We start from the raw sequence: 144,179 nt of genomic DNA, 5'->3' as shown, positions 1-144,179 counted from the left end.
CAAAGGCACGTCATCCATCAAACACGGCAGGCTTTTACGTGCTCTCATTTTTAACCGAGCCTCACCATGCATCACAATGGAATATTTAAAACCATGTACACATTTTATCAAGTCTTCATGACCACTAAATGCTTTCTGGTTTGCAGCTCCAAATATTATTCATTACGTCTAGATCGTGGCGGGCAAAAGTAAAGAAACCGTGCAGGAACAGACTGTGATTAAGGACAGAGCGGAAGGAAGACTCCCGCAGAATCTGCTACCATATCCGGGTTTACACTCCAGAATCAGGCCACCAAGCACCAACTCATGCCTGCTCCCACCTGCTTCCTTCTCAGCCAACATTGATCTTGGAGTTAAGATGCCAGGCTCAAATCCCAGTCCTCTCTTACCAAGCAGGTAGACTTGTATTGGTTTCTTCACCTCCACAAGCCTTGTCCTCACTTGAAAAATGGGGATGATTTGACCTGCCTCATAGAGTTTCTGAAGACTTCAATCAAGGCTTGCCAGTCTCCATGTCTTGGCTCAAGTATCACCTTCTTAATGAGGCCCTCTCTGGCCACGGCCTTTTTTATTTCATTGCAACCACCCCACCCCAGGCACTGCCAATCCTCTTACCAAGCTCCACTTATAACTTATTCTAAGCCAGGCTTAGAATACAGAGACTTTGGCTTCAAACTTGGAGTTATTCTACTAATAATGGCATGCACATGACTTAATGTGCATCCTTCCAGATGTCACAACAATCCTACCCAGTGGGCCTTCACAGTACTCATGGCCTTCACCCATACTCTCACACTTTCTTAGCTGCCATGTTTACTATCTGCTTCCCCCACCACAGTGTAAGCTCAACAAAGTAGAGACTTGTTTCTGTTCTGTTCACTGATGTTCCCCCAGTTCTTAGAATGGTGCTGACACACGGTAGCTCAGCTCAATAAGTGTCTGTTGAGCCAACGAATAAAGCACATGGCAGGCCCTTAATAAACACTGCACACTCCCTGGGTGCAGACACACTGAATTCCATTAATAAGCACATGAACGGCAGCACCTGTGGATTTAGCCCTTACCAATGCTGGGAGCTTTGTTTGCTTTACCTGCAACAATCCCAGGAGGCAGGTGCTAGTGCCCCATTCTATAGATGAGGATTCCTGGAGCACCTGTCCTCAACTGGCCGAGTAGTGATCGTCTGACCTCGAACAGTTCCCCAGCTCCTGACCTGACCTGTCTTCTCCTCTATAGCTGCCTCCTGTGCATTGCCACAGAACTCCTTATCACAGGGACCACAACTCCATCATCAGTTCTCTCTCCTGAACCTCTGTGCACTCCACGCAGGAGACACTGTGATTTACCCATTGCCTGTGTCTCCATTACCTAGCAGTGGTTCAGTTGTTGAAGGAATAAATCAATTAAGGTAAAATGAAGAAATTAAACTGGAATCAGGGACAGGAAGGGGTGTCGTATACTGCACCCCTCTCTCCCTTAGCTCTGGCAGACAAAGCTAACGAACTCTCATATTTCTTGTAGGAATGGACTCAGCCATTCTCAATCAGATGGAGTTGGCAGAGCATAACGGATTAACCATCCCTGACACACAGTCGTTGCCAGAAGGTCACGAAACCCTCTTCCTCTTCTCCATAAGCACATGTTCTACATTTCCCAGCCTTCCTTGCATGGCTGTGCCATGTGACAGCCTTCCTGTCAATGAAATGTACATGGGAGTGATGGGAACCAGGTCCAGGGCTGGACCTACCATGCTCCTTCCTCCCCTCTGTGGTTTGGTGCAAACACCATGATCTCAAAGTCCTCATGTTGAAAAGAGTGGAGGCACAAGCTTGGCACCCCAAATCACCACTTGGAGGAGAGTCATCTGCCAACCAGGAAGGTTCATTTACGAGAGTAAAAAAATAAACTTTGTGCATTTGGCACTACACGATTTGAGATTGTATGTTACAGAAGTTAGCTTAACCAACACTCCCAGGCTACGTGTTTTGTTTTGTTTTGTTTTCCACCCCCACCCCACCCCCCTTCTAGCACCAGATTCCTATAATTCAAATGCTTTTCATTTCCTATGTAAGTGGCCAAACGGCATTTTCTAATAGCTTCACGAGCCGTGTGCACTTCTGGGTGTGTTTATGCCATGTTGGAGGGTACCATGTGCTCAGAAAGTACAGATTTTAGTTTTGGGAAATATAAAGAATTGCAAGATTCAGCATCTATTTTCACATTGTGGATCATTTTCTTGGGAAAATGAGACAATCCATGTGAAATGATTGGCTCTCCCAAAGCACTATCTGAAAAAAATGTAGCAATGAATGACACGATCAATAGTGAGTAATATGGCTATGGGACTACCTCTGTGCCTTGGTCAAGTTGCTCACCCCCACCCACCATCCAGCCCTCTCACACCACCCCATACTGATTTCCCCTACACCAACACATGCATGACAATTGTATTTACCTCACTGGATTGAGGATACTTTAAATACAGGTAAAGTACATATGACAGTAAATGGCACAAAACAAGAATCCAATAAATGTTAGCTACCATTCTTGAAAGGAAGGACAGACCACTGTATGAATGCTGAAGATAATTGTGGTGATGGCTAAGAAAGGGAAATGATGAGGAGAAGGAGGCAGGAGTAGGAATTTCTATATTATGTTTCAGGAAACAGTGAACAAATCAGCCTGCATATGACATAAAGCTTCTGTGAGAAATGTTGAAGCAAGGGAAAGTCTTACCAGAATAGATGCCGAAGGTTCCCAAATGCTAGATTGAGAAATCAGTACTTCAACCAGCGTTTTTTGGAAAAGGGAGTGATGAAGGAAGAAAGGATAGAAGAGAAGATGAACAGACAGAGGCATGAAAGGAAGAACGAGAGGGGAAGGAAGGCAGGGAGGAAGGAAAGATGGAAGGACAACAGAAAAGAAGGGAGGAAGGGAGGGAGGGAGCAAAAAAGGGTTGGTCATTTGGGATTTGACCACAGGGCATAGTAGAAAGAATCCATGCTTTAGAAGGAGAAAGACCTGGATGGAAATTTCCTCTCTGCTTTCTGTCACTTATATGATTTTGAATTAATTGCCTTCTCTTGGTGAACCTGTTTCCTACTTATAAAATGGGGTCATAATCTCCTTTTCAAATGGCCGCCTGATGAGAATTAAGGGAGCCAAATTCCATAATGGCCAGGCGCCGTGTCTGCCTGTGTCTGATCACAGTGCGAGTCCATTCAGTTATTCTGGGAAACATCTTTATGCAGCACCTCCCTACAAAGACCCCACCATGGGAATAAAGCTGTGTTCAGCAAGTATTACTAGCACCTCCTCGTCAGGCTCTTTAGTCAGTACAAGCCACACTCACCTCCACACCCACATTGAGAGCTTGGTTCCCTGCCTGGATTGGCTAGGACCCAAACTGGCAGTCAACAGGAGCAAGAACAGAAGCCCAGAAAATGCCACTGTTTTGCAAAGTCAAGAGCATTGTTTTGTCCTCACACATCTCTATTAGGGTGGAGGCCCAGGGTCTAGTCAAGTGCAAGAATCACCTCCCCTCACTCTGTCAAACAGAAATAGGCCTTGGCCTGAGAAAGCTCCTTCTCAGACATGTGTTTCTCTACCTGGTCCCCTACCTGATGTCTTCAATCAAAAAGAGAGCAACCCACTTGTATCAGTCAGGGTTCTCCAGAGAAACATAACCAACAGGATGGCTATATATGGAAATTCATTTTAAGGAACTGGCTCACACAATGGAAAGTCTAAAATCCTTAGGGTAGGTAAGTGGGACCTCATCAAAATTTAAAACTTTTGCATCTCAAAGGACTTTATCATGAAAGCAAAGCTGCAACATACACAATCGGAGAAAAGTATTTGGAAACCACATACCCAATAAGGGTTTAATATCCGGAATATATAAACAAATCCTTCGACTCAACAATAAGAAAACAAACAACCAAATTAAAACATGGGCAAAAGACTTGAATAGACGTTTCTCCAAAGAAGATATACAAATAGCCAAAAAGCACACGAAAAGATGCTCAACATCACTAGCCCATTAGGGAAATGCAAATAAGAACCACAATAAGATACCATTTCATACCCACTAGAATGTCTACTATTAAAAAATGGAAAATTATAACTGTTGGAAAGGATGTAGAGAAATAGAAATGCTCATTCATTGCTAGTGAGAATGAAAAACAGTGTCACTGTTGTGGAAGGCAATTTTGTAGTTCTTCAGAAAGTTAAGTTCAGAATTACCATATAACCCAGAAATCCCACTTCTAGGTATATACCCAAAAGGATTGAAAGCAGGAACTTGAATAGATATTTGCACACCAGTGTTCATAGCAGCGTCATTCATAATTGCCAAAAAATGGAAGTAACCAATGTCTCAATCAATTAAGGAATGTATAAACAAAACATGGTATATATACACAATGGAATATTATTCAGCCATAAAAAGAAATGAAGTTCTGATGCATGCAATCACATGGATGAAACTCGAAGACGTCATGTTGAGTGAAATAAGCCAGACACAAAAAGACAAATATAGTATGATCTCACGGATAGGATATTATTAGTACAAGCAAACTCATACAGTCAGAATCTAGAATATAGTTCACCAGGTGATGGTGTAGGGGTAGAGTATAAGGCGTTAAGGCTTAAAATGTACGGAGTCTCTATTTGGGATGATGGAAAAGTTTTGGTAATGGATGATGGAGATGATAGCATAACATTGTGAATATAATTCATAACAATGAATTATTTATTTGAATGTAGTTAAAAGGAGAAATTCTAGGTTGTATATAGGTGAAAAATAAATAAATAAAACCCATAGAGCAGACCAGGCAGGCTGGAAACTCAGATAGGAGTTGATGCTGTAGTCTCGAAACAGAATTTCTTCTTCCCCAGGAGACCTCAGTTCTTTCCCTTTTGGCCTTCAACTGATTGGCTGAGGCCCACACACATCACTGAGGGCATCTCCTTTACTTAAAGCCAGCTGACTGTAGTATTAGGCACAGCTACAAAATCCCTTCACAGCAATATCTATTCCCCTGTTTGACCAAACAAGTGGGCACCACAGCCTAGCCAAGAGGACACATCACACCACTCTTCACAATTTCGCAAGCCCACTGGAACTTCAGTCCTGTACTTTCTGTACTTAGTGGAGTGGGGAAAGAAGAGCCTGTTTAGCAGAGTGAAGAAGGCAAGTTACAGAAATACAGTGGGCCCTTTGTGTTGTTTTCATGAAACAACTGACTTTGCTGAAAAAAAAAAAGTCCCCTTTTCAGAAAGCATGTGTGAGTTTGCCAGCTGCAGGGCACCCACTGCTGCTCCACAAAGGAATAGGTTCCTGAGAGAGAGAGAGACAGCTGTTTTGACCATGTCCCCTCAAACACAGCAGGAAATGCATCCTGCTGAGAAGTGTTAGTAGGGTTCTGCAATGGTGACTCCCAGCAGGGGACCAGAGGACGCATGGTACTTACTTGGGTTTGTATTTTTCTCCGAAACACCAGAAGTGTTGACAAGGGGAGGGTGGGAGGGAGGGGGCAGATGTGGGGGGATGGTAGAATGTTCTTTAAAATCATCTGAAAAACAGTGGCCTGAGTGGAGAAGAAAAGCAAAGCAAGTGCTGCTTGCCACAGAAATGAAGCTAGAGACACAAAATTGCCACAGCTTGGCAGAGTGGGCATGCCAGAGGTGACACGTGTCAGGGACTTGCAGGGTTCAGCCCCAGCTGCCCTCTGAGCAGCACTGGCCATATGACTTGCAGGGTCCAGTGCAAAATGAAATTGCAGCCCCCTTGTTCAAAATCAGAAGAAAAAAGAAGTGCTGTTAAAGGTACTAAAAATATAAGGAATTTTTTCTTTTCTTCCACAGTCTTTCTCTCAATTTGTCAGGGTGTTTTTTATTTGCTCTTTAATTTTCTAAGTAAAGACAAATTAACATTTTAAATTATTAGCATGAATTTTACCATTCACTTTGTTTTATGCAATGTCAGTTTTAGATGCAAATGTAGAAGCATTTGACTCATTGGCAGAATCACCAAAATTATACAATTTGTATTTCACAGCTCATACCTGAATATGTATTTCATTCTTACCAGGAAGGTGGAAACACCGCATGAAATGAATTCAGCTCCTTTTATTTCACTTCTTGATGCACACACATTCCACCAACTCTCTCTCCCTTTGGCTTACTGACTAGTAAGGAAAAGCTGGAAGGAAAAGGAACTCTGGGTTGCCCCATCTTTCCCTTTCCTTCTATGACATCATTTGCCACATGAGGGTTGGCCAGCCCAGGGAAGTAACACAGTGAGAAAGGATAGGCCAGGGCTCTTGGTCCTTTACTTTCTTAAAGACCACAATGGCCTCTTTCTGTGTCCCAAGCAGTTTTCTGAGACTGAACTGAAAGCACGGCCTCCCAGAACACGCTTACCTGGGACTTGCTTTGAGTCTTGCTGAACTTGCACCCACTGGGTCCCTGGAATTCTGTGTTCACAGGGCTGCTACATGCCATATGCAAAGGGAGCAACCAGCGCTGGCTGACAAACATACTACACACATCTGATCTGTCCCATTGGACTTCACTTACAAAACACAAGTTCAGAGATAAAATTACTAAGAATGTCAAGATGGTGACAACAGAGCAGTCACCCAAGAGTGGGGCCCTCCTGAGGGCAGGGCCCTGTGCGACTACTTGCCTCTGGATTTATGAGTTTCCCCAGGGAGCCTTGGTCAGCTCAGAAAATGCATGGTGCTCCCAGATGGCTGCCTTCAGTGCTCCACGGGCTCCGGGTTGTTCTCTCTGGCCTCTGTGCCTTTGCTCACACCATGGCTTCTGCCTGGATTAAAAGCACTTAGCAGAGTGTATGGCTCATAATACTTGTTTGATCAATGGCAGCTGAGATATAAGCTGCAAAAGCAGAGGGATCTTGTCTATTATTTCTCCTCTGGAAACTCAGGGCCTGGCACTCAGAAGGGGCTCAGCACATTTTTAAATCAGTGGCTGAATGAATAAATGGATGAATGATGTTTCCTTTAAGATTCAATGTAGGTTCTCCCGCTACCCTGTGAGTGAATTAAACATATTTCAGTCACCTCCTACAGTGCTCTTGGAGTTCATTCACTCCCCTGGTCAGTAACTCTCTGAGGACCCACCCCCAGCCAGGCCCTATTCAAGGTGCTGTTGCTGCAGTGGCTTGCAAGATAGGGAAGTCCCCACTCTCGCAGAGCTTATGTTCCCCAGTGGGGGACAAGGAAACAAAGAATCAAGGAGTAGGATTTCAATAGCGGTGAGTACTACGGGAAAAAAGGTTGATATGGGGACAAGCAGAAGGAGGAAGGCAAGAGCTATTTTGGATAGAGTGGTCAGGAAGGGGGTCCCCAAAGAGGTGACACTTTAGCTGAGACCTGAATGAAATATGAGAACATACCTTGCTAGAGGCAGAGAGAGAGGGCATCCCAGTCAAGGAGAGCAGGAAGTGCAAAGGCCCAGAGGCTTTCCAGGCTGGAAGAGGAGACTAACAAGAATGCCGAATGGTTACAGTGCAGGGGTGAGGGGAGACTGAGCAACTGCGCCAAAAGGAAGCCAGGGGCAGAGTCATTTAGGCCACAGCAAGGAGCTGAGATTTTATTCCTAGAAAAGACCTTGGAGGGTTTTGAGCAGGCAGTGGCGTGCTCTGATCTAAGTCCTTCTGGCGGTGATGCAAAGAATAGCCTGGTGGCACTGTAGGGCAACAGAGACTTCTTAAAAAGTTTTTGCAGCAAACCAGTCAAGAGCGTATGATAGCACCGATGAGGTCTTTGTTGAATGCACTTTAAAAGGAGCAGTTCTGCATACCGGTACTTCCTATGAGAGAAATGCCTTGAACAAACTTATGCTTTTTTAGCTTGCCTGGGCTGTATTAGTGATGGGTGTTCAAAAATGCTTGTAGATGGATTGAACAACCCTGATGCCTGCTCACCGGCAGGCAGTCTGCCTCAGGCTTTCCAAAGCCTGATACTCCTGGGTGCATGAAATCCCCCAATAAGGTGAAGGAACACAACATAAGTCAATGCCGTCTTCATCTGCTTTCTGATTTACAGTGCAGTAAGAAATGGCCCCTGAGATGCTGGGAGCGTCTTCCCCATTATTCACCTAGCAGTCAATCCAAGTTATTTTTGGCGGTTACCAACCTCTAATGGAAGAAAAGATGGGTGCTGTGAAAGCTTCTTACAGATAACATGCCAAAGACCTCAAATACTCCTTTCTGGGTCGCAATCCCACTTCCTGGGAAACAGCTTCATGGGGCCATTGCTTGTGAGACATTAGACCTGCCACATATGTCTCCTGGATCTGGCTCAGAGCTGAATGACTAAAGAGAGGTTTGTACCAGGCTTAAGACTCAGAAAGCTTAGCCAGGAGGCTTACATCTGCCCAAAAGACTCCTCTCTAACAATTTAAATAAGACAAACACTCAGGGCAGCCTCTTTCCTAAGGGATGTGGTGAGAACACGAAAACATTTTTCGGGATGTCTTTTCCCAGAGTTTGTAACACAATCTTCAAGCAAATTAGGAACCCCTGGGACCAAACAACACTTTAGCATAAAACTTGTCAGCTGAGAGGGTCTGATCAAAGGGATTCAACTTAACCACCCACAAAGGGAATGCAGTTGGTGGAGGGACACAGCACCCAGCATCCTAGCTGATACATAATAGGAACTTAACACAGGAATGAATGAGTGAGTGAATGAATGCCATTGGGTCACAGCCTCTGATGCCAAAAGTGGGACCCGAAGTCCCTCAGCTGCTTTTATTCCCAGCAACAGAATACCTACACAATGGATGAATGGTTGAAAATGGTGAAATCATGAGATTGACATGAGCTCAACATAAAGTCTCAAGAAGTTAAGGACAGGAACTTAATGAAAGTGTCCTAACCATGGATATAGCACATGATCCTGCCCCCTCTTTGGCCATGGTTGGTGGGACTGGGGAGCCACCTGATCCAAGAATAGTCCTTCCGTGGAGCTGAGCCGAGAAGTTCCTCTTGGGAACCTGATCAAACAGGCACAGAGCCTGTTAGCAGTGGATGCTTGACATGATAAGGTGGGCCAGGGACTACAAACTACAGCTCATAGGCCAAACCTGGCTTGCCCCCTGTTTTTGTAAGTTAAAATTTTTAGGAACATAGCCAAGCCCATTTGTTTATGTATTGTCCATGGCTGCTTTTGCACTGTAACTGCAAAAGTGAGTAGTTGCAACACAGACTGGCCCACAAAACCAAAAATATTTACTATCTGGCCTTTCACAGAAAAAGTTTGCTGATCCCTAATGTAGTCAGGTCTGGCAGCTACATTGGAACAGATAGAAGATAAAAAAGTAGAGAGAAGATAATGCCAGGGAGCCCCTGAGAGACAGAGAGTCCCTTCAGTTCCCAACTTCTGAGGTCTGGCTAATTTTTGTTTTTGCGAGTGCATATATATGCTTAGAGCAAACTTTTTTCCCCTTGAGCTACCTTGAGTGGACTTCTGATTCTTGCAGACAGAGAGACTTGGACTGATGGGCTAGATCAATGCAAATCCATCTTTAAGTACTGAAAAGTTAACGTGCATGTTTCACGGTCATTAAGGAATTCCATCAGGTTAGATCTTGCTCCCTGACCTGGCACCCCAACCCACTAATTACCCCTCAAAGACCAACACAGTGACACTGGAATATCAATCTGCAACAGTTTCCGGGATCCTCAGTCCTGGAACCCTGAGTAATTTCTTTTAAGCCTTGTGAGTATCTATGTCAGGTATTACAGGGGAGGAAAAGACCAAAAGACCACAGACGGACCCTCCAGAGGTGCTGACTCCTCCTAGAAATTGTTCCCTTTGTACGTGACTGCAGGAGGGGCCACAGCTGAGCAAATCTCCTTTCTTCAGGGGCTCAGTCAGTTTCTTAAGCATTCAATTAACACTAATTGGGCACTGTGTACCAACTACTGCAGTTTGAGGGGTCCCCAAGACCACCCTCAGATTCAGTGATTTGCTAGAAGGACTCATGGAACTCAGAAAAGTCATTATACCCATGGTTATTGTTAATTTCAACAGAAAAATACAGAATAAAATCAGCAAAGGAAAGAGGCACATAGAGCAGGGTCCAGGAAAGCCCTAAGTGTGAGCTTGCAGTTGTGCTCTCCCAGTGGAGTCCTGTAGAGAGCAATTATTTCTCCCAGTAATGATGTATGGCAATACACATGGAGTATTGCCAACCAGGGACGCTCATCTGAGCCTTGGTGTCCAGGGTTTCATTGGGAGTCGGTCACATAGATTGGGCGATCCCCCACATGGCTGGCCTTGGTCTCCAGCCCCTCCAGAAGTCAAGGCCCAAGACCCCCACCGTAAATCACACTATTAGCTTAGACTATTTGGCTTGACTCAAGGACTCGGGGGGGAAAAAGACACTCCTATCAAGATATTCCAAGGGCTTAGAGGTTACCTCCCAGGAGCTAGGAAAGGGACAAACCTTTCTTTGGGCAAGATTAATCCTTTACTGCATTCAAACCCAGTGAGAAAGACCCCAGAGGAAGAAAAAAACATGGCCATGCCCTGAGACAACTTGTGTTCTGGTTGGGAAAGCAGAGCAACATCACGCATGCAAGCCACCAGCAAGCAGACTTTAGGAGGACCCATTCGGTGGCATGGACCCTGCACATGTCCTACAACTCTACAGGGCTCTCAGGACAGCGCTGAAGTTCGGCTCTGCAAATAACCCAGCTCCATCTTCCCTAATACGTTAGAGTCATTCATTTGTTGAGCACTTATTAAACACCTACTATGTGCCAGGCTCCATCCTGGCACTGGAAATGCAGAGGTGGACCCAACCAGCTGGAGTTTGCTGTCATGGAGCTCATATTCCAGTGGGACTTGACAAAACAGACAAAAAGCAAGATGGCTTCAGATGGTGATAGGCCCACACAGCTACTACAGGGCAGAGCCAGAGCTTAAACCCAGACCCCTGACTGCAAAGTGTAAGTTCTCCAGCACCACACTATTGTATAATTAAGCTTAATCCTGTTTTTTTCTGTCCCCTTCCCACTCTCTCTAATCAGCATATATGTGTATGCACGCGCACGCGCGCGCACACACACACACACACAGACATTCAGCACTTATCACACGGTGCTGAAATTAAGTACCTATCCTTGCCCCACATTAGACTGAGCCCGGTGAGGACAAGGGCTGTGACATGCTCTTCTCTGCATCTCCTGGGCATTAGCAGGTGCTCTGAAAACAGTAAAAACAGTGGATGAATTTGGTTAACTTCAGGGATCTTATGAGCAGCCCTACTCTGTATTTGCTGATGGACTCCTAGTGATCATTTTAGGATCTCCCCTCCTCAACCACACAAATTCCCCCAGAAGCCCTCTTATGGACCATCCCTTAGCCAGAAAAATCTCTCCCAAGTTCTCTTGGGAGAAAGAGAACCATCAAATCTGGAAAGCACTCACCTTTCTAGGATTCTGTGCATCTACAGGAAACCTCCCATCCCCTGGAGCAGACTGAACTTAGCATTTGAGTTTGAAAGCAAGGACCCCTACCAAATAGGCTGGTGTCTACAAAGTAGCTCCAAGCACAACTGCTCTCTCACCATTTTCAGGGTTCTAATTTTAAGAGCTGACAGCTCTTCAGCTGTTTTGACCTTGGCATCCCCAACTTGTGAAAGGAGCTGGGGGAAGATGTCACAAGCCCACCCTCCCTGTAGACTCCAGGGATGCCCTAGTTCAAGGATACAGCAGGACACAGAGACCCTGGAGGGCAATTCCTGCCAGGAAGGAACATGCTTCCAAATAAACATTCTGGGCTATATGAGGTGCTTTTTAACACCATAGAGGTAAAACTTCACAAGTCATGATCCAGGGGCCTGGTATTACAGTCCCCAGTCCTAGTGGCACTCAAATGGATACACAGATCCCTTTAACTTTCTAACTATTTCTATTTCTCTAATTCTCAAATGTAAGCACTTTGAGGGCCAGACCTCTTTCCTTTCACCACCATACCCCCTGAGTCTGCCACAGACACTCAAATATGGTGCAAAAATGATTACAAGAATTGCTGCCAAATTTGGACCAATATCAGTGGGCCATTGCTGCATAATCAACCACTCCAAAATTTAATGGCTTAAAGCCATAAGCATTTATCATTGCCCATGGGTCTTGGTCAGACAGGTGGTTCTGATGATCGGGGCCAGGCTTGGCTGAGTTCAGCAGGGCTGGCTCTTGTGTCTGTGGGCAGCTGGCAGGTTGGCTGGTGGCTGCCTGGTCTAGGATGGCCTCACTCACATATCTGGTGGTCCCTGGGATTTCAGCTGTCCCTGGGATTTCAGGGGTGACTGGCCTACATGCCTTTCATCATCCATCTGGCCACTTGTTCACATGGCAGAGTTCCAAGAGTACAAGGCCCAGGCTTGGAACTGGGACAAAGTCACTTCCACCACATTCCATAGGCCAAAACAAGTCACAAGGCTAGCCCAGATTCCCAGACTTCCAAGGGGTGGGAAAACAGACTCCACATCCTGATGGAAGGAAGTGCAAAGCCACACCACAAGGGGTGTGTTGTGGCCATTTTTTTTTTCAGTCTACGTGACAGGCTTATTTCAAAATTGATGGCTAAAAATATAAGTCACAGGACATTAACAGGAAATGCATTAATGGAGGTTCCTTGAGAGACACTTCAAGGAGATGAGCTGCTAACTCTCAGGACTGACACAGTTCTTAATTTGTCATCATGATTTATATTAGGCTCCAAGAAGGGATTCAATTATTTGCTTCCTCCAAGTGGGAAGTAAAAGGAGTAAAAATAATTGGAATTATGATGGTAAAAATTTAAACATACTATAAAGGAGGAAGATGATCAACATCCATTGTGCAAGATCCAACTACATGTTGCACACTGGATGAGGTCTTTTGAATATACTATTCCTAATCCTTACAAATCCCAAAAAGGTAGTTTTTAACCATTTCCCTGATCTAGAAGCAAGCTCAGAAAAGATAACTAACTTCCCTGAGTAGTGGGGACAGAATGAAAGCTCAGGTCTACCAGCAACAGGGTGAGGGCTTTGTCCATTATGCCAAGCTTACATCTGAGCATTCCAGGAACAGAGCGCAAATGAGGAAGTAATCCACTTTACATGGCCTGACCCCCCGGTACTTAAGAACACTCCTCCGTCCCGCAGCACCATCTTGCCTCTGCTGGAAATGCCTGCGGTCAATTCAGGGTCAAAGTTTTAGTAGCCATGAGGACAGCTGTACTATTGAGGATTTTATTGTCTGAGTGCTTAGGGAAACAGTACAACTTAATTTTATTAAATCATATTGATTTCTGTATCTTGGCTCTTTCTACAAAGGATTTGAGGAAACTTACAACAGAAACAATACAGCTAAATACAGAATCCCAGAAATCAAAGGCTGGTAGAAATACATTCCTGGAACCCCTTTTTCCACAGACAAAATAAGAAATCATCAATGCTGAATTTCATGGTGGGTCTCAAGCTAAACAACATAAAAATCCCTGGGGAAAGGGTTTAAAATGCAGATGACACGGCCCTACCCTGAGATTCTAATGCAGGTGGTCTGCACAAGGCCTTAAAACAGTTTAAATTCCCCAGGTGAGTCTATTGCAAGTAATACACAGGTCAGACTTTGAGGAACACTGAACAATACCCCAACCACTTAACGATGAAGGACTCACCTTGCTAGCATTCATTCCAAATGAACATCCCTACTGACAGTCTACTAGGTACTAAGCCCAGTGCCTGCCCCAAAGGTAGAAAGCTAAATAAGAAGAGAATGCCTGCCCTTATAAAGCTCAAGGTCCAGCCACAATGACAGTGACTTACACAATCAATGATTACACAATGTATTTAGTACCACAAACTTGAAGGCATGAGCTTTTTAAGGAATTGGGGTAAGTTTCATTTACAAGGTAACTCTGTGGGAGAATGACTACTGAGAGCACAGATTCTGCAGGTGAACAGTCTGGGCATGACATGAGTCCTGGCACGGCATTTGCTAGCTGTATGATCTTGGGAGGTGCCTTAACTTCTCTGAGATTTGGCTTCCTCATTTATAAAATGGCAAGAAGGTTAGTACCTAGCTCATTAGGTTGTGAGGATTCAATGAGAGAATAAATAGGTAGTAGGCTATATTTCAGAGTATTATCTGCATATTATCTATATATTTCCCTCTGCCTGGTGCTGCTAAAACTGTTTTATTGGTGGTGGTGGTGACAGGGATGAGAGTGATGGTGGTGCTGACGTCAGTGGTGGTGTTGGTGTTGGTGGTGTAGGTGGTGATGGTGATAGATGGAGGTAGTGATACTGGTAGATGGAGGTGGTGATGGTAGTGGAGTTGGTGGTGGAGGTGGTAATGGGGGTGGGATGATGGGGGTGATGGTGGTGATGGTGGTGGTGGTGGTGATGGTGGTGGTGGTGGTGGTGGTGATGGAGGTGATGGTTATGGGGATGATGGTGGTGGTGGTGGAGATGGTGAAGTTGGTGACGAGGTAGCGGAGTTGGTGGAGGAGGTGGAGGTGGAGGTGGTAATGGGGGTGGGGTGATGGGGGTGATGGGGTGCTTGTGGTGTGGTGATGATAGTGATGGTGGTGGAGGTGGTGATGGAGGTAGTGGCAATGACAGTGTTGGTGGCGATTGTGGCAATGGTACTTAACCTGTCAGTAATTTTCTTGGAAACAAAAACAAAGACTAAAAGAAACGGCAGCTCAAAGGCAAGATGAGAAAGATCTTGATGTCTAGTTGCAGAGGAAATTCTTCATTTCCAATTTCCCAAAGAATAGATAAGACTGAGATTTGAAATAGGGAGTAAGAGAGATATGAGTTCCATTTTGGCTAACAAGTTTGAGATAAACAGGTCTGAGATAAACAGAATTTACCAACTGGAAAGGTGAAAAAGAGGAGAGATGAAAACATTGATTTGAGAATCAGTCACATACAGAGAGAACATACAGGGAAGAGAACATACAGGGAAAGAAAGTAGAGAAAGAAAAGGAGAGAGAAGATACAGGGACAAAATGAAAGCCAGCACATGCTAGGAAACCTCTCTCTAAAGTGTGGTCTTCTTTGGGTACAGTAGTTTCATCAGTTACAAATTCAGCTCATTTCAATCTTGTCAAAAAGATATCACAAGAAACATTATCCAATTCCTTGCTGAAATCGAAATACGCTACATGTATATTTTCAACATGATCTGTCCATCTTATAACCTTACCAGAAGACAAAATAATGCTAGTTCAACATGACTGGTTTTCAACAAACCTATGCTAAGTCCAGTGATTCTTGCTTTCCTTTCTATGTGATCCCAATTACCTCTTGAAAAATCCTTCTATAATTTTTCCAGGTATCTTTCTCAAAGTTTAATTGTACAGTTTCCAGATTCTACCATGTTTCCATTTTCGGATAATTAGAACTTTGCCCTCCATGGGCACTAGCATTTCTCCTGCCCCTCTGATTTCTCAAAGATCTCATACTATGATTTCAAACTTCCAGCTAAACGCTGGAAGTATAGAACTGATGTTGGCCCATGACCCCTGAACTCCTCCAGTGATGTGCCACATTCTCTCAGGATAGCCTCACCCACCTTCAAGTGCTGATGTCTTCTAAACCAGGATTGTTCCAATATTTCCAGTTTGAAGATGTTTCCTTTCCAGAGATGGTGGAAGCCTCCTGCCCTGAGTCAGAATACTGAATTTATTGGTCACTCAAATCAGTGCTGTTCATGGAAGACAGTGTCTTTATAACAAGAACATTCCTTCCACACAAATCTGTTTCCCCTCCATACCTGTCCTGTAGGCTATGACCACCACTCAGACTAGCCCACCTACTTCCGTTCCATACCACTTCATACTCCATGACCCACTCCCATCCCATACTGCTCTTCGTCAATATAAAGAATTTGTTGGGATTCCCTTGACGAAGAGTGAAGGAGAAGCCCTTGGCTAGAGGCAATATTAAAAGCTATTTGATAGCCCAAAAATCTAAATAGGATTATTTGGGCCATGCTAAAGAGCCAGGGAGGGTCCCAAAGTACGTTCATTTATTTTACCAATATCTAGATGCTAGTCACCATAATGGCATTGGAATTATAAAGGTGTGCAAAATGATATAAAAACACATGAAGGTTAAAGTACATTGAGGAAGAGAGCTATTAATCCAATTGTCACACAATTAAATGTAAATTCAGACTCAGGTACTATGAAGGAGGGTGTGGTAAGTGATTTTTTGATAATGCAAAAGACAAATATGCCAACCTAGTCGGGAATACCAGGGAAGTTTTCCATAAAGAAACGAACACTGAGATGAGAGCTGAAGGATGCATAGGAATTAACCATAAAATGCTGATTCCCAGACCTCCTTCCAGACATAAGGAAATCTACTCTTCGACGGTGGCCCCAAGCATTGGTACTTTCAGAAGCCCCTCCTCACCCCACCCCAGGTAATTCTAATGTGCAGCCAAGGTTGGGAGCCGCTGAACTAGGACGGCAAGACTGGGGCATGTAGGGAAGAGCACGTATAAGGTCCCGTCTAAAGGGGAAGGGCATGCCATGGTGGAACCTCAAGAAGGCTGATGTGTCCTGAGCATGGAGAGCAAGAGGGAATGTGAATGCAGATGAGGCAAGGAAGGAGGGCAGGAACAAAGAAGGACTGTACAGGTCATGTTTGGAGTCTTTTAAAATTTTAATATCAATTGGAATCAAGTGGAGAAATTTTTCATTTATATTATCTTTGGGGCATGGCCAGCTTTGCATTCTGTCAAGATGATTCTAACTTCCTGATGGAGAACAGATCAGAGGGAGCAAGAGGGACTACAGTTGGCCCATGTGTGATGATGGGGAGGGGATGGGGGCACATACCAGAACTGTAGGCTGAGAACTGGGGACAAGCAGTGACTGCTGTCCCATGGGTGGTGGGAGAGGGCGAGTGAGGTCAATTAGGTGGCCTCCACGAGAGCGGTGGCCATGTCAAGCATGCACAACATTTTGGCAGTCCCAACAAGTACTAATCAACAAGTTTGGCTGAAACCCCTCTCTCCTCAGGAGGACAGGGCTCAGCGGCTCTGATCACCTCGCTTGGCACAGGAATGGGCAAGGCTGACACAATCCAGCCAGACCGCCAGAGGCCATATGCCCTGCTTAATTCCTCCACAAACCCCCCACTTGCAGCCCCACAGACATATGCAACCTTAATATGGTTACAGCATCAGACTCCCGAGGACGGGAGTGAAGGGATGGATGTTCTTGCACAAGCATGATGATGGGGAGGAAAATTGTCAGAAGTGATTCTTGGCTGAGATTGGCAACATACATTGTCACTTGAACCTATCAATAGACCAGGCTGATGATGTTTTTCACTTAACACCTAGCGACAAGGCTGTCAGAAACTGGCAGGAGACTCCTGCATGCACTGCCAAGAGAAAGGAACATGAAAATCTGTTGAAATCCAAGCTTGCTAATAAATATGCCCGTGGAATTCTTTTTTAAGGAACCCAGGATTTTAGATGTCTAGGCAACATTTGCCAGGGATTCAAAGCACCCAATCAAGCCAGCAGGTTTCTCTCCAGCTCCAGTGTCAACATGACTTTGGCTAGTTGACAGGGGAAAGGGACGAGGCAAAGGGTTAAGTAAGAAGGGCTCCCAAAGATACTAAGCTTTGTAAAGCCTACCATGGGGTTTGCAGACTGTGGGCAAAGAGCATATGTCACTGCTCCTAGGTAACACTGATGCTCTCTAGGCCACTGGGACCAGGAGGCCAGTGTTACCTGTATTAGGAGAGGGTGTAGGAGACTCAGCTGAGGGTTTAGAGGACAGATGCAATAACCGATTCTACCTAGGCCTCTGAGCATCACCACTGTTCTTCCATGACTACATCCAGTAGGATTGCACTTCCCCACCCCCTGGAGTTAGACAAGGCAAGATGACTTCCTTCAGCTAATGAAATGAGAGTGGAAGCTAGGCATGGCCCACTTCAGGCTGGAAGCTTTAAAGGCCAGTGCACAATTTGTCATTTGCTCTTTCTTCCTGCCATCCAGAGTGGCAATGTTCCAGATGGTGACTGATCCAGGAGCTGGGCCCCAGAGTGAGGACAGCATGGAGCCAATCCCCCAGCTGACCTGCAATAGAAGTGGGGCATAAGTGGGAAATAAAATGAATTGTTTAACTTTGAGATATGGGGTTGCTACATGCCATCTGATAGAGCCATTTGAATGACTCCTCTCCTCCCTCACGCGAGGGTTTTATCACACAGTGTTTACAGACCAAGTGGCTGGGTTCTGATCTACCAGTGATGGTCTTGGGCAAGTTTCTTCAACTGTCTGAACCTCAGTTTCTTCACCTCCAAAATGTGAATAATATATTATCCATCCTGTAAGATTCTTGCAATAATTTAAAAAATAGTGTATAGAAGCGATTAATCTTTATTGCATGTTATGCAGAAAAGAGTTCACATAGCAGGCCTGAGACCGCTATCCTTAGCAAGTCCTGCTTACAAGGTTAGTCCTTGGCGGATATCTGGGAACTTAGATTTTAGGAAGGTCCCCCCGACTCCGTAACTAATAAGTGTGGTTTGCTTACTGTGCCTAGACTATTTATATAAACAATGTGATTTGTGATGAACACTCGCTTTCCTTCCAGGAGTCTGGAATTTTGGTATGTGTCAGGCCAAGTGTGCATATGTGACCAGTCCCCACTAAAAACCCTGGCACAAAGTCTCTAAGGAGTTTCCCTGGTAGATAACACTTTTCAAGTGTTGTCACCATTTGCTGCTGGAGGAGTTATAAGGTTTCACCTGGTTTCCCCCCCAGACTTCACCTATTTGCGTTTTCCCTTTGCTGGTTTTGCTCTGTTTCCTTTCACTATAATAAACATTGCTCTGGGTATGACTATATGTCACATGCTGTAAGTCCTTCTAGCAAACCACCAAACCTGGAGGTGGTCTTGGGGACTCCCAACACACACGCTAACCGAAAGGACTGTTAGTAATAAAACATAAAACAAAGGAAGTCACACAGAAAGAAACCTAAAACACCTAGTTCATAGATAACCACGAAACAAAAACACTAGGAAATTGACTTACACATATACCAAGTACCCAGAATGGTGACTCTTCTAGCCAAGGATTCAGGAAAGCACACCCCTAGGGGAGCAGAGTTGACCACCAGGGAATGAACTGGTTGTTCCAGTTTGCTAATGCTGCCAGAATGCAAAACACCAGAAATGAATTGGCTTTTATAAAGGAGGTGGGGGGGGGGTATTTGGTTACACTGTTACAGTCTTAAGGCCATAAAGTGTCCAACAACAGGGTACCTTCACTGGAGGATGGCCAATGGCATCCGGAAAACCTCTGGTTAGCTGGGAAGGCACATGGCTGGTGTCTGCTCCAGAGTTCTGGCTTTAAAATGGCTTTCTCCCAGGACGTTCCTCTCTGGGCTTCAGCTCCTCAAAAATGTCACTCTTAGTTGCTCTTGGGGCATTTGTCCTCTCTTATCTTCTCCAGAGCAACTCTGCTTTCAAAGGCTGCCTCCAAAATGTCTCTGTAAGCTGAAGCTTCTCTCTTAACTCCTGTGCATTCTTCAGAGTGTCCCTCTTGGCTGTAGCAAGCTCGCTCCTTCTGTCTGAGCTTATATAGTGCTCCAGTAAACTAATGAAGACCCATGCTGAATGGGTGGGCCACACCTCTATGGAAACCATCCAGTGAAAGATCTCACCCAGAGTTGAGTGATCACATCTCCACAGAAACATCCAATCAAAAGTCTCCAACCCAAAGTAAAGTAGTTAGCTTAGGTTAGTTGTCTTTTTCTTACTCCCTTGTTATGGTCTCTTCGAAATGTTCTTTTATTGTATGTTTTTTTAAATTTTTTTTTATGTTTTTTTATTTTTCATACAGTTGATTTTAAAAAAAAAAGTTAAAAAAAAAGGAAAAAAATACGCAGAGCCCCCTTGAGGAGCTGTTGGAGAATGCAGGGGTATTGGCCTGCCCTACCGCGATGGTTGCTAACATGCCCACAGACATAAGGAACTGGTGCTTTGATGGGTTGAGCCCTCTACCACAGGATTTGCCCTTCGGAAGACTATTGCTGCAAAGGGGAGGCTAGGCCTCCCTATAATTGTGCCTAAGAGCCTCCTCCCGTATGCCTCTTTGTTGCTCAGATGTGGCCCTCTCTCTGTAGCTAAGCCAACTTGGCAGGTGAAATCACTGCCCTCCCCCCTACATGGGATCAGACACCCAGGGGAGTGAATCTCCCTAGCGACGTGGAATATGACTCCCGGGGAGAAATGTAGACCAGGCATCGTGGGATGGAGAACATCTTCTTGACCAAAAGGGGGATGTGAATGGAAATGAAATAAGCTTCGGTGGCAGAGAGATTCCAAAAGGAGCCGAGAGGTCACTCTGGTGGGCACTTTTACTCACAATTTAGACAGTCCTTTTTAGGTTCTAATGAATTGGGGCAGCTGGTGGTAGATACCTGAAACTATCAAACTACAACCCGGAACCCATGAATCTTGAAGACAATTGTATAAAAATGTAGCTTATGAGGGTGACAATGAGATTGGGAAAGCCATAAGGACCACACTCCCCTTTGTCTAGTTTATGGATGGATGAGTAGAAAAATAGGGGAAGGAAACAAACAAACAAACAGACAGACAAAGGCACCCAGTGTTCTTTTTTACTTTAATTGCTCTTTTTCACTCTAATTATTATTCTTGTTATTTTTGTGTGTGTGGTAAAGAAGGTGTCAGGGATTGATTTTGGTGATGAATGTACAGCTATGTAATGGTACTATGAACAATCAAATGTACGATTTGTTTTGTGTGACTGCGTGGTATGTGAATAATCTCAATAAAATGAATATTAAAAAAAAAAAACAGGTGATCCTCCTTTAAGAAAATTGCCTATAACTTTGTTGAAGATAGGTTTAAAGGAAAACATTTGGAATTGACTAAAGAACTTACTTCTGAATTCTCCAGGTCTATTTAATAAATAAATTTGATGTCTGTAAAAAAAAAAAAAAGTCTCCAACCCAATCAACACCAATATGTTTCCTGCCCACACAATACCACATTAAAGAGAATTGCCTTTTGGGGGACATGATACATCCAAACCAGCACACCAGTCCTTGAAGGAGGTTTGCATATAAGCATCCATTCCTAGGGTGACTCAATAAAAACCACCATCACAGAAGTAACCATTGCTAACATTTCACAAGCACTGTTCTCTACCTTTTAAATACATTATCTCATTTAATCCTCAAAACACCATTCTTGATTTTGAGGATTAAAACCCATTATCCCTGAATGACAGGTCAAGAAACAAACACAGAAATGTTCAGCCATGTGCCCCTGGATGCTGTCACATGGTTAAACATGAAGTTTGGGGCTCCCGACAGCCTGGTTTCCCACCTGAACACCGACGCTGAGCTTCTTGCCTCTTGGATCAATTATTTAACTTCTGGGCATGTCATGCATGTGTTAGTGCAGGAAAAATGTTTGGCACTTGGTCTGGCGTATAGTAAGAGTCTAGTAAACAGTAGGTGCTATTACCACCCGCCGCCACAGAATTGTTAGAGGAACTAGAATTTGAACCCAGGCACACATAGCTACTTTTCAGTATTACTCCCATCTGAGAAGAGTTGGAGAGGAGCCTCCCCTTTGAGTAGGAAGTCTTTTCTTTGTAGGCCCAACCATCACCCACACATTCTCCTGCAGTCTTTCCAACTAGGACCCTTCTATGCCTCTTTTGGTCAGAGCTTGCAAAGGGGCTGAAATCCCCACCTAAGGTACTCAAAAAATAATTCTGGAGACTCTCAGCTCCTCTGCTTTGCCATCTCACAAACCCCGACAGTAATTACAGCTGCCACACTAGAGTGCTTTGAGGGTTATCAAGTTAATGACTATAAAGTTGGTGGAGTTTTCAGAGGAAAGAGCCATAAAAATCAGATAAATAAAACAGTCAATCAGCACATGTTTATTGTGTCCACAGGATGCATAGCACTATACTCAGAAATGAATTTTAAAGGGGGAAAAAAAACAAAGGAAAAGGATGCAAGTTAGTTCAACCAAAATCTTTCCAGGCCAGAGTATAAGGCCAACACTAAACTAAAGAGCCAGAGCCCTCTGACACTTTAAAAAATCCAGGAGGCACCTACGACTCAGTAGGGAAAAGATAAATAACTCAATTGGGGAAAAAAATGCGCAAAGGACTCAAGCAGGCAATTCACAAAAAAATAAATACAACTCACCAAAAAAGCAATGAAGAGATGCTTATTGCCTTCATAATTCATCAAAACAATAATAAAATGCCATTTTTCACTTCTCATGCAGGCAATTTTATTTTTTAATTTTCTGATGCACACTCCTGGCAAAGGTGTGAAGGAACAGGTGCTCTGAATCCACCTTGAGGGGTAATATGAATAGAAGCAAACTTTTGGAGAGCAAATGAGGCAAGATCTATCACAATTAAAATATATATATATATATGCGCTTTGGCCCAGCAATACCACAGCTAGGAATTTGCCCTATGAATAAACTCTCTCTCTTACACACACACACACACACACACACACACACACAAAACAGACTTGGCTATATAAGGATCTTCATTATATCATCGTTCTTAATGTCAGAAATTGGGAACAGCCTGACACGTGTGAGTAGCATGCTGGTTAAATTAGGGACAATGCACATGGTAGGACAATAGGCAGATATAAGCAAGAATGAGGTCACGTTCTCTGGCCAGTAGAAGGGAGTGCCAAGGGGTCACCGTGGGGGTTGGAACTGTATGTACCCCAGAAGATCATGCTCTTAAAGCTAAGCCATTCCTGTGGATGTGAACCTATTGTTAAGTAGGACCTTTTGATGAGGTTATTTTAGTTAAGGTGTGGCCCAAGGTGGGTCTTAATCCTCTTACTGGAGTCCTTTATAAGAGAATGAAATTCAGACTAAGAGGAAAAAAGCCACAGAAGCAGGAAGCTGAAAGCCACAAAACCTGGAAGAGAAGGGAGAGCCCAGCAGGTGGCACCACATGCCTTGCCATGCAGCGAAGGAGCCAAGGATCACCAGCAGCCAGTCTTCAGGAAGAAAACACCACCTCGATGATGCCTTGATTTGGACATTTTTCTCAGCCTCAAAACTGTAAGCTAATAAATTCCCATTGTTTCAAGCCAACCCATTTCATGGTATATTGCTTTCAGCAGCTTAGCAAACTAAAACAGTCACATTAAGAGGAAAAGTTAGAACACAATAATATGTTTACTGTGATCCCTTTTTTTTTTTTTTTTTTTTTTTTTTCACAGAATTCACATTAGTGGTAACATACAATATCTCTCTTTTTGTGCCTGGCTTATTTTGCTCAGCATTATGTCTTTTTTTTTTTTTTTTAATCTTCATTTTATTCAGATATATTCATATACCACGCAGTCATACAAAACAAATCGTACTTTTGATTGTTCACAGTACCATTACATAGTTGTACATTCATCACCCAAATCAATCCCTGACACCTTCATTAGCACACACACAAGAATAACAAGAATAATAATTAGAGTGAAAAAGAGCAATTGAAGTAAAAAAGAACACTGGGTACCTTTGTCTGTTTGTTTCCTTCCCCTATTTTTCTACTCATCCATCCATAAACTAGACAAAGTGGAGTGTGGTCCTTATGGCTTTCCCAATCCCATTGTCACCCCTCATAAGCTACATTTTTATACAACTGTACTGTGATCCCTTTTGTGAATGAGAATATGATGGGTTTCGTATTCAAGGATGAGCCACAGGGTGTGCTGTGAACACAGTGGGGTCGGCTCTCCCGGCCCTTGCTAATGTGGCTGTCACAGTTAAGGCTGGAGTCAGCAGCAATGGGAGGACTTTTATTGTTCCTCTGTAAAAGCCAAACAACACCCAGATTCTTCATCACGACAAGGAAGGACATAGCATACTGGTTAAGATTCTGGACCTGGGAGCCAGGATTCCTGAGTTTGAATCCTGACACCAGTGCTACTTACTTGCTATGTGGCTTTGGGCAAGTCACCTCACTTCTCTATTCCTTAGCTTCCCTAAAATAGGAATAATACCAGAATATTTTTATGAGGAATAGCTACGTTACTGCCTGAGGAGTGCTTGGAATGAGGCATGGCAGACAGCGACTCCCTCTCTCACGGACCTTAAGTAAGTAACTTGGGCTCTGTAATCAATTTCTCCCGGGCATGGATATGGCCCCAAACACCCATAGGGGAAGAAGAAAAGAAAAGAAAGGTGTCTTTTACGTATTCAGTGGCCACTCTACAGGATGAAGTCACTTTGAAAAGGATAATTAGGCCTCCAATTGCTTTTCATTTTATCTCATTTTCTTGCCGCAGTTGACAAGCAGGGAGATTGTGTTACATCCATAGTAGCCAACAGCAAACTGCCCGATTGCTCCCATTTCTATAGCAAACTCCTGAGAGAGAGAAGCCTGCTGGTGCAAACTGCTTTGATGGGAGGAAGCATCTCAAATGCATTTTAATTTCAATTTGTGTGAAGCTTTTGTATCAAATTACGGATCTGGGGCATGATGTAGCTTAGTGAAAAATCCCATTTTCCAACTGTTTGGATGTGTTCATTGTGCCATCGAGGGCTAAAATAATTAAGGCTAAAATCCTGTCTCCTCTGGGGACTGTCTGCTGGTGTCCCACTTCCCTTGTGAATGATCAGGTAGGAGGAAAGACTGAGGGTTAGGATTCCAGAGACCAGCACTGCCCCCTCGAAGGCCCCAGACCAGCCAGAAATCACCAGACAAGTCAACAAGTCCCAGGGGCTCCTCAGACATGTGTGATAACACCTCTGGTGTCCCGATGTTAACTGCAAGATCACCAGTCAACCAGGGCTGGCCAGGACTGCTTCAATAAACTAAAACTGAAGCTGAAAGAATTTGGCAAAGCAATCGAATTCTGCAAACTGGTAAACTGGTTACTAGACAGCTGAATTCATCTAGCTGCTTTCATGCAAGCTACACTGAGTCTCAGAAGAGGAGACTCAGAAACCAACAAGCTGGGGGGCAGGGACAGAACAATTGCTAACATTTTCACCTGTGGAGAGCTGGGACCGGACACAAGTGGAGGGGGTACACCGGCTCACGCAATTATCTCTGCTATGGAGAGGAATGAAAGAGACAGTCATTATCAGGACTGTGAAATTGGGTGGCTGTTGCTGAACACCATGAGTGCTTCGAAGAGAGAAAATGACAGGCTTCAGGCAATCAACAATTTTGAGTAAATTGTGTCAGAGGGTCTCTGTACTGGCTTCCTAAGGCTGCCATAACAAAGTACCACAATCTGGGTGATGTCAAACAACAGAAGTTTATTCTCTCACAGTCCAAGAGGCCAGAAATCTGAAATCAAAGTGTCAGCAGGGTTGGGTCCTTCTGGAGGCTCTAATGGTGGATCCCTCCTTGCCTCTCTCCTACCTTCCGGCAGCTAATGGCACTCCTTGGCATGCCTTGGCTTACAGCTGAATCGCGTGGCATTCTCCCTTTGTGTGTCTTCACGCAATCTTCTCATAAGGACACCAGTCACTGGATTTAGGGCACACGCTAATCCAGTATGACCTCATATTAACTAATTACATCCACATAAGGTCATGGTCTAAGATTCCAGGTATACAGGACTTTGGGGGTGACACTATGGAACCTGGTACAGGCTCCTTAGCAGTAGTCAAAATTGCCATCTCTTTCAGCTAGAAAACAGACAGAGTTGATAAACAAACATAGGATATCATTACCTGAGGGGCAGAATTTTGGAGAAGCCTGGATTCTTGGCCTAGGAACAATTTCTACACCAAAATTAGGGCCCTGAATGGAAGGAGTATGACTTGAGCCTTGGGATGTGGATATCTGGGAAGATTGAGCTGAGCACCTTCAACACTAACATCCCCTGAATCCTCTGGACATGCAGGAGTCCACTCCCTCTTGGTGGAAGATAGAGACCCCCTACATTGTTTGAAGAATAAACGAAGCCTCAAATGAGGGAGCCTCCACTGACCCAGGTGGAATGTTAGACTGCCCTTCCTGAGCAAATGCTGGGCTTGCTAGAGGGCAGGGGGGGTCATATGCCAGAGGAGCACAGGACCCAGGACAACCCAGATGGGCAAGAAATAGCTCATGCCTGGAAGTGAATCCCAAGGGTGTTGGGTCAAGGGGGGCAGAATACAAAGTGTTTTGGATAAAAGAATCTGTTTAACAGGGTGCTTTCCTGTGTCATGGGATTTAACTTCTGACAAGGGCCTTGAGAGACAGGTCTAATATGCAGCATGGATGACCCTTGGGAACTTGGATGAAGCAATGACTTTCATTAAATGAAGTCAAAATGCCAGGAATGCAGTGGCAACCAGCAAGAGTATTACATAATATATATAACCAAAAGATACAAGGAACCAGTGCACAGAAGGCTGACGTAGTCATTTCCAACAGAAAAGTATGACCCCTTTTCCAGTTTCCAGACCCAAGACAGTTCTCAGACCTACAACCCAGTGACTGAAGGAGAGGCCTGCTTCTTATGTGGAAGGAACTTGCAATGCTATGGCACATTTATAGTGGTGACTTCTCAATCTTCTTCCAAAGGGAACTAAGGCCAATTTTTTCTCCAATCATATTCTGGGGAAAGGGGAAGGCCAAATGTTTTGAGGGTTTTTGGATAAAGGGTCCAGTTGTTACTGATATCCAGGACCCAAAGCACTATCATGGCCTCTTTAAAGTTTGGGTGAATAGGGCCAGGAATTAAATGGTATTCTTGCTGAGATCCATCTTTCAGTGGGTCCACAGATTCCACAGATCCCTCTACCCAGGGCCATTATATAGGTTTCAAAATATACAATAGCAGTGGATAGACTAAGGTCGCACTCATTGGTTCCTTGAACTTGTAGGAAGAAAGGACAAATGGAAGCCCCTGAAACTCCCCCTCAAACCAAACAACAACAAAAAACAATGGTAAATAGTAATCATCCTTCAAAGACTTGAAGGATGCAGGGATGGTGGTCCATATTGTATCCTCATCCAATTCATCAGTCTGTTCCCTGCCAAACTGGGTGAACATGATGAATGAAAATGGACCACTACAAACATAACCAAGTATTTGCAACCAGTTGCAGTTATTGCACTCAGTGTGTAATCTCTACTATACAGGGTGAGACAGCCTTGGAAATGTGGTATGCAGCCACTAATATGACAAATGCCTTCCTCTGCATGTCCTTCAGGAAATAAGATAAGAACAAGTTCACATTCACACAAGATGGGCAAAATATGTCTTCAGAGTCTTGGTAAAGAGCTATGGTAATTTTGTTGCTCCATGTCACAATTCAGTCTGAAGGGACTTGACCATCTGGATAATTCACAGAGCATCATATTTGTCAACTATGTTGATGACATCCTGTTACTTGGATCTGGGATCAAAAAGTCACGAGTCCTCTGAATGCCTTGAGCGCATGTGCTCCGGAGAGTGAGATTTAAACTTGACAAAGATTCAGGGACTTTCCAAATAAGAGAGGATTTTAGGAGCCCAGTGGGATGGGGTATGTCAGGACATGCCCTTCAGAGAGAAGTATATTGCATCTTTCACCTCCTACCCCTACATTTGGTAGGCTTCTCTGAGTTTGGGGGCAGCAGATACAACAATGAAGAATACTGCTGTGGCATTTCTAGCTGATGACATGGAAGAATGCTAGTTTTGAGTGGGGCCCACTAAAGAAAGGAGTTTGTAGCACTCCCAGGCTGTGACATAAGCAGCCCCACCACTTGGCCTGTATGACTCAACAAACCCCACAGTTCTAGAGGTGTCTGTATTTTAAAAAAGAATGTTGTTTACACTCTCTAGCAAGCCCTCACTGGAGACACCCCCTCATGTTCTGGAGAAGGTAATCTTATCTGCACAAAGAACTGTACACAATTTGAAAAGCCCCTAGAATGTTCCTGAAGTCTGGTAGAGATGGAACATCTGACCATGGGACATAAAGTGACCCTGTGATCAGAACTGTCCATCATGTGCTGAAGGAGAAAAACCAACTTTCGTTCATGGATGAGTAGACTCAGTATGTTGTTACAAGCCAAAAATGGACCAATGTTACAATTTAGTCCCCTCAAAGAGGCCCTAAAAGAGACTGGTAAGATGAAATCCTGGTGTTAAGCAAAACTCTGGGCAGTGCACCTCGTCTCGACTTTGAATAGAGAGAGAACTGGCCTGAGGTAAGTATCCACATGACTCCCGGGCATTGGAGACAGCTACGCTGCTTGATAAAGAAAAAGCAAGATTGGAAGATCAAGAACAAGGATATCTGGGAAAGTGGTGTGTGGATGGAGTTATGTGAGAGAGCATAAAGTGTGAAGATCTAAGGTGACTTTGGTAATCTAGCAATCTCACTAAACTGGCTACCATGTTTCCAGAAATTTGTCCCTAGAAGGTATTTGACTAAATGAACAAATATTATGTATAAGGGTGTTTATTACAGTGCTGTTCATAATAATCAAAAATGGAAACAGTGGCACTGACCATTAATAGGAGATAGAATATTAATTAACTTAGGGTAAACAGAAGCACTAACATTTATATCCCAGGTGCACTGACCCCTGCTTTACATGCAATGATCCACTGATTCCTCAGAGCACCCTTCCTCTAATTACTGTTACTATCCTATTTTACAGTTGGGAAAACTGGGGCTCAGGAAAGCTGAGAAATTCACCCAGAAACTGATACCTGGAATTTGTATCTATGTTATCTGATTCCAGAACCAGAACTCTTCCTCTCAGCCATGAAACTATCCTGACTCTACAGTGCAATATGATGCAACAAGTTAAAAGGCTTTTATTAATATGCAGAGTTATATTTATTAACAAGAAAAGATGTACATATTATTGAATAAAAATGAGTTCCAAAACAGCTTGTATAGCTTTACACTGTTTCTTATTTTAAGAATGATTGAAAAAATAACACAGACATTCACAGATGACTGGAAAGATGTTGACTAAAATGTTAGCCATGGTTATTTCTGGAAGGTGGAATTTTGATTTTTAATTCTTATTTCCTACATCTATATTATTTTAATAATCATGAAAAAGTTGATCTTCAGTTTTTGGAAGAAAGATTAAGCCAATTCTTTTACACCTCTAGCTTGAGAAAGTAGCACACATCATACTCCATACACACATGCCTCTCTGCTCAATCTTAACTCCTTCTCAGCTTGGTCCTATTTTAGGTGGCACAAATCCCTTGGAGTGGATTACAAAGAAGAAGGGACAATTAAATAACAACTTAATTGATGCCAATTTTGCATTTGAAATTTGGAAATCATTGCTAAGCTATCTGGAAAAAGAAATCTGAGCCAACATTCCAGAAAGCAACCTCCCCCCACCCCCACCTCCAATTCTTCATTGGGTCCAAGAGAAAGGAAACTCCACTTACTGGGAATCACAGACTTGCCTCCTATCCGGGTAATCAATGGGACTCCACATGCAGAAAGAGCTAACATGCAGGCCTGAGATGGCTACCCTCGGAAAGATCTGCTTGAAAGATTGGTTCTTGGCTGGTGTCTTGGAACTTGGATTTTGGGAGGATTCCCACCATATCCAGAACTGTTAAGGGTGGCTCACTGCGCTGAACTGTTTGTGCAAACAAAACGGTTTATGCTAAATATTCACTTTCCTTCCAGGAGTCTGGAATTTTGGTATGTGCCAGGGAGAGAGTGTGCATATGTGACCGGCTCCCAGTAAAGGCCCTGGGCACTGAGTCTCTGATCAGCTTCCCTGGTAGACAACATTTCATGTGTGTTGTCACAACTCAAGGCTGGAGGAATTAAGTGTGTCCTGTGTGGCTCCACCGGGAGAGAACTCTGGAAGCTTATGCCTCGTTTCCTCCAGACCTTGCCCCTTACCCCTTTTCCCTTTGCTCATTTTGCTGTGTAGCCTTTCCTGTAATAAACCTAGCTGTGAGTATGACTATATGCTGAGTCCATGAGTCCTCCTAGTGAATCACCAAAACCAGGGGTGGTGTTGGTAACTGCCAACACAGACCACTACAAACAGATATACACATTCTCCTTCATGCATATTTATTTGGGCCTGCCTAAGAGTGAGAAACTTCATGTATCATGAAGAAACTTCTCCCTTATCCTAAGAGTTCAAAAGTTAAATTGTTCCTTTTCTCTCTATCCCTAGGAGGTTTCACTTCCATCCATACCCACTACTTTACTCCATCTTATTTGTTGTAAGAGGAGTTTGGTTTCATACTCAAAGGTATGTGTCCTCACCATATAAAATACAGTTTCTCAGAAATTCTTGTGGGGGCTCCTTTCCCATTCTCTATTTGTTTATCCTACTACCCCCAGAGAGCTCTAAGATGTTTAAAATTTGAATGTGGATGTTCATTTTCCCCTAACTGCATTTCCTGAACTGCCTCTTGCACTCGTAAGTGGGTCCCTGTCCTGCTGGATGGGAATCCTGTTCTGGCAGTGGTGGCACAATGAAGAAGAGTGGGTGCAGTGGAAGCCCAGAAAGGTACCTCCATCAGACCAGGGCAGAATGAGCCTTCCTGAGCCTCTCTTGATCAAGTCTTCAGGATAGACTAAGAATTATCATGCTGAAAAAGTTGGCAAACGGGGACCAGTTGAGTAAGAAGGAACAGTTCTGTCCTGGCAAATAGCTTGGGTGAATCCAGAAATATGCAGAAAGCTCAAAACCCTGGAGTAAAGGAGTAGAGAGATAGCCTAGTCAGGTGTCCCTTCCCTCTCAAGGTACACCAAGGTTGGAAAGATTACTCCAGCGATAAGGGCTTCTATTAAAGTAAGTTGTGTGTGCATAGATGAAACCCACAAATCATCTCACCAATTGCTCCTTGAGTTGCTACAGGGTACTAACTCTGGTTTGAACATCACTTTTTTTCCTCTATTCCTGATGTTCCCTCTAGGAAACTTCCCCACCAGTTTCCTCTGGTGCCCTCATTTGCTGGTCAAGTTCCTCAGCCCTCAGAGCCCCTGTTCTCACATGTCTCATTAGGTACAAGATGATGGTGTCATAGTTTGATGCTTCATCAACTATGTTCTGTTCATCAACTACGTTCTGCAATTCTTACTCCACCCTGCCAATGTCATCAGGACAGGAGGCACTGGAAGGCATATTAGGGTCATGGTTGGGAACAAATGGCTTTCTGAAGGTGGTGAGAAAGAATTTAGAAGGGGCTCTTTATAAAGGTGTAGACAAACTGAAGAAAGCCAGCAGGGAGGAAGGACCCAGGAGTTTGCAAAGTAGGAAACTGAAATCCTTCCAAAGATTGAAGGGGCAAATGGAGGGACCGTTTATCAGAACTCAGCAAGATCACATAGCTGAAGGAGAGGCCCACCTGGCAGGAGCTATGACCCACCACTGAGAAATGCAACTACTACGGACCTGTGTCTTATCAGGAAATGAGCCAAGAAATCAAATATCCTTAACTATTTCAACTGGCCTCCATATTCCTGCTGGTGTCTCCCATTGGCCAGACACAAAGAGAAACCAGAGAGCAAGAGAACACACTGATGTGTTCAGTCCATCAAGCCAGCCTCCTGCAGCACAATGTAAGGTGGAGAAGTAGGGGAGCCGGTCTGGAGGAGAAATGGGAGATATCAGCTTGATGTCTGAGTACAATTCCAGACACACATACAGAAATATAAATCAAGGTGCATTCCAGAAGCTTTTATTCATATGAACCAGACAAAAGATTTCAACATACCAAGAGAATTTAACAACTTGTTTAGAAAAGCAATTTTGTTCTTCAATAGCACACACCTTAGTAAACAGCATGCTGTTAAACTACTCAGGTGTCTGGAGTGGCCCTCCTTATCTAGTAGGCTGATAAAAGATGCCACTTTAGAACAGATGGAGCACTGGGGGGATATAGCTAGACTCTTCAGTACCTGTTTGGGGTAGTGGGTACAACAGAGGTTTTGCTGCCTGCCTGCCCCATGATGCTGGCACCTTATAGCAGTCGTGTCTATCATATGAATTTCACTTTTCTGCAGTTACCAGGTCTCGGTTGTGATGAACCTGGCAGAGACCTTGCTCCCTGCCTGACTCCTCAATGTCGTTGGGATCTTGTTTCAAGTCAGTCTACATGTGATCAATTTCATGTTTCCACAGTCAACGGGGATTAATCCTAATGAACACCACTTATTGTGGTGGTTGGAAATTCCTGTGTGAAATGAATATTCAGATGTTTGTGCAGCTGCCCTACAGCCTGGCTTACTGCTGAAGGTTTCCACTATAATTGAAATCATCAGTCCCCCAGGGGCAAAGGGCTTTGGTGAGAGACTAAAGGGATAACTGTGAGCAGGGAAGGGGGAAAGGCTGGGAGAGCAAGTGTCCCTGCTTCTTCCAGGTGGCTGTGATGTCTGCCTGCACAAGTCGGCAGAAATGTGCCCACAGATACTCCGTTCATTTTCCTTTTGATGGTAAAACTCCCACTCAGTTTAACAGACTACAGGAGCCTTTGTAGCTTTGCCATCAGGTAGCATATCTGCAGCAAGAATGTCTTTCAATTAACATTTCTCCGAACAAGGAAAAGAAATAACTCATTCCTGGCAGCATAGGAAGGTAGAGTCCTACTTGTATGCTGTAGGAGAGACAGTGCAGCATAGTGATTAAGAACTCAGGAATCAATTAGTCTTGGGTTTAAATCCCAACTCTACCACTTATTAGTTATGCAACCTAAGGGGAGTCACTTAACTTCTCTGAGCCCCGGTTTTCTTACCTGTAAGAGGTAATAACCACCCTTCCTCCCTGAGTTGATGACATTAAAGAAGAGAATACATATAAAGCTATAGTATACCTTGAAAAAGTTAAACACAGAATTACCATATGACCCATCAATTTCACTCCTAGGTAGATGCCCAAAAGAATAAAAAACAGGAACTCAAAAAAATACCTGTCCACACATGTTGATAGTGGCACTATTCACAATGGCCAAAAGGTAGAAACAACTCATCGATGGATAAATGGACAAACATCATTCAGCATTAAAAAGGAATGTAGTACTGATACATGCTACAACGTGGATGAATGTCAAAAATAGTATGCTAAGTGAAAGAATCGAGACACTAAAGGTCACATATTGTATGATGTTATTTATGTGAAATATCAAGAATAGATAAATCCATAGAGACAGAAAGCAGACCGATAGTTGCCAGGGGGAGCAACATCCTCACGGGTACAGATTTTCCTTTCGGGGTGATGAGAACATTTTGGAACTGAAGAGAGGTGTTGGTTACACAACACTGTGAATGTACTAAATGCCACTGAATCATTCACTTTTAAATGGTTAATTTTATGTTATGTGAAATTTACCTCAATAAAACATAGCCCAGCATAGTTTGAGGAATATAAAAAGTGTGCAATAAATGAAAGCTCTTATGCCATCCCATGTTTAACTTAAATCACCTGTTGGTTGCTTCTTAAGGCTTCCAGTCACTTACAAGATGAAAACCCAACTCTTCAGCTAAGAACCCAAAGCCTTCTGCAGTTTGTCCTCAGATCACATTCCTACCTTCTCTCTCAATATCTCCTTAAACCAGTCATTCTCCAGAATTTTGAAGTTACAAATTATTTTAAGAATCTGCTGAAAGATAGGGACTCCATCTCCAGAAAAAAAATACAAACAGAATTTCCCACTCAACCTTGGAGGTTTCGAGGCCATTTACGAGCATTCAAAATGATCCCAGACTGAATGAATTGCGGGTCAAGGAAACACACATATTCCCTACAGCAGCCTCCTCAGCACTTCCTGAACCACCACGTGTGTTGCTACCTCTGGCTTCCTTCACTCTTACCCCATCCTCACCCAGCAATGCCTGCCCTCTTCTCAAGACCCCAGCTAATTTACAACATTCCCATCATGACCACGCCTTCCTCCAACACCCTCTCCTTCTTTAGAATTCTTCTGGAAGTCCATGTGACATACTCAGTACTGATAAAATGCTATTACATAATTTTGATATTTTTAAATAAGGTTAGTTTTTACTTCCAACTATATTGTTAACCAGAGGGTGCAAACTCGAATGTCCTGAGGAGCCAGACAGGTAGGGATTTATGGAAAACTGGAGAAGACATGCCTTTCCTGAAAAGCCCAATGTTGCTAGGTCTCCTGATTTTTCAAGGAAAGTCAGAAATCTTGACATTTATCTGAAATCACCTATCTTCAAATGTTAGTAACTACTTTCCAGAAGAAGCACAGAGTAGGAGAAGTGTTTTGTCAACTGCCTGGTTGGTTTTGGTTAGTCAAAAGCAATGATCAGAATTAATCAAAACCAACACAGCATCACTTGGCAGAGCCATCTCAGCCCTTTGTTACTAGAACATGACCCTCCATGAATTGTAAGGTACCCTGAGCTCTATGACCTCATGTTCCAGGACAACTATGTACTAGCAAAAGTGGCTATGGTGCAATTTACCCATAAAAGGCCTAATACTTTGCTTTAAAGCTCACTCCTGGAAATGACATTTTAAGCAGTGTATTTGAAAATCAAGGGAAAGTCTTGCTTAGGTTAGAGGTTGTGATGACTTAGATCATTTCGATGAGTATTTGGGCAGGTTTTTAATGACTCTCTCAGTGTACTAGACACAAGAGATATAGCAATGGACATGACAGACCATCCTTATCCTCCAGAGTCTAGAAATGAACTAAGACATTAACGAGGAAGATTAGAAATAGACCATACGTAAAACGAAAATACAAGTAGCCAGCAAATAAACACAACGATGTTCATCGTCACTAACATTCAGGGACATGCAAATTAAAAAGCACTTCACACTGGCAAAAATCAATAAATTTGCTAACATTATTGATGTGGGAAAATGGTTGTACTCAAACACTGCAAGTGGGGGCATCGTTTGGTATAGGGACTTTGAGTACAATTTGCTAGCACCTATTACTTATTAAATGTGCATCCCCTGTGTCTCAGCAACTCCACTTCTCCACAGCTACCCTGGGGAAACACCATATGTGTACATAAAGAGACACATTCAAGGATGCCACTAAAACACTGTAATAGCAAAAAAATGCAAACAAACAGATATCAATGAGGACTGTGAGAGAGAGCGCTGTCGTGTACAGTCATACTATAAAATACTATACAGTACATAAATGTTGAGGTAGAATTGTAGGCTCTGACTTCGAGAAGACTCCAAAACATGGTGTTGAGTGAGATGCACACACTAAACAATACTATACATTTATTATGACCCAAATGAAGGGGTAAAAACACATAGAAAAAGGTCTAGAAGGAACTACACTAAAATCATTAAGAGTGGTGGCTTCTTTTACGGAGGAGTTTCTCTAGGGATTGCTGGTGATGAACTAGCAACTTAAGTTTTATTTATAATTTTTAATCTTTTAAAAAACATTTATCCATTACTTGAGCAGTTGAAAAAATAAAAACCTTTAAGTGGTTACTTTGTGGCTCTGCTTTCATTAAGGAAAGGCTGAGATGTTCCACTTTGTCCCATACGTAAAGCTCTCATAGTTCTCCCCATCAACCTTCTTTTGCCCAGGGTTTGTTGATTGTATCAGAGTGAGCAGCTAACAATTCACTGTGTTATAACATTGACCTTTCCCCAAGTTTCAAGAGGAGTGTTTGAGACCCATTTTTTTTTTCCATTTACAAATGTATTTTCCTTTCAAAACAAAAGCAATTCAGACACATGTACTTCTGAAGCCTGAAATCACTCTCAGACAAATGCCTGATGGCTGCTAGTTTCCTCCAAGAACCTGAAATAAGGTGAGTTTGTTGTCAAATGGACTCGGGCCAAGTCCTGGTTCTAGCTGCCTGGTTGTGTGATACATAGCACATTTGTCATCCTTATCGGCCATCCAAACTGGGGGATCCCCTGGCACGTCAAGGGGGTGAAAACCATATCCCAGCCTCCCTTGCAGCAAGGGTGCAGGCACATACTGAGGTTCTTCCCGTCAGACTCATCTGCCCAAACTAGGAAATGGAAGCCGAGCCACAGGTGCAGACTGTGGCAGCATTCTGGAAGGGACGACGACCACAGCTCCATGGTCTCCCCAAAGCTGCTGGGACAGAAGCTGTCCCTGGTGCCCTGTGAGCTGGGCCGCAGGAGAGGGGCCCTCAGCCATGCCCTTCCTGGCTGGGCACCAGCCTCTAGACCTCCCAGAGAGCCTGTGAACTGCCCAACAACCTTTTTGACAAATTCATTTTCTGCCTAAGTTAATCAGAGTTGTTTTCTATTATTTGTGTCTGAGAACCCTGACTGAGATGGTGATCTTGGGGAAGTTAACTAATTTCTTTTGTTTGTTCATTTATAAAAATTAAGATAGTAATACCTCTCTCACAAAGTTGCACAGAGATTACATGGAATATATAAAATATAGAGTTAATATATGAAAGATATTTTAAATACATATGTAAACATATCTACTGCACATATATTGTATGCATTTATTTTTTTGTGTGTTTTTTATATATAATCTATATTCAAATAAACTACATTAAAATCATCTGACCCTATCCCTTTCTTCCCAGGGTGGGGGGTAACGGGGCATGGTGAGTTTTATGATTTATAGTAGACTGCAATTCATTTCTACTCCTAACATTTCATTGAGAAATGGAGAGGCAAATGATTTACAGATTTCTGAGGTAGGTAGAAAGAATAAATTAAAAGATGGCATCGTGGACCTAGAATGGAGTAGAAATAATCATTCTAAACCTACCATGGCTCACTTATTTTGTCTATATAATCTGCAGTGACCTTTTCATTGAAGGCCAATTTTCCGACAAAATCACTTCCTACAAAAGACCAGCTGGCCCAACGGCATTCAGAGAACTCACCTATTTTAATATCAGTCACAACAAACATCATTAGGATTGAAGATTTTGGCGAAACAGCTCCTGAGTGCTGGAGTGAATTTGAAGGCCAAGCAGGTGACCCCAGAATTAACGACTTTGCCAGGTGCCCCACCTGTGTTCCCTCGTCAGCCAGGTAATCAAGAGGCAGTGGATGGGATGCTTTGGAAAGGCCTCAGGGATCCACATGTGCAAATTAGTCTGAGCATCAGACTCTCGAGAGCCAGAAATTCACCCCCTCCCTCCTTTCACAGGGAGTGCAGAACCCCCACGATAGGTCCTCCAGCTCCTCCAAGCAGCCAAGGAGAAGTGAGGCTGGAGGGCCCCATTTCCCAGCTCCATGGGAGCCTTCAAAATGATCAGCCATGGCAGGCAGAGACCCAGAAACAGAGCTGAGCTGCAAATGAGTGTGTCTTTTCTTACCTCTCCCTGGGCCATCTGCAGAACGAATACAGGATTTCCTTGCAAATTACTGTGCTCCTTATTAAGACTTTTCACCTGGGGACTTCAGGCTTCCCCAGGACATTCCTTCACACATCCAAGCAACAACAACAAAAAAGAGAGGTGTAAGAATAGCAGCCCCAAAGTCAAATGGGAAAAAACAGCAGCAGCAAATCTCAATCTGGAACCAAAGCTGTCCCCTGCTTTAGTCTTAAAATCATGCTTGATCAAAATCAATCAATCACATTAGCTCTTTCTCCCTCCATTCAGGAGCTGGTGAATGCATTTGGGGATTAGGAACCCCTCAATCATCTTTCTTCTCCCTCTTCCTACTCACACTCCAGACATTTCTTAAGGAAAAGAGGAGTTTATAAATATCGGTATTTGTCAAACTAGCATACTTTCCCCATTTTCCTATTAGAACCCTTGCTCTTTCCTGTGGTTTCATTCCACGTCATTTACATGGGGCCAACGTAGCTATTCACGTCCCTTCGTGTGCACACACAATTACGCACACACACACACATACACACGTTACCACCACCACAGGAGTGAACTCCAAAACCCACAAGAAGCCAGCTCAAATGGTCCCGTGACCTAAGACAAGCCAATCCGAGTTTCCCCTGATCCATGGACACCAAGAAGCAATCTCACTCTTCCTCAAAGACCATGAGCCTTCAGGATAATATAATCTTGAGCTGCTCATGGCCATTTACCACTGAAACATAGAAGATGCTCTCTGCAGTAGGAGAGAATTATGCAACATCTAAAAAGAAAAGAGACATAAAAGAATACACGTGGACAGATACGGAGATACAGAGCCCTGATGCTATCAAATGAGGTGCTAAAAGGATCCTAACAGGAGAAGAAAGTCAAAATAAAACAATTCCATTGACTTGGAGTAAAAGATTTGGGGGTTAGAAATGGGGATAAAATAAAAGGCAAGTTGACCCTGTAAGCTATAAATAAAGGCTTAGGCCGTACTGTGAATTCAGGCATTTATACAACACCTGCTGAAGGCCCAGCTCTAAGCTCAGGGCTTTCAGATACCTTTAAACTAGTACTGGGAAGTAGGAAATCCTTGTAACTCACACCAATTTATTTAACAAGTGAAGTGCCTGGCTAAGACATTTATACACAGAGGTACTCAATAAATGTTTTATTGAATGGCTGTGGTCTGATAAATTCAGGGGGACTATAATCTCCCTTGATCTTAGCACTATGCTCCCAGTAATACAGCTTAGCATATAGCTTTTGATCCACCATGTCATAAAATTGGGGATAATTGACTGTGTGCTATTAAGCTGGGGCTCTGCTATTCCATAACTCTGCAAATTACTCTTCAATGTCCAGTCTGGGCTGTAAATTTATTCCTATTCAAATTCATCTTTTAGTTTCAGCCCATCATTTCAGTCTGTCAACATCATGTGGAATCCCAATTCCATCATTCAACATAGAAGCTCCTTCCTTCAAGCTTTAAATCATTTGAAAATTCAGCAGGTTTGCCTACTAAAACATGTAGCCAAGTCACTGATAAACACAACCAAGATAAGTAAAAGAGAGTCCCACAATAGGCTGTTAGAGAAACCTCCTTTCCCCACACATAAAAAAAAACAAAAACACTTACAATTAGTAGAGGATCTTCAAGTGTGGTTATACATTCAGTCATAAATCAACCTTTTAACTCATCCAACCCATGTTTCCTCTCATTGACTAGAGGAGTTGAATGAAATATTTTGCCAGAAGCCTTGCTAGGCCTCATGTACATTATATGCCTCCAAGTTGTTTCATTACACCAATAGTCCTATCACAAAATGAATGATAGCTTGTTGGACATGATCAGTTCTTGGTGAACCCATTCTGGCTCCCAGCAAGCCCAGCTTCCTTTTCCAATCGCTCACAAGCCTTCCATTTAATAATTCAATCTGAAACTGGACCGTTCACTAATGTCAAATTCACTGGATGGCAGCTTCTAAAATAACCTTCTTCCTCTTTTGAAATCTCCAAAATCTGTCTTCAGCCACTCCTCCTTTTCCCATGCAACAAATAAATATTTGAAAAATATCAAGTGTGGCTCCATCTAAGGCATTAGACCTTTAGAGAGATGTAAGTAAACAAGCTTGCTATTCTTGTGGAGTTTGAATAAAGATGCAAATAATTGTGTTTCAATCAAGCAAATACAACAGGAGTAAATTGGTGGTGTAATTCACCAGGTCTGTCTTTGGGAGAAGCAGGAGATCAGAGCTCCTGACTTTGGCTGCATCTTCCTAGCCTCTCCCCATCACATCCTCCCTTCTCCCACCCCACTCACACATGCCAAGGAATGTCTCTATTCTCTGGCAGTTCTAAAGAAAACAATGAAACAATGGCCAGCCACTGATGAGTTAAAATGTTTACTAGGACAAATCTCAGAGGGTTTTTGCTCTCTACTTTAGAGAACTATCTGCTGAGGTCAGCCAGTGGGACATAAATAAGTAGCACACAGTGAAAGGGATGTGTCCAGCATGGCTCAAGAATATACTTGAAATCCACACATTAGGCCCAAACATCATATTCCAGCCCAGACAATGTCCCAGCATTGATGGTACTGGCCTCAGTAAACAAGAAAATCCTTGAATGCAGAACCTGGAATGTCTGCTGACCCTAATAGTCCCAAATCAAGGCTTGGTACATTGCAGGTGCTTGTCCATGACCCCTTTGCCATAGGAATTCTCAGTTCCTAGTTCCTCTTATGAAAGAGGAGGAGTCTATCTCCCCACCTCTTGAGTCTAGGCATAACTGTGACTTGCTTTGACCAATAAAATGCAGTGGAAGTTCTCTGTGCTAGTTCCAAGTCTAGGTCTCAAGGTCTTATTGTTTCTGCTTATGACCCTGCACCTCTCCACCACCACAAGAACATGTCTGGACTAGCATGCTAGGATGAGAGACCAATGGGGAAGAGTCATATCGCATCAGTTGCCCTTGCCTAGGCCAGACTACATTCGTCAATCTCCAGTTGACCCCAGACATGTGAGTAAGCCCAGTCAAGATCAGCAGAGCCACTCGGCCTGCCTCCACCTGGCTCCAGACACATGAGTAATGAATACTTTATTTGTGGTTGTTTGTTCTGCAGCATTATCTTTGTTATATAGCATTTTTATTTTAGTGGTAGTGCTCAAATATAAGAAGGAACAAGGAAAGTGGGGGAAAGGATATTTAAGCACTGTGCTTGTTCAGAAATTTGCCACATATACATTATATGTCCTTTGTATTAATTAGGGCTCTCCAGGGAAAAGGAACCAACAAGATATGTGTGTGTGTGTGTGTGTGTGTGTGTGTGTGTGTGTGTGTGTGTGTAAATATTATAAGACTTATTATGGGAACCAGGTCACATGACCATAGAAATTGGCAAGTCAGAACTCCGTAGGGCAGGCTGCAAGTTGGGAATGCCAATGAAGGTTTCGATGAATTCCCCAGGAGAAGCTGGCTGACTGAAGTAGAGATAGAAATTCTTCCTTCTGACTGCTGAAATAATCCGTTCTCCCTTTAAGACTTTCAGTTGGTTGGATGAGACTTCTCTCATTGCTGAAGACCATCTCCTCTGTTGATTTTGGATGTAAGCAGCCATGGAAGCAATTAACTGACTGACGATTTAAATCCACAAAAAATCCTCAGAGTAACAATCAGGCTGGTACTTCCTTGACCAAATAACAGGACACCATCACCTAGCCAAGCTGACCCACCAATTTAACCATCACACCCTTCATGTTTGACACATACTTTTTGTACTAAAGGGTTGTCAAGGAATAGCTGTGGAGAGGGGAACATACCTACCTGTTTCAGTATCATAAATATTTGAGAAGGAGCAGATACGAGACAAAAGAGAAAGGGGGAGTTTCAAAAGTAGCATCTCTACATCCTGTGTGGCAACTAGTACCATAGATTTATGCTTAAAAGTTCCAACAGACACACAAGATGAATTTCATCTAAGCCTGGAGACCTGAATTTGTTTCAATTAACCAGTACTGGCTTCCTGCCTTCACATTTACCCTGAGCCCCAATTCCCTTCCTTTTAATTCTACTTTTTTATTCTACTTTTTCCCATAGCAAGATCCTTCTCCCCAGTAGACAAGTCAGAATTCAAACAGCAATTGAGTAGTTCTGCTTTCTCTCTCATCTGTTAAAATCTCCCCCAAGCAATCCTTTCCTTGTTCATCCATTTGTTTCCCCAAATGGAAGTAAAAACTCTTTTCATTTGTCTTTAGTACGTTCCTCAAGCTCCACTGTTCCAGGTTTTAGATGGAGCAAGATAAGTTCAGAGCACAGGCTCTGGAGTCAGGTGGACCTGGGTTTGGGTCCCAGATTTGCCACATAGTAACTGCAAGACCTTGGATGAGTTTCTTAACTTTTCAGAACTTCCCTTTCCATAAATAGGGGAAAGAATCATCTCTTCATCAGAGAGCTGTTCGAATATTAAATGAGAAAATGTCAGCAAATTGCTTAGCACAGTCCCACCATGTAGCAGGCACCCAATGGAGAGCAGCCAGCATGATTCTCTAAGCTCAAGGCCATGCTCTTGAGTTGGGGCACAAGATTTTTTTGAATCGTTGGCCATTTTTTCTCCCTGTTTGTAAGCCCTTTTGATATCTGGGCTTTTCAGAAAGCTCCGTACACAAACACAGGTTCTCTTTCAACACTGCCCCTTTTAATCCTTACTAGAATCCTGCTAAGGCAGGACATTGATCAAGCTCAGACTGTCCATCCCCAGACAGCAAGAAGCCCCACCAGCATTAACCTGGCCTTGGAATTATTAATAAAGAGGGATGATTCCGAGGCTGCTATTGTCAATGCCTGCCTGCCTCCCCCAACTCCTTCTTCCAGCCCCAGTTGTTGTCAAGGGGCCCTTCCAAGTTTGGTCCCAAACCCAACTTATGCCAGGTTGGGTCTCCCAGGAGTTAGGACATTGCTACAAATACCCACCACCCGCACAGCTAACTCTGCCCCTGATTCCAGCTGGTGGCTTTCCACTCCCCCCGGGTCTGGTCCCTGGGTGACAGCCCATTTTCTGGACACCTGAGTCCACCAAGCCTCTGCCCACATCACTCTACTGGCTCTGCTTACCAGTCTCACCACAGGCTATGGGCCTTCTTCAAAGGGTGGCCCACCCTGCCCCCTCCTGTCCCATTCCTGCCCCTGCCTCACCCTCCTATCCCCTCCCATCCCTGCCACCACCACTGACCATGCTGCCAGCAGGCCAGATCCAAAGAGGCCAAAATCATAACAAATTGGTCCTCCAGTTTACATAAAACTTAGTGACCAGGCCCCTAGTCACAAGGTAAATTGACTAGGCTGACTGTTCTGTTAATATTACAAATAACATCAAAAGCTGATAATACTTTATTGAGCTCTTACTATGGGCCAGGTATCATGCTAAGATTCTTTTACGCTTTATCTCATTTAATCCTCATAGTAACCTATATGATAGGAACTATTATTCCTATTTCTCTGAGGAAGTCTGGAGACTTAGAGCTGTTCTGGAGCCTACTGAGGTCAGCTGGCTACTAAGAGGTAGCGCCAGAATTCCCATCTGCTTGAGAGGCCTGCTGCTCCCGGCAACTACGGTCTCTTGCTTAGGATGACACATCAGTCTCCTCACTCTGTCTTACCCAAGTAGATTTTGTCACACAGTAGCTGCAGTGGGCCGAGCACAAGCGATGCCTCCCCAAAAGACATGCCCACCCAGAACCTCATTCGGAAATAGAATCTTTGAGGATGTAATTACGTGGAGGATCCCCAGATGAGATCTCCCCGTATTAGAGCAGGCCCTAAGGCCAATGACAAGCGTCCTTATAAGAGAAGACATGGAGAGAGGAGATGATGTGAAAAGAGGCAGAGATTGAAGTGAGGCTGCTACAAGCCAAGAAACACCAAGAATTGTCAGCAGCCACCAGAAGCTGAAGGAGAGGCAAAGAAGGATTCTCCCCCAGAGCCTCCAGGAGGAAGCAACCCTACCGACAGCTTGATTCCGACTTGTGGCCTCCAGAATGTGAGAGAACAAACGTCTGTTGTTTGGAGCCACCCAGTTTGTGGTGCTGTTCCAGCAGCCCCAGGAAACTAAGATATGGACCAAGCCCATCTCTGCCTCAGGGCCTGCAAACCAACTGTCCCCTCCACCTGGAAGACATTCCCCAGATGTTCCCAAGGCTGGGTCCTGCTCATCTTCAGGTCTCCAATGCCACCATCTCAGAGAGCCTCCCCAAGCCACGCATTCTAGAATGGCCCCTGCCCCCAAGCACGCTCCATCTACTGTGCTATTCTATTTTGTCACAGCACTTATCCTTGGTGACTTGACTGGTTTGTGACTCTTGCCTGCTTGTTCACTGGTGAATCTCCAGCACTGAGAAGAGTCAGGCACACCTACCACTCAGTGGCAGGCACTTGATAAATATTTGTCTAATGACTAAAGATATTTTGTTGAACAAATCAGACTTGAGAGCCAAAGAAAAAGTCAATAGATCTAGAGGGAGAAAGAATTCCAGATTTCTCAATCTCCAACCTAGTTCTAAACCTCTATCCAGGTGACACCTGGGTCTGAGCCCAGAGATCCACTCAGTCCCTGTGGTAAAGCAGACCTCAAAACCGCCTGTCAATATCCCTGCCATTCCCACTGCTGCAGCGATCAAAAAGTCCATCCATCCCAGAAGCAAAGAGGGGCTCACCTCTCACAGCCTCTAAGTGCCATGGGTGTCTGCCCTCCACCCCCAGACAAGCCAGCACCTCCTCTGCCTGTCCACGCATTATCCCTAGGTTTGTGGCCACAATTGAGCTCAGAGGACACTTCTCAGACCAGCAGGCCACTGTCCCTTACTTCCTCCCAGAGCCCCTTAGCAGCTGTCCACTCTTCTTACAGATAGGCCCCTCTAGCTGCCACCAATGCCCTCCCCAGCTTGGGTGGCCAAGAAACGCCAGCACCGGGAGCTGCAATCTCTTAGCTCCAGGACTCCTGTCTACCTCCAGACTCCCCACCATGGGCCTGAGCCCAGTTTGCTTAATGGGTCCCATTAGGCATTGGAATCACAGGGCAGAGGGATTGGAACAAAGGAGCTGAAGGCAGAGTCTGTCCCTGAACAAAGTCCCTGGCACACAAGGAGCTTGATGGACATCTAGGCCAGGATGCCTTTTGAAGGGGCGGCCTGGTGATGGCTCTGCAGCAATGGGCCTGGCACAGCAACTGCAATAAGTGAGTGTCAGTTTTGGCCTTTGGCAAAACCCTCAGATCCCAGCCCATGCCCCATGTAGATGTCTTTCCCCATCTATGAGACCCAGAAAGCTGCACCTTCCTCCTCTGTACCCCAAACAACTAGGCATCCCAGATGACCTCTGTCCTGCCTGGTGTCCAGCTCCCAGACCCTGAGAGCCTGCCTGCTGCAATCCCCAGGGGAGCTTTGAAAACTATTTATACCTGCCCCAAGCCCAAACATTAGTTCTGGTTCGATTAGCCTGGGGTAAGGCCCAGCAGGCATATTTTTTAAACTCTTTTTAAGTTTTTTTTTCCTAAGGGCAGCCATGACTTGGAGCCTAACTCATGAACAAACTCCAACTCATTTGAAATCCAGGAACTTCCTAATTCCCCCAAAGCTTCCCTGCACAGCTCTGGGGTGAATCAATAATGTCAGTTCTGGCAAAATCTTCAGCAACCAGGGAGGGTGGCAATGACTGGGAGGTGGCAGGGGAGCAAACTCAGACAGGCGTCCTGAGCAGGTTAAGTTCCAGGACTCCTGGCCCTTGCTTCCCAGGAACTCAAATATAAGAACTTTCCTCCAAAACCCATCAAAGGGGGGTTGCCCCAGAGTTGGCCGGTTCCACCAGGAGCTGAACACTTGCAGCCCTTCTAGGCTTGTGAAGTTTTGAAACTATTCACTTACCATGTCATCCTCAGTGCTGGGCAATGCATTTCAGCTGGGTGTTCTGACCCCGAGAAAACCATCTTCATGGGTTTTCACCTTGGCCGGAAAGCCAAGCACATACATCAGACCCCACCCAGACTTCAGCAAAATTCTCAGCCCAAAGAAACTCAAGCAAGATCCCCACCTGCCATGTGGGGCACCCCAACTGGAGTAGGCAGAATTCAGAGGTTTCCTTGAGACCTGGAGGGGTGTGGAGAGTTGGGGAGAGCCTCCTGAGAACACCTGGGGCTCCCCAAGGCGATCTGAGGGTGTGGGGCTGCCCGTGAAGCCTGCAGGGCAAATTCTAACCTGCCCCATCATAAAGATGGCCTGGGTGGGCTGGTGCCAGAGCAGCCACAGAGCAGGCTGTGGGACCCCGGGCCTGCATTTGTGTCACACCCCCATGTTGGCCAAGGCCAGGACTGCCCAGGATAGAGCCCCAAGCCTGAGTGAGAAAGCCACACCGTCAGGAGTGTGTTTCTTGGTCCAGAGAGGAGGCAGCCATCTAACTCTTCTTGTACGGGCCTCCTTTTTCTCTTCCATGAAATGGGCTATGCCAGATGCTAACACCTTTGCCCAGTTCTCCCGGATGGAAACCATATCTGAACACCTGTTCCTTGCTGCACGACAGCTACAGGCTCCTAATCGGTCTCCCGGCTCCCTCCCTGCCCCATCCAGTCCACCCCCACAGTGCAGCCAAAATGGTTCCTCTAAAAGGCTCATCTGAACATGTCACTTCCCTGCCAGAAACCCATCCCCGGTCCTCAGGATACAATTCAAAACACTTAGCCCACAAGAACAGTCAGCTGGAAAGGCCAAGCTCTCCCTCCCCTCAGGGCCTTTGCACATTCGGTTCCCTGCCTGGGGTGCTCAGTACCGGGTTGATTCTAACTCCTCCTTGGCACTCAGCTAAACGGTTACCCCCACCAGCACTCTCCCTCCCCCAAATTAGCTCAGGTCTCATTAGCCTCTCTCACTGGTCTCTTGGTAGCATTTACCAAATGTCTAGTGAACTAATTATTTGCATAATTATGTGTTCATTATCTGTCTCCCCCAACACTCTGGGTTCCGTAAGGACAGTGACCTTGTCTTTCTGACTTGCCATGAGATCCCCAGTGTCTGCATGAGGCCTAACACATAATGAGTGTCCTATGTATTCACTGGATAAGTGAGCAACAGAAAAGATATCACTTAATTAATAAAATGTTTTAATAGACCTTCTTTCCCAGCCTGAGCACTGTCAGGCACTGCTGAGTAGCTAAACCTCCAGACCCGATGTGTCCTAATTCAAGCAAACTTTTAAGTCTGCCTTTGAACAGTCCACAAGTTCAAAAGGGCAACATTTGCCAAACGTATGTGATTTTTTTTTGCTTGACAAAGGGATTCTTCACTTTATCAAAATAATTCCCTGAAAGGCATCTTTAAATAGTGCATCCCTCCGGTGCCCATAAGCCGTATTAAGAGCTCATTAATTATCTGCCAGGGAAGCTAGAACTAAGAGGCAAGTCGTAAGGATGGTTGCCAAGAGAAGAAATGATGACAAATCAGCACTTAAATTAAAGTGTAAATCATGGGGGGAGTGGGATCCGATTTACAGAAGTGTGATTAGTACATAGCTTATTAGGAGCTTTATTATCACGAAGCACTCGTGGTGGAGATGCTACCGACTTGCAACCAGATTTCCTCCTCATTTGAAAAGCATCCTCTTTCCCTCACTGGGCTCTGCACAGCTTTCCAAGGTGTCTTCCAGCTGGAAGGAGCGTAGTCCTGCCCCAGCCGCTCATCTGCTGTCCCACTAGACTCTCAGTCCACTCAGGGATGCAGAGAGCGCCCCTCCCCAGCATGAGTGAATGGGACTTCACAAAGGCACTTTCCCCCTGAAGCCAGGTGGGGAGGTAATTCAGAAGAGACCAAGGCACTCCCCAGGTACTTTGTGGCAGAAGAAAACACTTCCCAGTGGCCAGTGTGGGTCAGTACTTGTGTTGATGCTTTGGGTCTGTTTGTTGGCTTCCTTCCCTTCTTGCTCTCAGCTGGTTAGGGTTATACCCTTTCATCTCCATTTGCACTGCCCCCTGAAGATGCACGATCCCACCAGGACTTTCCTCCAACCAAATGTGTTGGGTCTTTCACGGGCAACAGCCAGTCCAGATTTCTGTCCTTGGAACATTTTCCAGATAATTTCAGGAGCTAGTTGACCTTGCTCTTCCTCCTGGTTGGCCCCGCCTTCCCAGGCCAGTATCTGTGCTCTCCTAGGATGCTGCAGAAGGGGCTGGCTGCTCACTCTCTTCCATTCTGCTCACCTCCTCAGTGCTCCCAGGGGCTTGACTCTTCCCTCTGGTATCCTTGGGCGTTGATGCATCTGCCTCCCCTCTGAGCTCTGAGCTCCTTGGGGACAGGGACAGGTCTGGGTTATTTTTACAGCCTCAGGTCCAACACAGTTCCTGCACACAGAAAGCGTGTAACAAATGCCTCGTAAACGGTTGAATGGATGCATTGCTTTTACTGCCAGCCACTCAGAACAAGGGAAGGAGAAGGAAAGAGAATAATGGAAACAAAAATCATGGGCAGTTACAAAAGCTCAAGAAATCTCAGACTATTTCACAGCAGTGCTCCAGCCTTCATGAAATGTAAACAAGCCCAATTTTGGGTCTTCCCTCTTCTTGTTCCTTCTCTGTTTGTCCTTCTTAAATGGTCCCAGATAAGATTTCTTCTCTATTCCCCATCATAATTATTCAGAATATCTGTATTTTTTCTTGCATCCCCATAATGGTATTGCAACACAGGAAACGTGGCAGGCTGTCAAAATACATCAGTTAGGTGATTTTGAAACGGGTGGTAGTTGGAGGGAGAGGGTATTTTGAATAACCATGGCCATGGTTGGCAATGGATAATCTCACGGGAGAGCAGATTAAGGAAAACCCTCACCTTGGCTAGCCTAGTCCAAGGGGAAATGCCTTGTTCCCCACATGATGTAAAATGACAACAAAAATGGAAACTCAAATATAATCACTGTGTGGTACAGAAGGCAGTGTGTATGTTAGGGCATAGCCACCCCAAGCCTTTTATTTGGGACACTGTGAGAAACTGCCACACAAAATTATATTCAACCATGTCACAAAGCCCATGTCTGTAGTCCAGATGATCTCGTTAAGTCAGGTAAGAGTCCCTGGCTTGGCCCATTTCAGCCAAATCATTAAAGGAAAATCAAAGCTTTGGGTCTTCCAAATTGTCGGTGCTCCGGTGCTCAGCCGTTTGTAAATACAGCAACAGCCAGCACCAATCCCCTAACAAAACAGAGAGAAGATGTCATTTTCTCCCCCTCCTAGCCCAGTCTGTTAACTGCAGCTCTGCATGTCTTCTGTGCAATAACAATCACGACCCCGAGGCCCTACAAGACCGGGAAATGCCTTCTGAAGCAGCAAACCGAGATTAAATTGTCTTGCCTGTATATATACCATTAATTTAAATTACAATTCTTTGAAAACTGGTATAGGATTGCCAGTTCTCAAAGGACATCAAATTTTATCTAATGGTGACTCTTTATGAACCAGAATGTGCCATTAACACGAACATTCTTTTTCTTGGTCTTTCTAGATGCATGAAACTTTAAAAAAAAAAAAAGTTTATTGAATATAAAACCCATCATTCACTTTGGAATGAAACATTATAGTCTCCAAAGCATTTTCACATGGATTTTCTCATGATACCACTAACTCTCGGGAAATACAGATGAGATGGGTGTAACAATACCTCAGTGATAATATCAGAGCCCCATCCAACTTACTGGATCCCTTTCGTCTCTATCCTGTGTACCCACCAACACAAGTGTGCTCCCATTTTCAGGTTGCAGCTCTATTTTGGAGGATGGCCCTGGTCTACTGGAGACTACTTTGCCCAGTCGGGTGGAAAGCCAGAAGTGTCTGCTAATGTACATTCCCCCCACCCCACCCCAGTGACTGATGCTGCAGGAGTACAAAAGGCCCAGCCCCCTGGGCTCAGGTCTGCAGGATTGGGAGGCATAACTCATACACCCGAGTTCCCCTCTGGGACCAGGTCACTGCTCCCCTGGGTCCGTGATCACCCCATTGCTCTGCTTCCTCCCTTCCCTTCCTTCTCCCCCCTGGGAGTACTTCCTCAGTAAGTCACTTGCAAGTGAATCCTCATCTCAAGGACAACTCCTGGAGAGTCCAACTTAAGACTCAGGGATATTATCAACCTTTTGCAAATTTAAAAATGGGCTCAGCGAAGCAACTTGCTTGGGATCACATAAGCTGGGTGAGAACCCAGGTCTTTCCATTACTCAGCCATTCAACCAGAACTTCTTAATCACCTACCACCATGCTCATGAGATGAGTACACAAGGGTCCCTAACTCCATTAGCACATGCAGACTGGTGAGAAAGGCAGCAAGACCCAACACAGAGTTTCTAGCTGGCAGTACTCTCCAACTGGAAGGGTCTTGGGATAAAAGAGGATTCTCTATGTCTTTTCAGGTTGATTTTGTCATGGCTCTGCTTGATAATCAAAAGCAGCAAGTGCTTTTTACAGAGCACAACACAACACTCAAGGGGTCTCAGATCTAATCAGTTGCCTTCTCTGCCCATTAGGGTCCCTCATCCAAGGAAATGCCAGGGAGAGAGGTGGATGGAGAGAGAGCTGGAGTGAGGATGGGGACTTACTGGGATCCACGTTGGAGAACTAAAGGGGAAGGAAATGGTGGGGCCCAGGATGAGGCTCACACAGAAGGGGCAGTGATCCTGCACTCAGTTACCATCGCTTCCGATGAACCCGAGAAGCTACCCTCTGTGCCTTTGATCTGGAACCACCCTCCCAGTGTCACCCATGACAAAGCCCAGCAGAAATTCTGGGGTGTCACCAGCACTGGGTGACCCACCTATTCAAATCTCTGCACTCCTGAACCTGGCTCAATTTGGCTGAGGCTCAGAAAGACCAAGTTACTCACACAGCTACCCACAACCCAGTAAGAAACAAAGCCCAGATTTGCCTGCCTGACACCATGGGCAACGCTTGAAGAATAATAAGGGCAAGGAAAGGAGAACAGTCTCGCAAACGCTTGATTCTCCCAGCAAAACAAAAACCTCACGAATGAGTTAGGATGACTGAATGCCCAAACATAAAGGGAAGTGAAATTCTCACTCAGAAACAAAAGAGCAAAATTAAATCTTATATTGCAAAGAAATAGCCCACTCTTGTTAGAAGGGAAGGAGGAAAGCCCTTAAAAATAAGATGAAGCGTAAAACAACATAAATGTTCTAAAACTTTAAAGATGTGTTTGCTAGAGAGGAAAAGCTAATGGCAGAAGATCCTGGAAGTTGTTAGTGTGTGCTTAACTTTATCTGCATGGCAACCTCAGAGGGCAGCTCTGTATTACTTGCTGTAAGAAAATAAACAGCAGACAGGGCAAAGGCAAGAAGCAGGTTAGATAGGATCTTTCTGGAGTGCACTAATTCATGGTTTGTACCAGACCTTTCCAGAAGCAAAATGACATGAATAGGTACTCTTGACCTATATGCAAACAAGGGGAAATAGGATTCCAGAAATTACAAAGAAGCCACTCTTAACCTCGCCTAGCTGAGGAAATATTTGATTAATCTAACTTGAAGTTAAATCCTAGGAAAGTAAAGAAGAACAAGCTGCTCTGAACATATCGGAAGCAATGGCTGAAGCTAAAGGACATTTCTCTCCATGCAAAGCCTGACTCAAGATCTATTTTCCAAGCCCAGAAAATAGGCTGTCTCTTGGGAGGGCAATTTGTGGGGAATCACAGGATATCCTGTTTTTACCCCCACTACCCCCTAGATGTCTCCATCCAAAGACCCAGGTATGGCACTCTGAAATTCTTACTTGACTCCCTCTTGAAGGCCCGTTTAAGAAGTAAAGAGCCCAGGAGGGAAGCAAAACCCCATTCATCTGAAGGAGCAGCCATCAAAACCTTCCCTGTGCTCAGCCTCACTCACCCGTACAGCCTTGAGCATGTCTTGGCCTGTATAAAAATGTGGTGATGATCGAATTCTCTTCTCTGGGTTTGTTGTCAGGATAAGAGAGTAGGAGAAGGGGGAAGGGGAGAGAAGGGATCCAGCTATGCCAGGCTGAAATGAGGCCACCAGGAACATCCCAAGTGAACCATGTCCACTGGCTGGGAGTTGGGGCACAGAAAAATGGGGGCCTTAAGGACGAAGGTCTTTCTGCCTCAGCCCAATGTAGACATGTCTGGTGGGAGTCACTCTTCCAGCAGACGTCTAGATGAGATATTTATCTGTCCACCTCCAGTGAGAAGCTATGAGTTTTCCTCATTCTTCAGAGCCCAGAACATGCATGTAGCATAAAGAACTAGGAACCAAAGCCAATCAGAATCCCCTGGAGGAGTACAAAACTCAAATTGCTGTCTCTGATCCTGATGAGATGTGAGGGATGCCCAAGAATTAGCTTTTCTAGCAGGTTCCTGGGTGATGCTGATGCTGCTGGTCCAGAGGCCCCACTTTGAGAAGCACTGCCCTGAACCTTCCATAGCAACCTCATGAGACCTTCTCTGCCTGGAATTGTGTCCCTGGGCATCTCACTCCCCTCTTGGCCTCATACTTGGGTTGAGGCAGTGTGCTTCACGAGCCCTTCCAGCCTTGACCTTCTGTGACTTTGCAAGTCTAACCCATTCAGCGCGTTTACTGCAGGGGTCTGGGTTGGGAATGGGAGCTGACCAGGTGTGTAGGGGTGATTGAGTGACAAGGAGAATCTACAGAATATGGAAAGAGCAAATACTGCATTTCTTTATCCACTGCCCTAATTTTCTTTCATGCATTAAAGTACTCTCCTGACTACAATGAAGCTTGCCCTGGGCTCCTGAGCTTGGCAGATATTTAAAATAAAGAACGAGCTGTTTGACCAGGTAAAATTTTCCTGAACGTCCTCCCCTGGAAGGATTCTCAGCCCCTTGGGCTATGCGTCTGTGACTCAAGAGCGACATCTGGTGGCCATCCCAGTGAGTCCCAGGTCCTGATAACACCTGAAGAGTAGGGCATGTAAGGGGGTACCAAGTTCCCATAAAGGAGCCCACTAGTCAATCGCCTATAGTTTACCCGTACTATTTGTGAGCAAATTATCCACTTGCTTGGATGCCAAAAGCATTAAAGCTTCTGACTCCTAATTTTAAATCTCTATTCATTGACCCATTTGAAAGGATACAACCCTATGGAGACTGGCAATCCCACTGTGGTTGATGCATCTTAACTAACATTCATATTTAAACTGTTTGGTTAAGGGAATGCATCAAAGCATTTGGCAGGGGAAAAAATACACAGCCTAACTTTGCTTCCAACGATTTGATCTAAGCAAATAAATAAGCCATTTTCATTTCCAGTTTAACATAACAAGAATATTTTTACATGATACTTTGCTTTTAAAAATTCTAGCTGTGAAGTTTAATAGCAGTGCATGAAGCTGCCTGTCATGTCACATTTATGTTCCAATCCCAGTTTTGACAGTTCCCACGGGCTCTAGACTGCTCTGCCAGAGATATTCTAGGCCACGATTTCATAACAACAGATAGAAAACCCAGCCCCAGAACCAGGAAAGAATAAAGAACCTCCAACAGGGCTTTGCACATGGAAATGGATCCTTGCTATGCAGTAAGTTTCAACTTGCAGAAATAATCAACCAACCCTCCCTACCAGTCCCCTCATCTCTTTAATATATGGCCCTTTTCGCCTTTTCAAAGCCAACTTGCCAGAAAAGCCCCTTCTCACATAAGGATTGGGGGGATGGCAGTAGCAGCTGGTACCAAATGAGGTCCCACTTAGTGCTGAGCAAGTGCCCAGAGCATTCCTTGCAGATGGCTGAAAAGGAAAAGCACCACTAGGAAGGCACAACTGCTTGTATCCCATCTCACAGAGGAGAAAACTGGGCTTAGCCAGGTGAGGACTGTCACTCAAGGTCTCACAGCCCGTGGGCTGCAGCTGGGGTCTGAAACCAGCCGGTCTGATCTCAGACCAGAGTCTTGCTGGAAGAGATGTGTCAGGATGAACCCACCTAGTCAAACCCTTCAAAGCTCAGAGTCAACATTTTCTCCTCCATGCCACCTTCCTCACCCGGCTTCTCCTACCACTCACTGCCCCTGTCCTCGAACTCCAGCCCCTCCCAGGTGACAGTAATGCCTCTTGCTTGTGAAATCTCACTCTGCATTAAGTCCACCTCTCTTATGGTCTATCCTCACTTGGGGTGGCTGGCTTGAATGTTAAAGGTAGGACTCCTTTCTAATCTGTACCTGTACCAACCTCACTAACTGGGACAGGACAGTGCAAGAATCAGTGGACAGTATGTGTTTGCCGAAGGAACAAATGAATAAATGAAGGTTGAGAAACTTGTAAAAGACCCCAGAGGCAGGAGGCCTCTCGGTATGGATGCTAATGCTACAGAGGAGAGGATGGAGCATAGGGGAACATTGAAGGAATCCACTCCAAGGGGGGCTCCATGCCAGGGATGGCACTAAAACCTGGCGCAGTCCTCCAGGGAGGGGGAGACTGTGTCACAACCAGGCAACGTAGCCTAAAGCCGAAATCAAGGGGACCTCGCAACTCTCCCCTTTTCTCGTCCCTGTTGTGGGGGACTTAGGATCAAAGGCTGTCTTCAGGTGATGTGTAGCACCCCTACTTTGCCTAGCACAGAATTTACCACACCCCACTGCCTTAGCGTTGTCCACCTGTCTGCTCCTCTCCAGGCTAGAGTTCTCTAAAGCCATGAGATGTTTGTTCGGTTCTCTGCTAAGTCCTGGGCATCTCTGACAGCACTTGGCACCTAAAAGGGGCTCAGTAAACATTTGTGGCTGATTCAAACCTTCATTTCAGCAGCAGCTACCGAGCAGTGCTAACAGAGGAGTTAGTGTCAAATCCAGGGCAATGTGCAGAGCTCCTCCGTCTTTCACTGTGCGGGTGATGCATGTATGCTCGTATTTTGTAGATGCTAATTGTTGACAACATGATTCGGTGGCTCCACAAATTGAAACTGACACCGTCAGCCTGCTCGATCCATTTACAATCTTTCATCATCAACACAGGGGCCTCTGTCAATGGAGCAAGTCCAGCTTCCCTTGTGAGGCTGGCATCTTGCTTCCTATTAGTGATGAGCTTTACAAGTAAATAGATTGGCTTAGTGTGTCAAATTGCATCCAACGGCCCAGCAAAAATCACAAGCTAACGTAGGAAAATAAAATCCATGAAGTAAAGAAAGGGTGACTCAAATCAATGCATATTTACTGAGCAGAAGTTTTACTGACTAGTCTCCCTACCATTATTGGCCAGGTGGCGTCTCATCCTCCATGACCTTCCCAATGCAATCCTTCGAAAAGGCCAACTGGTTCATATCGCCTCCCTCTTTAAACTTCTTTGGGTGTTTTCCCCTTCTCTCTTTATCATGTCATCCCAGTTCCTGCAGGATCTGGGCCTTGCCCACTTCTGTAGCCCGACACTGCTCCTTGCTCCCTTCTCCCCACTTCCCACAGGGGTATGAACACACATGCACACACATGCACATGCTCAGACACCACATTCCAAGAGTATAAGGCACCACCATTTTCCCGTAAATGACTAGAGAGTCCATCAGGACCTTTGCACAGGCTGCACCTCTTTCTGGAGCCCTTCTGGGCCCCTTTCACCTAACTAATTCCTTCAAGACTTAGCTCAACTGTCTTGCCCGATGTAGTGAGCAAGGAAAGGGCAACTCAAATCAACGCATATTTACTGAGCAGAAGCTTTACGAACTAGTTTCTTGACCATCGTTGATAGAAAGTGGTGCTCTTCTTCCCCCAAAAAAACATGTCTTTTTCCTAATGCCTGAAACCTGTGAATGCAAACTTATTTGGAAAAAGGGTCTTTGCATATGAGGTCATCTTGGATTCTCCAGGTGGGCCCTAAATCCAATGACACTGTCCTCAATTAAAAGAGACACCCAGAGGAGAGACACAAGGAGAAAGCCATGTGAAGGAGGCAGAGATAACAGTGATGCAGCCACAAGCCAAGGAAAGCCTGGAGCCACCTGAAGCTCTAAGAGGCAAGGAGGGATTCTCCCTTAGAGCCTTCAGAGGGAGCACAGCCCTGCCAACACCTTGATTTCAGACTTCAGGCCTCCAGAGCCATGAGACAATAAAGTCTGGTTGTTTTAGGCCACCAAGTTTGGGGTGTTTTGTTACAGTGGCCACAGGAAACCAAGACACCTAACTTCCCATCAGCTCCTCCTGCTGCACACCCCAGCCCCATGTGCATGCCTCTCTGCCTTTTTCACACGGTTTTGCAATTGCTGCTTGACTTTGCTGCCTTCCGCATCAGACCCTGAGCCCTGGAAACTGGTGATCGCATCTTCCGTGGACTTCGGCTTGTTCCAGCACACCGCTGCACACATCGTGGAGTACAGTCCCACCTTGTGGGGGCCACACAATGATCAGCAGGGTAAGGACAAAAATGACAGAGTCGAATCTGCTTTTTGAAATCCCTAAATCTCCCACAAATGTCTTCTGAAGGCAGGTCTGTCAGTCCCTCTCATGCCCCCCGGCTCAAAGCTGCTGTGGGCCCTCAGTCAATGCCTCCCTTTCTTTGTCGATACCACCGCCACCACCCACTTGGCTGGCTGCCTGAATCATGCATCTCGCTTCTTTGTCAAAGGGTAACAAGCCATTAAAATTATTCCTAAATTATTTCCATGGGTTTCCAACCTGCATTCACTGTTTCTGGCTTGATCACATCTGTTGCCTGTGGGCACACCTGCACTGAGTGGGATGCTGGACGCCTACTGTGGTGTTTAAGTGATTTTCCTCTTTTTATTTTTTTGTGTGAGCATTAAATGGGCATACAACATAATGCTAGATGAAGTGTTAAATAAATGAGCAAATGGAAGAATGATAAATGCTCACTGCACCCCAAGTCTTGCTAAGCTCTGTGAAGGAAATAGAGCTAAATTAAGCTTGGTCCCTGTTTGTAAGGAGTTTATAGTTCGGGTGAACTTAATAAAAGTTGCTAGCAATGCTGCCTCCCCATCAAATCCTTTGTTTCTTGTTTTTGATAAAGCTCAATCATCTCATTTCATGCCACTAATGTTTTGAAGGAAAGTGGGTTTCACTTCACTTTTTTTTTTAAAATAAACAGATACCATGAATACATCAGAAAAACCCTGTTTATAAGTGAGCTGATGGGGAAGATAACGATAAATCAAAGAAACAGTGGGAGGTGCTGCTGGTGGGAAAGTAAAATGGTACAGCCATTTTGGAAAACAGTCTGACAGTTCCTCAAAAGGTTAAACATAGAGTTACCACGTGACCCAGAAATTCCACCCCTAGGTATACCCAAGAGAAATGAAAAGATATGTCCACACAGAAACTTGTACATGAATGTTCATGGTAGCATTATGCATAAAAGCCAGAAGTGGAAACAACCCAAATGTCCATCAACTGATGAATGGGTAAATAAAACGTAGTATATCCATAAAATGGAATATTATTCAGCCATAAAAAGGAACAAAGGACTAATATATGCTACAACATGGATTAGCCTTGAAAACGCTATGCTGAGTGAAAGAAGCCAGATACAAAGCCACATACTGTGTGATTTCATTTCTATGAAATCCAGAATAGGCAAATCCATAGAGATAGAAAGCTGATCCATGGTTGCTAGGGGCTGAGGTTGGGTGCACTTGGGGAAAAATGGGGAATAACTGCCAAAAGGAACAGGATTTCCTTTGGGGGTGATGAAAATGTTCTAAAATTGAATGTGGTGATGGATGCACAACTCTGAATATACTGAAAGCCACTGAACAGGACGTTTGAATTATATGCCATGAATTATGTCTCAATAACGTTGTTACCAACCAAAGAAAAGAAAAGAAGAAAAGATAAAGAAACAATGGTGGAAGGAGTCACAGCCCCAAAAAGGTCAGGAATTAATGTATCCTAGAGGAAGACATTATCCTCTGAGAGATTCAGACCCTATCGCAACAGCAGCCATAAAGCACAGATAGGGGAAGTTGGTATGAAGCCCAGGACAACTCAAGTTCGCGGTCTTTCTCTGAAAAGGTGACACGTGTTTATTATGTAGTCATCCTGTTCTAAATGCTTGGCATCATTTAAATCTCACCAGGACACCATGCAGTAGGGGATATCATTTCTATTTTAAAGATGGGGAAACTGAGGCACAGAGAACTTAAATGGCTTGTCCACGACTATGACCTGGTCAGTGGTGGAAGCCAGGTGTGACTCCGACACCCAATACTCAGCTAGACAAGATTCATGCATCTGAAAAATGACTCCCCACACCCAGAGGATTGAGCAAATCTGATGTCAAGGGAATGGCCCAGATAATTAAGGTCCTCTCAGCTCCCAGAAGGAGACAGCGCTTCTGCAGAGAAGGCCATGAGACAAGAGGTAGGGAAAGGGGGATTTCCAGCCACCTTGGCATGGGAGCTGAGTTCCTGCATCTCTGGGCGCTAAGCAAACGGCAGCAGAAGTGACGTTCACTCAGGTTGTGCATAACCCTTGGGGGAGACTGCCCAGGTGGAAACAGAGGGCCTTGGCTTACCAAACAGGCTAGGGAATCCGGCTCTGTGTGTGCCAAGAATCATTCAGGCAGAAAGATCCACGTTTATTTTCAGGCCCAGAATAAATGTGATCGGGTAGCAAGATCAGTCTCTAATACAGTCTCTCTACTGGACAGAACTCAAACATCTAGCTCATTGTTTCTCAGTGTGTGTTCCACGGAACACAGGTTTTGCTGGATGTTAAGAAGAGATCAGGTAGAGAAGAGAGGGTTCTGTGGTTAAATAAATTTTTCAAAAGCTTCATAAGATAACATTGAGATTTCTTTACTGGAGACTTCTCAGAGCTTCTAATAGGCTAACTGTGCATTGAGAATCTCCAAGAGGGTGCAATAGATGGAAACATTTGCCACACTTACAGGATTGGGAACCGCTCTCAGAACATGGAACGTTTCCTCACTGATCTTGGGTCTGTTTTTACAGATGTGTTTTCTCTCTCTTCTCGGCCTTTGTCCCTCTTCCCCACACCCCCTATAAAGAGGGGGGCAGTAATAAGGTACCTGCCAAATGCTTGTGCCATTTCCTTTCCAGAAGTCTTCCCTGCACTCCCCAAACTGGCTTAGGATCTTGCTTTATGGCCCCTAGACATCCCTCTGTCCGCTGTCATAGTGTCTGACACACTTTCTTATCGCTTATTTCATCTTCAGCCTTTCTTGCTAATCCATGAGCTTGGCAGGGCATGTATCTCCAGGGCCTAGCACTCTGCCTGGGACACAGCGTTTGCACAATAAAATAGCTGATAAATGATAAATAACAACAATTGTACGTGGAAAAACTACCCATGACATGTTACAGACTATATTTAATAGGAATACCTTACCAGTACTACACTAATACTACGGATAAATAATTAGGGGCTGACAAGAGCTGTGGGATGTTTTGTATTATGATAATTGTTTAAAATTGAGAGTGATGATGATTGTGCAAGTAAATGAAGATAATGTGAGATACTGATTGTTTAAAAAAAATAGTTGATGAATGAATGAATGAGCTTCAATCTCCCTCCTAGTACCCTCCTCTGCCCTCTGCAGACCACAAGAGCTCTGTCTCTGCTAGCGAGGTCAATCACTGCTCACCCTGCCCGCAGCCTCCCCCACACCCTTCTAAGGGGACCTGCCCACCTACAGTCATGCTCCAGGACCCTGCCCTCACCCCCATAACAGGCTTAAGCACCTGACCCAATGGTAACCAGTCAGAGACTGTACAAGGATGAGCTGTGCCCGTCAGAGTCTCTCCCTCTATTTCAGGAACTGGAAATAAGACCCACAAAGGAAGTTGACAGATGGCTGTGGACAGTGCACAAAGAACATTTAGAGTCTGAGCAGGAGCATCCAAGATGGCCAGGGGCAAGCAGAAGCTATGAGGGAGCAAAACCATGAGGAAGCAAAACAGCTCCTTAGAGAGACAGGAATGGAACACAGAAACCAAGAGAAATAGAAATGGAGAGAGGCAAGGCAGAGCATATGAGTCTGAGAGACATCTGAAATCCTGTCCTCAAAGCATTTATCTGTGCTGTACAATACAGTAGTAATTCACTATTTAAATATAAATTAAAATTAATTTAAATTAACTAACTTTAAAAATTCAGTTCCTTGGTCACAGTAGGTGCATTTCAAGTGCTCAATAGTTAGACGTGGCTAACGGCTACCTCACTGGACAGCGCAGGTAGAGAACCCTTCCATTGTTGCAGAAAGTTCTACTGGACAGACCTGCCCTGGATCATTACAATAAATCCCAGATACCTTGAACAAGGTAACTTGCAACCCAAGGACTCTAACCAGAACACCCCTTTCATAATTCAGCCCTTCATTCATCCAAAATCAAATTTGTATTAAGTGCCACTGAATTTCACAAGACATGTTTTGGGTGCTAGGGATGCAGGAGTGAATGAAACAGATTCCAGCTCTGGTAGGGCTTCAGCGATAACCGTCCTAATGGTAGCAGGTCATGCCCCCCACTCACTGAGTCTTCCCATGTCTGGGTCAGTGCCGCTCCAGTTGCTTTAGCCATCCCTCAGGCAGTGTGGCTCCTGGGCCGCCTACCTTCCCAACCACATATAAACTCCAAGTAGCCAGCACAGAATTCAATGGACTATCATCCCACTTGCTCCAAACACTGAATTTTTATTAATTCAGCCCAAGAAAGCCTTTACTTGTAAGGGGCCAGTCACACTGTATGGCTGGTTTAACTTAGAGAGCAGTCAGCACAACAATGTTTTAAAGTTCTTTTTAACAGGAATTGCTCTTTAGCTTGTCCATCCCACCTTGTACTTAAGGCAACTGATGTGTAAACCAAATGCACATTTTCACATTTATCCTGATTAAACTTTATTTTCCCTCTAAGTCAGCATCGATCCACTAATCTCCATCTTGCGTGGTTTCCGCAAGGATTGGGAATGATGGAGATGCCGTGTGAAGCACATGGCACATGCCTGTCTTGTGGTTAGTGCTCACTAAAAGGCAACTGTTGGTATCATAATGATTTCTTTCAGTTGGGTGTTTCTCTTTTTCTTCAGGCGGGATGTCATATTTTAAGCTCAATTAAATTCAACATGTTCCATTAAGCTACTGCTGTGAGGCAGAGTGGTCCGAGGTGAGGCTGGAAGAAGCACAAACGGAACAGACACTGGCAAGAGCCCACTGGCAGGTGGGGAAAAACATACACACACACACCTATGCCAAAAAAAAGCCTCAAATGGAAGGCAAGTTATGCTAGGGGCTACACCTGCTGGGGACATAGTAGCTGACATGGGTTTGAATTCAGGCACTGCCTACCAGCTTTATGACTTTGGACAGGTCACCTAACACTTCTGTAAAAAGTGTTCCTTTCCTGTCCACAAAATGGATCGGAGTGGGACCCTCCTCATGGCACTGTGAGAATTCAGTGAGCTAGCACAGTTTAGGCAAGTAGCACAAGGCCTGGCATACAGCAGGCTTGCCTGGTAACCATGAATACATACACATACATGGATACATACATGGATACACCTTATCCAGCCAGGCCAATAAGAAATCAATCCCATTTCTGACAATTGTGCAAATCCATGTTTCTCAAACAGAGGCATGAATATCCCCAAGTGGCGCATGAGATACACCAAGGTGTATGAATCCAATGAGTGTCAGTGTTGTACTATGCACACACACACACGACATGCACACATAGGCATGTGCACATGCACCCACACACACACATGCACACATGCTCATACATGCATACATGTTCACATACATGTGCACACACGTACCTGCATGCACACACATGCACATGTTCACACACATGCACACACACTGCACACATGGTTGGAGGAGCATGGTCTATCTAATCTAATATGGAAATATAATAGAGTAGAAGGCAAAATGCCAAGAACATGTTTAAGATAAAACATCAGGCTTCCAAATAATTTCAGGCTCACTGAAGGGATTTTAGCTATACCCCTAGAATGCACAGAGGTATGTATTTCCTTCCATGTGACTTTAGGACTCCTGTAGAAGAGTATCAGTAACCCTAGTTGAAAATGTAAAATTGATATCCCAGAAGACATGGTCCATGGAGAAAGCTGTGTGAGCAACTTCAAAGGCTCAAGCCTTCTCCTTCTTTGCCCACACAACAGAGGCTGGCTCCACAGGCCTAGCTTCATCCAGTTGCTCCCTTGGGCTGGCAGTGGACTGGCCCTTTTCTTAAGGCCCTTGCAGGCCCAGCAGAGAGAAGCAATGGCTCCTACAGTGGATGAAGCTGGGCCAGGAGCCCTGGCTGGTGCCTTAGAGAGCTCACACCACAATGGACTTTGTAACGCTGCCCCCCACCCCCACCCCTCGCTAACTAATTGAGCTTTCAACTGGGAATACATGTGAGTCTGGCTCCTTCTCCTAGGCTCTTAGACCCAAGACCCTGGCCTCCTGCCTCTGACCTGCCCTGAACCGACCTGCTTCTGCCTCACCTGTGGCTGGCCCAGGTCTTGCTTTGTCCCTCCCCAGCTCCTACTCCTCTCTCTTCTGGGAACCTGGCTTTCCTGACACAGACCTTGCCTTGGCCTCCTTCTTGCTTCCTGGCTTTCCACTGCACCCCCATCTGTGCCTGCTGATCACAGATGGCCTCCTTCCTTAGTAGGCAGCCTAAGACACCCCAAGTGGCCAGTTTTTCCAGCTTCCATTGCCATTTCTAGAGCACATTCTCTTCAAGATTTTCAGCAAAAACCAGTCAAGGTCATCATCAGCCCTTAGTTGTACGGGGTACCAACAATATGTCAAGTCCCTATTAGGCACTTGATCTCATATAATCCTCACAAACACCCTGTAAGGATATTACTCCCATGTTATAGGTAAGGAAACAGGCTCAGAGAGGTTGAGTGATTTCTCTGTCCTAGATCACAGAGCAAGGAAGTGGCTGAGCTGGGATTTAAGCCAAGGTCTTTTACTCTAAGCCCAAGATTCTTTCTATAAAACCCTGATTTCTTTCCTCCTTCCTGGGATTTCTCTACCCTACTCTGCACTTAAGATATCTCCTTATTCTGCCCTCTCTATAAAGCAAGTAATCCTGCCTTTCACAGGTAGGTGCCAGTGACAGTTTCGTACTCCAACTAAGCCAGCAGAAGGCACACTACAGCTCATGGACCAAATCTGGCCCTTCCCCTGTTTGTGTATGCCCATGAGTTAAGAATGGACTTTACATTTTTAAATGGCTGAAAAAAATAAAAGGATGATATTTTGTGGCACATGCAAATTGTAAGAGATTCAGATTTTAGTGTCTGACAATATAGTTTTATTGGAACATGGCCCCACCCATTTGTTTGCATGTTGTCTGTGGTTCCTTTTGTGCTGCAACTGCAGAGTTAAGCAGTTATGAGAGAGACCATAGAATATTTACTATGTGGACCTTTACAGAAAAAGCTTGAGGACTCCTGAACTAAGCTAATGGTGTTATTCTGATGGCAAAATACCAGGTATTGATCATGGTGGGAGCAGAATCTTTAAGACTCTGACACAGGTCAAGTTGGCATAAGTGATAGTGTAATTCTGCTGGTCCCTGGATTGGATGTGCATGAAGAAGGACCCCAAGCAGTGCTCTGGGTGGAATTTATTGGGTGGGGAGAGGGGAGGCATTCTGACATCCTCGGTGTAACATGCTCAATCTTGTTCTACCAGACAAGACTTAAAACCTATGCAACATTTCATAGGAATATACATTGGAAAGATGGACGCCTGGGCTAAGGATTGATATTCATGACCAAGGAGAGTAAGTCAACCAAGGAAACTGAGAAACTCGCATCAGCTCTGAGGACAGATCCAAGGCAGTATCGTCTGCTCATGCACATCTCCTTTATATCAGCCTTGGAACTCTTTCTCCTGGGCAGTGTCTTTGTTCCTCCTAGCACCATAACCACTGCAAAGAGAACAGTTATACTCTGACCCAAAAAAGGGGGAATCATTTCTTTTATTCTATCTTTACATCTCCTTTCCAATAAAACAAAGAAAGAAGCATTCACCCAACAATCCCTTCCCTGCGTGCTCTTATCCCTTCTCTTCAGCAAACATCAAGAGAAGTGACCAGGTCCCCCACTATGAATCATTATTCAGACATGAAGGTGGCTACCATCTTCCTTCTGTTCTCTGAAATATGAGAGAAAGAGATCATGACAGTATTTCGTGTTTCTTTTCCCTTTTGCCTTTTGTTTCTTTTTGGATCAGAGTTAAATTTAACACTTAAGTACCACATCCATCCTTAGCTTAGAATTCAGATTCTGCTGTCTGCCTGTTCCTATAACATTAATCTTGATGTTTTGTTCTTATTTCAATAATTTGTTTGTATAAGTAACTTTCAGTAGCACCACCTTAAATGATTTTTTGAAGAACAGTATAAGGAGTAAAAAGACTGTTTCATATATATATATATATGAATATATGAATGTATATGCATGTACGTATGTGTGTATGTATATATGTATGTACATGTATATATGCATATGTATGAATATGTTTGTAGACAATATATAATTTTATATAATGAAGAATATTATGCTTAATAATAATAATTACCATTTCCTGTTCACTGCCATTAGTCACGCCCTCTGCTGGTGCCTTACATATGCCCACTAATTTAATCCCCTCACCTTTTGTTAGAAGATGAGAATGATTCACTAAGAGAGCCTAATTACAAATCTGAGTCAGAATTTCCAAGGTCAGAGTCAGGATTTTAGGCAGAAAATGGAAGCAGAATACAGTGAGAGAAACTAAGTCCAGGAGTACATGTCAAATCACCAGATGAACAGGACAGATACAGATGTCAGAGCAAGGTGGGAACCAGGTAGACAAGCTGGAAACATCAGCAAGGACAGGAATAAACATCCATTTATTCAGAAAATGTTTACCAAGCATCTCCCAACTCCAGGAGTTTAAGGTTTGTTAAAGAATATTGTAACTCTCCACTCCATGTAGCAAAATGGAATGCTACAGATAAACTGTTCTGGGGATTTAGGAAACAATGGGTGGAACAATCAAAGAATTCAAGATCCATTTATATATCAGTGCCCCGCATGTAATAGGTCCTCTGCTAGTCAGTGGGATACAAAGATGCCAGGTACCTAGCAATGACAGAATAAGCACAGGGAGACTTCCTGGAAGAAGAGGTGTCAAAAGTGAGCCTTTGTGATTGGTTCATATTTGGACTTGTTGAAGACAGAACCAAGAAGACACAAACAATAACAGAATTAAGAATGATCACAAGTCCAAGCCAATGGACAAAGAGATCTAAGGGAACCCAGCAATTACTCAGAGAAATAAAGACTTGATGCCTTTAATAGCTCCATAGTTTAGATTCTGAGTTTTATGCAATTATCTGTTGAGGTCTCAGGCTAGGCCCTGCTAAAGAAAAACCAAATGAAAAGAACATTAGTTTAGATGCAAGGAAGTCACAGTGTCTAGGTTGCCCCAGAGACAGTTGTCACCTGGAAATCATGGGCTTTTGCCCAACCCTCCCTTTGTCCCTGCACAAACCACTCTGAGATTGGCAATTTCAGGCCAATCCTAAGGAAGTACCATAACCCACCATGTCACTGCAGAAAGCAATAAGGAGTCTTCTCCCTCTTCACTCAGGATTCATAGAAAGGTCCTAATAGCTGCCTAAGATACTAGAACACACTTTCCAGGGTTTTTTTTCTTGTGTGTGATCTGTTTTAATTTGGTTTCTCCAAATCAGAGCCTGAGACAAGGACTTGAGTGCAAGTAGTTTATTTCAGAAATGAATACTTTTGATTAAAAGAAGGAAGTGAGGTACCAGGGAAAGTAAGACAGAGAAGAATGAAAAAACAGATAAGGGTGCTGTGATGGTTTACAGCTGTATGTAGCAAAAAAAAAAAAAAAAAAAAAAAAAAAACACATGTTCTTAAACTTAATCTATTCCTGTGGGTGTGAACCCATTGTAAGTAGGAACTTCTGATGAGGTTACCTCAGTTAAAGTGTGGGCCAGCTCAATCGATGGGTCTTAATCCTATTACTTGAGTCCTTTATAAGTGGAATGAAATTCGGACAGAGAGAGAGAAAGCCACAGAAAGCAAGAGCTAAAGGTCAACAGAACCTGAAAGAGAAGGAAGAGGCCAGGAAAGGCCGCATATGCATTGTCATGTGGCAGCAAAGCCCAGGACCAAGGATCACTTAGAATACCAGCCTTCGGGAAGAAAGCATTGCCTTGTTGACACCTTGATTGGGACTTTTCCCAGCCTCAAAACCATGAGCTAATACGTTGCCACTGTTTAAGCCAATGCATGGCATGGTATTTGCTTGAGCAGTCAAGGAAACTAAAACAAGTGCATAATCAGAGCCCCTGATAATGGGCAGAGGGGCTTGATTTCTTTGGACTGCCAGTGGTGAGTACAGAATGCCTTCCAGAATTTCCCACCTGAAAGACCAGGGGCTGGAGCATCTGCTGGCTCCCATCCTCCACTGGTTGAAGTCAGACCTCAGGAGAAATAACTCCCTGACATTTCTAAGTGGCCTTGCATGAGCCAAGCAGACTGGCAGCTCGGAGAGGGCCTGAGGGCAGAAAGCAGAAAGGAACTCCACACCTCTGTGCAGTACTGTCAGCCAGAATCCAAGCTTGAGATTGATACTGAGTCTGAATCTGAATCCAATTATCAGGTCAGCCTAAATCTGAGCTTCCATGGAACTGTTCACCACAGCTGTGGCTAAAATTGGAAGTGAGAATGAGCTACGGGAAGACCAAGTCAGGTTTGGCTTATGGTAACTTGTGACATTTTGTTATTCCCATAAAGCAACAGAGCCAGGAAGGAAAAGGGCTCCTTGATGGGCATTTTAAGCCCATCTCAAAGAAGTGGATTAAATTATCAAGATTTGTATAGACTCCAAGAAACTTCTTCCACCTGGACAAGATTACACAATTGACTCTCAATTTCAGCCACTCCCAACAAAGTGACAGGACCACTCACATGGTAGGACAGAGGCATGGAGCGCATGATCAGATGAGATAGAATAAATCAGGTTTTGTGGCAGCCAAAAGATTGCCCTTCTCAGCCCTCCAACCACAGGTTGCTTAAGTGATCAAGGGCCCCAGCTACTGTGCGCTGGAAAACACTGACACGTTTGTACAGAGGTCATCCTTACCATGGCCTCTCCCAGCCAATTACTGGGTGCAGCAGGGATGCTAAGGCAGGCTCATTCCTGGGAGATACAGGACTCCTCTGACATCTGACTTTCACTCAAGGACTTTCCTATAGCCTTGCAGAACCTTCCACAGACTGCACCTTCCTTAGATTCCATCCACCCTTCTTCCCTCTCTCCTTTACTTGGAGTCAGTCCAGCATCTTACTCTGGCTGCTCTCCCAGCCTTTCCCAGCTCCCTTCCCATTTTCTCTCACAGACCTTCCCCCTAATAAAATGCTTGCAATGTTTAATCCAATATCTTGGCATCTGCTTCACAGAGGACCCAGACTAACATGGATTGCCACTGAAAATTCCACTTGATTATTTTCTCTTGGGATATCTTGGCTTGTTGTACCCAACTTCTATAAATACTTATTATGAGCTTTTCTCACTGTTTTGCTTTTTTACCTTTCCTCTATGTCCAAATAAGTACCAAATTACACAGATTCTATATGCAATAGAGGAAATAGACTTAAAAATGTTCAGTAATAAGGGAGAGCAGATTACCCCTGCAAGTATTTTAATTTAATAGATGAGGAAATTTGGAGGATGAGGATGTAACATTGCTCCATCCTAGAGTAATTATCCCTACAATGCTCTAGAAAGGGGCTCAGAATAATCCCCCAATTCTGGATGAAGCCACCTGTTGTGGGTTGAATTGGAGAAACAAAAGATAAGTTCAAGTCCTAACCCCCAGTACTTAGGAATGTAACTTTATTTTGAAATAGGGTCTTTTCCAATGTGATCAAGTTAAGATGAGGTCATCCTGGATTGGGGTGGACTCTAAACCCAGTAACTGCTGTCCTTATAAGAAGAGAGAAATTTGGACATAGACACACAGACAGACATGGAAGATGACCATGTGAAGATGGAGGCAGAGATTTGACTGATACAGCCACAAGTCAAGAAATGCCTGGGGCTATCAGGAGCTAGAAGAGGTAAGGAAGGATTGTCCCATAGAGACTTCAGAGGGAGCATGTCCCTGCCAATACCTTGATGTCAGACGTCTAGTCTCCAGGACAGTGTGAGAGTAAATGTCTGTTGTTTTAAGCCACCCAGTTGGTGGTCATTTGTTATGGCAGTCCCGGGAAACTAATATACCAACCAAGAAATCCAGCTGTGGCATCCATGGAGGTGCACTGCTCAGTTCTCTCTTCAGGTGAGTCAGCCATGAGGAGAGCAGGTAGTTGACAGCCTCCAGCTTCAGCACTATAGGGATCCACCTCAGCATTTAAGCCAAGGCCACAGTCTCCCTGGGAAGCCTCCAGCCAATAACTGCACATGACAGGGATACTAGGACTTGGCAATTTCTGTCCAACATAGGACTCCTTAATTGGGCAGTCTCTGCTCTGCAGCTTCCCAATGGCTTGACCAAGACCTTATTGAAACTGCTCTGCAGGCTGAGACAGCTCCTATCCAGTCCTCCTTCCTTCTCCCTCTCCTATATTAGGTTTCAGACCTGCTATGTGGTATGAAGACTCTCCCCAAACCCTCCTACTCCTTCTCCCATTTATATTTTGAAGGTGTTACCCTCAATAAATTTCTTGCACTTCTGTTTCTCAGAAACTGCTTTCCAAATGACCCAACCTGACACAGCAGCCAATCCTTCCATTTTACAGATGACGAAACTGACCCCAGACCTGGAGTGTACTTTTCCCATCTTCTCTCAACAGATCCATGTTAGAGCTGGAAGCAGAAAGCTCATGTCCAGGCTCTAGTTCAGGGTTCCACTCCCACCATGCTGCCCTCTGCAACCAGTTGGGTTAGATTGTGATGTAGTAGCCACAGTCAAACATCTCATATATGAAGACATGACAGTTGCCTCACCAGGTGATCAGACCATCAGTTATATGTTTTCACATCTCCACTTGCTGTGGAGAAGACTTTTGCCTCATACCAGCTCCCAGCTCCCAGGTGAAGAGAAATAAAATGCTTCTTATAGCTGGAAGAAATGCTGTAAATAAATATGGAAATGTGTGGTCAGCTTTCATTTATCAGGGCTAATAGACGGGCACACTGGAGCAGCTGCCCAGCCTGGGGCTGCTGTGACAGCCAGAGCAACATCAAGGCACTAGGACCAGAGAGATGGGAGCTGGGGGAGCTGGTAGGGAGGCACCCAGACACCCAGAGAAGCCATGGGGAGAATGGCCCTACTGAGCCAGGACAATCTAGACTAGCCCTCCTTTATGTTTTACCAAATGGACAAAGAGCATGTGCAAGCAGTCCACAGATAGATGGCTTTGAATCATATGAAGAGGAAAATGGTCAACCTCACTCACTACAGCAAATTACAGCAAAACTAAACTAATGATGAGATACCATTTTAAAATTCAAATTAGAAAAGATCAATACATAGTATTCATGAAGATATAAAGAAACAGACATTCTCACACCCTATTACTACAAATGTAAATTGGTGAAATTTTTTCAGATGGGAATTTGGCAATTTCTGCTAAAATATGAAGCACTCATACTCTTAGTCCTGGCCCTCCCACTTCTAAGACGTCATGATACACATCTACTTGCACAAATGCACCGGATGGTCATTACAACAAAGTTTAAAATAGCCAGTTGCTAGAAATAAACCAAGCAGCTATCGTTAGAAGAATGTTGAAATAAATCATAGTATGCAGAGATATGCAATGGAATCCTGTGTCACTGTGACAAAGAATGTGGAGGCTCTAATATGCTGATATGGATTAATCACTGACTTACACAGTTAATAACAAAAACAAAGGTGCAGAAGTGGGCTACCATTTGTTTAAACATAAATAAATACATATTAATTTGTATATATACATACATACATGCATATATGTGTAGGCTAATTTATACAGAGAATATTTTTAGAAGAAAACATAAAAAACCAGTAAAAAGTAGCTACTATTCTGAGAAGGCATTTACAGTGGGAAGGAGATATAATTTTCACTGTGTAACATTTATACCCTTCGTATTTTCACCATGTCTTTGTCTTACTCATTTGCAACACTGCTTATGGCAGAAAAAGTTATATATATATATACAAAGCAAAATGTGGATTGCAGTTTTTACTTAGCACACTTTCTTACCCATTTCTTTAACATGGTCAGAGAAGAGTGATTTCTACCCCTGTTCTCCAAATAAGGATGCTGGGGCCAAAAGGAGTCCCTGAGTTGCCCAAGGTCATTGCAGAGGTCATCTGGAAGAGAACTAAGTTCTAGGCCCACTTTTACCATCGCTCATATCAACACCTTCAGGGAAAGAAGTGGTAGACAAAGGAACCTATTTTCCAGTCTCCAATTCCTGGGATCATTTCTCTGCACATCTACTCCTTTTGCCTCAAAATGAAGACAAACATGGCTTCCATTATAAAAAGCAATGGAGTTGGAAACCATGTATCTGACAAAAGACTGATATCTTGCATATATAAAGAAATCCTACAACTCAATCACAATAGTACAGTCGGCCCAATTATAAAATGGGCAAAAGATATGAAAAGACAGTTCTCTGAAGAGGAAATACAAATGGCCAAGAAACACATGAAAAAATGTTCAGCTTCACTAGCTATTAGAGAGATGCAAATTAAGACCACAATGAGATATCATCTAACACCGATTAGAATGGCTGCCATTAAACAAACAGGAAACTACAAATGCTGGAGGGGATGTGGAGAAATTGGAACTCTTATTCATTGTTGGTGGGACTGTATAATGGTTCAGCCACTCTGGAAGTCAGTCTGGCAGTTCCTTAGAAAACTAGATATAGAGTTACCATTCGATCCAGCGATTGCACTTCTCGGTATATACCCGGAAGATCGGAAAGCAGTGACACGAACAGATACCTGCACGCCAATGTTCATAGCAGCATTATTCACAATTGCCAAGAGATGGAAACAACCCAAATGTCCATCAACAGATGAGTGGATAAATAAAATGTGGTATATACACACGATGGAATACTACGCGGCAGTAAGAAGGAACGATCTCGTGAAACATATGACAACATGGATGAACCTTGAAGACATAATGCTGAGCGAAATAAGCCAGGCACAAAAAGAGAAATATTATATGCTACCACTAATGTGAACTTTGAAAAATGTAAAACAAATGGTTTATAATGTAGAATGTAGGGGAACTAGCAATAGAGAGCAATTAAGGAAGGGGGAACAATAATCCAAGAAGAACAGATAAGCTATTCAACGTTCTGGGGATGCCCAGGAATGACTATGGTCCGTTAATTTCTGATGGATATAGTAGGAACAAGTTCACAGAAATGTTGCTATATTAGGTAACTTTCTTGGGGTAAAGTAGGAACATGTTGGAAGTTAAGCAGTTATCTTAGGTTAGTTGTCTTTTTCTTACTCCCTTGTTATGGTCTCTTTGAAATGTTCTTTTATTGTATGTTTGTTTTCTTTTTAACTTTTTTTTCATACAGTTGATTTAAAAAAGAAGGGAAAGTTAAAAAAGAAAAGAAAAACAAGGAAAAAAAAAAAGATGTAGTGCCCCCTTGAGGAGCCTGTTGAGAATGCAGGGGTATTCGACTACCCCACCTCCATGGTTGCTAACATGACCACAGACATAGGGGACTGGTGGTTTGATGGGTTGAGCCCTCTACCACAGGTTTTACCCTTGGGAAGACGGTTGCTGCAAAGGAGAGGCTAGGCCTCCCTATGGTTGTGCCTAAGAGCCTCCTCCCGAATGCCTCTTTGTTGCTCAGATGTGGCCCTGTCTCTCTAGCTAAGCCAACTTGAAAGGTGAAATCACTGCCCTCCCCCCTACGTGGGATCAGACACACAGGGGAGTGAATCTCCCTGGCAACGTGGAATATGACTCCCGGGGAGGAATGTAGACCTGGCATCGTGGGACGGAGAACATCTTCTTGACCAAAAGGGGGATGTGAAAGGAAATGAAATAAGCTTCAGTGGCAGAGAGATTCCAAAAGGAGCCGAGAGGTCACTCTGGTGGGCACTCTTATGCACACTTTAGACAACCCTTTTTAGGTTCTAAAGAATTGGGGTAGCTGGTGGTGGATACCTGAAACTATCAAACTACAACCCAGAACCCATGAATCTCTAAGACAGTTGTATAAAAATGTAGCTTATGAGGGGTGACAATGGGATTGGGAAAGCCATAAGGACCACACTCCACTTTGTCTAGTTTATGGATGGATGAGTAGAAAAATAGGGGAAGGAAACAAACAGACAAAGGTACCCAGTGTTCTTTTTTACTTCAATTGCTCTTTTTCACTCTAATTATTATTCTTGTTATTTTTGTGTGTGTGCTAATGAAGGTGTCAGGGATTGATTTGGGTGATGAATGTACCACTATGTAATGGTACTGTAAACAATCGAAAGTACGATTTGTTTTGTATGACTGCGTGGTATGTGAATATATCTCAATAAAATGAAGATTAAAAAAAAAAATTCCTTTAAAAAAAAAAAAAAAAAAAGCAATGGAGTGACAATGAAGTTTGTAAACAAGGGAACGGGAGAAATGCTGGGCAAATACAGAGGAAGAAAGGTTCACAAAGGCCTTTCAGGCTAGAGGAAATGGCCTGGGGTGGAAAAGGGGAGGCAGCACAGGAGGAAAAGAATCCCAGGCCCATAGACACGATTCTCCTTAACTCTGCCTTCTCTGCTGAGCCTTCTCACTCCCTGATCCAAGAAGAAAAAGAATCCCCAAACCCATCCGTTTGCCCACACTTTCCCTAGAGTTAGACATCTCTCCTCCCCAAGAGTCTGCAGGATTCCATGGGGAATAAGAAAAGGATTTGCAGGTGGTGTTTGCACACCCGGAATGGGGTTAGGAGGAAGATAATGGGGAGGGCTATAAAAATAGTTATAAGAGAAGGACCTCTGCCCTTTGTGACCTCCAGGGAACACTGTGACGGAGCCCGTGAGATGAGATGGCCTTGACTTGGCAGCTCTTTGTTGCTAAATGTGCAAATCACTGCATGAAGTGAGCTGCTTTCTTTGGAAAGATACTGAGATATTGAATCTTGTTTCAGTACTCATAACGCATCAGCAATGCATGATCCTTGAGGGAATGTTCACAATTTAACAATCTATTGTTAAGTAAAAAGCAAATTGCAGAGGAATAGGTACAATGTGATCCCAATTGTGTGATGAGATACACCACACATATGTGTGTGCCTATTCATTATACACATGCATATACATGTATATATGTCATATACATGATAAAAGTCAGTAGTCATCTCAGTGCTGAAATTTTTAAATGTTCTTTTTGATTTTTAATATTTTCTAATATTTCCAGTTTTCTATAAAAGACATATTTTATTTTCAGAAAACAATCTATTTTAATAAAGATGATAAATACACTGAGGAAGGCTTAAAAGAGAATTTCATTGGGATAGTGTGTGAGAGGGCTATATGTGATCCCTTGCTTGAGATTGGGGATATGGGGCTACAGCCACCGTGGCTAGCATTTCTACCCCCTTGGTTCTTCTATAACACCTTGAGTTACCATTTTCATTAAACAGGGTCATCTGGTGGTAACTCCAATTATTTTTTGTCTCAGAGCACGTTGCTGTAAGCTTGCCCCAGCTGTCATGTAGAGTTATTGTTTTACTACAACATGGAAGGAAAGTGATTCAGCCTTTCAGTGAGCTGGTCAGACTCAAACATGGAATCCAGAAGCTTTTACCATTACTTCTTTACTTTGGGTTGAAGTGGAAGTGTCCCAAACAAACAGAAGCTACAAAGAGATGGAGAGTTGAGAGTAACTTCTCTACTCTAGCCCCTGATACTCAAAATGTGGTCCAGGGGCCAGAAACAGCAGCAGCCCTTGGCTGCATAACCTTAGACTCCACTGCACACCTACTGACTCAGAGTATTCACTTTAATAAGATCCCTAGGTTTGCATGGATATGAAAGTTCAGGAAATACTGCTTTTTTCAAGATGCCCCTAGTTCCTTCAATATTTGTGGGCATTCCCCATAGAGCCAACCACTCATGACCAGCTGAAGAAACTCTGTACCTTTGCCCTCTCTCCTTTTAACCCGCATCTTTTCACATCTTTACTCACTCTCCCCTGGATTCCATTTTCCATGTGCTCTGCTTCCAGTAAGAGTTGTCAATCATTCTTCTTTCTCTGGTTGCACAGGATTGGGGTGGGGGTGATTCCTTGAATCCAAAGTGAGGGTCTGCTCCATTCCTGGAATGGAGTTTCAAAAGGCAATTGGTGTTTTGCGCCATGAGAATTGTTTAAAATGGAGAGTGATGAGGATTGTACAACTAAGTGATGATAATGTGAAATATGGATTATCATGGATATAACATATGCTATGTGAACTTAGGAACCCCCTACTTTATAAGTCAAGTCCTCGATATTGAGGCTTGCTCAGATTAAATTTATGGCTGTAAAGAGGAAGCTGAGCCCACCTGTAATTATGCCAAGGAGTCACCTCCAGAGAACCTCTTTTGTTGCTCAAATGTGGACTTTCTCTCTCTAAACCTAACTCTGCAAATAAATTCATCACCCTCCCCCCAGTGTGGGACAGGACCCCCAAGATGAATGAGCCTTCCTGGCAACACGGGACATGGATTCCAGGAATGAGCCTGACCCTGGCATCAAGGGATTGAGAATGCCTTTTTGACCAAAAGGGGGAAAAGAAAGGCAACAAAGTAAGGTTTAGTGACTAAGAGAATTCAAATAGAGTCAGGAGGTTGTCCTGGAGGTTACTCCTATGCAAGCTTCACCTAGATATGCCAAATGACCACAATATGATAAGCCCAAGTTAACAGTAGTCCTGCAGACCTTAAAGAATACCCAGATCCCTATCTGAGACTCTATAAAAGTTCAACTCACTAAGTTTATTCATCAGAAATTTAAATCCTTCAGAGTGCTTCTATGCCAGCTAAGTCCCAAACTCCAGAGGCAACAGCCTCTTCAAGAACATCAGCTAGATGTGTCCCCTTTGCTCATAAAGTTGACACCCCTTTTCAACATGAACAAGTTAGGGTGGTCACCGCCTAGACATCCCTAAAGATCAGGACAGTGATGAAACTAGAGTAAGGGGTAGCAAAAGACAAGATGGAATTTAACAGAGGATTATTAATACTGAATCTTTATATAATTTTCTTTTTCTTAGTTGCTAAGGTATTAGAATAGCTAGAAGGAAAAAAATGAAATAGTGGAACTGTACCCCATAGCATCCTTTGGAATTTGTTCTATAGCTACTTGTTAAATTGTAATTTGAAAGCTATATGTTTTTTTATATAAGTTATATTTCACAATAAGGAAATAACTGAAGCTATGGTACTATAACTCATAATAACTTTGAAAATTTCCTATATATCAACTTGTTAAATCATACTTTACAAGATATTACCTTTTTGTATATATGTTATATTTCATAATAAGAAAGTAACTGAAACTGTGGGGGGGGGGGCAATTAGACCTGTCACACTCCCAAAATTAACTTATTGTTAGTATATATCCTCAGCCAGTGTCTATCCCCTACTCTGTCTTGAGTTGCTTCCCTTACACTATGGAAAGCTGGGATAGGGATGGGAGTGGTTGGACTTGTTTTGCCACACATGTGACACTGGTAATCATTTGACCTTAATGAAGCTAGATTTGGTCATTTAATCTAATAGGGAACAACCCAAGTCATCCGTTTAGTGCCATGTTGTCAAGCATGTAGCCAAATATTAATCAGGACATGCTTACACTAAAAAAACTCATTGTTTATCTGAAATTCAAACTTAACTAGATGTCCTGAATTTTACCTGGCAACTCTAAGCCAGGATCTATCTGGAAACTTTTCCATGCCCATGAGTGACATCTACATGTCACAACAAGATTACTGGACAAAATCTCCAGCTGCTCTCTCCTAATAGGGACAGAGATTTCACTGAGAGGTTCACCACTTCCAAAACCCCTCCAATCTCTTAGGTGGACAGGAGTTATAAAGATGGGAGAGGGAAGTCTAAACTCTGAATAAATTGTAAAATACTACAATAAGGAAAATGGTGTTTTAATTTGTGTACAGTTCTTTCAGAATGCCCACCTTTAAGCCAATCTTGGGATGTTTCACTGTCTGCTCTGTAATCTAGGAGATACAAGGAAATCACTGAAGTATTCTAAGATTTGGCAAACACAGACTCTTTCCAGATGTTTCTCTTTAGATCCTGAGGAAGTGGTGACTACATCCCAGTGGCAAAATTGTGATCCTTCACCCTCTCCTCTCCTCCCCCTACCACCTGCCCTTCATCCTTACCTGATCAAAGAAAATGTCTCTCTCCTCCAAACCAAGGTGTTGGCTTTTATCTCCCTTGAAGCTTTGTTCCTATGCAGTCTTCCGTTATAGTTATGTGTCTATTATGTCTTTCTATTATAGACTATGGGTCCCCTGAGTGCAAAGATGTGCTGCCCTCTAACCCCTGGCCCAGGGTTCTGCACAGGCAAAGCCCTCCACAAATGTTTTCTGAATGAGTTGTGTGGAAATTTCTCCTGAGCCTAAAAAAAAGAGATCCCAGCTGGACTCTGACTTGACTCCGGTAGCCTGTAATTGGAACAGAAAATGAAATGGCATCAGTTTGGTCCAGAACCCCTGCCAAGGCTGACAGCTACAAAAACTACTGACAACACTCTTTGCAGTGTACTCTCAAAAGACTTTCTTTGGCCTCTGAATGTGCTGGTGCTTTTGAAATGGATGCAAGCCCTTCTCTGCCTGCTGGGATCCATTTTATAATCCACTCCAACCATTAATAAGAAAGAAGAAAAAAGACTCTCATATACTACCACTTTAGCTGCTTTCTTATTCAGGACTCAGAAAGACCCCCAGGAGGTGGGCCTCCAATCTCCCCTGACAGAGAGAAATTAAAACCTTTTCAAACTCTTTTTCAGACCTGTGGAAGCCCAAGATGGAGTACCACCAATCATGGCCAGCAACCTCTTATAGCAGACCCATTCAGAACTAGATTACTACTGCACAAAAGATTTAGTAGGTAAAGATCGAGGTGCACAAAAGATGCCAACCTCATCTCTACTTCAGGTTCCAGTTACAGCCAAGACCCCGTACCCTAGAGGGAGCCTCCAATGATCTCTAAAGGTGGCCAAATGTTTCCTCAGCAGTTTATCCAGACCTCATTTTCTTCAAATCACTCCTAGATGGATTGTCTTCCTGAGAAACGGGGCACAGGCTAAGTGAATCTGAGAAACAGAAGGCTTCTTTTCATAAGATGCATCAATGTCACTCTCTATTCCCAGCATCTTTCCAGGATTTACTTAAACTCATCCCAGTATGAGAAAATGGCATTCTCTCAGTAAAGGAAGGGCTGTTTTGTCTGCCCTACCTCCACTCCTTGTCATTCCTAGGCTGTCAGTCGTAATGCCCTAAACCGCCACCCTCAGAGATGGCAAGGGTCCCAAGTATGGCCAGTCATAAGCCTCCATGCAACAGAGGCTGGTCCAAGGAATGGGCACATAACTCAAAGAGGGCTGCTGAGAGCCCTTTCCTGGCTCTGATGCACAGACATTACACAGAAAGAAGCACTCTCCTTCCTCTGGGGTTGCTGAGCTGGAAGGATGTAAACTGGGGATGTAAGCAAAGACCTGCTTGCAGAAAGAAACCAAACAAAGGAAAAAAGAGATGAGAAGTGGGAAGACATACAAAAATCCTGTTGCCAAGGTGCTATGAGTCCTTTAGCTCTTCCCCTGATGTTTCAAGCTACTCTACTGCCCATTCTGTCTTTTGCTTAAGCTAGTTGAAGTTGGGTTTTTATAACTTGCAACAAAAGGAGTCATGGCTAAACCACCCTGACTTTCCTTCCAAGTGGGAGACACACTTGAAGAAATACAGCCCCCTCTTAACCATTTCAAGTTAAAGCAAGAGTAGGAAGAGAAGGAAGAAGAATGTATAAAACCATAGATTCTTGCATAATCACTGTGGAGTATGGCTGTGGCTAGCAGAAAGAAGCTGTCCTGAAAGATAAAATAAGAACCTGACAACAATGACAATAACATTTTGAGCACTCCATGGCAAAGTTGACCCTATACCCCAGATCAAAGCTGATTGAGGAGAAGCAAATAAAGCTCTGACTAAACTTAGTAAAATAGCAAGGAAGAGATAATCTGAAAAATTCGGCAGACTTGGGGTGTTTTGAGGGACCAGATGAAAGCAAATGATTAGTCCCAGCACTGGCAGGAGAGAAGAATGAAGTGGGCACTTAGAGAGAAGTAGGGGGAAGAGAGAAATCATTACTGCCTTCCCAATGCCCAGCTGTAACTCTCCCTTTTGGTCCTGCCATTGAAACAGACTATATTCTCCACACCTGTTTAACAGCCCTCCTTTCTTATTTATAATATTTGATTTTCCAACCTCTTACAGCAGAATGAAGAAATTACTCTTTCAACAGTTGGCATCTGAGTCTTTTGTTTGTTTTATTTTGTTTTGTTAGAAGAACCCATCCATATTAAGAAACATACTTTCCTAGGTTGCTATGGGTGGAAGTGAGGCCCCAAATCTGCCTTATAAGGAAAGCAAGAAATAGAGAGATAAACATCTCTACATAAGAAATGAGCTGGAATATTGGAGGTCAGCAAGGATCACCAGAACGTTCAGAAGCCAAAGAAAGTCCTTTGAGAGTACACTGTAAAAAGTTTTTGTTTCCATGGTAGGAAGCTGGAGTCAGCAAATAGAGAGACCAGTAAGTTCTCTGTAGTGGAGTGGCCAGGGAGTTTAAGAACAGAGATTTTTAAGTAGTTTGTATTTATGTCAAATAAACACCTTCTATGTACCCAGTCTTTAAAAGTCTGACAACATGTGAAAGAGCAAAATGAAGGAAATAGGATGCATGCCAAGTCTAGGCTGGCAAGAAATGAGCAAAGAGAATAGCACTGGCAGCCAAGTTGACCATCAGCTCAGCAGCAACCAAAAGCTAGACCTAGAAGTGACAATGAGAAATTACCCAGTCCCAAACAGGCCTTCAGGAAATTTTAGAGAGAACATTGACTTTTTCACTGGATATGCGAAAGAAGCCTTCAGGCAGTTAATCTAGAACCCTAGGTTTCCAAAGTCCTTTGAATTTGCTTCTATTTTCTTACTTGAACTCTGAACTTCATTTTCACACGCTTTGTGGACTCTCAAGCTTGAGCTTCTTGAGGACAGGATCATGTCTTACTCATCACCACACCGGGCTCAATGCCTGGCATGTGTTGTATTTGTTTTTGTTTTTGAATAATAAATGTTTTTTAGAACAATTTTATAATGACAGAAAAAAATGTGAAGATAGTGCAGGAAATATCTGGTTTCCCCTATTATTAGCATCTTATGTGTACTTAGTATGGTACATTTGTTACAATTAACAAACCAATATTGGGACATTATTATTAACAACTAAAGTCCATGCTTTGTTTGGATTACCTTAGTTTTTATTAATGTCCTTTTTCTATTCCAGGATACCACATCACATTTAGTCATCGAGTCCCCTTGGCTATAACAGTTTCTCAGATTTTCCTTGTTTTTGATGATCTTGGCAATTTTGAGGAGGATCTATATGGTATTTTGAAGAATGTCCCACAATTATGATTTATCTGATGTTTTTCTCATCAATAGACACGGGTTATGGGTTTTTCAGGAAAAGACCAAAGAGATAAAGTGCCATTGTCATTACTTTTTATCAGGGATATATACGATCAACATGATTTATCATAGTTGATGTTGACCTGATGGCTGAAGTTGTGTTCGTCAGGTTTCTTCACCATAAAGTTACTCTTTTTCCCACTTTGTATACAATGCTATTTAGAAAGAAGTTCCTATGTGCAGTCCATTCCTAGAGTGTGAGAGTTATGCTCTATCTCCTGAAGACAGAGTATCTACATGAATTATTTGGAATTCTTCTGCATGGGATTTTTTTCTATTCTCCCATATTTTTTTATTTGCATCAGTGTGTAAATTTATTTACACTTTTATTTTATAGTTTGGGTTAAAATCCAATAGTACTTTATTTTGTTGCTTAAACTGTTCCAGCTTTGGCCATCCAGATCTCTTTCTGTTGGCTCCTATGTACCTTTGACATGCTTCCACTATTGTGCTGGATGATTTCCTTTAAATTTACATACACTTTATAGAGCCCGTCCTTATTTTTTTGCACTGGAAGATGCTCCAGACTCATAAGCATACTTCCTGCCCCAGTCCTAGAATCAGCCATTTGTCCAGGAACCCTGATTCCTTTTATCAGAAAATGGTATTAGAAACCAAGACCTGGGCACTAGGTGTGCTTGTGGCTTCCGGGGTGGTTCCAGGCCCTCTCAGCTGACAAAGCAAGGAGATATATGTGTGTATATAACCCAGGTATATACATATATCTATAAATACTTCCATATGTAGCCATCCGCAACTATATTAAGCTAAACATGAGTTCATACTGATGGTTCCAAATCTAATCCATTACTACATGGATAAATCTAGCCTCCTCCATTTTCTCAGCTATCAACTTCCATTCCAATAGTGAAAAACCTGGTTCCCACCATCTGCCATCCATTTACTCAATTGTTCAATTCCAATATGCATGTACAGAAGTATCAGAATTGTTAATCAGTACCCCCATAACCTATAAGTTTATCAACTAGAGCATGGTGCTTGTATACCGTTTCTTTTGCCTTTAGTTTTACAGACACCACTTTTTTCCAAAGTTACTTAGGTCAACACCTTTTACCCTAACTCCTTCAGTGAAATTGTTTAATACATTTGTAATGCAGTTTGATTCTTTTGTCACATTCCGCACTCCATTCTGGCATTCCACTGACCTAGATGATTTTCTTTAAGTTTACATACACTAAGATTCACTCTTTATGCCATAAATTTCAACAGGTTTTGATCAAAGTATAGTGTCATATATACACAACTCAAGTATCACACAGAATAGGTTCACTATCCTAGAAAATCTCCTCTGAATAACCTATTAAACCCTCCTTTCTCTCCACCTCCCCACCAAACCCTGGTAATGACTTATATTTTTATTGTCTTTAGTTTTGTCTTTTCCAGAATTTCATGTAACTGGAACCATACAGCATGTAGTCTTTTCAGACCAATGTCTTTTACTTAGCAATATACATTTAAGATCCACCCACATCTTTTTGTGACTTGAATGGTCATTTATTTTTATCTGAATAATATTCCATTATATGGATGTCTCACAGTTTATCTGTTCACCTATTGAAGGACATCTTAATTACTTCCACTTTAGCTAATTATGAATAAAGCTCCTACAAACATTTGCAGGCAGGTTTTTGTGCAGACATAAGTTTTCAAATCAGTTGGGTAAATACCTAGCAATGTGATTGCTGGATCATATGGTAAGTCCATGTTTAGCTTTATAAGAAACTGCCAAACTGTCTTCCAAACTGGCTATACCATGTGCATTCCCACCAGCAACGAACTGAGGTTTTTTTTGTTTTTGTTTTTGTTTTTTTTGGTACAACATTCTTGCCAACAATTGTATTGTCAGTTTTTTTAACTTTAGCCATTCTAATAGGTATGTGGTAGTTTAAATTTGCCTTTCTCTAATGATAATGGTACTGAGCATCTTTTCATATGCTTATTTCCCATCTGTATATCTTCTGTGATAAGGTGTACAAATATTTTGCCATTTTTTAAAAATTGGGCAAGCAAATAAAATTGTTTTTTATTGATATATTTTAAGAGTTCTTGGTACATTCTAGATATATGCCCTTTATCACCTATGTAGTTTGCAAATATTTTCTCCCAGTCCATGGCTTGTCTTTGTATTCTCTTGACAGTATCTTTCATAGACTTTAGTAATTTTAATAAATCCCCTTATCAATTCTCTTTTCTTTCATGGGTCATGCTTTTGGTGCTGCCAAACTCATTGCCAAATACAAGGTCACCTAGATTTTTTCTTGTGTTTTTTTCTAGAGGTTTGATAGTATTGCATTTTATATTTAAGTATGATCTAATTTTTGTAAAAGGTATAAGGACTGTGTCTAGGTTCTAGGCTTTGTTTTTTGTTTGTTTGTTTCTACACATGGAAATCCAATTGTCCCAGCACCATTGGTTGAGAAGATTATCCTTTGCCCATCGAATTGCCTTTGTTCTTTAGTCAAAGATCAATTTACTGTATTTGCGTTGGTCTATTTCTGGGCTTTCTATTCTGTCTCATTGATCTACATGTCTATTCTAATGCCATTATCATGCTATCCTGATTACTAAGACTTCATAGTAGGTATTGAAATTAGGTAACATGAGTTTTCCAACACTGTTTTTCTTTAGTATTGTGTCAGATATTCATACAAACTTTAGAGTTAATTTGTTGGTATCTACAAATAGCTTGCTGGGATTCTGACTGGGGTTGCATTCAATCTATAGATCGAGTTGGGAAGAATTGAAATCTTAACAAAATTGAGTCCTACAATCCAGGAGCATGGGATATCTCCCCATTTTCTTAGATCTTCTTTGATTTCTTGCATCCAAGTTTTGTAGTTTTCTGTATTTAGATCCTATATATATTTTATTAGATGTACACCTAAGTATTTCATTTTTGTGCTATTATAAATGGTATTGTTTATTTAACACAAATTCCAATTGTTCATTGTTGGTAGACAAGAAATCAGTTAGCTTGTATATACCAACATTTTATATATTATAAGTTAATTTAATGATTTTAGAACTTTCTTCTTTTCTAATATATGCATTTAATGCTCTAAAATTTCCTCCAAGCTCCACAAACTTTGAAGAGTTGTATTTTCATTTTCACGTAGTTCAATTTTTGTTATTTCTCTTGAGACTTCTTCATTGACCCACATGTTATTTAGAAGTATGCTGTATAATCTCCAAATACATGGAAGTTTTCCAGCTATCTTTCTTTTTTTTTTTTATTTCTAGTTTAAATTTCACTGTGGCCCAAGAATATACATGTATTATTTCTATTCCTTTAAATTTGTTGCGGTGTGTTTTAAGACTCAGAATGTGGCCTGTCTTGGTGAATGTTCAACGGAAGGTTGAGAAGAATGGGTATTCTGCGGTTGCTGAATGGAGCATTCTACAATCGGCAATAAAATCAAATTGATTGACAGTGCTGTTCAGGTGAACTATATCCTTACAGATTTTCTGCCTGCCAGATCTATCAATTACTGAAAGAGGGGTGTAAAGGCCCATAAGACTCTATGACTCCAGATTTGAGGATGGTAGTTTTCCCCATGACCTCAGTTCTCTGAAGGACCCAAGAAAAGTTGCTGACTTTCAGTTTGTTCATCATTTTCTTGTTGTTACATATAGGAATGGTGACTTCCAAGCACTTTCCATGTCAGAGCTGAGACAGTAAGTCTCTTGGCATGCATATTTAATGAATGAATGAATAAGTAAATGAATGGGGTTAATTTCAGCACAAGCCCTACATCTCCGCTCCCTGCACTTATAAATGTAGGAACCAAATAAAAAAGGAAAGTAAGTCAGAGTCAAGGATCAGCAGGACAAGTGACCTATTTCGCATAGAATGAAGACCAAAACATACACCTAACCTCTCTGGAACAATCCTGGCTCCCCTCAGATACCAGACTAACATCTGACTGTAAATATTATATCCTAGCTCCACAGATCCCTTGGCATTTTGGGGGGATGGAACTTAGCCAAGTGCAAATGTCAGCAGTACTTACTCAGTAGATATTGTGAAGATTAATTTTATGCCAACTTGGCTAGATCATGGTGTCCTGCTGTTTGGTCAAACTGCAGATGTTGCTGTGGAGGTGTTTTGTAGACGGGATTACTTAAAGTTAACTTTAAGTAAAGGAAATTACTCTCCATCCAACCAGTTGAAGGCCATACGAGCAAAGAACTGAGGCTTCCAGGGAGAAGAAGAAATTCTGCCTCAAAACTGTAATAACGTCCCTTAGAATTTCCAGCCACAGCCTTCCTCTGTGGATTTCAGACTCAATACTGCAGCACCACATTTACTGGAATTTCCAGCCTGCCACCTGCCCTATGGGTCTCTGACTTGCCAGCCCCCACAATCACATCAGCCAATTCCTTACAATAAATTTCTTTATATTTACACATATATCCTGTTGGTTCCGTTTCTCTGTAGAACCCTGGCTGATGCAATACTCAAGCAGAGAGGGGGCGGTCTGCAAGCCACAGGTAAGAAATATGGCTGAGCCTTCAGATCCTCCAAGAATAGTCATCATTACTAAAACAATCAGTCAATCTGAGGCTCCTTGTAAATCTCCCTCATCCACCTTTGAGTTTCTTAAGATTTCTCATGCATATATATAGCCAGACAAAGGGTAGCAAATGAGTATGCTAGCAAAACAGTTTCTACTTCTCAAAACCTGCATGGAAAAAGCTAAACAGAGCTGGTCAACAGGTTGAGGCCATAGCCTTAGGGAGAATCTCATCCACATGCAAAGCTCTGGCGGTTCAGAGCACCTTACAAATGAGGAATTAGAATGAGGCTCCCCAGGACATGATTGGAAACACCGCTTCACAGGTAGCTTTGGGGAGGGAGCAGGTTCAGTATGGTGGCATTTGTCTTCAGCCCCAGCCAAGGGAGTTAGGTAATCAGAGAATCCCCTTGTGGGGGGCATTAGCAGGCGGCACCACCCAGCTTCCCCTCGATGGGTGATATCACCGCAGCGCCATCTGGTCTGCCTCCCTCGGTGGTAGATAGCTGCCTTGCCCCAGGGCACCTTCTTCATGGGACAGCCCACATTCAGTGACTGATGGAGGTGAGGGATGGCCCAGACACTTCAGTCCAGCGAGGGTCAACCATGATGGACACCGTATGCTCAGAGCTCCTTGTGGAGGCAGCCAAAGCTTTGGCAGGTCTGCAAAGAAGTTCAACTTCCCCCTCTGGCCAACCCTGCTTCTGCTTCCTCCCTCTCAAGGTGAAGACTTCTAATAATCATCCTGCACACCAAACTGCCTCATGCCCACTTCCTACAACCAAACCTAGGACTCCCCTTGCAGAACAAACTCACTTTCCATGCCACTTCACAAATGACAGCATGAAACCCAAGTGGATTTTTTTTCCTGCCAGACCATCAGCTTCACAAAAAGGAAAAAAAAAAAAAAAAGATGGTGAGTAGAGGCAGAAGAAAGGTTTTCCCTCTCGCCTTTTGGGTTATCACTGAGAACAGTAGATTCTGTTGCTCTGATGCTGGGTCTTTTTGCATTTGCCATTATCCCTCAACAGAGATTCCTCCAAGGCTACCCTTGTTCACTTTGCAGTGTAATGCAGCCACATTAACAGAGATTCCTGGACTCTGATATGACCTGGCTCCTGCTCCTAGACATGGAGGGGAGAGGAAGACCAGGAATCCAAGCAGGCAGATCTCCCAAAGTAGCATCACTGCAGACACCATCAGAAACAAAGCCAAAGAACACATCGGAAGAGTAACAAAGTGAGACTCCATTTGGAATCAGTGGGAGGATTGTCACATGAATAGTGCTACCACCTAAAACAGTACCTGACACATAAGAGTAGGTATTCAACAAATATTTGCTGAATAATGAACACTAAATTGTACTCTGAAGCTCTGGCTTGTGGTCCAGCTTTGGACACAGTGTCTGTCTTAGGGCCAAATATAAAATCATGATATGGGCTAAGTTTGATATCCAGGCATTCAGCTTTCAAACAACCCACAAGTTGACACTTTATACACTGAACTCCATAAAAAAGTGCTTTTTTGCATCTGTAGATGGTTGGCTATTTCTAGCTATTACATAGTAGCACTACCTGCCAACCAGTACTTCCATTTTAACAGCATTCTCATTTTTGAAGGTACAGAAATGTTTATGCAATTATATGACTATTTTATTGCATTTTGCCCTTGTTAGGTTATAAAAATGAGAAAGAAAAATGAAAGTGCTGATACTGGTGATAAGAAGCTTAACTCAATACAATTGAGACAAAGCTGCAAATCATTAGGCCTGTGGAAAGCAGTAAGTCATTAGCCTCAATTAGATGCTCATTGACTTCAAGCTGGTCAACACTGTGCACTGTTATGAAGGAAAAGAACAAAATGAAATAACATGTATGAAATGTATGAATCATCAAGGATGAAGGATGATGCCTAAAAGTGGACAATGCCTCAAAGGCAAAGTGTAATTCACGGAGTTAGAATGTTTTTCAGCTCCCTGGTAACAGAACATACCTATAGTCTTGTTTATGTTTTATACATTTGACTTTTTCACAAGTTTTCAAGAGCACATTATGTACAGCATTGTGGGGGATGCCTATATTAATGAATGGCCTTCCACTCTTGTAGAGTTGTTATTTCACAAGACAATAAAATCTGTGATTGCAACACTGGTATTTCACCTGTTGAATTTAGATACACCTTGCTATTTTTTTAGTACGAAATATTGGTAATTTTGTTGGCTTAATACCAATAAATGTAGACGTAGACATACATGTAGACGTAGACACATCCTCTAGTTATAGAATCCCAAGAGGCTCTTTGAGTGATAAGCTCCATCCCTGGCACCACCTACTCTACCCTGCTTCCCTTTAATTTTTGCCACACTTATTTCACTAGGCATTCATATCCCAGCAGAAATAGATTTTTATCTACTGTGTGTCATGATATCTCCTTCTGTCTGTCTCATCTTTGATGGCACATCTCAGTTACCTATGAACTATTTCAGGAAAGAGGTAAATCTACAGAAGGACTGGCAAAGCTGCTTATGGTTTTCTGAATCTTACCAGAAAGACTGTGCCAAGAACACAGGGCAGCCTGAAGACCCAGAGAAGGAAACAAAATAAGTGAGTATAGAGAACAGGGCACACACACATGGGACTCTCAGCTAAGCAATCTCTTTTCAGGAGCTCCAACAATAAAGAGGACATAAAGATGAAGCTTCCATCCAAGGGAAATAAAATTAAGCTCAATTAAACTAACATTTTGAGAGCATCTACTACAGGCCAAACCCTATGAGGGGAACCAGAGATATCAAAAGGGATAAAATGGGACCCTGGCCATAGGGAGAACATGTTCCATTGCTCCATGTTGGGACAAGAGCTCCTTTGGCCAACAGGCTGAGAATTCTCCATTTCATTTCGTATCCAGGTAAGGATGTTATAAGTTCATCATCCTGGAGTTCCACCCTCTCTGCATTTGTATTTCCCAGCCAGATGCTGTTTATGCTACCTCATGCTGGGGGAGGGGGTGGGCTGATTAGCTTACCATTCATCCTCAGCCTCTGACATTCTGCAGGCAGGAGCCCAGCCTGGATGTCAACTTTTACAAATAACAATTGAAACTGTCAGTTATCTTGATGAGCAGAGCTCCTGAGAAAGAACAGCATAATTGAAGGGTGAAGTGTTAGTGAGCTAATTTTTTTCACCAGCAACAGGAACAAAACATCTTTCTGGAGCTAATGTATTTACTGTTATTATTTGGTATGTTGCACATAAATTCCAAATAATACAGGATTGAAAATATCAAATCCCTCCACTTTTAGGAGAGGCAGAGCACACAATCTCTCAGGTTTTAAAAAATATAGAGATTCAACAGGACGCTGTTTCTTTCTTTCTTTAGGTTTTCTTTTTGTCTGTCTGATTTTAAACATCAAACCCTGCTGCTTATTTGTCTTAGGTATTTGTATGCTTAAATACAAGGCAGCAGGACTATAAAAAAGACCCAAGCATTTAAGCCGAAAGGCAAAGATGATATGAATTTAAATGATCTATGACATTGTCCTCCAACACACTGGATGGCTCATTATTAAGTGAACAAAGATGGAATTCCTAGAATCCTTTCCATGTCCTCCTATTCGATAAATCTGACTCCAGCAATCTGCCATCTCCTGGCCCTCCTCTAAGACCCAACCCAAATGTCAAAACCCCAGTGGAGCCTTCCTGACCTCCCCCAAGCAGTTGTAATATTTCTTTTCTCCACATCTACATCCATCTTAGGCCTTCCTCTAGAATATATTTTAAATGTTGTTTACCTTTCTGTCTTCACCCTTAGGACAATGAGGTCCTAAGAGAGAAGGACTGAGTTTATTCACCTTTGTACTCCAGGGCCTTATATAGTTCCTTGCATATATATTTGCTGAATGAGATAGGAAAAAATGAATGTGGGGATGAATGGAATATCTTGGTGGGTGCTTATTACCTCAAAGGTCTACAGAGCTCCAAGGTGGAGCAAGGGCAAAGGGCTCTGGCTCCCAGGGCCCAGCAGAGGGCGGCTGAGAGCTATGGAGCAGAAACTCCTGGGAGGGCCGACAGACTCCCAGGAGGGACGGGAAAGGCCATGTAGCACTGCAGGAAGGACAACCCAGGTGACACCAGAAATGTCACACCCAGGCAGGATTTTGACCTGGCAGGAATGTAGGAGGTGGCTAGGAAACATAAGGGATCCCCACGGTGAGTTCAAAATAATTTGGGTGGATTGGATTTTATGGAGCATGGCTTCATCTCAAGGTCCACAGCCTTGACTACAGCAGAAAATGTCTCCCAGCTGACAGAAAGGTCCTGGTATTCAGGAGGGAGATAATGGATGGGAGCAATCCTAAACATTTGCACAATCTGAGTTACTAAGAGGAAACCTGGACTTTAGAGAGAGCTGAGGATGAGATCTGCCCTAAAGCCACTGAGGCAGGAGTTGAGGAGCAGGGAGAGAAACCTTAAAGAAAAGGTTCAGCTGGTCAGCCCAGGAATCCCAAGAGCACAAGAACCTGGAAGAAAGAGGGTAGGCACTGCTGTGTTTGGAGGTAGTCAGGCCTCTCCCTTGTCCTTCTTAAGACCCAGACAAGCCATGCCTGGCCAGATGCTGCTACTCTGCACTAACCTACACCCCCTCCCTATTACATTAATTTCAAGAATCTTCTGACCATCCTAAGTACCATCCACGTCCCATCCACCGCTCCCTTAAGGAACAGCGTCACAGTGTGAGTCAAAGCCTAATTGGCCAGGAACAGAAACTTAAAATAGAAACAAACAAACAAACCCATACACATACCCACTGAGCTTCGGTAAGGGATTGCATTTTATGATTACCAAGCCCCAGTGTGGTCTTGCTACTTAAAGTGCAGTCCATGGACCAGCAACATCAGCATCACCTAGGAGGTTCTGCAATCCCCACCCCAGAACTTCTGAATCAGGATCTTCATTTTAACAAGATCCTGATGGTTCAGATTCTCATTGAACGTTGAAAAGCACTGCCCAGGACAATGAGCCCTGCCTACATCTCTGACTATAACTTGAACAACTCCCCACCTTGACCACTAGCTTCCAGCCATAACAACCTTCTTCCTGCTCCTCAAACATGCTATGCTCATTCCCAACTTAGGGTCTCTATCCTTTCTATTCCTTTTGTCTAGAGCCATGGGTTGCTTTTCTTGACATTCAGATCTTGATTTAAATGTCAGTTCTTCAGAGAGGGCTTCCCTAACACCCAATCTAAATGAACCATACAAGTGCTCTCAACTACACAATGCAATTTCACTTCTGTGCATAGCACAGTGGTTCTCACCTTAAGCATGCAGCAGAATCACCTGGAGATCTTGTTATAGCACAGATTCCTGTGCCCACCCCCAGAATTTCTGATTCATGAGATTGGGGTGGAGCCTGAGAATTTGCATTTCTAATGTTCCCAGGTTAACACTGATGCAGTTAATCTGGGACCATCCTTTGAGAATCATTGGTACTATGTCACTACTTGATGATATTTCTCCTGATTTCTCTTTTTTGTAGGGCCATCTCCACTCCACTGGCACATAAGCCCTAAGTGAGCAAGAGTTTGCCTTTGTTTATCCTGTGACTCTAGTGCCTCATACATATTAGGTACTCTTTAATATTTGTTGAAAAAGAATGAATTAATTAACAACCAATTCTTTAGATTATGGAGTTGGAATCTTTTGTTTGGCTTAATCCAATTTAGCAGGAACTTTGCATTCCATCCAATGCATATACTTAGTCAGCCATGGGAGATTTGTATTCACTAGCCATAGTTTAATTTGCAAAAATGCAAGCGACATGAAGACAATTGAGAGATAACTATATTTTATCTATAGCTATCACTGACAGTGTGTTTTCATGTGGTCAATATCATTAGTTGGTCTTTTACTTGAAGAAAGAAACTCCAGCCAATCCCAAACCAAGCAAATAAGCCCTTCTCTTTAACAATGTGAGTGCAACATCTTCTTATACACAAAACTAAAAGAAGGAAAACAAGCAATTCAGGACATCCATACAGTCGTTCTTTCATACCCTGCCAAATCTCAGAATTAAGTATATTTTCATAAGGTTTAACTGATCATTGTGAATACATCTCAGTAATGACTGGGTTCTTGCGTTGGAATTAGATTATATGTCACCAATCTGTCCATTTGAGTTTGCCTCCAAAGAGCCTTTTTGAGTTACATATTCCTGAAATTGTTGATAGAACCAGCTCAGTCATGCCTACATTTGCAGATCATGAGACTTATAGGTGAAATAGCCAGATTATGAGTCTACAGATAATTGCATTTATTTGCTTCTCCCACCCCCAAACCCTGCCATAACCACTGCCACCTCCACCTCCACCCTGCCCTGCCCAGCTCACCCACTGGTGGGCTCTCTATCCCCCTACCCGCCTCCAACCCTGACAGCAGAGCTAATGTTCCCAGAACATGGGGCTTGTTTTCATCTCTTTAATGCTGAGATAGAAACTCTCACTGCATAATAAAGGGCCAAAGTCAAAAGCCATGTTTGCAACTGTGAATCCACTGCTAACCTCATTGGGAGAATGCGACTGGGGAAGGAGAGGATGACCTTGCTAATTAAGCTGAATTCAAGGTGTCTGGAGGAGTCTAGCATAAGCCATTGTGACTAAATGTCAAAGTCAAGGAGCCAGCTCATAGAATGACAAGCCCTCCTGTCAGGAGACTGACAGGCAAGGACAGCAGTGGCTGGGGAGACACAGGCTTTCAGTGGCCTGCTGTGTCAGCACCATCCTTCTGAGCACTAATGACAGGGCCCATGCGGAAGAGGGCAGCAGCCTGAGAGACAGGCTCCCCCCGGGGACTTTTGTAAGAGATCATTAAAAGCTGACTTAGGTGGCAATGAATGGCTGAAAAAGATGCTTCATCACAAGCCAATGGCCAAGACCTGAACCAACCAAATATCATTAAAGTTCAACTGATGGATTTTGAACCTCCGGTTTTGCTTTGAATCTGTATTAATTACAAAACATACTGACTCGATTCTGGATTGAAGAGGCTTGCAGTGAATATTGTTTTTAAATACATTGGTTCAGTTTTCAATGCAGAAAAAATATTTTGGTGCAGGTACCCTAGAGTGAGGGTTGTTTCTGGCTCTTGGTTCTACGATTCCTTTTCTCTGTGGGACCCATTGGCTCATCTAGGATGAGTGTTTGATTAAGGTTTTAGAGGCATATATTTTTGCCTTTCTCTTTTGTACTTTCAACAACCCTATGAAGTAGGCTGAGCAGATATTATCAATTATTATTATCCCATTTCATGGTGAGAAAACTCAGATTCAAAGAGATCAAGTGACTTTCCTAGGATTCTGCAGCTATGAAGTGGTGAGTTAGGACCTGATTTGTGCTGTTCGTGGGAGGAAGAAAAATTCTACCAGAGTTAAGCTACCGGCCATCTGTACCATCTTGGAGTGGCCCTCCCCTCGGTTTCTTCCATAAATAGTGTTCCCTGACAGGGTTATTCCTGGCCAATGAACCTGGGACTCTGCCTGCCTTCACACATAGCTTACTCTCAGTCATTGTCACTCATGCTTTTCACCTTCAGCTGCCAGAAAACATCCTTCTTCCAACCTCAATGGTACTGGTAACTTCAGCTTCCATTGAAAAATATCAAAGTTTTGGTGGTTTGTTTAGAGGGAACAAAATTTTAGATCTTAATTGACTAGTCTCTGTGCTGAACTTCAGTGTGTTCATTCGTGAAAGGATTCTGTTTCTTTTTCTCTCTCACCCCCATCACTCCAGCCCCATTCCACCAGTCTTATCCTCCTCTTCTAGGGCATGGCACATACCAAGCTTGGGAACCAGAAGGGAAATCTGGTAATACAACTCATTATGGAAGAGACAGAGAATCTATTAGCATCATAACAAATGGTGGCTGTGCATGAGGAGGTTGATGGCAATATAAATAGGTCTAGTTGGCATCAAAAGCAAACTTTGAGGATTTCATGTCACAATTGAATTCAGGTGTTTCTTGAGGAAACAAAAGTGATTTCAGAACAGGGAATATCAGAACTCACTGAATGCTATAATTTCTTATAATGCTTAAATTTCTTTGTTTTCAAATGAGTGAAAACACAATGAAAACACAGTGTTTTGAAATTGGACAGTTTTTCTTTTTAAAAAATGTACTGTTTTTATTCCTCATGCAGAGTCCAATTGACACGCCTTACCAAATGTTCAAAAGTGTACCCTACCAGAGCTTCTTGTGGTATATTTCTGCAACAGTTGTCATTTGAAACACTGTCGTAATTCATCAGAGCTTTTCTTCTAATGAAGATGCTTTCCAAAAGGAGAACAAAATGCTGGGGAAAAAAAATACCATAACCAAGTATAAGAGATGGAAGGAAAAAGGAAAACATGAGTGAATGTGAAAAGAAGGGAATAAAAAAAGGGAGAAGGGGTAAGGGAATGCAGAAGCAGTGAGGAGGAGAGAAAAAAGGGAAAAGGAGGAGTGGAAAAGGAAGAAAGGAGAGGAAGGGAACAAAAGAAGGCTCTCACTTTGGCTCTTGGCCTAATCCTGGCCCATCCCATCTTCACTCCACACACACACACACACACACACACACACACACACAACCACACACATCCATACATGCAAAACCACACCCCAAGCACATACACACACAGGGGCACACACATACAACTGCTTTGACTGTTGCCTGAACCCCTCTCACATCTTGCACAAGATGAAGAAATTGGCAACATCTTGATGGTCCAAGCTATTCCTTTCAAAAATGCAGAATTATAGCCATAAATATACCAAGTATTTACAAATTTTTTTCAAAATAAAATTTAAAAGATTCTCAGAATGAAACCATTCATGAAAATAGTCCCATGAAACATAAATACTTAAGTTGCTTTCTATATTTAGTAATCTACTATACTCCTTTCTGGCCATAAAACAACAACAAATAAATGTGTTGGGTGGGTAGATGGATGAATTATATACAGTTAGAACAGAAATCCTAACTCATTAAACACCACAACCCCAACCAGAATTTGCTTTCCGTGTGAACTCTGTACACCTAGCCCACTACCCACTCCCTTGGGAAAATAGCTTGAGTACCAAAATTTTGCCTTTGGGGGATATTTTGATGGTTGCCAGGGAAAACAGCATAAAATATCTTAAATTGTAGCTGTCTCTGTCTCTCTTTTACACACATACATACACCAACCCCAGCTATATAGAAGCTCTGCCTATGAACCCTCTCATCCACTGATGTACAAAGGGAAATTTTAAGATTCAAATCGAAGCTTCTGTCTCCTCAATGAAACCGTATTATATTCCTGGATGAGCTGTCAAACAGCCTGATAACACTGTTTAAAATTCACAATTGGGTAAATGTTTCCATTTAATCTGAGAAATAGCGAGGCCCATTCTAGCCAGTGACACGCTGCTTATCTGCTGCTTCCTTCACGGTTGTCAATGTTTCTGAAATGCCTGCGCTACAGGCGGAGCCCTCTGATTGGGATGTCAGCCTTCCTCAGAGCAGATGCTGCCAGTTGCCTGCCTGCACCTGGAAACTGAAAGCCCCTCAGCTCTGGCCCAGGCTTGGGAAGCCTGTAAGGACATCCCTGCCAGATATAAGAAATGGTGCTGCAAAGAGCTGTGCTCCCCAAAGGCCACCTGTCCTGGTTGGAAATGTGAGCCAGTCTCAAGAGATGCCCTGTGTGGAGAGACATATTCAGGAACCCCCATTCTTGTTTTAATTCCTGTTTTTCATTGTAAATAGATAAGTACAGTTTTATATTCACACAGTAAAAAGATAACAAGAAAGGAAAATTTATATTACTTCTTTTCTCATTTCAATATATATTCTGTAAACAGTAAGTGGATATATTCATCTTTTAAAGATTCAAACATTCAGAATTCAAAAAGTTTAAAACAGGAATGATCTCTTTCTCTACTCCTTAGTGGGTATCCTTCAAATCATTTTTCATGGATTTACTTACACATATGCACAAACACACCTTTTTCTTTCCATAAAGGGTATCAGATTCTATGTTCCATAACTTGCTTTCTTCACTTTAGCCATACATATGAAATCATCCATCTTTAAACACACAGCTCTACTTCTTGCTTTTTAGTGGCTGCATATTATTGCATAGAAAAGATATATGGTAACTTATTATCTACTTTAATAATTATGGATGTCTACACTGTCTCCAATTTTTTGTTGTTACAGGCAATACAGAAATTAGCTTGCTTGTACATAGATATTTATACACATTCTTGAATTTGTTGGCTCAAAAGAGTCCTAGAAATGAATTGCTAGGTCAAAATTTGTCAAGTTTTAAATTTGATATTAACGAAATTACTTCTTAATAAGCTTAAACAATTCATACTTCCAATAACAGCATATAAGCATATGTATTTCATTGTTTGTTGTAACTGAACACTTGATATTATCAAGTTTTTAAATTTTTGACATTCTAAAGGATGAACATTTTTATCTTGTTTTAATTTGTGTTTTCCTAATTTTAACTTTGGATGTGTTTTATTCATAAATATATTAGACATTACTTTTTTCCTTCTTCTTTTGTGAATTGCCCAATCTTTTTTCCTGCACATTTTTATTCAGGTGTCTGCATTTAGTTGCTGATTTGCAGGCGCTCATTATTGAATACTTATAAATGTCCTGTTCTGTATGTTGAAAACATTGTATCCCAGTTTGTCTTTCAGAATGGAACCTTAATTTCATCACAAAATTTGTTAATTTACCATTTGATGTGCTTAACATGTCTTTACTTTGACTCTTCAAATGTCTATGTCCTTGTGGTTATGTCTGGGTGAGAGTTACATAGTGTTCCGGTTTGCTAATGCTGCCGTTTTGCAAAACACCAGAAATGGATTGGCTTTTATAAAGGGGGTTTATTTGGTTACAAGGTTACAGTCTTAACACCATAAAATGTCCAAGGTAAGGCATCAACAATAGGGTACCTTCACTGGAGAAAGGCCGTTGGCAATTGGAAAACCCCTATTAGCTGGGAAGGCACGTAGCTGACGTCTGCTTGCTCCCAGATTGTGTTTCAAAATGGCATTCTCCAAAATGTCTCTGTATCAGCTTCTCAGGGCAAACTCTGGGCTAGGGCCTCCAAAGCATCAGCAAAGTCTGCTTTTACCAGCCATCGTCAAAATGTCTCTGTAAGTTGCAGCTCCTCCAAAATGTCACTCTCAGTTGCTCTCTCAGCAACTGTCTGTTCTTCAAAGTGTCCTTTGTAGCTGCAGCTGTGCCTGGGCCTGTGTGGCTCTTTTTAAAGTACTCCAGTAATCCAATAAAGACCCATCCTGAATGGGTGGGGCAACACTTCCATGGAAATAACCCAATGAAAAGTCTCGTCCACAGTTGATTGAGTCACATCTCCTTGGAAACAATCAATAGGTTCCAACATAATCAACACTAATACGTCTGCCCACACAAGATTGCATCAAAGAACATGGCATGTGGGGGGACATAATACATCCAAACCAGCACATATAGGAACTCTACTTCTTTGCAACTTGTATGTAAATTTAAAATTATTCAAAATTAAAACATTTAAATACATATATTACTTACATACCTTATTTTGTATTTTCTTCCAATGCTTTTACAGTTTTGTTTGTTCATGGGGTGATGTATTTTGTATTTAGCTTATTGACACACCTGGGATTTACTTGTGTGTATGCTGTAAAATATAACTCTTTTATTCCAAATGAATAGCCTTCATCCCATGGTCTGTTATTTTTCTGATTGAAATACTTCCTTTATCATAAACTGAATTCCCATATTTACTTAAGTCTGCTCCTGGACTCTGTCTCATTTCATACTTCAATTTGTCTATTTGTAAATTAGCACCACACTTTAAAACTAACACAACTTCACAGACTGTCTTCTCTCTTGACTGTTTTTTCTTGGCTTACGCATTTTCTTTTATATGAAATTTAGCGTCCTTTTGCCCTATTTAAGTAAACTGGTCTTGTCCCAAATTTATTTTTTTAAAAAAAGGAGAATAAACACCTTTACAAAATGTTATCTTCCCATCTAGAAATGTAGTTTCTGTCTCCATTTATACTTTTATGTACTTCAGTAAAGATTATAATTTTACTCTTATTAATTTAGGTGTCATCCATTTCGTGTTAGATTTATTCCTGTCTATTTAATGATGGGTCTCATTTCTGACTGAAATAGATTCTTCTTCCACTACATTTTCTAAGATATGTTTACTGGAATATAGGAAAGCTATTGATTTTGAATGCTTAAATTTGTTATCTAGTCGCTTTATGGAATATTCAGTCTCTTAGGAGTCAATTTTTATGTTTGTTTTTCTTGGTTTTATTCTGCCAAACTTCAGGCTTTCCATAAAGAAATGCTGAGGTTGGTTTTCCTTGGATGTTTCTCTTTAAGAAAGAGAGACAGTAGGGCAGCTGGAGCTTGCCAAGGGGCAGGCTTTACTTAAAGGTGAGCAGATGCCATCCCAACCCTGCCCACTAAATGCCACAACAGGTTGCCCTTAGGTTCCTATTTCAGTTTCCTAGCTGCCATGGTAAATACCATGCAATGGGCTGATTTAAGCAATGGGAATTTATTGGCTCACAGTTTTGAATTGAGTCTAGGAGAAGTCCAAAACCATGGCATCGTCAAGGGATGCTTTCTCCCAGAAGACGCATTCTGGAGCTGGCTGCTGGCAATCCTTGGACCTTGGCTTTTCTGTCACATGGCAATGCACACAGCAAACTTTCCTGGCTTCTCTCGGTTCCACTGACTTCTGGCTTCTTGCTATGGCTTTTTCTCTTTCTGTCTGATTTTCACTCTGCTTATAAAGGAATCCTATAGTCCAGATTAAAGCTCTACCTGATTCATTTGGGCCACACCTTAACTGAAATAACATCTTGAAGAAATCTTATTTACAATGGATCCACACCCACAGGTTTAAGAATATGTTATTCTGGGGTACATAGCTCCAAACCACACCAGTTCCCATGTCCACACCATTCCAAGGCTGAACTTGGTTCTACTTCCTTGTTAGTTTTGTCTCTGACCAGGCTCACTTCATGACCACAGGATAGCTGCCATGTCTCTCAGATTTGCTTCTAGAAGGTGAGCAAGGGTTTCTTTCCCCAAGAATTGGACAAAAGTCCTGGGCTTGCCTTTTAGTGGCCAACATTGTCCGTGTACTCATTCCTGAACTAATCACTGTGGTCAGGTTGTAGGGTAGATTTAAAAAAATCGGGGCTCAACCCCAGAGCTGAGGCCTGCCTGTCATATTTCCTGTAGCCTACTTCACATGATTGCAGGGGGGTGTGCAGGTAACTCATCTTTTAGGGGTACATGTCAGGGCTCCTCAGCCCCCTAAGTGTGGGTGGTAGCTACAAGCGGCACTGTCCCCCCTCCTGGCCCCAAAACGCACATTCTCTGGCAGGTACCACTGCTGTCTGCTGCTTCCTGTAAGGCGGATGGAGGCATTAGATGGCCTAGTGATCCCCAATTACTCACCCCCTTAATAGCCCCAAACCCCTTCATCTCCTTGTAGGCTTTGACTCTGGGGTTGCAGCTTCTCCAGAGTTGGTCCCCGCTCTGTAGCAGTCCTCACCTGTATGCATTTTGACAACATTCCTCCATCAATGCAGGTACATTTTTTTCTGTATTCTTTTTTTTGTTTTGTTTTTTTTCAGGATCTGCTGGCTGCACTCATCCATGCTTTCCAGCATGGTTATCAACTTAGTATCTTTTCTCATATCATTTCTCATATTTTGTGAGGTTTGTGTTGGAAGGCGAGATAGATAGGGGCATATGCCCTATCCTACCATCTTGATCCAACCCCTTGTAATGTGTAAAACAAAGAAACCAAATCACCCATCATCCCTCCACCTTTACACAATTATTTTTATTTTTGTATACTCTCGTCTGGTCTTTGTCCACATATATAGTAGTAATCAAAATGCACTTAAAATTTTCTTTCGTCTGGAACACTTAATATACTTTAAGCATTTTTCCATGTAATCATCTTAATTACCTGTTAAATGGCTGCATGATTGCACATGAAGATGATCTAGCATCATTTGCTTAACTACCCCCCAATTTTTCACTATTACAGACAAGTGGAAATGAGCATTTTCAAATATATACTTTCTTTTCTTCTTAGGTATTAGTTACATGGGATATATACCAAGGAATGGAATTATAAGTGAGAGGATAAGTGGGATAGGAATAGATCTATGGTTCTTTTGCTATTGTATCATATTGCATTTCAAAAGGGTTCTACCAATGTAGTCTACCAAAATTTCATCTGCCCTGGATTATTATTTTTGCATCATTTATAAATATAAAATGTTACCTGGCCTTAATGATGGTTTGGTTTTCATTTCTTTGAGGAATAGACAGGTTGAACATTTTCTTAAATATTAATTAATTTTCCTTTTCTATAAATTGTAAAATATCTCATAAGTAAACTGAGATATTAATTTTATTCATTATATATTTGAATGAGTTGTTTTTAATTATAGTGTGGATAGTCTTTCAAACCTCATAATGAATGCATATATCTCCCCCAATCTGTTGGGTGACTTTTTAATGATGATTTTGATGTTTTCCATTATCTAAATATTTTACATTTCATAGTGCTAAATCTACCAAACTATTCCTGTGTGATTTTTTCCTGTGCTTCAAAATTTAAAAACAAACATTATTTGTCCAAATTTTTATGGTAAGTATTTTAACTCTTCAGATCACATAGAGTTTATTTTGAATGGGTCATTGTGTTTGGACAGACCTACCCCCAAATAATTTGGGAGTGCAACATCCCAAATGCATAGTGGCACTCAGGCAGTCCCGCTCCTGAAAGGGGGAAGAAAATTCTAAATGGGCTATCCAATACAATAACAACCAGCCATGTGTGGCTCTTGGGCTCTTGAATGGTGGCTATGCTCAATTGTGATGTGCTGAAAGGGTAAAATATACACTGAAAGTCAAAAACTAGATTCAAAAAGAATGTAAAATATTTCATTAATAATTTTTATATTGAATATATATTGGATTAAATAAAATCTATTAATTTCTCATTAATTTCTTTTTACTTTTTAAGCGTGGCTACTAGGAAATTTGAAGTTGCAGAAGTGGCTTGTGCTTTTCTATTGGACAGCACTGCTCTAACAGAGACCCTTTCTGTGGTAGCTCTTGATAAGAAGCAAAGCTAAGCCTGGAGGATGATGGCAATTATTACAGCTCTCTTAAGGCACAGAATACTTGCTTTAGCATTTAATGAGACTGAGTAGGGGGAAAAGTCTCTTCTGTGTCAAGAGTGCACATGTGCTCATCTTTGAACAAGATCCCCAAATTGATTCACTATTGAAAACTCCTTGGGGTTCCACAAAAAAGGCAAGGATGCAACATTAGGACAAGCCCAACTTTTAGAACCATACATTTCATCCACTATTCTTGACTGGTTTCTCAGAACACAAACATACCTATAAATTGCCTTCCTGCCTCATCCCACCACCACCCCTCAAATTCCTCCTATACTTCAAGGTCTTCATGTAACTCCCTCTATCTGCCCCAGTCCTCACCACTCACTCACTTCCCTGAGCTCCTGTAGCACTTAGTATCTGTAACACAATTTGGCAACTGTGCTTTTTGCTAATTATTTCAAGTGACTCCACAATCCAGATAAGGCATTTTGATTCCTGTCATAACTCCAGGGCTGGTTTTTCTAGTGATGGATATTTTCAGCATATGTGGCCTAAATTCTCTAAAAATTTAAATTAAACTAATAATAGCATCTTAGTCTACCAATATTCTCCCAAAGTATTTTCACTCTAATGATTCATTCAAGGCCAAACAGGATCTAGGTCTAACTTGACAATTTATGCCTCTCTGTTCTACAATGTGTGATAATGTAGGGGCAAAATAAGGGTTTCCAATCATTACTCCTCTACAATATACACACTGCAAGGAGACTGCTCAATCATGGAATGCTCCGGAATGAAGCTCTCCCTCTACAGCATCTGCTAGACTGTCATTATGCAATTGCATTTTATGCCATTACTAACTTTTTACCACTTTGCTTGGGAATACATATTTGTATGACAGTAAAAGTGATTAAATAACTAAGTGAGCCTTGTAGTAAATGAGTTATTTCTTTGCTGCCATTATGTCTAATTTGCCATAGATTATTCAGTCTGAAGGCTTTTTAGAATCTAAGTAGCCAAAATCATTTGTCACCTCATCATCCCATTATCCATAATGAGAAAATACTTCTAAATGTGAAGATTACTCTTCCCAAAGATTCCTGGTGAACACTCCTCTAGACATTAGTGAGATTTATTAACCGTAATTTTTTCTTGCAACAGAAAGAAGATACTAAAGGACATTGACACAGTCCTGCCAGCAACTCCCAGAAGCTGAGTTCTCTCCAGACTATGAGTGGGATCCTTCTGGATGATCTTCCTGAGGTGGTGGCGGACCACCTCAACAGCTCTTTATTGCAGGAGATAACAATGTCCTTTCAGGTTCTCATCCAGCATTTCCAGGGATGCAGCAAGTCTGGATCTAGAATGAAATGTCCTGGGTACTATCACTGTCTCTCACCAGCCTCAGTTTGACTTCATAGCCATAGTAACTCTTCTATTGATTTACAGTTTACAAAGGGCTTCCACATACATCTCTCATTTAATCCACTACCACCCAGACATTATTATCCAAGTTCATCCTCCCTAACTGTATTTGGAATAGATTGAAAGTTATTTCAATAATAACCTTTATGTTATAGATTTCATAAATTGTAGTGCTTCCAGGACATATTTATAGGGTGGGAATCGCATGTCCCCTTTTGGAAACTAAGCTCAGGAACATCACAGCCTTGTGGATCTGAGTACATCCACTTGTGTGAAAAGTGAAAAGTGAAAGCTCAGATGTAGAGAGAGGACTGTTCTTGGTTGATTTGAACATGATAAATATATTTTTATGGAATTAAAAATACCTCCACAAAATTTTAAACAATAATTCATGGAATTGCTTGCCCCAAAAATAGATGCTATATCACCTTAGATACAAACTCATGGAAAATTTAGATGGTAGATAAAAGCCAATTGCAACATTCTCTCTCACCCTACTCTCTCATAGCTGAAGAGATATTTTAGCAGCAAGTCTTGAATGCAGTATAAATGGAGACAAATTTCTATTTTTTTTTTTTTTTGGTATCTTTTCTTCTGTAGAACTAGAGGCACAAGGAGAAACCCAAATACGCTCAGGATTCTGAGTTAGGTTTTGTTATCATTCTAGATACTGAAATTAGCATGAATGGATTTTAATTGTTCCATAAAAATTAATGTAACCCAGAACTTGAGGGGGATTTTTTTTGAATAATTATTTCATGTAGCTCTATGACTCTAAGCAAAACTGAAGTCTACCTTCCCAAAAGAGATGAGTATGTCTCATGTCCTTCAGGATAGAACATTGATCTTCCTGTTGCTTAATAGCCCAATGACTTCAGAGGCAATGCACTATGGAAATATATGGTATTTGCATTTACAAGGTACAGATTCCAGATCTGGCTCCAACTTTTACAAAATGGCTGTTTTTTCTTGGGAAACTCACTTAACCTCTCTGAGTCTCATTTTCTATATCCCTAAAAGAAAGGCAATAACGTTCTAATGAATTAATAGAGGTTGGCATTGAACAGCAATGGCTGATAACATCACACACAATAAAAGAAATGTCCACACATTGTGGATTATCAAGAGAAACTGAACCTGATTCTGATATAATCTGAAGATTTAACTACTGACTGACAAGAAACACGGGAGCTAGGAGACCATGTAAAATCACACCACAGGGATGAAATGAACAAAATCCAGACTGAAAAAAAAAAGAAAAGAAATCCTTGGGTGTATATCTAAAGAATATGTACAGTGTCGTGTATGGTGAAAACCATAAAGCACTAAGGAAAGGAACCAGAGAATGTCTGAATAATCATGTTTGGTTATGGATTGGAAGACTCAATACTACTAAGACGTCATACCTTCTCAATTTGATCTATAGACTTAACACAAAATCAGTGATGTATAGTAATCCTCTGCACTGCTTTTTTTTTTTTTTTCATTAGTGCAATAAATATTTATTGAGCATCTCTGATAGGCAAGATATTGGGCCATAGTAGAGAACAACACAGGCAGCTCCCCTGTCCCCAATGAGCTTGCAATCTGTCATGAAAGAGAAGTATTAAGTGCACAATTTATGAATGTGATAAATATTAAGGAGAAATGCAATGAAGTAATAAGCCTCTAAACTAGAGATTACCTGGGTCAATTTGAGAAAGGTTCTTTGAGAAAGCAACATGGCTTCGCATTTTATTTAAGTTCATAAGATGTCATCCCTTTGTAGAATATTAAGTACCAGGAGTTGAAAATCCAAGCTTACATATGTGGTTATAAAAATTGCTGTAAAGTCATCATTAAGCAGTAGTTGGATTATGAAGTTGCCCCCTTTTTATTTCATATGGTTAAAATTACCTTGGGAAACTCCTTAAATTGCAGAAAACAAATTCATTATTATTATTTTTTTTTATTAAATTCAGTTTTATTGAAATACATTCACATACCATACAATCATCCATGATATACAATCCACTGTCCACAGTATGATAACATAGTTATGCGTTCATCACCACAATCTATCTCTGAACATTTTCCTTACATCAGAAACAACCAGAACAAGAATAAAAAATAAAAGTGAAAAAAAACCACCCAAATCATCCCCCCATCACACCCCATTTGTCCTTTACTTTTTTTTTTTTTTAATCTTCATTTTATTGAGATATATTCACATATCACGCAGTCATACAAAACAAATCGTACTTTCGATTGTTTACAGTACCATAACATAGTGGTACATTCATCACCCAAATCAATCCCTGACACCTTCATTAGCACACACACAAAAATAACAAGAATAATAATTAGAGTGAAAAAGAGCAATTGAAGTGAAAAAGAACACTGGGTACCTTTGTCTGTTTGTTTCCTTCCCCTATTTTTCTACTCATCCATCCATAAACTAGACAAAGTGGAGTGTGGTCCTTATGGCTTTCCCAATCCCTTTGTCACCCCTCATAAGCTACATTTTTATACAACTGTCTTCGAGATTCATGGGTTCTGGGTTGTAGTTTGATAGTTTCAGGTATCCACCACCAGCTACCCCAATTCTTTAGAACCTAAAAAGGGTTGTCTAAAGTGTGCATTAGAGTGCCCACCAGAGTGACCTCTCGGCTCCTTTTGGAATCTCTCTGCCACTGAAGCTTATTTCATTTCCTTTCACATCCCCCTTTTGGTCAAGAAGATGTTCTCTGTCCCACGATGCCAGGTCTACATTCCTCCCCGGAAGTCGTATTCCACGTTGCCAGGGAGATTCACTCCCCTGGGTGTCTGATCCCACGTAGGGGGGAGGGCAGTGATTTCACCTTTCAAGTTGGCTTAGTTAGAGAGACAGGGCCACATCTGAGCAACAAAGAGGCATTCGGGAGGAGGCTCTTAGGCACAACCATAGGGAGGCCTAGCCTCTCCTTTGCAGCAACCATCTTCCCAAGGGTAAAACCTGTGGTAGAGGGCTCAACCCATCAAACCACCAGTCCCCTATGTCTGTGGTCATGTTAGCAACCATGGAGGTGGGGTAGGCGAATACCCCTGCATTCTCCACAGGCTCCTCAAGGGGGCACTACATCTTTTTTTTTTCCTTGTTTTTCTTTTTTTTCTTTTTTTTTTTTAACTTTCCCTTCTTTTTTAAATCAACTGTATGAAAAAAAAAAAGTTAAAAAGAAAACAAACATACAATAAAAGAACATTTCAAAGAGACCATAACAAAGGAGTAAGAAAAAGACAACTAACCTAAGATAACTGCTTAACTTCCAACATGTTCCTACTTTACCCCAAGAAAGTTACCTAATATAGCAACATTTCTGTGAACTTGTTCCTACTATATCCATCAGAAATTAACAGACCATAGTCATTCCTGGGCATCCCCAGAACGTTAAATACCTTATCTGTTCTTCCTGGATTATTGTTCCCCCTTCCTTAATTGCTCTCTATTGCTAGTTCCCCTACATTCTACATTATAAACCATTTGTTTTACATTTTTCAAAGTTCACATTAGTGGTAGCATATAATATTTCTCTTTTTGTGCCTGGCTTATTTCGCTCAGCATTATGTCTTCAAGGTTCATCCATGTTGTCATATGTTTCACGAGATCGTTCCTTCTTAGTGCCGCGTAGTATTCCATCATGTGTATATACCACATTTTATTTATCCACTCATCTGTTGAAGGACATTTGGGTTGTTTCCATCTCTTGGCAATTGTGAATAATGCTGCTATGAACATTGGCGTGCAGGTATCTGTTCGTGTCACTGCTTTCCGATCTTCCGGGTATATACCGAGAAGTGCAATCGCTGGATCGAATGGTAACTCTATATCTAGTTTTCTAAGGAACTGCCAGACTGACTTCCAGAGTGGCTGAACCATTATACAGTCCCACCAACAATGAATAAGAGTTCCAATTTCTCCACATCCCCTCCAGCATTTGTAGTTTCCTGTTTGTTTAATGGCAGCCATTCTAACCGGTGTTAGATGGTATCTCATTATGGTCTTAATTTGCATCTCTCTAATAGCTAGTGAAGCTGAACATTTTTTCATGTGTTTCTTGGCCATTTGTATTTCCTCTTCAGAGAACTGTCTTTTCATATCTTTTGCCCATTTTATAATTGGGCCGACTGTACTATTGTCATTGAGTTGTAGGATTTCTTTATATATGCAAGATATCAGTCTTTTGTCAGATACATAGTTTCCAAAAATTTTTTCCCATTGAGTTGGCTGCCTCTTTACCTTTTTCAGAAATTCCTTTGAGGTGCAGAAACTTCTAAGCTTGAGGAGTTCCCATTTATCTATTTTCTCTTTTGTTGCTTGTGCTTTTGGTGTAAAGTCTAGGAAGTGGTCGCCTAATACAAGGTCTTGAAGATGTTTTCCTACATTATCTTCTAGGAGTTTTATGGTACTTTCTTTTATATTGAGATCTTTGGTCCATTTTGAGTTAATTTTTGTGTAGGGGGTGAGGTAGGGGTCCTCTTTCATTCTTTTGGATATGGATATCCAACTCTCCCAGCCCCATTTGTTGAAAAGACCATTATGACTCAGTTCAGTGACTTTGGGGGCCTTATCAAAGATCAGTCGGCCATAGATCTGAGGGTCTATCTCCGAATTCTCAATTCGATTCCATTGATCTATATGTCTATCTTTGTGCCAGTACCATGCTGTTTTGGCAACTGTGGCTTTATAATAAGCTTCAAAGTCAGGGAGTGTAAGTCCTCCCACTTCGTTTTTCTTTTTTAGAGTGTCTTTAGCAATTCGAGGCATCTTCCCTTTCCAAATAAATTTGATAACTAGCTTTTCCAAGTCTGCAAAGTAGGTTGTTGGAATTTTGATTGGGATTGCATTGAATCTGCAGATGAGTTTGGGTAGAATTGACATCTTAATGACATTTAGCCTTCCTATCCATGAACATGGAATATTTTTCCATCTTTTAAGGTCCCCTTCTATTTCTTTTAGTAGAGTTATGTAGTTTTCTTTGTATAGGTCTTTTACATCTTTGGTTAAGTTTATTCCTAGGTACTTGATTTTTTTAGTTGCTATTGAAAATGGTATCTTTTTCTTGAGTGTCTCTTCAGTTTGTTCATTTCTAGCATATAGAAACATTACTGACTTATGTGCATTAACCTTGTATCCCGCTACTTTGCTAAATTGGTTTATTAGCTCTAGTAGCTGTATCGTCGATTTCTCAGGGTTTTCTAGATATAAAATCATATCATCTGCAAACAATGAGAGTTTTATTTCTTCTTTTCCAATTTGGATGCCTTTTATTTCTTTGTCTTGCCGGATTGCCCTGGCTAGCACTTCCAGCACAATGTTGAATAACAGTGGTGACAGCGGGCATCCTTGTCTTGTTCCTGATCTTAGAGGGAAGGCTCTCAGTCTCTCACCATTGAGTACTATGCTGGCTGTGGGTTTTTCATATATGCTCTTTATCATGTTGAGGAAGTTTCCTTCAATTCCTACCTTTTGAAGTGTTTTTATCAAAAATGGAAGTTGGATTTTCTCAAATGCTTTTTCAGCATCTATTGAGATGATCAATTGATTTTTCCCTTTTGACTTGTTAATGTGTTGTAATACATTGATTGATTTTCTTATGTTGAACCATCCTTGCATGCCTGGAATGAACCCCACTTGGTCATGGTGCATGATTTTTTTAATGTGTCTTTGGATTCGATTTGCAAGTATTTTGTTGAGGATTTTTGCATCTATATTCATTAGGGAGATTGGCCGGTAGTTTTCCTTTTTTGTAGCATCTTTGCCTGGTTTTGGTATTAGATTGATGTTAGCTTCATAAAATGAGTTAGGTAGTGTTCCATTTTCTTCAATGTTTTGAAAGAGTTTGAGTAAGATTGGTGTCAGTTCTTTCTGGAAAGTTTGGTAGAATTCCCCTGTGAAGCCATCTGGCCCTGGGCATTTATTTGTGGGAAGATTTTTGATGACTGATTGGATCTCTTTGCTTGTGATGGGTTGGTTGAGGTCTTCTATTTCTTCTGTGGTCAGTCTAGGTTGTTCATATGTTTCCAGGAAATTGTCCATTTCCTCTACATTATCCAGTTTGTTGCCATACAGTTGTTCATAGTATCCTCTTATAATTTTTTTAATTTCTTCAGGATCTGCAGTTATGTCACCTTTTTCATTCATTATTTTGTTTATATGGGTCTTCTCTCTTTTTGATTTTGTCAGTCTATCTAGGGGCTTGTCAATCTTGTTGATCTTCTCAAAGAACCAACTTTTGGTGATATTTATCCTCTCTATTGTTTTTTTGTTCTCTGTGTCATTTATTTCTGCTTTAATCCTTGTTATTTCTTTTCTTCTACTTGGTTTAGGATTGGTTTGCTGTTCATTTTCTAGCTTCTTCAGTTGATCCATTAGTTCTTTGATTTTGGCTCTTTCTTCCTTTTTAATATATGCGTTTAGTGCTATAAATTTCCCCCTTAGCACTGCTTTTGCTGCATCCCATAGGTTTTGGTATGTTGTGTTCTCATTTTCATTCGTCTCTATATATTTAGCAATTTCTCTTGCCATTTCTTCTTTAACCCACTGATTGTTTAGGAGTGTGTTGTTTAACCTCCAGGTATTTGTGAATTTTCTAAGTCTCTGATGGTTATTGACTTCTAATTGTATTCCATTGTGGTCAGAGAATGTGCTTTGAATAATTTCAATCTTTTTAAATTTATTGAGGCTTGTTTTATGTCCCAGCATATGATCTATTCTGGAGAAAGTTCCATGAGCACTAGAAAAGTATGTGTATCCTGGTGATTTGGGATGTAATGTCCTGTATATGTCTGTTAAATCTAATTCATTTATCAGATTGTTTAGGTTTTCAATTTCCTTATTGGTCTTCTGTCTGGTTGATCTATCTATAGGAGAGAGTGATGTGTTGAAGTCTCCCACAATTATTGTGGAAACATCAATTGCTTCCTTTAGTTTTGCCAGTGTTTCTCTCATGTATTTTGTGGCACCTTGATTGGGTGCATAGACATTTACGATTGTTATTTCTTCTTGCTGAATTGCCCCTTTTATTAGTATGTAGTGGCCTTCTTTGTCTCTCAAAACATCCCTGCATTTGAAGTCTATTTTATCTGAGATTAATATTGCTACACCTGCTTTCTTTTGGCTGTAGCTTGCATGAAATATTTTTTTCCATCCTTTCACTTTCAGTTTCTTTGTGTCCCTGTGTCTAAGATGAGTCTCTTGTATGCAACATATTGATGGTTCCTTTTTTTTTGATCCATTCTGCAAATCTATATCTTTTAATTGGGGAGTTTAATCCATTTACATTCAACGTTATAACCGTGAAGGCATTTCTTGAATCAGCCATCTTATCCTTTAGTTTATGTTTGTCATATTTTTCCCCTCTGTCTATTAATATCCTTTATTGTACCCATACCGAATCTCTTTAGTACTGAACCTTTCTCCAAGTCTCTCTGTCCTTTCTTTGTTTCTCTGTCTGTAGGGCTCCCTTTAGTATCTCCAGTAGGGCAGGTCTCTTGTTAGCAAATTCTCTCAGCATTTGTTTGTCTGTGAAAAATTTAAGCTCTCCCTCAAATTTGAAGGAGAGCTTTGCTGGATAAAGTATTCTTGGCTGGAAATTTTTCTCACTCAGAATTTTAAATATATCATGCCACTGCCTTCTCGCCTCCATGGTGGCTGCTGAGTAGTCACTACTTAGTCTTATGCTGTTTCCTTTGTATGTGGTGAATTGCTTTTCTCTTGCTGCTTTCAGAACTTGCTCCTTCTCTTCTGTGTTTGACAGTGTGATCAGCATATGTCTCGGAGTGGGTTTATTTGGATTTATTCTATTTGGGGTTCGCTGAGCATTTATGATTTGTGTATTTATGTTGTTTAGAAGATTTGGGAAGTTTTCCCCAACAATTTCTTTGAATACTCTTCCTAGACCTTTACCCTTTTCTTCCCCTTCTGGGACACCAATGAGTCTTATATTTGGACGTTTCATATTATCTATCATATCCCTGAGGTCCATTTCGATTTTTTCAATTTTTTTCCCCATTCTTTCTTTTATGCTTTCATTTTCCATTCTGTCATCTTCCAGGTCACTGATTCGTTTTTCAACTTCCTCTAGTCTTGTACTATGAGTGTCCAGAATCTTTTTAATTTGGTCAACAGTTTCTTTAATTTCCATAAGATCATCCATTTTTTTATTTAGTCTTGCAATGTCTTCTTTATGCTCTTCTAGGGTCTTCTTGATTTCCTTTGTCTCCTGTACTATGGTCTCATTGTTCATGTTTAGTTCTTTGAGTAGCTGCTCTAGGTGCTGTGTGTCTTCTGATCTTTTGGTTTGGGTGCTTGGGCTTGGGTTATCCATATCGTCTGGTTTTTTCATATGCTTTATAATTTTCTGTTGTTTTTGGCCTCATGGCATTTGCTGAACTTGATAGGGTTCTTTTAGGATGTGTAGACCAATTGAAGTCCTTATCTGTAATTTATCAGATCTACAGCTTCGTGGAGTACACTTTCTCTAACTAACCAGCAGGTGGCGTCCACGAGCCACCTGTTCTCCACAAGCCAGTTCTCCCCTGCTTAGCCTTTTTGGTGAGTGGGGGAGTGAGTCTTGTGGGGTACAATTGGTGTACCAAGCTTGCATGTGTAGTTGGTGTTGCCTGCCCTGTATATGGGGCGTGTTTCTGGGCAGTCCGGGAGGAGGGGGTGGCTCTAACAATCAAATCTCCCTGGTGATCCTAGAGTTTTAAGGCTGCTGCAATAGTCTAATCCTTCAGTTCACTCCTGCCACAGTTTGTCTCTGCCACTGACCCACAAGTCCTTGGTATTGGCGTATGGCTCCTGAGACTTGCAAGTGGGCCCCTCTTCCAGGCCGTGCACCCCCTGGTCCTCTGTTAAGGGATGACTGTGCTACGTCACAGGTGAGTGCCGTCCCCCCAGGGCAGTTCTGGGCTGCTGGGCTGTGTAGGGAGGCTCCCAGTCTGCTGAAATGATGGCTGAATGGGGCTTTGTTAATTCACACTGCTCTACCTTCCCAACTCTGGGACAATCAGCTGAGGTTGCAGGGAAGGCTAATGTCCACGCCCAGTTTTGTGGTATGTGCCTGTTATTTGAAGCACTTCCATCACACTGGGTTGTCTGGGGCAGTTCTGGGCTATGGGGCTGGCGATGGGCAGGAGTGTTTCCTGTCCACCAGGATGATGGCTGTGAGTGGACACCCCCCTTTTCTTGGGAAGTTGTGGTGTTTAGTGAATTTTCTCAGCCACTGGATTATTGTGTTTTGTCTCAGAGCTCTCCTAGTTCTGCTCTTGACTTGACCTGCCCAAATTGCAGGTCTTTGAAGCTTTCTGTATTGGGCTTCTTAGAGTAATTGTTTTAGAAAAAGAAAAAAGGATTAAAAAAAAAAAAAAAAAAAGGCCCTCCTCAGAGATCTAATGGGCTATTGAAATGCTAAGAGACAAAGCAACCAGGGCCATTAAGGAAAGGTCCACAGGGCAGAGAGATCAGCTTTTCTTCGGGATTTGAATATGCGCCTCAGGGCTCTTCCCCTCTCTATGTTCACCAGAACTCCAAAAATCCTCCGCTTTTATTTTGGAGTTTTTCGTGTTGTTTTTTTTCTGTGCCTGTCTCCTCTCTGCTGGGCTGGCTGCTCTCAGATTCTCTGGTGTCTGGTCTCAGTCTATCTATGGTTGGAATTTGGATCAGTAGAATGAGTTTCCGATAAGAGCAGCCACTGCAGTTTTCCCTTCTCCTTCCCGGAGCTGACAGCCCCTCCTCCCACGGGACTGAGCCTGGCAGGGAGGGGCGCGGGTCCCCTGGCTGCAAAAACTTACAGATTTCGCTGATCTCAGTAGTTCCACGTTTTCATGAGTGTTGTATGAAGTATGCCCAAAGTCAGATTGCTCTGTGGTGTCCAGTCCACGCAGTTCCTGGCTTTCTACCTACTTTCCTGGAGGAGTAACTAAAACATACAGCTCACCAGTCTGCCATCTTGCCCCGCCTCTCTGCACTGCTTTTGAATTTATTCTGGGAGTCTAAAATTATCTCAAAATAAAAGTTGTGTTTTTTTTAATTGTAAGATACTTGGGACAGTGTGAACACCTACTAGATATTTGATATTAAGGAATTATTCTAATTTGTTTTTAGGTGCAATGAAGGTATTGTGGTTATATTTTAAAAATCCTAATCTTTTCAAGACATGTAAATTTTAACTAATTAGAAAATCACTAAATGGCATCCATTCCAGCATTACTTGTTTCAGGTAAGAATCATCCTGGATGCTAAATTAGTGAATGAAAGTATCACAAGAAATAGGATATTTGTATTGGATCAAAACATCTCCCTGCAAGATACTCATTAATTATAAAGGGAATGAGAGTAACTTTACAATGGAGGAATCTGGCAGACATTATCTTAACCAAGTGACCAAAGCTCACGTTACAGTAATGAGTCAAATCAACATGTTGTACCTCCTGATATGACACGCTAAGAAAGGCACAGTACCACTTCTCTGTATTCCTGCCAAAAATGCATAGCCTGAATCTAATCATGCAGAGGCTTGAGAAAAACCCAAACTGAGGACAATCTGCAAAATGACTGACCTGTACTCTTTAAAAATGCGAAGGTCATGAGAGACAAGGACAGACTAAGTTACTGCTCCAGATTAAAGGAGACTGATGAGACATGAGCTCCAAATGTATGTGTGATCCTGGGTTAGATCCTAGATGAGAAAGAAAACTTATTTTGCTGCAAAGGACATTATATGGGACAATTGGCAAAGTTTAAATGAGGCCTTTAGATTGGATAATAGTGTTGCTCCAGCTTTACTTTCCAATTTTGATCATTCAACTGTGGCTATGTTAAAGAATGCCCTTTAGGTGAGAGTAGCTCATTATTGGATTATAAGTAATAATGCTGAACTATGGGTGAATTTGGTTGAAAAGGGTTGTTTAGAGTCATGTATGTCACCAGAAAGAAAACTAGAGGTTAAAATATGGGATTGTGTAACACAATAAACCTTGAAGTGGACATTGTTTAACACTACAAATAAAAGTTCTTTCATGAACTAGTACAAATGTATGACACTTGTACAGAGAGTTAATAATATAGTTGGTATATGGGTAAAAGTACCTATTGCAAGCTATGGACTATAGTTAACAGTAATATCTTAATATTCTTTCATCAACAGTTCCACACCAATACTAGAGTTCAATAATAGGGGAGAGTAAGGGGTATGGGGTGTATGGGGTTTTCTTTTTCTATGTCCATCTGTTATTTTTCTTTTGGAGGCAATTTCATTGGTCTAAAATTGAGTGTGATGATAATTGCACAACTAGGTAATGATACTGTGAGACACTGCACACTTTGGATGGATTATATGGTACGTGAATATACCTTGACAAAATTTGCAGTTAAAAAAGGCATATAGAGGGGTGGCAACATAGTGGCATAGGGAGGTGTGGAATTTAGTTAGTCCCCTAGAGCAACTAGTAATTAGCCAGGAATAACTCGAAAATAGTCTGGAACAACTGATGGGGGGATATCTGTGACCAAACACAGATCGTACACACCCCACTGCATGGCAGGTGGAGTTAGAAGACTTCCTTGTTGGAAAAAGAAGCAGTCTACTAGGAGGAAAGGAAGGAAGCACAACCAAGAAACAATTGTGGTTTTAATTAACAAATTTGGACTACTGAATAAATGCTATGAGCACAGATAAACCTGGAGCAAGCAGGAAAGGAACCTGGAGCTTTCTCCTGGAAGAGAGGAGGTGGGGCTGATGAACAACATTCATCAATAAATAAAAAGAAGGGCTTTTGGAATCTGCTGAGCTCAGAATACTGGAAAAGGGCTGTGTCCCAAGAAAAGGGACACACAGAACTGGGTACCAACTCCAGTTCTTGCCTGGTGAACTAGAGAGCTGGGAACTGGCTCTGAAAAGGAGACTTCTTTTTTCCTTTTTTTTCCTCTCACTCTAAGCAGCTCATTAGAGAAAGCCTCAGGCATTTTCAATTGTCAACACTAACTCAGGCAAGGGTGGAGAGAAGATAGTCAGAGAGTCAAAGGAAAAACTCAAGTGTAGAAGATAATTCCCTAAAAGGATTATCTTCCCTAAGAAAATGGGGAGGTGGGACCCAACTCAAGAGGCAGCCCTGCATCAGAGGACTCAGATCCCAGGGCCTGTGGGGGCAAGGGGAAAAAGAAACACCTTAAGCTTGGCTTCTGACACTCTCAATCACTGACTAGGACAGGGTCCACTAAGAATTAAATGCACCACGTCTATTTACGCTGGTGGGGAGCTGCAGACTGACAAGCGCCACATGCTGGGCAAGATAGGAAAAGCACAAAGTCTAGAGCTCTCACAGGAAAGTCTGACAATCTGCTGGGTCTCACCCACAGGGAAACCTGATACTGAATACATCCTCCTCCTAAGACCAGGGCCCATCTAGTCTGGAAAAATATGATTGGGATAATCAAAGAAACCAAGTGCCTAGAAAACAAAAAATTATTAATCACACTAGGAAAAATAAAAATATGGTCCAGCCAAAGGAACAAACTTACACTTCTAATGAGATACAGGAGTTGAAACAGCTAATTAAAGACCTTCAAACAAATATGCTAAATCAATTCAAAAATCAAATCAACAAGTTGAGGGAAGATATGACAAAATAGATGAAGGGTATAAAGAATTGAGCAAACATAAGGAAGAACTGAAGAACTCAAAAGTTTGAAAAAACAATTGGCATAACTTATAGGAATGAAAGGCACAACAGAAGAGATGAAAAACCCAATGGAAACATACAACAGCAGATTTGAAGAGGCAGAAGAAAGGATTCAGGAACTGGAGGACAGGACATCTGAAATCCTACACAGATAGGGAAAAGAATGGTAAATATGAGCATGGTCTCAGGGAATTGCATGACAACATGAAGTGCATGAATATATGTGCTGTGCTGGTTTGGTTGTTTTCTGTCCCCCAAAAAGTCATTATCTTTGATGCAGTCTTGTGTGGGTAGGAAATGTATTGGTGTTGATTGGGTCAGAGACTTGATTGGATGTTTCCATGGAGATGTGATCACTCAACTGTAGGCGAGATCTTCCACTGGATAATTTCCATGGAGGTGTGGCCCCGCCTGTATTAGTTAGGGTTCTCTAGGGAAACAGAATCAATGAGAGATATCTATAAATATAAGATTTATAAAAGTGTCTCCCACAACTGTGGGTATGCACAAGTCTAAATTCCACAGGACAGGCAGCAAACTGGCAACTCCAAGGAAGACATTCAATGAACTCCACAGGAAACAAACCGGCAACTTCAATGAACATGTTCAATGAACTCCTCAGGAAGCGAACTGGCAACTTTGACGAACTCCTCAGGAAACGCTTCGCTGGTCAGCCAAAGAAGAAGTCAAGGTCCTCTATCTGTCTCACTTAAAAGTCTTCAACTGTTGGATTAAATCCAGCTGACTGCATTCTCTCATTGTGGAAGACACGCCCTTCATTGACGTCATCAGTCACAGCTGCAGCCAATTGACTGATGATTTAATAAACCAGCCTGTTGGTTTATTAACCAGCCACAAATGTCCTCACAGCAATGGTTAGGCCAGTGCTTGCTTGACCAGACAGCTGGATACCATCACCTGGCCAAGTTGACACATGAACCTAACTATCATACCACCCATTCAGCATGGGCCTTGATTAGTTTACTGGAGCCCTGTATAAGCTCAGACAGAAGGAGCAAACTTGCTACAGCCAAGAGGGACACTTTGAAAAATGCACAGAAGCTGAGAGAGTAGCTGCACTTTACAGAGACATTTTGAAGATGGCCATTAAAAGCAGACTCTAGCTCTGGAGAAGCTAAGAGAGGACAAACACCCCAAGAGCAACTAAGAGTGACATTTTTGAGGAACTTCAGCCTAGAGAAGAGCGTCCTGGGAGAAAGCCATTTTGAAACCAGAACTTTGGAGCAGACATCAGCCACGTGCCTTCCCAGCTAACAGGTTTTCTGGACACCATTGGCCATCCTCCAGTGAAGGTACCTGATTGTTGATGACTTACCTTGGACACTTTATGGCCTTAAGACTGTAACTTTGTAACCAAATAAATCCCCTTTAAAAATGTCGATCCATTTCTGGTGTTTTGCATTCCGGCAGCATTAGCAAACTAGAACACTTGTCATGGGTGTCCCAGAAGAAAAGAAGGTAAAAGTGGCAGAAACAATAAAGGAAGAAATAATCACTGAAAATCTCTCATCTCTTATGAAATACATAAAATTACAGATCCAGGAAGCACAGAGTACCCCAAACAGAATAGATATGAATAGACCAACTTACTCCAAGATGCTTAGTAATCAGATTATCAAATATCAAAGACAAAGAGAGAATTCTGAAAGCAGCAAGAGAAAAGCAATCCATCACATGCAAAGGAAGCTCGATAAGACTATGTGGGGATTTCTCAGTAGCAACTATGGAGGCAAGAAGGCAGTGCTATGATATATTTAAGATACTGAAAGAGAAAAACTTCCAACCAAGAAATCTATATCTGACAAAAATGTCCTTTAAAAATGAGGGAGACTTTAAAATATTTTCAGACAAACAGACATTGAGAGAGTTTGTGAACAATATACCTGCTCTACAAGAAATACTAATGGGAACACTACAGGCAGATAGGAAAAGACAGGAGAGGGAGTTTGGAGAAGTGTGTAGAAATCAAGACTATTGGTAAGGGTACTGTATGGTATCACTAATATGGACTAATATGAATGAGTGAAATTTGAGAGCTGAGAACACAGGTTATCAGAGGTTAGAGATTGGGCATTTGATGCTGAAGTAGTACAAAAGTTTCAACAGGATTGATTTAATAGATCCAGAAATGGAATAGATAGCATAATAGTCTGGGATGGTAACACAATAGTATAAGTACTCTGAACAAAGATGAGTGTGAGTACAGTTGAAAGAGGAAGGCTTAAGGGCATGTATGACACCAGAAGGAAAGATAGAAGTTAAAGACTGGGATTGTATAACTTAGTGAAACCTAGAATGGTCAATGATTTTGATTAAATGTACAAATATAAGAATGTTTTTAAATGAGGGAGAATAAATGAATGTCAAATTGCAAGGTGTTGAAAAGTGGGTGGCATAGGAGAAAAAATACAATCAATGCAAACTAGAGTCTATAGTTAATTCTAATACTGTAAAATGCATCCACTAATTGTAACAAAGGCAATATACCAAAGCTGAATGTCTATAAGAGAGGCATAGAGGGGAGTGGTATGGGATTCTTGGTGGTGGTGGTGGTGTCTGACCTTTTCATTGTATTTTATTTTTATGTTTCTTCTATCTTTTGTATTTTTATTCTTCACTTTTTCCTCCTTTTCCTCTTTATTTGGGGAAGAAATGGAAATGTCTTCATACAGATTGTGGTGGTAAATGCATAATTATGTGATTATACTGAGAATCATTGATTGTTTACTTAGGGTGGATTGTATAGTGTGTGAATAAAACTGTTTAAAAAATAAACAGAGGGATACAAGTGCTGGAGAAAATGTGGAGAGAGGGATGTACCTATTCCCTGTTGGTAGGGAGGTAAAATGGCACAGCCCAGCTGGAGGGCAGTGGTGGTTCAACAGGAAGCTGTATGTTGCTGTATGGTCCTGCAACCCCATTACTGGGTTTCTACTTGGGAGAACTGAGAGCAGAGACGTGATGGACATTGCACACTGGTGCTTATGGCAGCAGAATTCATGATTCACAATGGATGGAGGTGGCCTAAGGGTACATCGACTGATAAACAGAATGATGAACTGTGGTGTATACATACAATGGACTACTGAGTGGCAGCAAAAAGAAATGAAGTTGTGAGGTATGCAACTGGGTGATTGGACCTTGAGGACAGTATGTTGAGTGAAATAAGCCAGAATCGAAAAGACAAACATTATAATTCACTAATATGGACTAACTATAATGTGCAAAGTCTGAGAATTGAATCTGAGAGCATAGGTTATCAGAGGAAGGCTTATGATAAAGGTTCCTAGATTGTAAGCTCTTACAATCTAGTCACATCTATTCATGAGTTGTAATGGTTGTCTCTAAATTCTGAGATGCCAAGCTATTTGTGTATAATCTGGTTGGGCCCTGGAACTTCGGGTAACAGTGTGACACCTTAGACTCAGAGTCAGACTTCAGCAGCTATGAATGCCAGCATTACCCCATACAGCAAATATTAAAGAAGCTGAAAAAGAGATCAGACTTCGATTAGAGATATGAACTAAACAGACTTGATGAGAACTAAGGTAAACTGGACTAAAGGGAAGAGGATGACACTGACTGTATTTTAAAACCCCAGCTTCTGGGTGAGACCTAAGGAAGAGATGTTTATTTGGTGCAAAATCTATTTTTCTGTAGCATGCTATATAAGTTAACTTGAATGGTCAGTTTATTCAAACACCATAATTACATGGAACCTTGAATAGGGGGTGAGATCTGGTTGGTTTGTATGTGTTAGCATGAAACCCCAAACACATCCCAGAGTAATTTGGTCAGAGAATAAAAAGTATTTGCAAAGCCCCCTTGAGGGCTTGGGGGAAAATGTGGAAACATTAAACTTCCCCACCTAGGAATTCCTGATATTCTCACAATCATTGGGGACTACCATTGTACTAGGCCAAGTCCTCAATCTTGGGGCTTGCCCTTATAAAGCTTATTACTGTAAAGGAGAAGCTAAGCCTACTTATAATTGTGCCTAAGAGTCACCCCCAGAGAACCTCTTTTGTTGCTCAGATGTGGCCTCTCTCTAAGCGCACTCATTAGATAAACTCACTGCACCACCACCCACCCCCCAACATGGTACATGACTCCCAGGGATGTAAATCTCCCTGGTAATGTGGGACATGACTCCTGGGGATGAGCCTGGACCCAGAATTGTGGGATTAAGAAGCCTTCCTAACCAAAGGGGGGAAGAGAAATTAAACAAAATAAAGTTTCAGTGGCTGAGAGATCTCAAATGGAGTTGAGAGGTCATTTTAGTCTTATGCATTATATAGATATCCCTTTTTAGTTTTTAGTGTACTAGAATAGCTAGAAGGAAATACCTGAAACTATTGAACTGCAATCCAGTATTCTTATTCTTGAAGACAATCGTATAACTACATAGCTTATACAGGATGACTGTGTGATTATGAAAACTTTGTGGCTCACACTCCCTTTATCCAGTGTGTGAATAAATGAGTAGAAAAAAAGGGGGATAAAAAGTAAATGCATAATAGGGGAGAAAAGGAGTATGAGATGTTTTGGATGTTCTTTTTTACTTTTAGTCTTTATTCTTATTTTTAGGTGTTTTTTGGGGGGAAGTAATGAAAATGTTCAAAAAATTGATTGTGGTGATGAATGCATTGATTGTGGTGATGATAGTGAACAACTGATTGTACACTTTGGATAATTGTATGGGGTGTGAATATATCTCTATAAAATTCCATTTTATAAAAAGCATATAAGTCAATTCAATAAATATTCTCTATGTGGAAAAAAAGAATACCCTTGTTTTTAGGAATCATATAATGAAATATCAGCAACTTACTCTCCAACATTTCAGAAAGAAAATTATGCACAGACATATATATAGATAAACACACAGAGAAATTATGTGTCAGAAATTACATATTGGACAGAAATTTTATTTATTTATTTATTTAGAGAGAGAAAGTGATAAAGCAAATGTGTTAAAATTTTAACATTTGGGGGATCCATGTGATAAGTACACAAGAATTTTTGTACTATTTTTACAACTTTTCTAAAAGTCTGAAATTATTCCAAAATAAAAATTTTTTGAATTAAAGAAAGAGGCAATGATAATATCTTGAGTCCATAGCCTCCCTTCCTTCCCCATAGCTTCTGTCTGTCCCAGAGGCATACCAAATCCCTGAGTCTGTTGTTCATCAGAACATCTCAAACACTGTATCAGTTTCCTATGTTGCTCTATAACATAGGACCAAAAACTTAGTGGTTTAGAATAACACAAATTTAGTCTACAGTTCTATAGATTAGAAGTCTAATACGGTCTCACTGAGCTGAAACTAAAGTGTAAGCAGTGTTGGTTCCTTCTGAAGACTCTAGGGGAGAATCTGTTCCCTTGCATTTTCCCATTTCTAGAGGCCACCTGCATTCCTTGTCCCATGGCTCCTTCCTCCATCTTCAAAGCAGGCAGTGTAGCATCTTCAAATCTTCTTCTGTCTCTGACTTCCTCTCCTGCCTTTCTCTTCCACTTTACAGTACTATACCCTTGTGAGTACATTGGGCCTACCCAGATCACCCGGGATAATCTCTCTGTCTTAAGGTCATCTGATTAGCAACCATAATTCCCTTTGCAATTTTCATCTCCCCTTGCCATAATATTTAACACATTCACAAGTTTCAGGGATTAGGATGTGGACCCCTGTGGAGAGCCTTTATTCTGCCTACCACAGGTACTCTGTGTCCAAAGTTTCTGGAAATCATTTCCTTCTGGCTAATTATGTCTCCAAATCATACCCTCCAAGAACATTTCACTAGCTAGTTGGGAATATGATGGTGATTGCCCCATAGGTAACTTCCTCAACATCCCCATCCCCAATAAACTGATTGAATTTACTTATTTCTGAGGTGTGTTTGTCTAGTGTACAGATTTCCTCTCTCTGAGCACTGTCATCATTATCTGACTGAGCCCTTAAGTTGGAAGGCTGAAGCAGATGGGTGAAATAAATGTTGCAGATAAGAATACTCTTCCTAATGTCTAACTTAAATTGCCTTTGTTGAAATGTAATCATATTTCTTCCTGTCCTCACTTTGGCAGTAACAGAAAACAACTAGTCAATAACCACCTTATAAAAACCTTCTAGATTTAGAGTCTGTCTTTCTAATGCCAAAACAACCAGATAATTATTTCAACTGGACAGCCAATCTAGGAAAAAAGCCAGTCCAGCTGGTATTTGAAGTAGTGAAGTGATTCAGTGAAGCCCTAAGATAAACAGCCATCTACAAACAAGATCTATGTGATACCTCCAGCTTTTCCCCTTTAGCCAACATACCCTTATGTGGGCCTTGCCTATATCCCCAAGTTCCCATCATTTAGATGGCCTCCCTTAGATCCTGTCATTTCCTTTCTGAATCTTCGATGTAAGTCCATCGGAGACCTGGAGCTTTCCACTTCTCCAACTAGCAAAGCCTCAGTCATCTTGCAAGTCTCTTCTCACATAATCCCTTTCTCTCCCAAGAGGAATTAGCCCTTTTCTCCTTTGCGGCCCTACTTTTGTGTCTCTCTGATGACCCTGAACTTGTGGAATTGTAATTTTCCACACCACCATGAGTTTTTGAACTTGAGTCTGATTACTAGACTGTCAACTCCAAGAAAGCATTTATTTCATGTTTTATTGTTTATTAAGGAATCTTCCTAAATTTCTTCCTATCTCTCAGGCTGCTCCACCCATTTGTGAGTTAATTATCCTTTGCCTAGAAGAATTCCCATTCAATGCTGGAATTCCCAACACTTGCTCTGTGGAGACTTCTGAGGAGCTGCAGGGAATGCATCTTGGAATTGTCCACCAGAGATGCAAGGGAGATGCATTTGCCCATCAATTTTCATCCTCCGACAGTTGAAAGTTGCCTCATAGATGGTAACTCCCTGGCACTTCTGGTGCTCACACATGGCTGCTAGTGGTGTTCTGCAAGGGTCCCATGCCCAGGGATCAGAGAAGCCCCAGGCACACTTGGGATGAGGTCAGCACAGAGTTGATGGAAGTCTGTGTGGCACTGTTCACGGCAGTGTTGGCTGGAGACAGAGTGAGGGCTGTGGGGGTGCAGAACAGGTGTATGCTATGCATGCACGGTCTGGTCTCTGTCCATCTCTGCAGCTCCCTCTCGCCTCTGACTTTACTCCAGGGCTTGTAGTTCCTGGACTCCACGTGTTCCAAACCACCACAGGTCATCCAAGCATGTTGTTCCTCTGCCTGAAACACTTTTCCCTTCCCTTTTCATCTAACAGTTCCCTCCTAATCATACATCAAAACTCAGTTCAAGCATCACTGCCTCTGGAAATCTTTATCAGTCAAGTTGCTCCAGAGAAACATAACCAACAACCAGCAGGAGATACACACACACAAACATGGAATTGTCTCACATGATTGTGGGGCCTGACAAGTCTGAATTCCATAGGGCAAGCTGCAGTCTGGAAATTTCCAGTAAAGGTGAGGTTGAAGCCCTTAGTCCAAACCCCTGGAAAAGTTGGCAGGCTGGAAATTCTGGTAAGAACTGAAGTTAAATCTTAAAGCAGAAACTCTTCTGATCCCTGGAATTCTTAGTTCTTGCTGTTAAGACCTCTACCCGATTGAATGAGGCCCACCTACTTTGTTTAGAGTCATCTCCTTTACTTAAGGTCAACTGACTAGATGCTCATCCTATCCACAAAGTACCTCCACATTAACAACTAGGCTAGTGTTTGACCAAACAACTGGACCCCATAGCCTAGCCAAGTTGACACATAAAATTGATCATCCCAGAAGCCTTCACCAACTATGTCAAATCTGCTTGTAAGTATTCACAACTCTGTGTGTGTCTTCTTTGAGGCACATGTGAAAGTTACAGTTGTCCATTTATGGGATCATTTCAGATGGTCTTACTCCTCCTGGGCTAGCAGCAACATGAGAAGACAACATAATCCCCAGCATTAGAGCAGGATTTGGCACAGGCAAGGCACACAATAAATCATAGTTGAAAGTTCTGCTAGTACCTGGAACACAAAGGTACTCAAATATTCTTAACATAATCAACCAATTAATGAATGGAGCTAATACTTAAAGAAACCAGAGTATTACTTCCTGGAGGAATTTATTTAATTTTCACCAAATTGCATTTTACTTCTTTGAACGGCTATAGTGAGCATCTTCCTTAGAAGCCTTTGGACAAACACTATATCCATTTCTCTTTATGTGCAATACGTGTAAATAGCAACTGGATTTCCCCAAGAAAGAAAAGTTGAAAAATAGAAAAAAAGGAAATCGTCAATATAGATAAGAAAGCTTCATTGTGGAATATGACAGGATGTTATCTAAAACAAACAGGTATATGCTATTGACCATAGGGAGAATGAAATTCATTGGGATGTGAAAACAAACTCCCCAGAATCATTCTGAGCTCTCCCTTTTAGCCAGTGTCATCAATTATGATTATTAAGTGCCTGCTCTGCTGCTGTGCAGTGGAAGAGGCAGGGAGGTTTGGTAGCCAGGCAACGGGCTGGAAACTCAAAGGGTAGGAGTTGTGATTCTGGCTCCTCCATAAAAGTGATAAGTAGTCCCTCTCTCTTGTTTTCTTCATCTGAAAAATAGCATCACCAGTCTGCCTTTCTGCATTGGGGGAAGAAAAACAGAGAGAACTGTGCACTGCAATTGTAGAAAAGCTAGCTTATGGGGCCTGGGGAGTGAAGACTTCAACACAGGGGACCAAACTTCTACTCAAAACCCAGTTTCTCCCTTGTGGATGACACTCCCTTTATTCAGTGTATGGATGGATGAGTAGAAAAACGGGGACAAAAACTAAATGAAAAATAGGGTGGGTGGGGGATGATTTGGGTGTTCTTCTTTTATTTTTTATTCTTATTTTCACTTTTTTCTGGTAAAAGGAAAATGTTCAGAAAATGGATTGGGGTGGTGAATGCACAGCTATGTGATGGTACTGTGAACAGTTGATTGTACACTTTGGATGACTGCATGGTGTGTGAATATATCTCAATAAAATTGGATTAAAAAAAAAAAAACCTACCTTCTCACTGTTGGTTTGAGCCTGAGTATTTTATGCCTGAGTTTGTCCATATGAAAGGATTCACAGATAATGGCCAGGTCCTGATTTAAAATACAAATAAAAAGGTGTGGCCAGTTAACCACTTTGTTTCTGGAGGATCTGGGGGACAATGTGGGTGGAGGAAATTCTCCCCCACAGACTGCCCTCAGAATTTCTCCATTACCCCTTGCCCACCTACTTTGTCCAAGCTCCAATGACACTTGGTTAATATCCCTATTTAAGTCCAGATAGTCTTGTGGATCACCTGTTAATACACCTCCTCCCTTGACAGACTATAGGCTCCAGAAGAGCCAGACCATGTTATCCATGTGTGACTCCTTGGCCCCAGATACAATTTTTCATACAGAGTTGGTGCCCAATAAATGCTTGTGGAAAGAATGAATAAAAGAATGAGTGAAGGAATGAGCAGGAAAGAATGAACCAACCAACATTCCTGCACATCAACAGAATCTTCCCCATTTCCCCATTCCATTCCAACCTTCCTCAAATGATGATGCAGCATTTACCTTTGAGGGAAGGTGCTCACAAGGGACAAAGGAGTCTGGAAAGCCAGTAAGAGAGGTAGGGCTTACCAGGCGTGACTGGTGAAAAGAGGGAAGAGAAGGGTTCTGGCCAGTGGCCTGTGAACAACCATGAGGTGTACAGCTTCCAGGTCACCTCTTGAAAGCCATCTGTCTCCTCCCCTCCTACTGGCTGGACACTGCAAACGCAGGAGTAACCTTGGAAGCCACGTGTCGAGGTGCCTGATTAACCACTGAAGTCCCAGACCTGGCCCATAGCCAGTCCTCAATTATATTTATTGGATGAAGACACTAAGTATTTAAACAATACCACATCTTCAAATGGGGATGAGATGACATATAACCCTTAGTAAAGCATAACTGACCTTGAAGGAAAAAAAAATGTCCACTGAACAACTTTAGAGGAAGTGGCCTTGATTTACACTGAGGTGGAGATAAACACAGGCTAGGTCATGAACGGCCAGGAAACAAGGTTGCACTTTGACTGAGTCTCTTTTATTATTCTTACTATTATTTAGAACAGTCCCAAATAACATAGCTACCACCCAGCAGCATTCCTCCCTCCAAATCTGTTGTTCCTAAAGAGTATGTTTCAGAAATGTTTACATAGTATCAAAATTAAGTTTCCAAATGAGCTACAGTATCTGGGAAAAGAGGATAATAATATTTCACAGAAACTAATTGGAAACTTGTTTTGAAATAGTTATTATTTCCATCATGGAGAGATGAAAGTACAGAGATTTCCTTTTATCTCACCCATCCCAATATCTACATTATTTATTCAAGCTAAAATTAAAACCTGGCCAAATCCTACTGAGGCACTGCATATCAGTTACAGATTATTCTTCTGGAAATGAACTTTTGTTCACAAATTTTATTAAGAAGTTACAAATGATTATTATTAAAATGTAACATATAAAACTAAATTGCCTTTTTTTTTTTTTTTTTTTTTGGCCAAACACAAGGCTCACTTTCCTGATAGGAATTATTCTTTTCTTTTGGACTTAGCAACAGTCTGTACCTCTTCCCATTGCCATCCAAAAATCTCCCAACTACCACTCCACTTTCCTGCTGACCACCCTGTCAGCATGCTCCCCCCACCCTGGGCTTTCCAACAAAGTCTCAGGGTTGCTCTGTGTTGCCATAGCAACCTGTACCACTTAATCCATTTTTATTTTTAATTTGCCCTGTGTCCCAATGGATTGCACACTCCATGAAGGCAGGAGTTAGGTCACTTTGCTTCCACACTCCATCTCCAGTACCCAGCACAGTGATGGCACATGGCAATCGGTCAATGAGTATTTCAAGAAGTTTGGATTTGAGTTCAGACTTATCCATGGTATCTGGCCCCTGAGAAAACCAACTCCCAACCGAATCTCAAAGAGTATTCACTGTTTTCAGACTTTCCCAGCATTCACTTTGCAGTTCTCTGGAGTTCCCTTTGGTGTCTGGCCCTGAGAACTCTCATTTCTTCTCTGCATAGTTCCTTCCATCCCTGGAAGGTCCACCCTGATGCAACTAGGATTTCTCTTTTGGGCAATCTGTTTGAATCATGCTCATTAACCAGTATTCAAATTTGACCCTATGTCCTGGGTTCTTGCATCCACATGCTCTCACCTTTCCTCCAAGCCACCTTTTGCTTTCCTTTCCACCCTCCAGTCTACTCCTATCTCTCTCTAGCTCTGCAAGGATTTCAGCTTGGTATTCACTTGTTCTGGGAAGACTAAAATGTCTCTAGGCACTGGGTAGAAAAATGGGGACAAAAACTAAATGAAAAATAGGGTAGGTGGGTGATGATTTGGTTGTTCATCTTCATTTCTTCAACTTTACATAACCTCTGCTCTTGATCCTACTTAAACATTTCCCTTTCCCCAGGACACTGGCACTCTCTCTCTCCTATTCTTTAAAAGCACTTCCCACCCCAGCCCCTGAAATTTGTTTTCCAGTCTGACCAGTCTACCTTTTCCCCCTGCTTGGGTATCGCCAATAGCTCCTTTTTCTTCCCAGGTTTGTAGATGCATTTTGCTTATTTAACCTGGTTGAAAGGTTTAAAAAAGAAAATAAGGGTTTTCCCAGGGAGAATCATTCAGATCACTTTTGGACATGTTGCCTAAAGACTGTCATGTTCACATCTCTGTGACATGTGAAGAAAGGGGCTAATGAATATCGTTTACCTTCATTCTTACTGTTTGCATATTTTGAGGTGTGAGGGGATCAGTAAATATTATCCCAGTCTTTCTTTCTCAAGTTAAGAATATATTGAGAAACCAGACACAGGAGCAGACAAATAGAGATCAAAACATCAGCTCTATTATTATTATTGATAAAGCTGACTAGAGAACTTGGCTTTAGAACTGGGCACAGATGAAGTTGCTAACACTCCTCCTCCATTAGGCAAATTCATCCACAAGTCACAGGCATCAATGAACTACTGGAGGACTCTCCCACTCAGGCAGTGGCTGCTTCTGGGAGTTTCTGTCCATGTGACAGTGTCCCATAGACAGCTCCAAAAAAGAAAAGTAAATTCAGTTCTTTCTCCAATCACAGTATGCCAGGAATGTGAGATTGTTACGCCCAAGGAAATCCATCAAGAAAACATAAGCTTGGGAGGATGGGTAGTCCCTCCAAACAGCAACCCAACAAATTGCATCAGATATTGCACACATAGCCCTTATACGGTCCAAGTTTACCTATTATTCTTATGAAACCATATTTTAGGATTCCCATGCTATGTTATGAATTTGTTTGGCCTTGTCTACGACCAAGGCAAGTTTTTTTCCTTGAACATTCAAACTAAACCAAAAGGCTTGGAAATGGGTGTACTGGTTTCTTGAGTTCTCTGATTAAGAGTAAAGAAGAAAGCCCTTTTCTGTTTCAAACCAAACTCAATTGAGAGTCCTTGTAAATTCATCTGTTTGCTGCTGCCATGAGCACACTGAATATAATTTAATCTTTCTTTGATGAGTCATAGTCTTAAGAGCCTCCTTATTAAATCAGTCCTCACCTTTTGGAACTGGCCATGTAAAGAGAAGATTAAAAAAAAGGGGGGGAGGCGTTGAATGTGCCCTAACCACAAGACAGACTATGGCTGACCATGAAGTTCTCTGATGAGCTTTTAATTTTAAAAACATATATGAAACATAATAGGAATACATTGGAGATGATGATGGTGGTGGTGATGGTGATGATGGGGGTAGTGACGATGATTGCTAGCATTTTGGAGGAGCTTACTATGTGTTAGACACTGTTCTAAGCTCTTTATGTATTTTAAATAATTTACTTTCAAATCCATTCCCAGGAGGTAGATGCTTCAATATCTCCATTTTATGGATGAGGCAACTCAGGTTCAGAGAGGTTAACTAATGTGTTCATTGTCTCACTGCTAAAGGAATGGAACAGCCAGCATTTCAACCTGGTTCCAGAACCCTGACTCACAACAATATGCTACAACAAAGAGATGTATACAGAAGTACTGAACTGAAAGAGCATGATAGAATTACTACCTCAATGAGTTAAAGTGAATTATACTTAAGTCTTCCATCCACAAACTCAGAAATACACACACACACACACACACACACCTTTATCAGCTACTCGAAGTGAAAAGATGAATCTAAAAACACACTCACTGCTTGAGGCAGATGATATAACATTAAGAAACAACAAAGAGAAAGTCATATATCTCAACTCTTATTGTATTTCCATCTTCTTTATCAAGGAGAATGATCTTTAAACTCAGGAGGATTGAATAAATGTAGTTTAGAAGGAATTGAAGTATGAGATAGGTAAGATGATAGTAGGAGGCCAGCTGTTTTAAATGAGTTCAAGTCTCCAGGCCTAAACAAATTACATCCCAGGATATGGAGAGACTTTGCAGATGTAATCTAAGAGTCACTGTCAGTAATCTTTAGGAGATCATAAAGAACAGAAAAGATGCTCGGGCAATGGAGCTAGAAAGACAGCATCCTAATTTTTCAACATGGGTAAAAAGTATATTCCATGCTTGACAGATCTGCAAGCTTGATGTCGAACCTGTCACTATTCTATAATGAATTATTAGACAGGTGTAAGCCCTTAGAAAAGGAAGTGATGATCACTAGGAATCAGGTCAAATTCACTGGGGAGAAAAGAGGTCCTGCATGCCTCTTTTTTGCACGGGGTATGGACTGACAGAAGTGGGAATACCATGCACAGTGAAGGAAGTGAGAGCAATGTGGTTGAGGTTTCCATCACCCCTGGGTCACCAGGGTTGACTCAGGTGATCTGGCTGGCTGATGGGGTCCCCTTCTTTGTTACAGGCACCATGTGTAGCCCTCTTGAAGTTACACATTGCTCAGAGAGGAACACCAGAGAGAGGTAGGCCTTTGTATAGACAAGGCAACACAAATCCTGTGCCTCCCCAGAGCTCTCAAACAAGCTCAGATCCATCTGAGGTTTGTATTAATTAGGGCATGTATATTTACAAAGTTGCTCTTAATATTCTTGTGGACATGACGGATAAATCGTGGCTAGTCAGACAGTATTTTTACAAGAATACGTGCCCAGTTGGCCATCCACACCAAAAGAACTTGAATTTATCAATCAATGTCCTTCTGACAGTTTCTTTCCCTTCAGAAAGCTGCTTAGTTCACCTCTCCCTCTGTCCAGGACTCAGTTCAGTTGCCACCTCCTTAGAGTTGTCTTCTCCAACCATCTACCCATCATACTCTGAGTACCTTCCTTTATTTTTCTACATAATTCTTGCCACTAGTTGATATCATATTATATATTCTAGCTCTAACTGCTATCTTGCATTACATTATACACATGTATAATAATACATATATATGTTGTTTTTTGTCTGTCTTGTCTTCTTGAAGAGGCAACAAAGTCTATGAGAATGACATCCCCTATGGCATGTGGTGGCCCTGTCTTTTGTAATGTCAGCTCCATGAGGGCAGGGACTTCTGTGTCTTTTTTTTTTAATCACTATGTCCCAAATCACGAGAACAGTACTGGAAAATAGTTGTGTTCAATAAGTATTTATTGTTCAATAATATTGCTAATTAGTGGATGTCAACCTGGAGAATGAGCTCTAGCGGCTACATGACTCAGTCCTTGGCCCTATCTGAATTACTAACTCTGACTCAGATAAGGAGAAAGAAAAGAAAAGAATTGATTCTATGCCCCATCAATAAAAACATGTATTATTATTGTTACTCTCACCATTACTCACTATGCAATACATACTGTACTAGGCCCTTATATTATCTCAAATGCTCAAAACACACCAAAAAATTAGGAATTATTATCTTCATTTTCATGTGAGCAAACTGGGCTCATGGAGTTTAAACAACTTGCCCAACATCAGGTTGCCAATATAGGATGAAACTGGGGTTGAACCAGTATGTGAGACAAAAATAAGGATTTAAGAAAAACTTGACCGAACTGTATGGTAGTCGAGAATTCAAAGTACATACATATTAGATCTGTAGGTAAAGTCCCACATACCATCTTTAAAAATCAAATGCACAAGTACATGATCAGGGGAAACAGTTGTTTATTTGAAATAGACTAAGAGGTGTCTACAGTAGGATGTAGCTATCAAATGAACTAAAGCAATCTTAAACTGCATTATCAGAGATTTTATAAGGGGGAGGGGGGTCTAGTTTTATTTTACAATAGCCAGACCAGGAAAATCACTGCCAAAGTAGGGTATTAAGGTCCCTACAATGTTGAAAACCTTGGAATGCAAGAAATGATTAAAGGGCTTGGCAAAGCTTGACCTGGGAAAGAAAAGATGCAGGGGAACATGAGAACCATCTTCATATCTGAAGGGTTGTCATGACAAAACAAAAGGACATTCTCTGTCACCTTGATGAGTATGACTAAAGGAAACAGGTTTTGAAAAAATATAAAAGCATATGAACAATTAGATGGCTTCTAAGGTGTTAGCCCCTGTTCTGGTTTGCTAATGCTGCTGTTAAGCAAGATACCAGAAATGGATTGGCTTTTATACAGGGGGGTTTATTAAGTTACAAATTTACAATCCTAAAGCCATAAAAGTGTGCAAATTAAGGCATCAACAAGAGGATACCCTCACTGAAGAATAGCCGATGGCATCCAGAACACCTCTGCCATCTGGGAAGTCACGTGGCTGGCATCTGTTGCTCCTTTAGCTTCTCCAGGATACCTTTACTGAAGAACGGCCAATGGCATCCGGAACACCTCTATCAGCTGGGAAGGCCTCTGGGTATCTCTTAGGCTCTCTGAGGCAAACTCTGGGTTTCTCTTAGCTTAGCACCTCCAAGAGTCCTTCTATTTGCATCTCCAAGTGTCTCCAAGCATCAGCAAGCATCTCTTGGGGCATTTTGTCCTCTCTGCTCTCTGTGTGAGCTCTCTTTAACAGACTCCAGTGATCCAATTAAGACCCACCTTGAATGGGTGGGGCCACACCTCCATGGAAATATCTAATCAAAATGTTTCACCTATAGTTAGGTGAGTCACATCTCCATGGAAACAACCAAATCCAAATATCCCAGAAGACTGGATTAAAACATGGCTTTGGGAGGGAAAAAATACATCCAAACCGGCACAACTTACAATCAATCAGTGGAGATATTCAAGTATGCTGCATGATTACCTGGTATGGCTACTTTAGAATCTACCCAAAGGGGTAGAAAATGAGGTTGATTTTGTGTGGGTTTTTTTTTTTTTTTCTTTTTTTCAGTCCAGTTTCCTTCCATATAGGGTGACCTTATTTTCTAAAACCCAACCCATGATCTATGATCCTATAAAAGACTTCTGAGTTGTTTCTGGATTTGAAAGACAGTCTAGGAGAGATAGCTTAGCCACCAAAATATCGTTTTTCTGGAGACATCAACAATTGAAATAATGGGAAATACATTTGAAATTGAGGCTTCCTTGGAAAAAGGAAGATGTAAAATCACTCTAGGGTAGGCACTTTCTTTGAGTATTCATGTTTCAATCAAGTGGATAGAAATCCATGGTACTAGTTCACTCAGGTTTGTATATGGAGTGGGGGGGGGGTGTGCGTTGGTTTTCTTTTCTTTTTTTTTTTTTTTTTCCATGCACAGCATGTTTTCTTGGCTTCTTCCTCCATAAGCTGAGTGCCAAATTATAATTACCTATTCCAGTTTGTTAGGGTTTAGGAAATCAAGAAGCCATTGGAAAAGCTTCTTGGAGCATAATAAAAAAATTCCAGGGCTTCCTACAGGGGACATGCCATTTCTTCCCTCATGATAACTTACCCACCTTTGTGCACATGTGGGGATGCTCTAGTCTATGCAGCTTATCAAGGTCCCAATCTAAGCTTGTTCCTGAACCCTGGGCCAGAGCACTACCTCACTAACTCCCCATGTGGGGCTCTTGCACCAAGAGATGGGTGGGACAAAAGAGGGCCCTTGGCCACATCTGGACGCTCTCCTTTGCCCACAAGGAACAAATCTTACTGATGAAGATCATTTTAATTCCAGATAACATTCATGGGCTGGTATCAGCTGTTCCCTATTAGACACAATGTTCTTTTCAATAGACTACTTCATTTCACACTGACAGTCATTTTTCACCCTGCATGGCAGAATTTCAAAGCCAAGAATCCTGTATTACACAGTAAACAAACAATGTTAGAATCAAAATTGCCTTTTTTTATTTTGATATATTAATCAACTCTTCAGGAAAGCTTCTAAATATTTTCAATTACATCAAAAACAGGCTGGCAACATTTTCCAACTTCAAAAAAAAAAATCAGACTTAAAGGTTTGTTTTCTATTCCATTGATACTCTATATTACATATTTGCAACTGTTTCTGTTTTAGGACAGATTGATTAATAGCATCAATTCTAAAATCCCAACATGTCCACAAGAAAAAAAAAAAGGTATTCTCATCTGTGATCTTCATTAACCAAGGCAGATCTATCTCTGTCGATGTGTTTGCTTCTCCCTTCAGCAGAAGTCGTGGGTGCCAGCGTATCTCTGATGCCGTGGGCCTCATGATTACTACTAAATGCCAACTGTGGTACAGATGGACACATAGAGATGGAGGTCAAGAAATGAATCAAATGAGCCAAGGGAAAAAGAGAAATCTTGATACCACAAAGATTCAGCCTCCCTTCTATACTTTATACCTTACTTTATCAACAGGAAAACTGGCATTTGAACTAATAGTGAAAAGGTGCTGAAAAACAAAACAGGAAGCAGGGTATGATCCACAAGGGATCTATAAAAGAAAAAGCATACTGGACAATCCTATGCTTAATAGATTAGATGACAACAGTAGCTAAAGTACTTAAATTCTGCCTCTTGTTACTTTCCTGAAGAAGTGGAAATCATAGGAAGAATGCTACCAAAACACAACCTCTCCTGACTGTATCTCTTAAGAGTTTAAGATGGCTCCTGCTGCTAATTGAGAAAGTTTTTTGCAACCTTTAAAGAACTATCTTATCTCTAGTTAAAGCAGCAAGTTATCAGGATTTACCAAATCCCTACAGTTCGCATTGTGTGTCATCTGGAAGGATACAAAAGCATTAGAATACAGATCTGTTCTATCAAAAGGGTTACAATCTGTAACAAGAAGTAGAAAAAAATATTTGCAAAACACACAAGAGTATACTGAAATGTGTAAACCCAATGCAATCTATTTTAGGATTAGACGGGGCCATGTGTGTCAGTACCTTGGCTTTTCACATCCCTTATTAATTGAAGCAAAACACAGAACTTGAAAGCTTTCAGCACTTGAAGGAGACTCTTCAGGTAGACAGAGGCACTGATCAAGTGACCACAGCTCTGCCCTGTGACTTGCACACACACACATACACATACACACACTTTCTTTTCTTGGCACTCTTTAATTCAAATGAGAAAGGCTAAATTTTCAAAAAAACTTCATCATTTCACTTTATTCAAGAAGCACAAAAGCAGCCACATTTATATAGATCCAGTACAATAGCTACATGAATCTCTTAGAGAGAATATTCACATTCTTCTTCCATAAGGAGCTGGTGCTTCTTAAGACCAGAAGGCACTAATCTGAGGCTGTGGGTCTCATGGATGTCATTAAGTACAGTAATTTGGTACTGTTCTAGGATTCTCAGGCCTAAACTGTACTTTCTTTCTATCATAACAGGAGGAAATTTCAGAATGCAAAAAGACAGAGGTTTATAAAAAGACCTCACACATTATTTCTTATCAAATACAATGCCAAACAATATCTCAATATTATTCATCCTGCTTCCAAAATCTTGCCCGAAAGTGGAAACATTTAATCAAGCAGAACTGGTACTGCTCAATTAGGGCACAAAGCAGAGAGTGGTGAGGAGCCTTGCCCTACAGTGAGTCTCTTGGGGATTGCAAGAGAGTAGGGTTTCCCAGCAAAGAGACAAAGTCCTGGCAAGATTTTACTTTTCTGTGGGCAGAAATTGAGACCCATAGTGACTTCTAGTCGCGCCCTTGTTGTGGCTTCTATGGAATAAGAATGGATGAGCTTCTCCCCAGTCTGTCTTTATAGGTGTACCAATTAAAAAATGCTAGGAAAGGGCCTAGAGATTTTGCTTTATGCTTAAGAACAACAGTCACTGCCTATTAGCCCATCTGTTACAAAGAGAAGAAAAATTTACTACATGGCAATGCCAAGGGTACAAGTCCCACTTGGGGACTTTCCTAAGGGCCTCTCTTAATGGCCCCATTTGTTCAGTTCACTTCCAGTTTGTTTTGCCTACATGACTGATAGAAATACTGGACTCTACAGTGTTCCCTTTAACTGAGATCCTGCCCTCTAGCCCTAACGGACCCAGTGATAAATTCCTTTCGATGAAACCACAACATTCAAAGAACAGTAAAAGGGATTGGTATTCTGTCATTGTAATGATACGCTGGAAGGATATGTATGGGGGTGATAGCCAAAATGGAAGGACTTGTTCAGGAGTGAAATTAATTGAGGAAGATTTTGTAAAGTTGTTAAGACCTCCCTGTAGACTTCATCATTAACCAACTGCATTTACCTTTCAAGGCACCTATAAGCTGAAACCCTAATGATTTACATGGATCGATTAACATCTATGTCTAATAATCATCCAGCATATAAATTAAATTTATGCTAAATATATGTTGAATTAACTTTTGTTCAATTTATCACACTAATCCCAATTCACCTATATTCAGTCTTCTTAATCTGCAGCTGCTATTGCATGATTCTATACTCATTACTTAAACAGAAGTGGAGAACTAGTTTTAAGGTATCTAAATTAAGCATTTTTTTGTTAAGAAAACAGTATGTCAGTGTGCCAGTTTGAATGTATTATGTCCCTCAAACACCATTATCTTTGATGTAATCTTGTGTGGGCAGACCTAGCAGTGTTAATTAGATTGTAATTCTTTGAGTGTTTCCATGGATATGCGCCCCACCCAACTGTGGGTGATGACTCTGATTGGAAAATTTCCATGGAGGTGTTGGCCCGCCCATTGGGTGGGTCTGAATTAAATTACTGGTGCACTATATAAGAACAGACACAAGGAGCGAGCTTGCTACAGCCAAGAGGGACACTTTGAAGAAAGCACAGGAGCTGCAGATGAGAGACAGTTTGAAGACAGCCGTTGAAAGCAGACTCTTGCTCCAGAGAAGCTGAAAGAGGACAAATATACCAAGTGCAACTAAGAGTGACATTTTTGAGGAACTGCAGCCTAGAGAGGAACATCCTGGGAGAAAGCCATTTTGAAACCAGAACTTTGGAGCAGACACCAGCCATGTGCCTTCCCAGCTAACAGAGGTTTTCTGGACACCATTGGCCATCCTCCAGTGCTGATGTGTTACCTTGGACATTTTATGGCCTTAAGACTCTTAACTGTGTAACCAAATAAATGCCCTTTTATAAAAGCCAATCCATCTCTGGTGTTTTGCATTCCGGCAGCATTTGCAAACTACAACAGTCAGCTCAAAGGAGAAGGCTGAACTAATATAGCAAAAGATCTGCATATTCCTTGGTTGTGCTGACTGAGGTACTTGCCCATTCAATTTTGCCTTCTTAAATGTACTGTGCCGCAGAATGATAGTACACAAAATACAAAACAGAGGAAAAAGAAACTGCAACAAAAAGGTATACTTTGGGATTATAATGAGTAAAATTGTGCCCCACCTCCCAAAAAGAAAAAAAAAAGATATGTTTAAGTCCTAACCCCCATACCTGTAAATATGACCTTATTTGGAAATAAGGTCTCTACAGATATTATTCGTTAAGATGAGGTCATACTGGATCCAGGGTGGGTCCTAAATCCAATGACTGATGCCCTTATAAGAAGACAGACACAAGAGACACAGAGAAGGCCATGTGATGATGGAAACAGAGATTGGATTTATGCTGCCCATGTCAAGAATAAGCTGCAAGAGACAAAGAAGGATCCTTCCCTAGAGCCTTCAGAGGGAGCATGGCCCTGCTAATACCTTTCAGACTTTAAGCCTCCAGAACCATTAGAGAATAAATTTCTGTTGTTTTAAGCCAACCAGTTTGTGGTAATTCATTATGGCAGCCTTAATACATGAGTTTTCGGTTGAAAATAAGAGAAGTCCAGCTAAAATTGGCTTAGATAATGACCTTTGTTATGTCACAAAGCAGGAAGTCCAGAGGAAGAGTGGGTCCAACTGGGTTTGCTTGGTAATGCACCAACATCAACAAGGACCCCGGTTCTGTTCATGTTTCCACTTTGCCACCCTAAGCACATTGACTTGTCCTCTTAGGCTAGTTCCCCTCAAGGACCTAAGATGACTTCTGCAATTCTAGGCATCTTATAAAGAGGACAACCACCAGAGTCTCTCCCTCAGTACTCGGCCAGAGTTGTATCACATCCCCATGTCTAAGTCAATCACTGGAAGGATAATAACTATAATTTCTGGTTTAGATTCACATTCCCTCATGTCTTGGGAAGGCCCCAACTTCCTGTGAAGTAAATGGTCACCCAATATTTGAGAAAAAATAGGGTTCTACTAGCAAGAAACTAGTTGGTGGGAGTAACTGTGGAATAGAAAACCTATAATGTCTACCACAAATACCTAATAATAATAGAAGTACAGTTTAACTTACTACACAATGGTTCAATGCATAGAGCTGACATTACACAATTTTAAATGTGGATAGTATATATCCAAACTTAGTTATTAGTCAAAGTTGTTCAGCAATATGTCTTCATAGAGAGCTGGAAACACATGAATCTCTCTTTTAAAAGGCAATAAGTGATTATAATTGAAGAATATATCATTGCTAAATCCATATCATCTACATGAACCCAGAATGGATATATCCTCTTTTATTGAAAAATCAAAGGTTTCCTTTACTGGAAATCTAAGTTCAAATGAGTTTCCAGTGGCACTTTTACATTCCAAATGTGCTTTTACAATAAGTTTATATTGGTTATTTGAGCTCAATTTATCTAAGGAGCTACTAATGTAGTCAATTATTTATGCAAATGAGGAATCTGCCTGTATTCAAAAATAATGTAAAACCTATATTCAGACATACATCATTTCATTTTTATATTCAGACATACATCATTTCATTTTTATTCTAAATTACTCCATTAATTACACGGCCATCTCCTACATGGAAAAAATGGTTAAGATGATACTTGTTAAATGTGTGTTCTTTTCTAAAATATTTAATCAATTCTAATACTGAAATATTTTACTATGTTTAAAGGATGTCATGAGAGCCAAGGTGGTACAACCATAAAGCAATCAACTGAGAGGTAGGAGACATGAATTCTAAGACTAATAGCACTTATTGAGTACTTACTATGTATGAGGCACTGTGCCACACATTCACTTATTTAATCCTCACAATAACCTATAAATTAGGCATTATTGTTATCCCACTTTCAGATGTGGAAACTGAGGCACAGAGAAGTTATATAGTTTGCATGAGGTTACACAGCTGATAAGTGGCGGGGGCAGGATTCAAACCCAGCCCATCTGACTTTGGTGCCAAAACACTTAACCATGATACAATCCTACCTCTCTAGTACTGAATTGCCATGAGTTGCGTAACCTTGTCAGGCCTAAGTTTCCTACCATGTTAAAAAAAAGATTCTGAGTAGAGCTCTTTAAGAATGTTTCCAACCCCAACACTTAAATTGTCATGAAAGCCATGACCTTACAGCCATTCTCCTCTGCCAAATGGTTGATAATAAGATTACACTCATCGCACAACTGAACACCATATCTGGACACTGACTTTCTACTAATAACAACTGCAAGATAATACAGAGGAAGAAAAAACTAAAATGCCAACAATGGTATCTAAGTCATATGAATAATACATCTCTTTGGAGGAATAAGGTTACAGTTTATCAGCCCTAAAATCATGAATTGCCCCAGACACTGTTCTGAGTCCTGCCTAGAGGCTCCTGAATTGACTAAAGATCTTCCAAAGCATGTCATATTTTATGACATTAGGCAGCGGAAAATTCTTCCCCCTTCAGAGCATAAATTCTTCCCTCTCTCTGAGCCTCCTAAAGAAGTTAGAATTATTTTGAACCATTTCACCAAACATAATTATGAGTATTTATAAGATTCCTCAAAATAATCACCTTTGAGGTATACAAACACAGAGACATAAGGTATTTATGTAAATATAGATATATAAATACATTTGCATTAGAGTTAATATTAAATTTATTTCTCAGAACACTGTAAACTACCCACTAGACTGGCCTATTATTCGAAATTTTAAAGCTAAATTATTTGTCTCAAATCTTATTTTAAGAATCCAGGCAGGATTGGGCAGTAGGGTATCTTCCTGGGGTCTCTGAAGTCATTTGTACTTGCTGTACTTTTCCACTGTGTATAAAGAGGAACATCAAATGGTCTAAGTTGAAGAACATTCTTTCTTACACGGATCATTCTCTCAACTCAGCTCCTATGACCCCTGATAGAATGGCTAGAGCAGAGAATTGCAAACCATGCCTTCTTAAATAATCACTTGGATACTTTTACCAAATTTTTCTTAAGGATCAGTATTCTTTGGGGTAGAGACAGTTTTCACTTTGGTACACAGTAACATCTCAATTATCTCCAACAAATAAAGGAAATAATAGTGTTGTACATACAAAAAGAATTTAAGTCTAACATTACAGTATGTGTTTTTGTGCATTGTATTATAGACTAATTTGTTTTCCTAACTGCACTTTCATTACGTTAAATAATAAAGTTAATTTGTTATTCCTGAACAAAAATGGCAAGAAAGCCCAAAGCATTCTGGATGAGATTAACTTGCAGAAAATAAATTTCTACCATATGCAAGAGTTAATCTATACCAACTTTAAAAAAAAAAAAAAACAGTTGCAGCTTGTTTGCATCTATGATGTGGAATGTATTTCAAATAGAAGTGCTTGGCACTTATGCTGCCAAATACTTGCAATCTCTTTGTTTTATTTTATGGAATAAATAAATAAAGAAGAACTAAATGACATTTTCCACCAGGAAATAAAGGTTAGGCAGCTGGAGAACTATACAGAAAGCCAGTGATGACAAAAACCATCTGCCTGTCATTTAAATTTTCCTGAATCAGAAAAGCATGAAATCCTTTTTGGGTCATTTCTCCTCTTAGTCCTACAGGCCAATCAGATTCTATGGATAAGGGGGGAAATGAAAGGAAGTAACACTCTGTCTTGCCTGGGCTAGAGTAGATGGTAAAAATAAAAGAGTTAAAGCTAATATGGAAATTCAGCAACAAAAGATCCACACAAACGTGAAACAAAATAACAAAATTCATTGTAAGAGTCAGACATTAAAACCCAAGGAAGAGGAATGATTAAGATCCCAGGCTGGGAGTCCCATCATCTGAGCACCAAGCCTGGTTCCACCTCTTCCAAACCCCTGGCAAGCTATTTAACAGCTCTGGAGTGTGCGTTTTCATCTGTGAAATGGGAGTAATAATTATATCTACCTCAAAGGATTATGGTGAGAAAAAAGTAATCAGACTGAAAGCATTTTCAAAGTGCCTGGCACATGCTCAGCACTCCATAACCGCCAGCTGCTACTCTACGTAATCAGGAGAAAGCTCATCCAGTGGAGGAGCTATATTTGGACCGGACATCCTGACCTGAGAATGTCTCTCATTTCATACACTGACATAGCTTATTTAAGATCTTCCTATCACACACTGCTTTTTTTAAAATGTAATTGAAACTAGTACTGTAACTCATAAAATTTTTAGAAATTTCCTATATATCTACTTGTTAAATCATACTTGAAAGATACTACCTTTTTGCATATATTTCACAATAAGGAAATAACTGAGACTGTGGAACTGTGACCCATAACATTCTTTGAAATTGCCTAACTACTTGTTAAATTGCACTTGGAAAGTTATCACTTTTATGTATATATACATATATTTTTAAAAATAAAAAATACTGAAGAATAGGTTGAAAGTCCTTTCCCCATCCTCTGTACCAACTTTGATCATTTTTACTTTAAAAGTAATAACTGTTCTTGGTTTAGAGTGTATGCTTCTAACTCTTTTATGTGTATAAACAAACACAGATGTATAGTTTTTTATAATGTTTAAAATAGAAATTGAATCATGTTATAAAAATTGTCCTACTACTTGCTCTTTCACTTAAGAAAATATCCTGAATATCTTTCAATGTTAGTATATATACATGTATGCGTTGACAAAAATTTAATATTAAATTTTAAATAAGATGGTAAATTATAAGATAACTGATAAGAATAAAGATAATTACAAGTGTTCTTTCATCAGTTTAATTTTTAAGTGTGATAAGAGATTTGTGATTATATATTTTTAAAGATTTTTATCTGTTAGAGACATCTATTGAAATATTTACAGACAAATTATACGCTGCTTAGGATTAGATTCAAAATAATTGGAAGGGGAGAGGGGAATTGGGATGACATAGATGAAACAAGATTAGTCATGAGTTGTCAATTAAGCTGGTTGGGAGTTCATTAGACTACTGCCTTCTCTTTACTTTTGAATAGTTTTGAAATTTTCCATTGTAAAATTTTTTAACATTTTTCCCTTAAAATTTATCTAATAAATGGCAAACATTATACCTTTAAATTGCTTCAATTAATTCTTGATTGATTAAATAGTGATTTAATCAAGACATCATTCCTAACAACCATCTCCTAGCAGCATGAACAAAAAGCAACTTAGCTTCCTTGTAGTTTGAATGGTGCTACAGACATCCAAACACAATTACCAGACCAGAAAAGCAATGATCACTAAAATTATGGGAGCTATTTATCAACAAGTGCAAATTAGAAACTACTATACTTATTGCTTTTTAGAATTAACAAAGAAATGTTTTCTTTTTTCTCTTACATTGGAATTATTGCAGCTGGATGAAAAAGTTCTTTAGTTCTATAGGCAGTCATGAAGACAATTTCTAGTATTTTGTTCAATCAGATAGTTAAGTCATTAATTTGTATTTTGCTCTATTTATACCTCAACAGTTTCAAGACAACAGCCAGGGCCTTAATATCTCTTGCCAGAAGCTTCTTAAAGTCTACAGTTCTTCCTGTCTCTTGTAAAAGCCTAAACTTGCTGAAGAGGTATGGCCACATATCCTGGGGACAGAGGGGAGAGACCGAGTGTCTTCCAGGGTAGGAGAAAGGAAGAGGAAATGTGTCCTCAATGTTGGGACTAGTCAGAGATCAAAAGGCCCAGTGAGATGGGATCTGGGAAGAAAAGGGAGAATCTGTGTAGAGACACAAGGGAGTGTCTCTGCACCCAGAGAGTTGGACGCTTCAAAGATTCCTAAACACCAAGCATAACATAGAAGTAGCAAAGGAGCAGAATCTAAAAGGACCAAGCTGGCTGAACAATAGGTATCGCCACATTACCCAGTGTGGCTTGATGGTCAATGACTAGAGGGAACTTCCCCTATGCTTTGCACTGTGTGAGATTCCACATCTTTCCACAATGTTTGGGACAGAAGCGAACCAATAATGACTTAGATCTAATTTTCTACCAGCCCAGCAGAACAATAAAATCTTATATTTTGGCTTAAGAAGATTTAAAGAAAATAAAGATATGCAATAGTTCTTACAGATCAGGATTTGTGGTTGTTAATTCATTCAGACTACTCCATTTAAAAATCAACCATGCTCCCAAAAAGAGGCTCTCAAAGCAATCTGTAACCAGGCTATAATAGTAACCATCCTGCACAAACGCACAGCTTTGTACATTTGGCAAGGTGTTTTCACATATGTTATCTCATCTGATCCTCGTAGAGTTAAGAAGGTTCAGTGGTTCTTGGATGGTTATGAGTAGATGGGCAGGAGAGAAATGGCTTAATGGAAGAGAGGATTTTCTCCCAGACAGCTGGTCATCAGATATTTCCTTTGCTCACTTGTGTGTGCACTTGCTCTCCCATTCTTGTTAGGAAAAAGAAAGAAAATTCATTCAACACTTCATCTGAAAACATCTGCACAAAATTGTCCATTGTTAAGATGGATTTCATAGACTGCAATGCCAAGGATGAATTTGCTTCTGAAGGACTTGTGATTTAGGCTGCCACCCGATGGTGGTACTAAATCGTGGTCAAACCTCACTAAACAGAAAAACACAACAAAACATCATCTGTAGGCATGTTTGGGAGGGAAAAGAGAGTATAACTTTGCAATGCCTTCTTACTATCAACTAAAACTCAAAAGATACAGCTTTTTTAAAGAGTATAATATTCTTTTAGTGTGAACTTATAAAGCTAAAGGATTTAACAGGAGTTGCCTCTGAAGAATGGGAGTTGGGGAAGTGAAGAAGATGAGACATCCATTTTTCTACTTTGTACATTTCTATATTTTTGTATCAGTTACAATGAAATTACTTGTGTAATAAACTGTAATTTTAAAAACTAATAAAGAGCTTGCTTTTTTTTAAATCACAGGAATATAATATCTAGTTAGTTATTTTCCTCTTTTTCACAAAATTAGTCCTCTTCTCCTTTTATACCTTACAGGGCTTCAAAAAGAAAACTTTGATTTCTTTCTCTTAAATGTTGACTTTTGTCTCAAAAACCCTTGTCCAGGCTGATGCCCTCTAGACCAGGAATGGCCAAATATGGTGAGCACACCAGTGGGATAAAGTAGTCTGAGAAGGAAAAGACCGGCATCAGAATTATTAACAATTCACCCTTCATCAACCTACGCCATCTGGCGAGTGTGCAGGCCTGAAGGCACCTGCCATCGATTTTTCCAGCACACTCTCAGCATACAGGTAGTAATCTAGGAGAGCATTTTTGTTTGTTTCTATTTTAAATTCATAACTGGAAAATTTTCTCCAAAAGGCAAAATGCATTTTTAGATCTTCAAAACTTACTGTAAATAATTAATACAGTAACAGAATAGCTGCAAACATATAACTGTCCTTCTAAGAAAAATTACAGGCCTTTTGTTTTTGTAATGGTGGGACTCATATTCTTAGAGTGGTAGGGGGATGTAAAATAAAAAAGGTGAGCGCCCCTGCCTTCAGCATGGTTCAAAGTCCTAGCAGCTTCCCTTTTAACTACTGACTTTGACTTCTGCAACCCAGTCTCTTTTTCTCTATAAGTAAAAACTTACTTTGGGTAAAGAGAAGGCTATTTAGTCTCTCCAGCCCTCTGATCTAAGACCTCTCTTTTTTTCCCCCTTTTGAGTAAATACATGAATTCCCCTTCCCTTTGGGGAAAATACACATCCTCCTCAATCATAATAGGCTTCCCTAACAGTTCATTTCCATTCTTTTTCTTTCTGAGAAATTCCTCCACCCCTCCCAAATGCCTTCCAGGATTAGACCTGATGGCTTCATTTGCATAAATTCATGGGTTTTTTAATTAATTAATTTTTAGTTTCTTCTCTTCATAATCCCCATAGCAACTGGCTCCTTTAGAAACTTCCTCAGAAAGTCCAAAGGTTATCAGACCTCTTTCAACTGAACAGAACGTTTTGAATAGAATTAGTATAGGAAAATAAGCTGGTTTCGTTACAACATCCTTGGCCTTTCATTTCTTTATTTTTCTTTTATAAAGTGAAAATGAAAAGAAAAAAAATCTGTCAACTCAGCTGGATAGACTTCTTGGGTTTTCTGGCTTACAAGTTATTAAAGGATGTGAATAATTTTTTAAAATGCTGTCTCATGCATTTTAAAGAGTTTTTCACTTATATCATTCAATAAGAATTTACTGAGTCCTGTGCCTGAAGCTGTGAAAGATTCAGGTAAGTGTAAAACTCTGAACTTGCCCTCCTGAACCTGCGATGGTGATAGATAACAGTAAAAGGCAGTATATATTTAAGTATTGAAACTGTAAAACAGCCCTGTCAGCATTCAGAAAAAAAAGAAATCATCATTTTTGGTTGATGTAAAAGGTAAAATTTGAATTGAGCCCTGAGAGGAAGGTATGATTTGAAAAGTTAAAAGAAGAAAAAACATTATTCCAGGCATCATTCCAGAAATAGAAGGCAGTGTGGTATTTAAATAGAGGGTAAATTGGAATATGGAAGAGATGGTGAGATCAATTTGGCTATAGGATAGTTAACTGAGATACAAGACAGGGCTTGAAACCTAAGAGAAAGGCCAGGAGGCAGGTGTAGAAAGCCTGGACCATCAGCATGAGTTTGGATTTTTTTCTCCTAGGTAATAGGATTAATCAGTTTAAATAGGAAACTAATCTAAAAGAAATTAAGAGTTATTTAAAAGAAAAGAATGGTTAATAGAGTTTAAGGCTCAGACTTTCTCCCTGCCTTCAGCTTTGTTTTTCCTTCCTCCATCTCCCTTTTTCCCTTTCAGTCAGGGTGATAGTAAGAAGGACACAATCCTTATTGTACAATTTTTAAATGGTGCCATTCTCCTGCTTAAAACAGTTCATTAGCTTCTTGGAGTCCTTCAGATGAAATCCTTCTGACTTAACGTATAGTCTTTAGGATCTGACTGGAGCTTGACTCTCTAGACTAATCGCTTACACAATACGCATCATTAAAACACCTTTCCATCTGACAAACACTCCTTCACTCCTCCCTGCCCCTTTCCCATTTTTATTTGGCAAACTCTAACTCATCTTTGGGCCTTGACTTAGATGTCACTTCTTCAAGGAAGATTCTCTGAGCTTCTGGAATCCAGAGTAAGTTCCCTGCCATTGCCCCTCTCCCTACAACAGCACAACAGCACGTGGGACCTGGATACTTGTCTGTGGCGTACACTCAAGGGAGGGGTACTTTTCCCACAACCTACCAGAGTGCAGAGAACATAAGAGGTGCTTCAAAATATGTGTTAATAAGAGAACAAATGAAAAAGGCAGGAGGCAGGAAAAATAGGAGTCTGTGACAGACAGTCATAAAGTAGTAAGATTTAGCCATCAATTCAGAGATTGTCTGGCAGCAATGAAAAAGGGCTGAATGGGGCACAGTTAAAAGAAAGTCTAATGTAAACTTAACAAACCTGAATTCTGACTATGACTCGACCCATTTCAGTATACAGAATTAGGAGGTTCATCTAGCTCAGTGGTTTCCAAGTCCTAGCTGATCATCATAATCATCCAGGGAGAGAATCAAAAATGTCTTTTGGGATTGACGTGTCTTCATTTCCCCCGGCCATTCATTCTGTTATAACCACAGGCTGATATTTAGGAATAATTTATCTGGGTGTCCTATAAGGCCACTTCTGGCACCAATCTGATTTAACTGATACAGCCGTGAACAAGTCATTGACAGGGTGTGTTAAGTAACAATACAAGAGCAGAAGGAATGCATTACACTTTTCAGATTTTCAGGCTGGATGGCCTGGAAACCCAATTTGCATATAACAGCAGGCAATAAACAAGTGCTTAATGAATGAAATAGGGTAGCAGGAAGAGGGAGCACCTTTTGTGAGAAGGAAAAGATTTTATTTTGGACCAGAGCTTCCCATGGATAATCTTCCAATTACTTGGGAACAGAACTCTCCTCCTCCTTGCCTTAGTCTACTTGTTCAAGTTGCTGTTTTGGCCATTACAATCTCTTCTGAGCTTAACAGCACCCAATTTCTTTGTGTGCAGTCTTGATGGGACTATAAATCTGGTCTTGCCCTACCTTAGCTAAGACTTGACAAGATCTTCTCCTAGACTTTGAAAGTGTTAAGTAGAATGTCAAAAAGCAGACAAATCAATTGGAGCTCATTCATTCTTACAGTGACATCATGTTAATTCCTGCTTCTGAGATCCCTTTGATGCCCTGGTTCCTGTTTTTTTAACTTGGTCTGGTTCTCAGGCCTTCTCATCAATTCATCAACAACCCAGTATCCTTCTAATAAAACCCCTTTTTATTAAATAAGCCATTTCTGGCACTTGCAAAACCAAACAAAAACAAAGGCTAACATCTAAAAAATCACCTGCATTTGTCTCATTACATAAAAGCTTCTTCTCCTCCTACTCCTGGCTCCTACTGTAGTCTCTGCACTGGAAAGGCACGTGTAGCCACTGCAGTCCTTAAATCAGTGCTGTGCAAAAGAAAAATAATGAAAGCTACAAACGTAATTTTAAATTTTCTAGCAGCTACAGAAAAAAAAGTAAAAGAAACAGATAAATTTAATTTAATACTATGTTTTAGTAAGGCAACATATCCAAACTATTTTTAAGATGTTAACAATATGAAAAATT

This window comes from Choloepus didactylus, chromosome 22 (genome assembly GCF_015220235.1).
Source record: "Choloepus didactylus isolate mChoDid1 chromosome 22, mChoDid1.pri, whole genome shotgun sequence".
NCBI lineage: Eukaryota > Metazoa > Chordata > Mammalia > Pilosa > Megalonychidae > Choloepus > Choloepus didactylus.
The sequence above is the reverse complement of the archived record's forward strand: the minus strand, read 5'-3'. Positions refer to the sequence as shown.